The sequence below is a fragment of the Oncorhynchus masou genome, chromosome 12 (assembly GCF_036934945.1).
Source record: "Oncorhynchus masou masou isolate Uvic2021 chromosome 12, UVic_Omas_1.1, whole genome shotgun sequence".
In the NCBI taxonomy this organism is placed as follows: Eukaryota; Metazoa; Chordata; class Actinopteri; order Salmoniformes; family Salmonidae; genus Oncorhynchus; species Oncorhynchus masou.
In genome coordinates, this window is record NC_088223.1 from 92,283,271 (window position 1) to 92,400,770 (window position 117,500).

Genomic DNA, 117,500 nt, shown 5'->3' on the forward strand with positions numbered 1-117,500 from the left:
ATGTCTAGTGCTGTGTCTAGTGCTATGTCTAGTGCTGTGTCTAGTGGTATGTCTAGTACTGTCTTGTGCTATGTCTAGTGCTATGTCTAGTGCTATGTCTAGTACTGTCTTGTGCTATGTCTAGTGCTATGTCTAGTGCTGTGTCTAGTGTTATGTCTGGTACTATGTCTAGTGCTATGTCTAGTGCTATGTCTAGTACTGTCCTGTGCTATGTCTAGTGCTATGTCTAGTGCTATGTCTAGTGCTATGTCTAGTACTGTCTTGTGCTATGTCTAGTGCTATGTCTAGTGCTATGTCTAGTGCTATGTCTAGTACTGTCTTGTGCTATGTCTAGTGCTATGTCTAGTGCTGTGTCTAGTTTTATGTCTGGTACTATGTCTAGTGCTATGTCTAGTGCTATGTCTAGTGCTATGTCTAGTACTGTCTTGTGCTATGTCTAGTGCTATGTCTAGTACTGTCTTGTGCTATGTCTAGTGCTATGTCTAGTACTATGTCTCGTGCTATGTCTGGTACTATGTCCAGTGCTATGTCCAGTGTTATGTCTAGTGGTATGTCTAGTACTGTCTAGTGTTATGTCCTGTGCTATGTCTAGTGCTATGTCTAGTGCTGTGTCTAGTGCTATGTCTAGTACTGTCTTGTGCTATGTCTAGTACTATGTCTAGTACTGTCTTGTGCTATGTCTAGTGCTATGTCTAGTACTATGTCTAGTGCTATGTCTAGTGCTATGCCTAGTGCTATGTCTAGTGGTATGTCTAGTACTGTCTAGTGTTATGTCCTGTGCTATGTCCAGTGCTATGTCCAGTGCTGTGTCCAGTGCTGTGTCTAGTGCTATGTCTAGTGCTATGTCTGGTACTATGTCTAGTGCTTTGTCTAGTGCTATGTCTAGTGCTATGTCTGGTACAATGTCTGGTACTGTGTCTAGTGCTATGTCCAGTGCTATGTCTAGTGCTATGTCCAGTGCTATGTCTTGTGCTATGTCTAGTGCTATGTCTAGTACTGTCTTGTGCTATGTCTAGTGCTATGTCTAGTACTATGTCTAGTGCTATGTCTGGTACTATGTCTAGTGCTATGTCTAGTGCTATGTCTAGTACTGTCTTGTGCTATGTCCAGTGCTATGTCCAGTGCTATGTCCAGTGCTGTGTCCAGTGCTGTGTCTAGTGCTATGTCTAGTGCTATGTCTAGTGCTATGTCTAGTGCTATGTCTGGTACAATGTCTGGTACTGTGTCTAGTGCTATGTCCAGTGCTATGTCTAGTGCTATGTCCAGTGCTTTGTCTAGTGCTATGTCTAGTGCTATGTCTAGTGCTATGTCTGGTACGGTGTCTAGTGCTATGTCTAGTGCTATGTCTGGTACTATGTCTGGTACTGTGTCTAGTGCTATGTCTGGTACTATGTCTGGTACTGTGTCTAGTGCTATGTCTAGTGCTATGTCCAGTGCTATGTCTAGTGCTATGTCTAGTGCTATGTCCAGTGCTATGTCTAGTGCTATGTCCAGTGCTATGTCCAGTGCTATGTCTAGTGCTATGTCTAGTGCTATGTCCAGTGCTATGTCCAGTGCTATGTCTAGTGCTTTGTCTAGTGCTATGTCTTATGTTATGTCCAGTGCTATGTCATGACTTACCTGGACCACCTATTGAGACCTTTTTGTTTAAGTAAATCTGGTGTTAAAGGAGACTGGAGTGCCACTTTAAAGGGTGTCTATTCACTCATCTACGCGTTTTGGGTGGGTAGAGGTAGAAGGCTCATTATAATACTGTAGCGTCCTTAGGAGGACATCACCTAACCACCTGGTCAAGAGGTTTGGTCCTCTTGGTGTAAGGTGTTGGAGTGACCAAGTCAGAGACTCAGGTTTGAGTCATACCATATAGTCATAGCATAATCCATTTTTTAAGGAAGGGCGACAAGTATATTTGGCTTCGAAGATTCTCTTCAAACTTATTGGGATTTGGGACAGAGAAAGTGTTTTTTTCTGAGAAGAGGCGTGATGTGTTGATGGTAGGGAAAGGGTTAAGGATGGGCATTCCACAACAGGCTGCAGGCCAGGCAGCCAATCAGCATGCAGGACAGATCTTCCAGAGCTCTAATTGGCTGGTGGGTGGCCCCGTTGTCCTGACGATGGGAATCAGGTCCTGTCTGTGTGGTCTGTAACCAGGCGCTGGGGAAGTATGCTGCTGGAAGAGAAACACTGAACAACCGGTTCTCTCTCTCTCTCTCTCTCTCTCTCTGTCTCTCTCTGTCTGTCTGTCTCTCTCTCTCTCTCTCTCTCTCTCTCTCTCTCTCTCTCTCTCTCTCTCTGTCTCTCTCTCTCTCTCTCTCTCTCTCTCTCTCTCTCTCTCTCTCTCTCTCTCTCTCTCTCTCTCTCTCTCTCTGTCTGTCTCTCTCTCTCTGTATCTCCCTCTATCTCTCTCCGTCTGTCTGTGTGTCTATGTGCCAGGCTATGTGTGATTTCCCTCCATAACCGCCTCATGTTTTTGTGTTTGCTATGAGTAGAATCTCATGACGTCAACAGCAGGTGGTCCCTGAAAACACATCCCGACAACATCATGACCTCTACAGCTGTTGGTCCCTGAAAACACATCCCGTCTACATCATGACCTCTACAGCTGTTGGTCCCTACAAACACATCCCATCTACATCATGACCTCTACAGCTGTTGGTCCCTACAAACACATCCCATCTACATCATGACCTCTATAGCAGGTGGTCCCTGAAAACACATCCCGACTACATCATGACCTCTACAGCTGTTGGTGCCTACAAACACATCCCGTCTACATCATGACCTCTATAGCAGGTGGTCCCTGAAAACACATCCCGACTACATCATGACCTCTATAGCAGGTGGTCCCTGAAAACACATCCCGACAACATCATGACCTCTACAGCTGTTGGTGCCTACAAACACATTCCATCTACATCATGACCTCTATAGCAGGTGGTCCCTGAAAACACATCCCGTCTACATCATGACCTCTATAGCAGGTGGTCCCTAAAAACACATCCCGACTACATCATGACCTCTACAGCTGTTGGTGCCTACAAACACATCCCGTCTACATCATGACCTCTATAGCAGGTGGTCCCTGAAAACACATCCCGACTACATCATGACCTCTATAGCAGGTGGTCCCTGAAAACACATCCCGACAACATCATGACCTCTACAGCTGTTGGTCCCTACAAACACATCCCGTCTACATCATGACCTCTATAGCAGGTGGTCCCTGAAAACACATCCCGACTACATCATGACCTCTACAGCTGTTGGTCCCTGAAAACACATCCCGTCTACATCATGACCTCTACAGCTGTTGGTCCCTGAAAACACATCCCGACTACATCATGACATTTAAAGCGGCTGAACAATCAGCAGACGACCGCCTGATCCACAAGCCTTAACTACATCAGTTTAGCCCTATTCTGTTAATGTCAGAGATTATAGAAATTGAATTTACCCTCCACCTGGACTTTCTGACTGGACCCCAGGTGGTGAAGGTAGGCGACAACACCTCCGCCACACTGATCCTCAACACCGGGGCCCCACAGGGGTGTGTGCTCAGCCCCCTTCCTGTAACTCCCAGTTTATCCACATCTCCAACTCAATCATCAAGTTCGCTGACGACACAACAGTGGTAGGCCTGATTACCAACAACGACGAGACGGCCTACAGGGAGGCGGTGAGGGCCCTGGAAGAGTGGCAGGAAAATAACCTCTACCTCCATGTCAACAAAATGAAGGAGCTGATGGTGGACTACAGAAGACAGCAGAGAGAGCACGCCCCCATCCACAGCGACGGGGGGCGTGCAGTTCCTCTGCGTGCACATCACTGAGGACCAGTGACGTGTGTTAATGGATACCAAGGGAAGGCAAGATTCCCAAAACAATGTACAGAGGAAAAAAAAGAAAAATAATATAAAATAATGTCTCTGTGGTTTCATAATTTTATTTCAATTCACAAGAGGCTGAATGTATCTCACCCGGAGAAAGCATCCGAGCGAGCGGGACAGCGCCCCCTCTGTCTGTGTATGTCTAGCCCATCTATCTGATTCTGTCTGTGTATGTCTAGCCCATCTATCTGATTCTGTCTGTGTATGTGTAGCCATCTATCTGATTCTGTCTGTGTATGTGTAGCCCATCTATCTGATTCTGTCTGTGTATGTGTAGCCCATCTATCTGATTCTGTCTGTGTATGTGTAGCCCATCTATCTGACTCTGTCTGTGTATGTCTAGCCCATCTATCTGATTCTGTCTGGTCCAAAAGAGTATGAGCGGCAGGGTAGCCTAGTGGTTAGAGCGTTGGACTAGTAACTGGAAGGTTGCAAGTTCAAACCCCTGAGCTGACAAGGTACAAATCTGTTGTTCTGCCCCTGAACAGGCAGTCAACCCACTGTTCCTAGGCCGTCATTGAAAATAAGAGTTTGTTCTTAACTGACTTGCCTGTTTAAAAAAAGGTAAAATAAAAAATATTGTTGTAGCATTGAATACAAAGGAAGGCAGTATTTTGGTAATTCTTGATAAAAAAAAAATAGCCCATCAGCATTGAACTAAACTGAGCAAGTTCAACTGTGATTGGTCTTGGCACACCACAAAAAAAAGTGTTAAGGGAAGTCAGTTTGAATTTGGCTTCGCACTATTCACATCACATCAAAAGTCATTAACAGAACAAAAAAATGCAAATTGTTGTCCTCCGGTGGATAGCTAGGTAAAATTGTAATTTTCCTAATTTAGCCATGGATAAGGATGGGGATTTGGACTTGTGGTTTCACTTAATTCTCCACACTGGCTAATGATTATAACGGTAATTCTGATCCAACCATTCATTCATACATTGTTGTGCCCCTGGCCAGAGAGGATGGAAGTTCAATATGTAGCTAGCCGTAGAAGGCTAATGTTAACTAGCTTAACTTTGCCCATGAAAGGAAGTTAGGCTAGCGAGCGGGCATTTTATCCAGGTATCCAGGAACAACAAACAGTAAAAGCAGGTACTGTATGAGTCACAGACTGTTTCCTCAACAATGAAAGAGAGGAGGGTGGCATTAGGGTGAGTCGAAATGTTTTTTGTACTTGCAAACACACACACACACACACACACTGAAATCACCATGGACAGCCACATCATATTTATCTTAGGTTGATTAGACTAAATTGTTTTGGTATCATTTAGTTGTCACTGTATTACACTAAGTATAGGTGATTTGATAATGAAATGGTGCTGGAATAGTAGAGGCAGCTCGTGTTTTCTTTGTGCCTTGAGGTAACTAACTCTGTGTTTCTAAATCAACAGTTGTTTAGTCAGTTTGAAAATGTCTGAAACATTAACTTGCTTGACCATGCTGTAGGTAACTGTTTGTTACATGCAATATGCTTCGTGGACTCCACCAGACAGATGTTGCTCTCTGGGTTTGTGATAAAACAAAAAGGTGTGGTTGAATTTATTCTACCACTGTGTCTTCTTATTGTCTCTGCCTTTAGGCCCTATATATATATATATATATATATATCACGGTGTCAATCAACTAACAGGTTACAGAGAAAACAACGCAATCATCACAACACTTAGATTATGATGTGGTTCTACTGGATTGGTTACCACAGTGATTTTACCCACTACTGGTCCCAAATGACTCTATTCCCTTTAGTGTGTGTGTGTGTGTGCGTGTGTGTCTCTGTGTGTGTGTGTGTCTCTGTGTGTGTGTGCGTGTGTGTGTGGGGTCTGAATACTTATGTAAATAAGGCGGGGTCTGAATACCTATGTAAATAAGATGGGGTCTGAATACTTATGTAAATAAGGCGGGGTCTGAATACCTATGTAGATAAGGCGGGGTCTGAATACTTATGTAAATAAGATGGGGTCTGAATACTTATGTAAATAAGGCGGGGTCTGAATACCTATGTAAATAAGGCGGGGTCTGAATACTTATGTAAATAAGGTGGGGTCTGAATACCTATGTAAATAGGGCGGGGTCTGAATACTTATGTAAATAAGGCGGGGTCTGAATACTTATGTAAATAAGGCGGGGTCTGAATACTTATGTAAATAAGGCGGGGTCTGAATACTTATGTAAATAAGGTATATATATTTTTTCTTTATACATTCTCTGGAGGGGAATCTCCAACAGTGTTTAGTTGGTGGTTCGTGCGATAAGTTCAAATTAAAGTTTATAGGTCGGTCACGTGCACAGTTTTGCAGATGTTTTCTCACGTTCAGTGAAATGCTAATGTTTCTCTCTCCAAAAATGCAGCAAAAGTTGTAATTTTTAAAATTTTATTCTGAAATATCAGAGTCCGGAATATACATATTGATGGTGCATACAGCAGTAGTTATATAAAGGATGATCCATAACTAGAATATTGTATGTAAAGTGGGTCAAACAGTATGCAAACATTATTAAAGTGTCTCTGTGTTTCATCAGTCTCTCATCCCAGCATTGATGCACCACCTTCTAGATCTGGGGGGGGGGGGGGGGGGTTGCCAAACTTTATCATTCGGGGGCCCCCGTCCAGGATTGGTGAACATCCTGTGTCCCTCCTGCTCACGTGCCATGTCTACAGTGCATTCGGAAAGTATTCAGACCCCTTGGCTTTTTCCACATTCTGTTATGTTACATCCTCATTCTAAAATTGATTAAATAGTTCCTCCCCCCCCCTCAAACTACACACAATACAACATAATTACAAAGCAAAACCTGATTTTAGAAATTTTGGGACCTTATATATTATTGCATTTTTGGTGCTAGAAACATTAGCATTTTAGCATTCCCTGCCCTTCCTCCCAGCATTCCCTGCCCTCCCTCCCAGCATTCCCTGCCCTCCCTCCCAGCATCCCCTACCCTCCCTCCCAGCATCCCCTACCCTCCCTCCCAGCATTCCCTGCCCTCCCTCCCAGCATTCCTTGCCCTCTCTCCCAGCATCCCCTGTCCTTCCTTCCAGCATCCCCTGCCCTTTCTCCCAGCATTCCCTGCCCTCCCTCCCAGCATTCCTTGTCCTCCCTCCCAGCATTCCCTGCCCTCCCAGAATTCCTTGTCCTCCCTCCCAACATTCCCTGCCCTCCCTCCCAGCATTCCCTGCCCTCCCTCCCAGCATTCCCTGCCCTCCCTCCCAGCATTCCCTGTCCTTCCTCCCAGCATTCCCTACCCTCCCTCCCAGCATTCCCTGTCCTCCCTCCCAGCATTCCCTGCCCTCCCTCCCAACATTCCCTGTCCCTCCTCCCAACATTCCCTGCCCTTCCTCCCAGCATTCCCTGCCCTCCCTTCCAGAATTCCTTGTCCTCCCTCCCAACATTCCCTGCCCTCCCTCCCAACATTCCCTGCCCTCCAGCTCTGGGCTTCTCCCTCCCTGAAGACGCTACCAATGACTCACTCTGGGATGGCTCTCCCTCCTGCTCTCTCTAAACTGCTCTGCTCTCTCTCTCTCTCTGTATGCTACTTTGCTGCTTCTTCCAGACATGACTGTATTTACACCAGTGGCCACAGGAGGGGCTCATTGCTCAATGCAAAAAGAAATACAACAACTCCTATCACTGTTGATATGCAACAGGTACAGATGTGGATGTTTTTGTCCCAAACTGCAGAGCTAAGACTTTTACGTTTTTATTTTAGAACTTGCTTCTTCCAGGAAATGTGTACAGATTGTATGCTGAAAATGAGGTGTTGGATGGAGGATGATTGGCACGACAATGGGCCTCAGGATCTTGTCACGGTATCCTTGTGCATTCAAATTGCCATCAATAAAATGCAATTGTGTTGGTTGTCCGTAGGTTATGCCTGCCCATACCATAACCCCACCGCCACCATGGGACACCCTGTTCACAACGTTGACATCAGCAAGCCGCTCACCCACACGACGCCAAACATGAGGTCTGCGGTTGGGAGGCGGGTTGGACGTACTGCCCAAATCTCTAAAACGACGTTGGAGGTGGCTTATGGTAGAGAAAGGAACATTCTGGCAACAGCTCTGGTGGATATTCCTGCAGTCAGCACGCCAATTGCAAACACACTCCCTCAAAACTTGAGACATTTGTGGCATTGTGTGGTGTAGAAAAACTATACATTTTAGAGTGGCCTTTTGTTGTCCCCAGCACAAGGTGCACCTGTGTAATGATCATACTGTTTAATCAGCTCCTTGATATGCCACACCTGTCAGGTGGATGGATTATCTTGGCGAAGGAGAAATGCTCACTGACAGGGATGTAAACAGATTCGTCAGAAATAAGCTTTCTGTGCATATGGAACGTTTCTGGGATCTTTTATTTCAGCTCATGAAACATGGGACCAACACTTTACATGTTGCGTTGATATTTTTTGTTCGTTGTACATCAAGCTGCCTCAAGCTACAGAAACAGGAAATAGACTCCTAAACTCAGCATAAAAAAGAAACGTCCTCTCACTGTCAACTGCGTTTTCAGCAATCTTAACATCTGTAAATATTTGTATGAACATAACAAGATTCAACAACTGAGACATAAACTGAACAGGTTCCACAGACATGTGACTAACAGAAATGGAATAATGTGTCCCTGAACAAAGGTGGGGGTCAAAATCAAAAGTAACAGTCAGTATCTGGTGTGGCCATCAGCTGCATTAAGCACTGCAGTGCATCTCCTCCCCATGGACTGCACCAGATTTGCCAGTTCTTGCTGTGAGATGTTACACCACTCTTCCACCAAGACACCTGCAAGATCCTGGACATTGCTGGGGGGGAAATGGCCCTAGCCCTCCGATCCAACATGTCCCAGGGTGTTCTATGGGATTGAGATCCGGGCTCTTCACTGGCCATGGCAGAACACTGGCATTCCTGTCTTGCAGGAAATCAAGCACAGAACGAGCAGTATAGCTGGTGGCATTGTCATGCTGGGGGGGTCATGTCAGGATGAGCCTGCAGGAAGGGTACCACGAGGGAAGAGGATGTCTTCCCTGTAACGCACAGCGTTGAGATTGCCTGCAATGACAACAAGCTCAGTCCGATGATACTGTGACACACCGTCCCAGACCATGACGGACCCTCCACCTCCAATAGATCCCTCTCCAGAGTACAGGCCTCGGTGTAACACTCATTCCTTTGACGATAAACACGAATCCGACCATCACCCCTGGTGAGACAAAACCGCGACTCGTCAGTGAAGAGCACTTTTTGCCAGTCCTGTCTGGCCCAGCGACGGTGGGTTTGTGCCCATAGGCGACGTTGTTGCCGGTGATGTCTGGTGAGGACCTGCCTTACAACAGGCTTACAAGTCCTCAGACCAAGCCATAACGTTCGAAGGAATTGTCCGTAGAGCTCTGAGACAGGATTGTGTCGAGGCACAGATCTGGGGAAGGGTTACCAGAAATTGTCTGTATCATTGAAGGTCCCCAAGAAAACAACGGCCTCCGTCATTCTTAAATGGAAGAAGTTTGGAACCACGAAGACTCTTCCTCGAGCTGGCCGCCCGGTCAAACTGAGTAATCAGGGTAGAAGGGTCTTGGTCAGGGAGGTGATCAAGAACCTGATGGTCACTCTGACAGAGTATATATATAATATGACATTTGTAATGTCTTTATTGTTTTGAAACTTCTGTATGTGTGATGTCTACTGTTAATTTTTATTGTTTATTTCACTTTATATATTATCTACCTTACTTGCTTTGGCAATGTTAACACATGTTACCCATGCCAATAAAGCCCCTTGAATTGAATAGAGTTCCTCTGTGGAGATGGGAGAACCTTCCAGAAGGACAGCCATCTCTGCAGCACTCCACTAATAAGGCCTTTATGGTAGAGTGGCCAGACGGAAACCACTCCTCAGTAAAAGGCACATGACAGCCTGCTTGGAGTTTGCCAGAAGGCACCTGAAGACTCTCAGACCATGAGAAACAAGATTCTCTGGTCTGATGAAACCAAGATTGAACTCTTTGGCCAGAATTCCAAGAGTCATGTCTGGAGGAAACCTGGCACCATCCAAGGTGAAGCATGGTGGTGGCAGCATCATGCTGTGGTGATGTTTTTCAGTAGCAGGGAGACTAGTCAGGATCGAGGCAAAGATGAACATAGCAACGTACAGAGAGATCCTTGATGAAAACCTGCTCCAGAGTGCTCAGGACCTCAGACTGAGGCGAAGGTTTACCTTCCAACTGGACAACGAACCTAAGCACACAGCCAAGACAATGCAGAAAGGGTTTCGGGACAAGTCTCTGAATGTCGATTGAATGGCCTAGCCAGAGCCCAGACTTGAACCTGATCGAACATCTCTGGAGACCTGAAAACAACTGTGCAGCAACGCTCCCCATCCAACCTGACAGAGCTTGAGAGGATCTGCAGAGAAGATACAGGTAGCATCATACCCAAGAAGACTTGAGGCTGTAATCACTGCCAAAGGTGCTTCAACAAAGTACTAAGTAAAAGGTTCGATGCTGTAATCGCTGCCAAAGGTGCTTCAACAAAGTACTAAGTAAAAGGTTCGATGCTGTAATCGCTGCCAAAGTTGCTTCAACAAAGTACTGAGTAAAGGGTCTGAATACTCATTTTTTATTTGTTATAAATTTGGTAAAATGTCTAAACAAAATCTGTTTTTCTTTGTCATTATGGGGTGTTGTGTGTAAATTGATAAGTGGGAAAAACCAACAATTTAATCCATTTTAGGCTGTAATGTAACGTCAAGGGGGTCCGAATACTTCCCAAAGGCTATTTTAGAAAAGATGACATAACTTCCAACCCACAGTCAAACCCATATAGTTTGGCAAGGAAAACCAAGCAGGTGCCCAATAACCCACCTGGTCAATGAACTTGAAAAAGCTTCCGTTGCAAAATGGAACTGGGATGAGGGAGGAGATCTCAACCCGTTTCGTCCTCCTTGCAGCTTGTGAAAGAAAATAGGGTCAAATTAAGTGTGTCGTTCCAAAACGTTCTTACGAAAGGGATTAGCACAACTACTGTTGTATATAAAGTATATATAAGTATGTATATAGTGTTATTTTTTTTAAATATATTTTTTTACCCCCTTTTTCTCCCCAATTTCGTGGTATCCAATTGTTAGTAGCTACTATCTTGTCTTATTGCTACAACTCCCGTACGGGCTCAGGAGAGACGAAGGTCGAAGGTCATGTGTCCTCCGATACACAACCCAACCAAGCCACACTGCTTCTTTAACACGTTTAGCGCGTCCAACCTGAAAGCCAGCCGTGCGTTAGCGTGCTACTGCGCCCGGCCCGCCACAGGAGTCGCTGGTGCGCGATGAGACAAGGACATCCCTACCGGCCAAACCCTCCCTAACCTGGACGACGCTCAGCCAATTGTGCGGACCTCCCGGTCGCGGCCGGATACGACAGAGCCTGGGCGCGAACCCAGAGTCTCTGGTGGCACCGCGCCACCCGGGAGGCCCCTGTATATAGTGTTATAACCGGTGCTGCAGTAAAGTATATGATGAACGTATACAACAAGGAACCAATGTGTTTTTGTTGTTGTCCCTGACCCATTTTGGATGATGCTGTAGTGGTCAGGATCATCCGGGTTGTCTGAGAGCGTGGTCTTGCGGGACTCCACAAACATCTCAGTGTTGTGGACGGAGGTTGTGGACGTGTCGACCATCTCCTTCAGATCCACCTGGAACCACAAAAGAAGAAGGATTACGTTATGTTCCTGGACACTGTTCTAGAATCAGATTCATTCCCGCCCTTCAATTATTACGGTTAGGGTTTGGGGAGAGTCAACTGATCCTAAATGTGTGCCAACTACGGTTGTTTGTCTCTACATCAGCTAACTCCTCTTGAGAAGTAAAAAGGGCAGTATTCATTGGCAAACTGCATGGCGCAATATCCGTCTACTTGAAGCTGGGTCATCAGCACGACTCAAGACTGTTAGCCCAGTAAGCTAAAACGCTAGGCATTCACTTCGGATGTGTAACGTCAGGTAAGTCATTATTTGAGAGCCTAGTTCACTGAACTACCCCTGTTACATACACACCTCCACTGGGTAACTGGCTGGATCCACCATCCTGATGATAGTAGGTGACCTTCCTAAAGCCTTTCTCTTGGAATCAGCGATTCCAGGTTGCCCTTCTTTGGGGGTTAGACACAGCAGAACTCAAGCTCCACCCACTCAGCCTCCTGTTGATCACAGTACCGGAGTCGTCAAAAGAACGTAATCTCGTTTCTGAAGATCAGTTTGTCCCCTTCCCTTCCTGAAAAACAGCACATTTTGAAGAGGTTGCGTCAGAGATCGTACCTGTAGAATCATAACAACCCCCCAGATACAGATTAAGGCTAATCCTGGACTAAAAGCATTTTTCAATAGAGATTCTCCATCGATCTTGTTTTTAATCCAGGATTAGGCTTAATCTGTGTCCAGGAATCCGACCCTTGAATGCTGTCGTGTACCAAGTTTGGTCCTGGATAGCAAGGTGCAGACTGTTTTACTTTCTATGTCAACAACGGATTAATAAGATCCATTGAGAAGACATGGGCAGATTTCCGTAATGTGTGTAAAATATATATATATATATATTTTTAAATATAATCTAGCAAGAACAAACTGGAGAAAACCATTTGGAACCGATTAATACAAATTTAAAAAAAGAGAGAGAGAAATGTTATCTTCTGAATAAATGGTTATGAGACCCGGCCCTGACCTCCAGCTTGGTTCCGCAATCGCTGAGACCCATGGTCCTGAAGACAGTGGTAGACATTAGAGCTCAGGCTGCAAGACAGGTCGCTGAGATGCAGATGGTTCTCATGGAGACCCACGATGGAGGCCTTCTCCAAAGCCACCATCATGCTCGTCTCGTTGCAGATCACGCACGCATTGCCAACGATCGCTGAAAATAAAGTCAACTATCTTGGTCAGTTGCAGGGCTTGGCAACAGTTCTAAAATTGTAACGCAACTCCTCGTCTCGTTGCAGATCAGATCGAGCTCGTGACCATTTGAGAAAATCTAGACTCCTCTCAACTCAAACGGTTTTTCAGTGGAGATTTTCATCTGTTTTGATGATTGTTTGTGAAGATTCTACTATCTAGGTCAGTCGCAGATTTTGGTCCTATTTTCTGTTAAGGCCTTTTGCTCGGCTACAGTTTTAAAATATCTTAACACAACTGAACCAGTCCAGTTAATACGAGTCTAGATTTTATCAGGTGATCTGTTGTGGACTGGGCTTTTCACAGACCCAGGACCAGACATGCGTAGTGTTTGCACCAATATTTGCCAATATTTGCATAGGGAATAAAACATATGAGAACCATCTAGTAACAAATGTTCCGAGAAGGAACTCAAAAGGTACATGAAGACAGATTAATGTTTTTGGCGTTTTATCCTCTTTTGGAAAAATTAGTTGTGGGGGATAATTCTAGATTCCGAGAATGAAGGATTATTTTTTAAATTATTTACTGTCTGGTGGATTGATTGAAATTACATTCACATTGGCCAAATATATTGCCAGTCTATTGAATCTATTTTTACAAGTCTGTTTAACCAGTCTGATGAGGTTAGAAAAAGTATTTCTCTCAGGAAAAAAAAACAAACACTTGAATATAGGAAGCATCATCAGTATGTTTGTGTTTGTTTATGCAGGTGTTTAGAGCGTCGAGTAACCGAAAAGTTGCTAGGTCGAATCTCTGAGCTGTTGTTCTGCCCCTGAACAGGCAGTTAACCCACTGTTCCTAGGCTGTCATTGTAAATAAGAATTTGTTCTTAACTGAGTTGCCTAGTTAAATAAAAAAAATAAAAAATGTTTAAATTGGTGAGGTCACTGGTCTTACCCTGTAGGTTCCGTCTGTGTTGGTCCCTATGGGGTCGAAGGTCATGGTTCCTCTGAAGAGGTCGGAGGCCCAGGACCTGGAGACCAGCAGCAGCGTTGGGGACTGGGAGGAAGACGTGGTCCCTGTCTCTTTGTCTCACGTCTTCAAATGACGCTGCCTCTGTTTTTATACCGAACACACGTGCACACGCACAAATCACAGAGGCACATACACACTCTGCATGCAGTCACACACACACTGCTACATACACACGCAGGCACAAACGTGCACAAACACACACACAAACTTCACACGCGTGTTTAACGGTAACTGTCCCCAATGTCCCCACTCACATTAACTGGACGAGGACGTGTTGGACTGAGGAATATGCAGGGAGTCTGTCGGCTTTACCAGGGCTACGGGTTAAGCAATGAGTGTCAAATCGACCAAGTTGTTACCGCATGTGTGTCTTATCTCCAACAGTGCAGTAATATCTAACAATACAAAACAAATACATAGAAATCAAGAAATAGATTCATACACTGAGTGTACAAAACATTAAGAACACCTGCTCTTTCCATGACATAGACTGACCAGGTGAGTCCAGGTGAAAGCTATGATCCCTTATTGATGTCACCTGTTAAATCCACTTCAATCAGTGTAGATGAAGGGGAGGAGACGGGTTAAAGAAGGATTTTTAAGCCTTGAGATAATTGCGACATGGATTGTGTATGTGTGTCATTCAGAGGGTGACTGGGAAAGAAACAATATATAAGTGCCTTCGAACGGGGTATGGTAGTAGGTGCCAGGCGCACCGGTTTGTAATCAAGAACTGCAATGCTGCTGAGTTTTTCACGCTCAACAGTTTCCCCGTGTGTATCAAGAATGGTCCACCACCCAAAGGACATCCAGCCATCTTGACACAACTGTTGGAAGCATTGGAGTCAACATGGGCCAGCATTCCCATGGAAGGCATTCAACATCTCGAATTGAGCCTGTTCTGGGGGCAAAGGGGGGGGGGGGGGGTGCGCAACTCAATATTAGGAAGGTGAACCTAATGTTTGTTTTTCGCAATGTATACAGTGCTTTCAGACCCCTTGACTTTCTCCACGTGTTGTTACGTTACAGCCTTGTTCTATAATGGATTACATTGTTATTTATTTTTTATTATTTATTTTCTTTTTATTGCATTTACCTCCCTTATCTCACCTCATTTACCTCCCTTATCTCACCTCATTTACCTCCCTTATCTCACCTCATTTACCTCCCTTATCTCACCTCATTCACTTCCCTTATCTCACCTCATTTACCTCCCTTATCTCACCTCATTTACTTCCCTTATCTCACCTCATTTACCTCCCTTATCTCACCTCATTTACCTCCCTTATCTCACCTCATTTACCTCCCTTATCTCACCTCATTTACCTCCCTTATCTCACCTCATTTACCTCCCTTATCTCACCTCATTTACCTCCCTTATCTCACCTCATTTACCTCCCTTATCTCACCTCATTTACCTCCCTTATCTCACCTCATTTACCTCCCTTATCTCACCTCATTTACCTCCCTTATCTCACCTCATTTACCTCCCTTATCTCACCTCATTTACTTCCCTTATCTCACCTCATTTACCTCCCTTATCTCACCTCATTTACCTCCCTTATCTCACCTCATTTACCTCCCTTATCTCACCTCATTTACCTCCCTTATCTCACCTCATTTACCTCCCTTATCTCACCTCATTCACTTCCCTTATCTCACCTCATTTACCTCCCTTATCTCACCTCATTTACCTCCCTTATCTCACCTCATTTACCTCCCTTATCTCACCTCATTTACTTCCCTTATCTCACCTCATTTACCTCCCTTATCTCACCTTTACCTCCCTTATTACCTTTACCTCCCTTATCTCACCTCATTTACCTCCCTTATCTCACCTCATTTACCTCCTTATCTCACCTCATTTACCTCCCTTATCTCACCTCATTTACCTCCCTTATCTCACCTCATTTACCTCCCTTATCTCACCTCATTTACCTCCCTTATCTCACCTCATTTGCTCACAATCGTATATAGACTTTTTCTACTGTATTATTGACTGTATGTTTGTTTTACTCCATGTGTAACTCTGTGTTGTTGTTATATGTGTCGAACTGCTTTGCTTTATCTTGGCCAGGTCGCAATTGTAAATGAGAACTTGTTCTCAACTTGCCTACCTGGTTAAATAAAGGTGAAATAAAAAATTCCCAGCAATCTACACACAATACCCCATAATGACAAAGCAAAAACAGGATTTTAGAAATTTTTGCTAATTTATTTCATATAAAATCAGATGTACCTTATTTACATACGTTTTCAGACCCTTTGTAATTAGAGCTCAGGTGCATCCTGTTTCCATTGATCATGATTGGAGTCCACCTGTGGTAAATTCAATTGATTGGACATGATTTGGAAAAGGCACACCTGTCTATATAAGTTGACAGTGCATGTCAGAGCAAAAACCAAGCCATGAGGTCAAAGGAATTGTCTGTAGAGGTCGAGGCACAGATCTACAGAAGGGTACCAAAACATTTCTACAGCATTGAAGGTCCCCAAGAACACAGTGGCCTCCATCATTCTTAAATTGAAGAAGTTTTGGAACCCCCGAAACCCAACCGAGAGCTGGTGTAACAGTATAGCTTCATACCGTCCTGTCGCCCATGGCCAGGTGTGAACCAGGGACCCTCTGCCACATCAACAACAGTCACCCACGAAGCATGGTTACCCATCGCTCCACAAAAGCCCTGCAGAGCAAAGGGGAACTACTACTTCAAGGTCTCAGAGCAAGTGACGTCACCGATTGAAACGCTATTTAGCGCGCACCGCTAACTGAGCTAGCCGTTTCACATCCGTTACACTGGCAGCCCGGCCAAACTGAGCATTTGAGGAAGGGCCTTGATAAACAGATAAATATGAATACATATTTATAGTAAATCATACTTAATGATAACTCATTACATGGTCTTCATAACGCCTACACTATGTCATCATGAAGTGTTTAGAAAGACTAGTTCATGTCTCATCCACCTTACCTGGCAGCCTAGACCGGCAGGGTAGCCTAGTGGTTAGAGCGTTGGACGAGTAACCGAAGGGTTGCAAGTTCAAATCCCCGAGCTGACAAGGTACAAATCTATCGTTCTGTCCCTGAACAGGCAGTTAACCCACTGTTCCTAGGCCGTCATTGAAAATAAGAATTTGTTCTTAACTGACTTGCCTAGTTAAATAAAGGTAAAAAAAAAAGAACCACTACAATTTGCAGATCCAGGGATGACGCACCATTGTACAAACATCTCATCTGAATGATGATCAATGGAAACAGGATGCACCTGAGCTCAATTTCGAGTTTCACAGCAAAGGGTCTGAATACTTATATAAATAAGTCGAGTTTTTTTTTCATCAAATTTGCATTTTCTTTTAAATCAAAACCTTTTTTCCCTTTTGTCATTATGGGGTATTTGTGGTGTTCGGAAACCGTGGCAGAGCAGTGTGGGTTGAAGGAACAGGACCGTGTAGTTCTTCAAAGTAAATAAGGCATACTTTAAATGACTGCTGAATACCAACTATCACTTCGATCATGTATTTCCAGGTAGAGATACCTCGCTTAGTAATAGCTGCTCTCTATATCACCTCAACATCAATGCATTCTTCTCTTCTGTAGCAGGTGTAAAAGAAACACAGACCGGACAAGGAGATGCGCAATGGATTTATGGTCCTCCGTTGGCACAGAATGAGGAAGGCTCTGGCTAAATCCCGAACTGTCGCGTTGTCACTGTTGAGCGTGTTCAACAGGTGAATCAGTCTGGTAGTAGTGTAAATCCACTCAACATCGGGACACCCAAACCCCTCCTCCTCCCTCTTTGGCTCAGGAAGGTGACGTCAGTCACGTGTGTGTTGAAGCACAGCCACTTTCTCACCCCTTGAACACATACAAAAAAAAGAGAGGCATATATTTGAAATATGTATTTCAGTCAGTAACGGAGAATGTTGTCATTTATATTACACTGGGCTGAACTACTCTCCAATGTTCTTTGTAACAAGATACTTTTGAGAGCTGCAATTTAAATTTTTCGAAATACTTTTCTATACCATTTTATTTTTTTATAGCTGTTCACCATTCCGTGGCCCCCTTTTCACCCTGCATCAGTAGTCTGATGTCACTCTGGTCTTATGAGTGTCTGCTAAATGAACTAAATATAAATGTAAAAAAATGGACAATTCCAAAGCATGCTGAGTATTATTCTAACGAGCTCCGCCCCCCAAAAAAGATTGTTTCTCGAAGGGACATTTCAAAATGTACTTTTCGTAGCAGGTTAGGAGAAAATATCCCATGTTAAGCAGTATCCCATCTAGATATGACCCCCCGAAACAAGGCCAATAATAAAACCCAGTGAGCTTTGCAGTTAATTTTGGTACAGTATATGGTATAGAGTACAGTATGAGATGAGTAATGTAGGGTATGTAAACTTTATATAAAATGGCATTGTCCTCCGCATTGTTACAACATTTAAGAGGTACATGGAAATGTGGTACGAAGCTTGATTTGGTCTCTGCATGCCTCCGGAGCCCACATTCACATTATCGCATTAATTTGGCTTTAACCTTAATCCTTTTCCTAACCTCATTCTAATTCACCTAACCTGCCATGTAAACAAACCATTCGTATTGCCACACCGTATCCAAATGGAATGCAACCAACTTTCAGCAAGTAAAAAACACACATACACGGGCGCCCGGTTGAAATGAACCGACCCCCCCTCATTAGTGACCCATTGAAATGAATCGAACCGCTTCATTGGTGACCCATTGAAATGAATCGAACCCCCCTCATTGGTGACCCATTGAAATGAACCGACCCCCCCTCATTGGTGACCCATTGAAATGAATCGAACCGCTTCATTGGTGACCCGTTGACATGAATCGAACCCCCCTCATTGGTGACCCATTGAAATGAATCGAACCCCTTCATTGGTGACCCATTGAAATGAATCGAACCCCTTCATTGGTGACCCATTGAAATTCAAGCTGAAACACTATTCCCAGAGGTGCGTCTACTAAAACTAATGCAATGTTCACGTGGTTAGTCGGTATCTGGAAATGTCCTACCTGTTAACTGGTTGTAGTTCTACACATGCCGCGTTCCAACCAGTCAGCACGTCCAAAATGTTTGTTTCATAATTCTGCATGTGAATGTGGCATGACGTAGCAGCCGTAAGGCTAAAGCGTTGAATGAAATCAACATCGTCACTCGCATTCGGACTCGCTGCGTACTTCCTTGTTGTGATCAAACATGGTCATTAAAATGTGTCATAATTTGTTCTGGCTGCAATCCCCAAAACCTCCAAATGATTTTTATTTCACCTTTATTTTGACAGTGAGTCAATGCACATCAAAACACAACATACACATTAAACTAAACATTATTCACAACAATAAATGAAAAGCAAAACACAATCGTAAAAAAACCCGGACATTCTTCAGTTAAAAAAGTGAGTCTGAAATGACCTAGTGGGACACTTAAAATAAATAAAACATCAGCTAATTCAGCTGCTAGAATACATGTTACCGGTGGCCCATGAATGTGAGCTGTAGACAGTTCCGTTAATCATATTTTTTTTAAACAAAAGAGAGAAAGAACGAATTTGGGGGAGACCGTACATCTCTGCCTTTTATAGACTTTATCTACGCCAACAAAGGTGGAGAAACCGTAGACCTACATAATAACTCCCTTTGTGTTACGAGTACTCACTCCTGGACCTGTACAGACCATAGAACTACATAATAACCCATAATAATGCACTGATGAATTGAGGCTCGTTCTGAGGGGGGGAAAAGGGGATGCAACTCATTGAGGAAGGTGTTCTTAATGTTTTGTACACTCAGTGTAGGCTATAGACAATGTTCTACAAGTTCAGTCATTCCTTTCAACCATGATATATTGTGCCCTTACAGGTATCAATTAGAATGGACCTTTCATCCTTGGGACTGACACATTTTATACTGTTATGTCTTCTCTCTCTCTCTCTAGTGAATATTCTTCATGTGTGATTTAAGGGAACTGATCTGACTAAAGCATTTGTTACAATCATTGCAGCGAAATGGTTTCTCTCCAGTGTGAACACGCGTGTGGCGTGTCAGATCGCCCGACGTTATAAAGCCCTTTTCACACACAGGGCACTTATATGGTCTCTCACCTGTGTGACTTTTCATATGTTGTGTCAGACCTCCCTTCCAAGTGAATTGTTTGCTACAAACGTTACATAGATATGGTTTCACACCGGTGTGAATTCGCTGGTGGCATTTCAGAAGACTTGATGTTGTACAGCATATTCCACATACGGGACACTTAAAAGGTTTCTCCCCTGTGTGAGACATCATATGACGAGACAGGCTTCTGCTATAAACAAACCTTTTGCTGCAGACGTGGCACTGATGTGATTTCTCCCCTGTGTGATTCTTCATGTGTTCTATTAGGGTTCCCTTCCAAGTGAAGCTTTTGCTACAAACCGTGCACAGAAAAGGTTTCTCTCCTGTGTGAATTCTCTGATGGATTTTTAGCGAAGAGGCCCACCTGAAGCCTTTTCCACATACAGGACATTTATGCACCTCTCTCTCTCTGTGAGTCTTCATATGCACCCTTAGGTAACTCATAGTTCTGAAACTTTTGCCACAGTCGCTGCAGAGATACGACGTTTCCTCGGATTGCTTTTCTTTTGCAGTTTTTCCACAGTGATTCTGCTGGTGACGTTTTAGAACACTTGAAGATGTAAAACTTTTCCCACATGCCGGACACTTAAATGATTTCTCCCCTGTGTGAGTCCTCATGTGTTCCGTCAGGTGTCCACTCAGAGTGAAGCTTTTGCTGCAAACGTTGCACTGATGTTGTTTCTCTCCGGTGTGGATTCGCTGGTGGAGTTTGAAATAAGCCAATGACGTGAAGCCTTTTCCACATACAGGACATTTATGCAGCTCTCTCTCTCTGTGCGTTTTCATATGCACTCTCAGGTAACTGATGGTTCGGAAGCTTTTGCCACAGTCGCTGCAGAGATACGACTCCCTCTCGGATTGTTTCTCTTCTGGTTTCCCTCCGCAGTGGTCCAGCTGGTCGCGTTTTAGAACACTTGATGATGCGAGGCCTTTTTCAAATACAAGGCGCTTAGATGATTTCACCCCTGTGTGCGTATTCAGGTGTTCCGTCAAGCTTCCCTTCCACATGACGCTTTTGCCAAAAACTTCATGATGACAAGGGTCCTCTTCGATTTCACAGTGTTTTTTTAGAGCAGACAATGATATAAAGCATTTTTCACATACAGAGCACTTATAAAGTTTCTCCCCTGTGTGAGTCATCATATGCCTGACCAGATGCCCCTTGCGGTAGAAGCATTTGTGGCATTCTTTGCACTTGTGCGATTTCTCCCCTGTGTGATATATCTGGTGTATTTTTAAAAGACTTGCACTTGCGAAGCTTTTAATGCACAGGGGACACTTAAATGATTTCTCTCCTGTGTGAGTGCTCTGATGTACTTTATAATTGGGTAAGGAGTTAATAAAGTCTGTACTGCACACAGAAGACTGATTGGGTTTCTCACGATGAAGCATCTGGTGTTCCTTTAGTCTGCTTTTACGGCACACAGGACATCTGTATGTCTTTGCACCTGGGTGAGTAGTCCTCATATGCTTGTTGACGTAGCACTTGCATCTGACTGATCTGCCACCTTTTGGGCACTTAAATGATTTCTCCCCTGTGTGAATTGTCTGATGATATTTTAAAGAAGCTGTGCTATGAAAGGATTTACAGCACACAGGACATTGCTGTGATCTATCTTTCTCCCCAGTGTGAACTTTCTGGTGTAGTTGTAGAACGTTTAATGACTTAAATCTTTGACAACAAAAAGGACACCGGTGTGATTTCTCCCCTGTGTGAATTCTCCAATGTACTTTTAAAGGGCCTGGTGTCTTAAAGCATTTACTGCACACATGACACTTGCATGGTCTCCTGTTTGTGTGAGACTTTAAAGGTGCTTTCAGCTCACTGGTTGTCTTGGCCACTTGAGAGATTTGTTTTTTCTTTTCCCATGTTCTCTTTGACCTTGACGGTAGTTCTTCACCCTCGTCTTCATCAATACTTACAATGATTTCACTCAGAGCTGCAGAACAGTGTGGATTTACTGTAGAGAGGGGATGAAAGTGACTGGATAGTTGTGATGCTCTGTAGTCCTCGTCATCCAATGCTGATTGGGTCTGTTCAGTTGTGTTGGAGGGTAGAGAGTCCGTCTTGATGTCCTGGTCACAGTCACTTTCCACACAGGGAGGAATAAATATCAATTGTACAACCTCTGTGGTAGCAGACCTAAGTCTTTGAAGCTGCTCTTCCTCCTGACTGGTCCTGAGTTCCTTCTGTTCCTTTTTAATCTGTATGGGCTCTGGGTCCTCCTGCCCCGGACTGGGGCTCCACTCCTGCTCACAGTGCTGCTGCTGCTTAGGGGAAACCTCCTCTTCGGGGAGATTTAGCTGCTGGGGATCTGGAGAGAGAGGAAAGGAAATAAGTAGCTAGCACCCAAGAAACAATTACAAATATTCACATTGAAGTATATTCAGAATTCTCTGAACTAATGCAACATAACTGCAGCAGGTGATTTACGAGCCCCATATTTACAATATAACATAAGAGGAAGTTCTTAACCACCTGCTTTCAGGTCTAGAGGATTCTAACATCCCATAATTCTGAATAAGACAAAATGCCCTACCCCTGGCTATAAATGTTTAGAAAAATCTGCCTTCCTGAAGACAAACAATGTATACAAAACACTTCAGTCTGGTTTTGGACCCCATCATAGCACTGAGACTGCACTCGTTAAGGTGGTAAATGACCTTTTAATGGTGTCAGACCAAGGCTCTGCATCTGTCCTCGTGGTCCAAGACCTTTAGTGCTGCTTTTGATACCATCGATCACCACATTCTTTTGTCTACACAGACAAATTCTGGCCTGTTTTAGATCTTATCCATGGGAAAGATATCAGTTTGTCTCTGTGAATGGTTTGTCTTCTGACAAATCAACGGTAAATTTCGGTGTTCCTCAAGGTTCTGTTTTAGGACCACTATTGTTTTCACTATATATATATTTTACCTATTGGTGATGTCATTCGGGAAACATAATGTTAACTTTCACTGCTATGCGGACGACACACAGCTGTACATTTTGATGAAACATGGTGAAGCCCCAAAATTGCCCTCCCTGGAAGCCTGTTTCAGAAATAAGGAAGTGGATGGAGGCAAATGTTTTACTTTTAAAACTCAGACAAAACAGAGATGCTAGTTGTAAGTTCCAAGAAACAAAGAGGTCTTCTGTTGGATCTGACAATTCATCTTTGGTTGTTCAGTCGTCTCAAATAAAACTGAAGGACCTCGGCGTTACTCTGGACCCTGACCTCTCTTTTGACGAACATATCAAGAATATTTCAAGGACAGCTTTTTTCCCCAATCTTCGCGACACTGCAAAAATCAGAACATTTCTGTCCAAAAATTGAGAAAAATTTGTCCATCCTTTTGTCACTTCTAGATTAGACGACTGCAATGCTCTACTTTTTGGCTACCCGGATAAAGCACTAAATAAACTTCAGTTAGTGCTAAACACGGCTGCTAGAATCTTGACTAGAACTAAAAAATGTGATCATGTTACTCCAATGCTAGCCTCCCTACACTGGCTTCCTGTTAAGGCTAGGGATGATTAAGGTTTTACTGCTAACCTACAAAGCATTACATGGGGTTGCTCCTACCTATCTCTCTGATTTGGTCCTGCCGTACATATCTACACGTACGCTACGGTCACAAGACGCAGGCCTCCTTACTGTTCCTAGAATTTCTAAGAAAACAGCTGGAGGCTGGGCATTCTCCTATAGAGCTACATTTTTATGGAGTGGTCTGCCTACCCATGTGAGAGACGCAAACTCTGTCTCAACCTTTAAGTCTCATCTCTTCAGTAGGTCCTATGATTGGAGCGACGAACCGCCCTTGCTGTCTCGGCCCTTTTTACACTGGGATTCTCTGCCTTTAAGCCTATTACAGGGGCTGAGTCACTGGCTTACTGGTGCCCTTACATGCCGTCCCTAGGAGGGGTGCGTCACTTGAGTGGATTGATCTTCCTGTCCGGGTTTGGGTTTGTGCCGTGGGGGAGATCTTCGTGGGCTATACTCTGCCTTGTCTCAGGGTAGTAGGTTGATGGTTGAAGATATCCCTCTAGTGGTGTGGGGGCTGTGCTTTGGCGAAGTGGGTGGGGTTACACCCTGCCTGTTTGACCCTGTCTGGGGGTGTCGTCGGATGGGGCCACAGTGTCTCCCGACCCCTCCTGTCTCAGCCTCCAGTATTTATGCTGCAGTAGTTTATGTGTCGGGGGCTAGGGTTAGTTAGTTAGCAATAGTTTGTGTCAGTCTGTTATATCTGGTGAAATGTATGAATTTAAGTACACTCTCTCCCTCATAAATAAATAAATAATATATATATATATATATACAGAAGCTGTACATTTAGTCAAATTGCTGTTCTATTATGCATTTGCCAGACTATTTTATGTGTAAAAGTGTTTGTGTTTGTGAAGTGTGTGAAAACTACGCTTTTGTTTTCACACATTATTGCACTTTTTTATTTATATTACACCGCACCTGCTGTCTCCAACTCTGAATGATCAGCTGTGAAAAGCCAACTGACATTTACTCCTGAGGTGCTGACCTGTTGCACCCTCTACAACCACTGCGATTATTATTATTTGACCCTGACGGTCATCTATGAACATTTGAACATTTGAACATGTTCTGTTATAATCTCCACCCGGCACAGCCAGAAGAGGACTGGCCACCTCACATAGCCTGGTTCCTCTCTAGGTTTCTTCCTGGGCTTTGGCCTTTCTAGGGAGTTTTTCCTAGCCACCGTGCTTCTACATCTGCATTGCTTGCTGTTTGGGGTTTTAGGCCGTGTTTCAGTTTGGGGTTTCAGTTTGGGGTTTCAGGCTGTGGTTTCTGTACAGCACTTTGTGACATGTAAAAAAGGGCTTTATAAATACATTTGATCGATTGATTGATGATATTATAGGGTATCATTTATTTTAGAAACGGCAGTCAAGTCCCATTCTGAGGCGCTGTGAAAGCAGACATCCTGACAGAGCGAGAATTATTTTTTAAATGATTAAGAGTTGGTGGAAATAAAAGTGGAGGGCTTGTTGCCGGCAACACCTTTCATATATAAAGAACAAACCTTATCAGAATGCTGCAGTCAGTGGGGGGGGGATGTGTTGGTTTGAACCTGAAACCCCACCTCTTCAAGGAATACCTAGGATAGGATAAAGTAATCCTTCTCACCCCCCCCCCTTAAATGATTTAGATGCACTATTGTAAAGTGGCTGTTCCACTGGATGTCAGAAGGTGAATTCACCAATTTGTAAGTCGCTCTGGATAAGAACGTCTGCTAAATGACTTAAATGTAAATGTAATGTAAAAAAGGTGTATCAGAGTTCATTTCCTGCAATTCTAAAACATTTTGCCATGTGGCATATATTTATGTTGAAGTTTTACAGCTACTTTCCTGCAATTCTTCGCAGTTTTTAATATGACATCCGAGTGAGACCAACAAAAATCAATGGTGCCCCCCCCCCCGTCGATAATTCTACCATGATTACTACAAGTTTAGATAGCTGGTTACACTAACTTAATAATATGAAAATTGACATTGAAAAAGAAAAATGAAATGAAAAATTGTCCGAGTTTTAAAAGTAAATGAAATTAAAAAATAGCATTCTGGTAATAGATGCCAAATGTTAACAAAATTAGCACAAACTAATAGCGAAATCACAGATGCTGTTAGCAGAATGCTAACATGCGAAAATGAATATAAACGAATTGCAAAGACAGGAAAATCAGGCTCAAAGTTATACAAGCATAGCTAGTAGCTACTGAATGGCATTTTCAGTGAGTTTGGACATTTACAAGCAACACTGAATGAGAGAAATTGTGCAAATGAACAGTTGTGATGCAGGCTTGTCTGAAGGATGGATGGTAGAGGTTGAAGGATGGATGGTAGAGGTTGAAGGATGGATGGTAGAGGATGGATGGTAGAGGATGAAGGATGGATGGTAGAGGATGAAGGATGGATGGATGGTAGAGGATGAAGGATGGATGGATGGTAGAGGATGAAGGATGGATGGATGGTAGAGGATGAAGGATGGATGGATGGTAGAGGATGAAGGATGGATGGTAGAGGATGAAGGATGGATGTAGAGGATGAAGGATGGTAGAGGATGAAGGCTTCAATACCCTAATGGTATATCGAGAACCAGACAACAAGATGCCATGTCGAAAAACCAAGACAGCCCTGATGGAGAAAATGATTCCTCTGCAAGTAGAAAGCGCGAGCTCTCGAACACCATAACGTGGCGTTAACAACAGATTGTTGGATGTCTATGAACATTGTGTCACACATCACTGCAACGAGCCAATCACATTGATAAGAAGTGGGACATGAAGTATGTACTGAGAACATGGAGCAGAAGAACATAACAGAGAACCTAAAGCAGCATTAATACCATCGTTGCTGAGTGGGTGGGAGCCATCTGGTAGGGTTTCCACTAGTTACCACTGCCACAGTCAAAATTGCTATTTCATAAAAACAAAAATGATATTTTTGAACTTTATTTAGGCATAATGTTATCAGTATGATTAGGTTTAAAATCACATTTTAAGAAGATACATTTTAGAAATAGGCAGGCTTTGTGACTTTGTGGCTGTGGTAACTACTGGTAGTTAAGCAGGACTGCGGTATATTGAACTGCATTGCCCTCTAGTGGTCATACGCAGAACCACATCTGAATTGATATTCCCAAGGGGTACGCGCAAAGCTGTTGGGGGTACACCAAATAAAAATTAGATTTTTTTTTAATCATATGTTTATTTTAATTCACATTTTCAAACAGTCCATTTATATTTTCCAACGGGGCAATACATTTGGGTGAGTTTTTTTTCCCCCTCACCTGAGTAGCCTTGTTTCACTGCCAGAAATGTAACCATCTCGTGTTCAGCGAAATAACAACACCATGCAAAATACAGGTAGTCTAGTCAAATAATTAACATCCAATCACATTAACCCTTACTCTCTCACGGGAATTCCACTAATGTAGCTGCTGCTCATTCGGTTTGCTCGAAAATGGATAACTGGTTAAAAAAAGTAAGACCCGCGTCCATAGAGACACATACCAGCTCTACATTGTAGTTAATTGTATGTAGTTAACAACAGTAGCAGTACTACACCTGCACCTGTCGACGACACAAGTTGTTCTGCTTCCACGAGCACATCCAATGATAGCATCAGTAATACTACATTTGTTGTTAGCCCAGCTAGCATCAGTAATACTACATTTGTTGTTAGCCCAGCTAGCATCAGTAATACTACATTTGTTATTAGCCCGGCTAGCATCAGTAATACTACATGTTGTTAGCCCAGATAGCATCAGTAATACTACATTTGTTATTAGCCCAGCTAGCATCAGTAATACTACATTTGTTATTAGCCCGGCTAGCATCAGTAATACTACATGTTGTTAGCCCAGCTAGCATCAGTAATACTACATTTGTTATTAGCCCGGCTAGCATCAGTAATACTACATTTGTTATTAGCCCGGCTAGCATCAGTAATACTACATGTTGTTAGCCCAGATAGCATCAGTAATACTACATTTGTTATTAGCCCGGCTAGCATCAGTAATACTACATGTTGTTAGCCCAGATAGCATCAGTAATACTACATTTGTTATTAGCCCGACTAGCATCAGTAATACTACATTTGTTATTAGCCCGGCTAGCATCAGTAATACTACATGTTGTTAGCCCAGATAGCATCAGTAATACTACATTTGTTATTAGCCCGGCTAGCATCAGTAATACTACATTTGTTATTAGCCCGGCTAGCATGGACACTGACTGTTGTGAATCTGATGCAGCCGAAGAGCTACTGCCCCCTTCGGAAAGCACCGAACAACAGACAGGGACGTTGGACCATTGAAGAGCCGCAAATATGATGAGAACTACATTGATTGGGGGTTCAATTATATTGGGAGTAGTGCCTTTCCTCAGCCACAGTGTGTTATATGTGCTAAAGTACCATCTCACAACTCGATGAAACATTCACTCTTGCGCAGACATTTAGAAACAAAACATGCCAATTTGAAAAATAAACCACGAGAGTTTTTTGAGCGAGAATTAAAAGCAACAGATACCATTAATAAGAAGGGGCTAGAAGCGTCTTATATGGTGAGCTACCGAGTGGCTAGGACAGGCAAGCCCCATACTATTGTGGAGGACTTCCTTCTTCCTGCTGCCGAGGATATTGCTGGGATAATGCTGGGGGAAAAGGCCAAACGAAACTATACAGACAATTCCTTCATCAAATAACACTTTCACAACGCATCAGTGACATGGCAAATGTTAATTATTGCTTTGCATACAAGCCAGTGAATTATATGATTTACAGCTGGATGAGTCAACAGACATGGCGGGCCTGGCACAGCTCCTGGTATATGTCCGTTACGTTTATGGGGGGGTCAATTAAGGAAGACATAGTCTTCTGTTAACCACTGGAAACGAGGACAACACGAGAGTATATTTTTTAAGTACTGGACAGCTTTGTGACGTCAAATGGACTTTGGTGGTCAAGATGTGTTTGTGTCTGTACTGATGGTGCAAAAAGCCATGACAGGGAGACATAGTGGAGTGGTAACGCGCGTACAAGCAACCGACACCACTTGGGTAAAAAGTAAAAAGTCATACAGGAGATTTCTTGATCCTAGAAACATATTTGTTTTTCTGAAGGATTATAAAATGCTGGAATGGCTACTGTGCTTTAAGTTCTGGGATAATATACACTGCCAAAGAGGATACTGCAGGATATCGCCGAACAGTACTATCGCTTATTAAATCAAACTCTTGCTGCCAAGGGAAAGTCTGACAGCTTGAAAGACGTTTTGGACACGACGGTGAAAATGGTGAACTTTGTTAAAGCAAGGTCCCTGAACTCTCGTGTATTTTCTGCATTATGTAATGATATGGGAAGCGACCATGTAATGTTTTACAACATGTTGTTTTTTTTTAAATTGAGAGACGAGTTTAAAGTTCTTTACTGACCATAATTTTTCACTTGTCTGATCGCTCGCTCAATGACGAGTTTCACACACGACTGGCCTGTCTGGGTGATGTTTTCTCTCGCCTGAACGATCTGAATCCAGGCTGGAGGCTATGACTAACAAGTTGGAGCTCTTCTATGTCTGCATTAACAAGCTTACGGACAATGTCAAATGTGATAAAGCGAAGCATCCGAGTGAGCTGGGTGCGCAATTACGCAGGAACTCCCAAAACAGACAACTTCTTAACTAACAACTGGATTTGTTACCTCTTTCATGCCCTGCCTCCAGTCCACTTACTGATATCTGAACAAGAGAGCCCCATCGAAATTGCAACAAGCAGCTCTGTGAAAATAGACTTTAATCAGAAGCCACTGCTAGATTTCTGGATCAGGCTGCGCTCAGAGTATCCTGCCTTGGCAAATTGCACTGTTAAAACCTCTCTGGGATATGTGGGACGGTAGCGTCCCACTTGGCCAAATGCCAGAGGAAATGCAGAGCGCCAAATTCAAATCAATTCCTATAAAAATCTAACTTTCATGAAATCACACATGTAAAATACCAAATTAAAGCTACACGTGTTGTGAATCTAGCCAACATGTCAGATTTCTTAAAGGCTCTTCGGCGAAAGCAAACAATGCTATTATCTGAGGATAGCACCTCCATAAACAAGAGAACATTTCAATCCTACAGCTGCGACAAAACGCAGAAATAAACCTTTGACGAGCTTCTTCTGTTGGCACTCCAATATGTCCCATAAACATCACAAATGGTCCTTTTGTCCGATTTAATTCCGCCCATATATACCCAAAATGTACATTTATTTGGCGCTTTTGATCCAGAAAAACACCGGTTCCAACGAGTGACTACAAAATATCTCAAAAGTTACCTGTGAACTTTGCCAAAATATTTGAAACTAGTTTTGTAATACAACTTCAGGTATTTTTAAAAGTAAATAATAAATGAAGTTGAAGATGGGATGATCTGTGTTCAATACAGGAATAAATCAAACTGAAGCATGATTTCTGGTCATGCGCCTCTATCAAACAGTACACATGAAGTGACCCTCGTTCAAGATGGCCGTACTTCATTACACAAAGGAATAACCTCAAGCAATTTCTAAAGACTGGTGACATCTAGAGGAACGGCAAGCAAGTCCCTTAGAAATCTGGATCCCCAATGAAAACTTATTAAAAAGAGGGTGTCTTCAAAAAAAAGATTCTGAATGGTTTGTCCTCTGGGGTTCGCCTGCTACATAAGTTCTGTTATACTCACAGACATGATTCAAGCAGTTTTAGAAACTTCAGTTTTTTCTATCAAAATATACTAATAATGTGCATATCTGATCTTCTGGGGATGAGTAGCAGGCAGTTGAATTTGGGCATGCTTTTCATCCAAAATTCCAAATGCTGCCCCCTATCCTAGAGAAGTTAAGACACTGATGCCCTTTGCAACCACATACCTTTGTGAGAGTGGATTCTCGGCCCTCACTAGCATGACAACTAAATACAGGCACAGACTATGTGGAAAATTATTTAAGACTGAGACTCTCTCCAATACAATCCAACATTGCAGAGTTATGTGCATCCTTTCAAACACACCCTTCTCATTTCTCTGTTGTGAGTTATTCACAATTGTTGATGAACAAATAAGGTTTTATATGTAAGATGGCTAAATAAAGAGCAAAATGATTGATTATTATTATTTGTGCCCTGGTCCTATAAGAGCTCTTTGTTACTTTCCATGAGCCGGGTTGTGACAAACTCACACTCATTCTTATGTTTCATAAATGTATTGTATTTATTTTTTTTATTTTTAATTTTACCTTTATTTAACTAGGCAAGTCAGTTAAGAACAAATTCTTATTTTCAATGACGGCCTAGGAACAGTGGGTTAACTGCCTGTTCAGGGGCAGAACGACAGATTGTCAGCTCAGGGGTTTTGAACTTGCAACCGGTTACTAGTCCAACGCTCTAACCACTAGGCTACCCTGCTGTATAGTATGTCTGTGGCAGGCTTACAATGAAGGCAAATAACATTTGAGAGCACTCTAACCCTGGTGCTAGAGGGGGAACGCAGCTGGAGGTTGAATGTTTGAAGGGGTATGGGACTATAAAAAGTTTGGTAGCCACTGCACAAATAATCCATCCTTGTCTCACAAATACAACTCTAATGCAGATTCAGTGGATTGAGACACGTCCAATGGTTCTGTTCAAGTACACCAGTGGTCACTGATCGCACGACCGCGATCGACTGGTCGATCACCAAAGCATTGGGGCGGCAGGGTAGCCTAGTGGTTAGAGCGTTGGCCTAGTAACCGGAAGGTTGCAAGTTCAAATCCCCGAGCTGACAAGGTACAAATCTGTCATTCTGCCCCTGAACAGGCAGTTAACCCACTGTTCCTAGGCTGTCATTGAAAATAAGAATTTGTTCTTTAACTGACTTGCCTGATTAAATAAAGGTTAAATGAATAGAAAAATCCTAGTTGATCACCAAACATTTCTGTAACGATAAAGCCTTGTGTACCTATTTTGTTATTTGTTTTCACGCTGTTGGCAGTAGATTGAGCTGAGTAGATTGAGCTTCCGTATTCAGCACTGTCAACACTTTGTTCGACACTTTTATAAGCCATAAAATGCACATTTCTCCCACACTACAACCAGCACTGCAGCTGTAATGAATGAGTAACAAAGTGTTCCCATAAGCTTGCGTTGTTATTATTAGCGGCATGTCTCATATTAATATCAAGGAATCATTTTTGCTTTCTTTGGTCATAGGAGGAACAACATGAATTGGCGTGTAAGGCAGAACGACTTCATCAGCTGAAAGACTGTGTCCCCTTTTCTGAGTGGAGGGACGATCTCACCGCTCCCCCCCCTCAGACTGATCATCAGATGTAGACCATCAGTCCAGTAAAAAAAAAAATTGCCAATTATTATGTCCACTGAGCTGTGCATCACAACAAGTAATAAAACAAATGATCCATTAGCTTTAAAAAAAAATATATATACACACATATAATTTCAAAATGGTCTGAGATGAACAACGTTGGCAGGGCAATTCAATTATAGCCTATATGCAGTGATAATATTTTGGACCTATAACCTACTGCACAAACCTCATTGCTACAGAACAGTTTTTAATTGGTTAATGTTGCACAGGTTTACGGGTTGGTGACCACTGACGTACACGGTTCTGTACGGCAATTAAAGCGCAATGTAACTTATTTGGGTGAAATCTTACATTATCATCGGCTCTTTATCATTGTCGACATGTAACGATAAATATTGGCTAAATATCCCACATCCTACTTGATACCTGGGTCTCGTTCATTTGCAGAAAGTTCTTATTCTTTATCTCACAGAGGCATGTTTGTTCCAAAACGTTAGGTCATAACGCGACACTAGTGGGCACATGATGGCAGTGGTACAGATTGGGCTGGCCACTAACTAGTGTGATTCAGAAAACAAATGTTAAATAACCTTAGGTTAAATCAGTAACAAACCTGCACCTAAATGACCCAGAAGGAGCCCTCGTAGACGGTCGTTCTCTCCCTGAACCTCTGCGATCGTCTTTTCCACCACAACAAATATCTCAAATGCTGCTGTTGTTAGTCGCTCCTGGTACTCTGCCAATGTCTTTTCTGCTGAACCAAATATCTCCACTGCTGCTGTTGTTAAACGCTCGGTGATAAACACATTCAACAGCTGTAATTTGGACATTTTGATAAAACACAATGAATAATACTACAATTTATAGACGCCCTTCGGCTTCAAACCATCACGTTTCTGCGTTACTTATTTCTCACTCAAATGTCTTCTTCCGAGGACCAAGGTAAATTCACTTCCGGGTTGGAGTATTGGGCGAATTCGATTATGCTGAGTGACGAGGCCCCGGGCAAAGGCCCGTTACGTCTTCGGGCGAAAGCGGGGAGGGAGGAGCAGGACTGCCCCTTCACAACTCAAAAAGTAATCTGTGCCTCCTGGTCATTTTGTCAACAAGGCAGCAGGTCCGGCTCCAGGCATAAACGGTCGCCTGCTGCCTTGTTGACAAAATGACCGAAATTGTTGCATGTTGCGTTTATATTTTTGTTCAGTATACATAACTATGAACATTTGAAGACATTTTGGGGACTACTATAACTATATTTCATACAAGTGTGGTTAAGCAAAATTGTCCAATAAGACCCCATTGTGACTTGTAGGTTGCCTAGCTAATGCCTGTTTAAGAATCTCCGTTCATTCTTCCTCATCAGCCAATCAAATAGCAAACGTGCGCTTGCGCAAGAATAACTCATTTCCACAGTAGTGCCACAGAACAATGAGTCAGATGTTTCACCGGACGTATAAATCTGAAGCATCCGTTTGGCGTTTTCCTCTCACGACCAAATATGGTGATGAGAGGAAGCACAGTGGCCGGCAGTGGGAGAAGATGGAGCGCGGTGGATTTTGGCCTATGAAACGTTTGATCTCAAAACAGTACTCTTCCCATAAACTATAATCTGTTACGAATAGAGTGGACTAAGTTTTGTAGACTTTACCCTTTGCTAAAGTAAAAAAAAAAAAAAAAGCATTGTTTAGGAGTGTAAAGGCGAATTAAGTTATTGCAGAGGGCATTTAACAGAGTAGAAGTTCCATTATGGAAATATCCAAATACATTCTAGAACACGCCAATATAATGTTGCTTTGCTCTCCCCACCTCCTTGCCTGTTCTGCCCACTATGGTTAATTTGCTACCATTGGAAATGACGGTGATGTATCTTGGATTAGTTATACATAATCTAGCTAATGTTAGCACATCACTAAGGTAAGCAACATTTATGTATTTTTTTACACAAAATGTCAATAAAAATGTTTTATTATACTGGCTAATATATAAAACACTAAAATGACAAGACTATTTCCAAATTATACTGTCTGACATACATGGCCTTCAGAAAGTATTCACACCCCTTGACTTTTTCCACATTTTGTTGTGTTACAGCCTGAATCTAGAATGGATTAAATTGACATTGTGTCACTGGGCTACACACAATAACCCATGATGTCGAAGTGGAATTATGTTTTTAAAAATGAATGAAAAGGTGAAATGTCTTGAGACAAGTATTCCACCCCTTTGTTTAAAACCTATTTGGGGACGGTTGAGCTAACGTAGGCTAATGTGATTATCATGAGGTTGAGCTAACATAGGCTAATGTAGGCTACTGCGATTAGCATGAGGTTGAGCTAACGTAGGCTAATGCGATTAGCATGAGGTTATAAGTAACAAGAACATTTCCTAGGACATAGACATGTCTGATATTGGCAGAAAGCTTAAACTCTTGTTAATCTAACTGCACTGTCCAATTTACAGTAGCTATTACAGTGAAATAATACCATGCTATTGTTTGAGGAAAGTGCACAATTCTGAATATGAAAAGTTATTCATAAACAAATTAGGCACATTTGGGCAGTCTTGATACAACAGAAATACAATGGTTCATTGGATCAGTCTAAAATGTTGCACATACACTGCTGCCATCTAGTGGCCAACATCTAAATCGCACCTAGGCTGGAATAATACATTATGGTCTTTCTCTTGCATTTCAAAGATGGTACAAAAAAATACAAAAAATATTTTTGGGGGGGATTTATCTTTTACCAGATCTAACGTGTTATATTCTCCCACATTTCCACAAACTTCAAAGTGCTTCCATCAAATGGTACCAATAATATGCATGTCCTTGCTTCAGGGCCTGAGCTACAGGCAGTTAGATTTGGGTATGTCATTTTAGGCGAAGATGGGGGGGAAAAGGGGCGGATCCTTAAGAGATAATTATTTTAAGGCTAACCTCAATAAGTTCAGGAGAACAAATGTGCTTAACAAGTCAAATAATAAGTTACATGGATTCACTTGTGCAAAAATAGTGTTAAACATGAATGTTTAACGATTACCTCATCTCTGTACTCCACACATACAATTATATGTAACTTCCCTCAGTCGACTAGTGAATGTCAAACACAGATTCAACCACAAAGACCAGGGAGGTTGATCACTCTGGATGAACTGCAGAGATCTACAGCTGAGGTAGGAGACTCTGTCCATAGGACAACAAATTCAGTCTCTCGATGTGCAAAACTGATAGAGACATACCCCAAGCGACTTACAGCTGTAATCGCAGCAAAAGGTGGAGCTACAAAGTATTAACTTAAGGTGGCTGAATAATTTTGCACGCCCAATTTTTCAGTTTTTGATTTGTTAAAGTTTGAAATATCCAATAAATGTCGTTCCACTTCATGATTATGTCCCACTTGTTGTTGATTCTTCACAAAAAATACAGTTTTATAGCTTTATGTTTGAAGCCTGAAATGTGGCAAAAGGTCGCAAAGTTCAAGGGGGCCGAATACTTTCGCAAGGCACTGTATATGCTTGTTGAAGTCTTGCTTGACTGAAGAATTTGCCATTCTTTGCACTGATACGATTTCTCTCCAGTGAGAAGTCAATGGCTGGATTTATTTTTAGAGAACAGGCTGATGTGAAGCCTTTTCCGCATGCAGAGCACTTAAAATTTCTCCCCTGTGTGAGTCACCAGATGCCCCTTGCAGTAGAAGCATTTGTCACATTCTTTGCACTCGTGATGTGTTTAATGCACACAGGACACTTGTGTGATTTCTCCTCTGTGTGACTTATCTTGTTTTTTTTTAAAGGCTTTGGTTTCTTCAAGCCTTTACTGCACACAGGACCGCTGTATGTCGCTGCACCTGGGTAAGTAGTCCTCACATGTTTGTTTGAAGGAGTACTTGCATCTAAAGGCTTTGCCACATCAGTATATATGTAAACACATCATTGCGCACCACAACCACACGTAAAACACATAAATAAAACAGACAACTGATTTTAATCAAAAACAAATACTTTATTCAAACAGAAAATGGAAAAGCATTGAGAGGCTCGGACATGCAGGCCTGTGATTTCAGTTAGCTAGCTAGTTTCACCCAAATATTCTTGAATAAATTAAAAGTGTACACACAAGCACACACAAAGGTAAAGACCAAATGATCGAGAGTATCAACTAATGTTATCTGTAGTTCATAGACCTGGCTAACAGACTGTTACAGACGTGTGTGTTCCTGTCATATAGACTGGTAATAAACAGAGGGCTGACTAACTCTGGACGGTCTGTAGAACTGGTAACACAACGTGAGCACGCAAAATAAAACGATCACAACATGCCGACTGGAACATTTACGTCAAGTAAATGTCATTCACAGATGTTATATTTGTTTACAGCGTGTGGGACGTTGTATGGTTGCGAAAGTACTGTGACGCGGGTTCACGAAGAGTTGTTTGCGTAACCAGTCGAAATCTGAAAAATTTTGCGGACCATTATGCATCGGCTGCATCAACCCATTTAGTGTATTCACCCACGGTGTTCAGAATGACAGAAATCACATTTGGATTATGTTTATTCATCATGGCCATTTAATATGGAGCTGGTTCCCCCCTTTGCTGCTATAATAGCCTCCACTCTTCTGGGAAGGCTTTCCATTAAATGTTGGAACATTGCTGCAGGGACTTGCTTCCATTCAGCCACAAGAGCATTAGTGACGTTGGGCACTGATGTTGGGCGATTAGGCAGTTGGCGTTCCAATTCATCCCAAAGGTGTTCGATGGGGTTTAGATCAGGGCAATGTGCAGGCCAGTCAAGTTCTTCCACATTGATCTCGACAAACCATTTCTGTGTGGACCTGGCTTTGTGCACAGGGGCATTGTCATGCTGAAACAGGAAAGGGCCTTCCCCAAACTGTTGCCACAATGTTGGAAGCACAGAATCGTCTAGAATGTCATTGTGTGATGGAATTTAATTATTTCCCTTCACTGGAACTAAGGGGCCGGAACCATGAAAAACAGCCCCAGACCATTATCCCTCCTCCACCAAACTTTACAGTTGGCACAATGCATTGGGGCAGGTAGCGTCCTCCTAGTATCCACCAAACCTAGATTCATCCCTCGGACTGCCAGATGGTGAAGCGTGATTCAACCCTTCAGAGAATACGTTTCCACCGACCGCGACCTTTAACACCACTCCAGCCGACGCTTGGCATTGCGCACAATGATCTTAGGCTTGTGTGCAGCTGCTCGGCCACGGAAACCCATTTCATGAAGCTACCGATGAACAGTTCTTGTGCTGACGTTGCTTCCAGAGGCAGTTTAGAACTCTGTGGTGAGTGTTGCAACCGAGTGTAACAGTATAACTGTCGACCGTCCCTTCGCCCATACCCGGGCGCGAACCAGGGACACCCTGCACACATCAACAACAGTCAACCACGAAGCATCATTACCCATCGCTCCACAAAAGCCGCGGCCCTTGCAGAGCAAAGGGGAACTACTACTTCAAGGTCTCAGAGCAAGTGACGTCACCGATTGCACCGCTAACTAAGCTAGCCGTTTCACATCCGTTCCACGAGGACAGATGATTTTTACGCGCCACAGCACTCGGCGGTTCCGTTCTGTGAGCTTGTGTGGCCTACCACTTCGCAGCTGAGCCGTTGTTGCTCCTAGACGTTTCAACTTCACAATAACAACACCTACAGTTGACCGGGGCAGCTTTAGCAGGGCAGACATTTGACAAACTGACTTGTTGGAAAGGTGGCATCACGTTGAAAGTCACTGAGCTCTTCAGTAAGGCCATTCTACTGCCAATGTTTGTCTATGGAGATTGCATGGTTGTGTGCTCGATTTTGATACACCTGTCAGCAACGGAAATCCACTATTTTGTGATGTCCACATACCGTTGTAAACACAGATCATCTCAGATCATCATCTCTGTTAGAAAGAGGATCTAACGGTGCATTGTTGATATGAAAAACCAATAGAATAGGAGAGAAATGGCTTAATGAGGAAGTCTTTATAAAATATTTCCCTCCATGGGCAGCAGTGTAGCCTAGTGGTTAGACTAGGAGCGTTGGACTAGGAACCGGAAGGTTGAGAGATCAAACCCCCGAGCTGACAAGGTACAAATCTGTTGTTCTGCCCCTGAACAGGCAGTTAACCCACTGTTCCTAGGCCGTCATTGAAAATAAGAATTTGTTCTTAACTGACTTGCCTGGTTAAATAAAGGTTAAAAAAAAATCAAGTTTATGGTTGAACCTTGTAAGACATGCCTCATAATATGAAGTAAAACCTTTCGGGTGCCTTCAGAAAGTATTCACACCGCTTAACTATTTCCACATTTTCTTACGTTACAAACTGGGATTAAAATTGATTTTTCGGTCAACGATCTACACAAAATACTCTGTCAAAGAAAAATTCAAAACACAAATAAATATATATTGATTAGATAAGTATTCAACCCCCGGAGTCAATACATGTTAGAATCACCTTTATCAGCGATTACAGCTGAGAGTCTTTCTGGGTATGTCTAAGAGCTTTGCACACCGGGATTGTACAACATTTGCACTTATTCTTACAAAAATTGTTCAAACTCTGTCAAGTTGTTTGTTGATCATTGCTAGACAGCCATTTCCAAGTCTTGCCATAGATTTAATTCCAATTTACGTAAAAACTGTAACTCGGCCAGTCAGGAACATCTAATGTTGTCTAGGTAAGCATTTCCAGTGTGTATGTTTTAGGTTATTGTCCTGCTGAAAGGTGAATTCATCTCCCAGTGTCTGGGAGCCACCACTATGCATGAAAAGCCACCACTATGCTTGAAAATACGAAGAGTGGTACTCAGTAATAAGTTGTATTTGACCCAAATATAACACTTTATATTATGGACAAAAAGTTCAATTCTTCTGCAATTTTTTTTGCAGTATTACTTTAGTGCGTTATTGCAAACAGGATGGGATGTTGTGGAATAGTTTTCACTCTGTCAATTAGGTTAGTATTGTGGAGTAAATACAATGTTGTTGACCCATCCTTAGTTATCTACTATCTCAGCCATTAAACCTTGTAACCATTTTAAAATCACAATTGGCCTCATGGTGAAATTCCTGAGCGGTTTCTTTCCTCTCCGGCAACTGAGTTAGGAAGGGCGCCTGTATCTTTGTAGTGACTGGGTGTATTGAATAACTTCACCAGGCTCAAAGGGATATTCAATGTCTGCTTTCTTTGTTTTTACCAACAGGTGCCTTGCTTTGAGAACCGTTGGAAAACCTCCCTGGTTGAATCTGTGCTTGAAATGAGTCATTTAGACATTTAAAAATCATGTTGAACATTATTGCACACTCAGTCCATGCAACTTATTATGTGACTTGTTAAGCTTATTGAGGATTGCCATAACAAAAGGGTTTGAATACTTATTGACTCAAGACATTGCAGCCTTTCATTTTTAGTTCATTTTCTAAAAACATAATTCCACTTTGTCATTATGGGGTATTGTGATGTCATTATGGGGTATTGTGATGTCATTATGGAGTATTGTGATGTCATTATGGAGTATCGTGATGTCATTATGGAGTATTGTGATGTCATTACGGGGTATTGTGATGTCATTATGGGGTATTGTGTGTAGATCAGTGACACAAAATCAAATCCATTTTATATTCAGGCTTTTTAAGAACAAAATGTAGAAAACATCAAGTGGTGTGAATACTTTCTGAAAGCCCTGTTTTCATAATGCCTCCAGCTCACACTGCCAGGTGGTGGGTGAGGCGCTGATAGACTGCTTACCGTTGCATATGCACTCAAATTGGAGGCGCACTTCAATAAGGCGTACCAGTTGAGAAATAAAAATAGTAGTTATTTTTAAATGTTTTAAATCGTGGCAATCAAAACTGTTTTAACACGCGATTGCATTTAGAATTGTTGCGTAATAATAACTGGGCTTGTAAAAGTGCTTTTCAGTCCAGCAACGAGCTGAACCAGAGGCTCAGCAGCAGCAGCTCTGTCTGACAGGTGATGTTCAGGTCTCTGTATGCCGTGGGAAGATGGGACGCGACAATTTAATTCCACTTAATTATTATTTACCTACAGGCCGATAAGCAGGACCTGATAAATGTATTTCCATCAACAACAACAACAACAAAAACAATATTTTGCAAATGGGATTCTTCCCGGACAATTTGTCTGAGGCAAATTGTATTTATCGCCTTACCTTGTTTTATTCTTAGGGAGAAAAGGGAAAAAATCAACCCATTACCAGTTACGAGAAATCCTATTACTGAACATATCTAGCCAGTCTAGATATGTTCACTCAGATCAGCAGAGTTCTGTACTCAATGTGAAGAAAACTAGATAGATAATGAATAGAAGCTGAACAAGCTGTTGAGTTACCCCCACAGGTGGTGGTAAAAACCCAAGAGAAACAAACTAAATATATGATGAAATAAAACATTCAAATCTTATTTGACTTGTTAAAAAAAAACTTAAAACAAACCAAAACGGTTTGTGGGTGAAAAAAAAAAATGTAAGCAGAAAGACGAGCTCTTCTGTAGAGCATAAACATCACACACAAACACGTACGCACACACACACACAATGGATACCAACTAAAACACACCGCCACATCCACAATGCTAAATCAGAAAAAGTCTATTTTCTTCGTCTTTTGATATTTTTTTTAAAGCGGCTCTTTTACAGAAACCCCAACATGGAAATGACTCCGTCACCATCAAGCTGCTGGGGGTACTAACATCACCAACACTGTTGCTGGGCAACTGGGATGCAAACCACATCCTGGCCATCCGAGGCTGAGCGCGTGGCTCCGCGTCAAGGAGATTAAGGTGGGGGTACCAATCCCCTATCTAATACACCAGAACCTGGTAACCCATCACCACAGCCTCCCTCCTTGCCACTACAGGGCCTCTCTCTGTGCTGCTCTGGGGTTACAGACAAGATGGCAGTTCAACAGACAAATCACACAGCCAGTGATAAGTCTTCAGTCAGGCTACAGCCTTCTTCCTCAGCCCTAACCTCTCTCTCTCTCTCTATTCCTTCTCTGCTCTGTCGTTTCCACAGAGGTAAATACTGCTGCTGGCCTTGTGAACACACTGCAGAAGTTATGAAGGGCGCACGGCTAGAATGGAAAAGCCAGATAATAACACACACTCACACACCTCCTCTCTTCCCTCTCTCTCTCTTCCTCAGTTCTTCCTGCATCTCTCTCTGCTCCTGTCCTCCCTCCCTCTGAGAGAAGCAGTTATTAACAAACACACCTCACCACAACGAGAGGAGAAAAAAGCTCTCAGACAATTCAACTCATTCCACTCCTCCAAAAAAAAAGAAGCTTTTTTTTTGTTTTCATTTGAGCTTTTCCACCAACAAAAAAAATGAGTTTCTCCTTCGTCTCTCTCCCCCCCAACAGTCTTCTCTTCTGCATTAGCGTATATTCTCCTTCTCCACTCCAAGGTGGTGTGGGAGGTGGCCAGCGGTTCTCAGCAGTTGATTGGTTGTCTGGGTGCTCTGGGCGTGGTCTGTGTGTGACCCGGTTCAGCCCACTTTGGCCCAGGTGAGGAAGGCAGGAATGTCCCTGACCGGCACATTCCTGGTCAGGGCTTTGACCCGCAGGTTACGGTCATCTGTCAGGAGAACCACCTCCCGACGCAAACGCACCGGACCGTCTGGGAGAGAGGAAAGAGGAGAGATATGAGAGACGGAGGGAGGAGGGGAGGTATGAGGGAGGAGGGGAGGTATGAGGGAGGAGGGGAGGTATGAGGGAGGAGGGGAGGTATGAGAGACGGAGGGGAGGTATGAGAGACGGAGGGAGGGAGGAGGGGACGTATGAGAGACTGAGGGAGGAGGGGAGGTATGAGAGACAGAGAGGAGGGGAGGTATGAGAGACTGAGGGAGGAGGGGAGGTATGAGGGAGGAGGGGAGGTATGAGGGAGGAGGGGAGGTATGAGAGACGGAGGGAGGAGGGGAGGTATGAGACACGCAGGGAGGAGGGGAGGTATGAGAGACGGAGGGAGGGAGGAGGGGAGGTATGAGAGACAGAGGGAGGAGGGGAGGTATGAGACACGGAGGGAGGAGGGGAGGTATGAGGGAGGAGGGGAGGTATGAGGGAGGAGGGGAGGTATGAGGGAGGAGGGGAGGTATGAGAGACGGAGGGTGGAGGGGAGGTATGAGAGACGGAGGGAGGACGGAGGGAGCAGGGGAGGTATGAGAGACTGAGGGAGGAGGGGAGGTATGAGAGACTGAGGGAGGAGGGGAGGAGGGGAGGGAGGGAGGGGAGGTATGAGACACGCAGGGAGGAGGGGAGGTATGTGAGACGGAGGGAGGGAGGAGGGGAGGTATGAGAGACGGAGGGAGGATGGGAGGGAGGAGGTATGAGAGACTGAGGGAGGAGGGGAGGTATGAGGGAGGAGGGGAGGTATGAGGGAGGAGGGGAGGTATGAGGGAGGAGGGGAGGTATGAATGAGGAGGGGAGGTATGAGAGACTGAGGGAGGAGGGGAGGTATGAGAGACTGAGGGAGGAGGGAAGGTATGAGACACGGAGGGAGGGAGGAGGGGAGGTATGAGAGACGGAGGGAGGAGGGGAGGTATGAGAGACGGAGGGAGGTATGACAGAGGGAGGAGGGGATCTGAGACACGGAGGGAGGAGGGGAGGTATGAGAAACGGAGGGAGGAGGTATGAGAGACGGTGGGAGGAGGGGAGGTATGAGAGACGGCGGGAGGAGGGGAGGTATGAGGGAGGAGGGGAGGTATGAGACACGCAGGGAGGAGGGGAGGTATGAGACACGGAGGGCGGAGGGGAGGTATGAGGGGAGGAGGGGAGGTATGAGAAACGGAGGGAGGAGGGGAGGTATGAGACACGGCGGGAGGAGGGGAGGTATGAGAGAGGAGGGGAGGTATGAGACACGCAGGGAGGAGGGGAGGTATGAGACACGGAGGGAGGAGGGGAGGTATGACACACACAGGGAGGAGGGGAGGTATGAGAGACGGGGGGAGGAGGGGAGGTATGAGACACGCAGGGAGGAGGGGAGGTATGAGAGATGGGGGGAGACAGAGGGAGGAGGGGAGACGGAGGGAAGAGGGGAGGTATGAGAGACGGAGGGAGGGGATATATGAGACACGGAGGGAGGAGGGGAGGTATGAGAGACGGAAGGAGGAGGGGAGGTAAGAGAGACGGAGGGAGGAGGGGAGGTATGAGAGACAGAGGGAGGAGGGGAGACGGAGGGAGGAGGGGAGGTATGAGAGACAGAGGGAGGAGGGGAGGTATGAGAGACAGAGGGAGGAGGAGGTATGAGAGACGGGGGGAGGAGGGGAGGTATGAGAGACGGCGGGAGGAGGGGAGGTATGAGAGACGGAGGTAGGAGGGGAGGTATGAGGGAGGAGGGGAGGTATGAGAGACAGAGGGAGGAGGGGAGGTATAAGACACGGAGGGAGGAGGGGAGGTATGAGACACGGTGGGGAGGGAGGAGTAAAGGTAGAATAAATATAGTATAGACAGATTGTGCAACACATGCATGAGTGTGTTGGTGGAAGGAGACAGCTACTTGTCTGTGCAGGCATCAAGCTTTTAGCCTCATCTTTGCAGTAGTGGAGACAGCAGGACAAGATGACATCATCATTGTTTCCCTGGAGGGGGGAGGGAGCTGAATTTCAATGACAGTCCGGAATTGGATGAAATAGCATTGACTTGCAGTGGAAGACTGATCCAAACTCTCATTCACACACAAGAGATGGTCAAATACGTGACAGAGGATCTGGGGCACTTGGCCACACGTTTACTACACACGTCACACACACACACCTGTTGTCCGGAGGTGTCTTCGCTGCGGAAGGCGATAGACTCAAGTTGACTTCCTCTGCTGGTCAGCGCTCTGAGACAGGGCTCCCTGGCCTCGAACCCTCGCTCCAGAAACGCCACAGCAACCTTAGCTTTCTCCTGGACCGACCGGGCGTGGGTCGGTCCACCACCACCGCTGTTTCCACGACAACCACTGCCACCACGCCCACTGCCAGAGCCATCGCAGTTCTCCTGCCCCTTTGCCAGACCATCCAACTCTGTTATCACTGGAGGAGGGGAGGGAGAGAAGAGGGAGATAGAAGGAGGGGGAGAGAAGAGAGAAATGAGGGATGGGGAGAGAAAAGAGAAATGAGGGAGGGGGAGAGAAGAGGAGGGGAAGAGAAGAGAGAAATGAGGAAGGGAGAGAGAAGAGAGAAATGAGGAAGGGGGAGAGAGAGAGAAGGGAGAGAGAGAATAGGGAGAGAGAGAAGAGGGAGAAATGAGGAAGGGGAGAGAGAGAGAGAAGGGAGAAAGAGAAGAGGGAGAAATGAGGAAGGGGAGAGAGAAGAGAGAAGGGAGAGAGAAGAGAGAAATGAGGAAGGCAGAGAGAAGAGAAAGAGAGAGAAGAGAGCAAAGACATCTACAGTCAGAACTAAACATTCCCCTAACTCCTAAAACCTGATATTGATGGCTGCCTAACGGTCTCTCTCTCACTCGGGAAACACATGTTTACGTTCCAAAGCAAGTGGAATAGACAGTCAACATTACTCAGAAAAGTTGTAAAATAATCATTTGGCAGAAGCAATCAGGCTAGGCTAGGGCAGGGTAGGCTTGGGTGGGGTCGGCCAGGCTTGGGTAGGGTCGGCCAGGCTTGGGTAGGGTCGGTTAGGGTAGAGTAGAGTAGGATCGGCTAGGGTAGAGTAGGATAGGGTAGAGTAGGATAGGGTAGGGTAGGATAGGCTAGGGTAGAGTAGGGTAGAGTAGGATAGGCTAGGGTAGAGTAGGATAGGCTAGGGTAGAGTAGGATAGGGTAGAGTAGGATAGGGTAGGGTAGGATAGGCTAGGGTAGAGTAGGGTAGAGTAGGATAGGCTAGGGTAGAGTAGGATAGGCTAGGGTAGAGTAGGATAGGGTAGAGTAGAGTAGGATAGGCTAGGGTAGAGTAGGATAGGCTAGGGTAGAGTAGGGTAGAGTAGGATAGGCTAGGGTAGAGTAGGATAGGCTAGGGTAGAGTAGGATAGGCTAGGGTAGAGTAGGATAGGCTAGGGTAGAGTAGGATAGGCTAGGGTAGAGTAGGATAGGCTAGGGTAGAGTAGGATAGGCTAGGGTAGAGTAGGATAGGCTAGGGTAGAGTAGGATAGGCTAGGGTAGAGTAGGATAGGGTAGGTAGAGTAGGATAGGCTAGGGTAGAGGGATAGGCTAGGGTAGAGTAGGATAGGCTAGGGTAGAGTAGGATAGGCTAGGGTAGAGTAGGATAGGCTAGGGTAGAGTAGGATAGGCTAGGGTAGAGTAGGATAGGCTAGGGTAGAGTAGGATAGGCTAGGGTAGAGTAGGATAGGCTAGGGTAGAGTAGGATAGGCTAGGGTAGAGTAGGATAGGCTAGGGTAGAGTAGGATAGGCTAGGGTAGAGTAGGATAGGCTAGGGTAGAGTAGGATAGGCTAGGGTAGAGTAGGATAGGCTAGGGTAGAGTAGGATAGGCTAGGGTAGAGTAGGATAGGGGTAGAGTAGGATAGAGTAGAGTAGGATAGGCTAGGGTAGAGTAGGATAGGCTAGGGTAGAGTAGGATAGGCTAGGGTAGAGTAGGATAGGCTAGGGTAGAGTAGGATAGGGTAGAGTAGGATAGGGTAGAGTAGGATAGGGTAGAGTAGGATAGGGTAGAGTAGGATAGGCCAGGGTAGAGTAGGATAGGCTAAGGTAGGGTAGTGTAGGATAGGGTAGAGTAGGATAGGGTAGAGTAGTGTAGGATAGGCTAGGGTAGAGTAGGATAGGCTAAGGTAGGGTAGTGTAGGATAGGGTAGAGTAGGATAGGGTAGAGTAGTGTAGGATAGGCTAGGGTAGAGTAGGATAGGCTAAGGTAGGGTAGTGTAGGATAGGGTAGAGTAGGATAGGGTAGAGTAGTGTAGGATAGGCTAGGGTAGAGTAGGATAGGGTAGGGTAGAGTAGGGTCGTATAGTCTCGGGTCGGCTAGGGTAGAGTAGTGTAGGATAGGGTAGAGTAGGATAGGGTAGAGTAGTGTAGGATAGGGTAGAGTAGGATAGGGTAGAGTAGTGTAGGATAGGCTAGGGTAGAGTAGGATAGGGTAGGGTAGAGTAGGGTCGTCTAGTCTCGGGTCGGCTAGGGTAGAGTAGAGTAGGATCGGCTAGGGTAGAGTAGGGTCGTCTAGTCTCGGGTCGGCTAGGGTAGAGTAGGGTAGGGTCGGCTAGGGTAGAGTAGGATAGGCTAGAGTAGGATAGGCCAGGGTAGAGTAGGATAGGCTAAGGTAGGGTAGTGTAGGATAGGGTAGAGTAGGATAGGGTAGAGTAGTGTAGGATAGGCTAGGGTAGAGTAGGATAGGCTAGGGTAGAGTAGTGTAGGATAGGGTAGAGTAGGATAGGGTAGAGTAGTGTAGGATAGGCTAGGGTAGAGTAGTGTAGGATAGGCTCGGGTTGGCTAGGGTAGAGTAGGGTAGGGTAGAGTAGAGTAGGGTAGAGTAGGATAGGCCAGGGTAGAGTAGGATAGGCTAGAGTAGAGTAGGGTAGGCTAGAGTAGGATAGGCTAGGGTAGAGTAGGATAGGCTAGGGTAGAGTAGGATAGGCTAGAGTAGGGTAGGATAGGCTAAGGTAGAGTAGGGTAGGGTAGAGTAGTGTAGGATAGGCTAGGCTCGGGTCGGCTAGGGTAGAGTAGGTTAGAGTAGGATAGGCTAGAGTAGAGTAGGGTAGGCTAGAGTAGGATAGGCCAGGGTAGAGTAGGATAGGGTAGAGTAGTGTAGGATAGGCTAGGGTAGAGTAGGGTAGAGTCAGATAGGCTAGGGTAGAGTAGGGTAGGCTAGAGTAGAGTAGGATAGGGTAGAGTAGTGTAGGATAGGCTAGAGTAGAGTAGGGTAGAGTAGGATAGGCTAGAGTAGAGTAGGGTAGGCTAGAGTAGAGTAGGATAGGCTAGGGTAGAGTAGGATAGGCTAGAGTAGAGTAGGGTAGGCTAGAGTAGGATAGGCTAGAGTAGAGTAGGGTAGGCTAGAGTAGAGTAGGATAGGCTAGAGTAATATAATAATATATCCCATTTAGCAGACGCTTTTGTCCAAAGCGACTTACAAGTCGGCTGGGGCCAATACTTTTACATATGGGTGGCCCCAGCGGGAATCGAACCCACGACGCTTGGCGTTGCAAGCGCCATGCTCTACCGACTGAGCCACAGTTGGGTTAGAGTAGGAGTAGAGTAGGATAGGCTAGAGTAGGATAGGCTAGGGTAGAGTAGGATAGGCTAGGGTAGAGTCATTTTTTAAAAATTCTTCAAGCTCTGTCAAGTTGGTTGTTGGCTACCTGCCGCCCCTACACTCTAACCACTAGGCTACCTGCCGCCCCTACACTCTTTACCACTAGGCTACCTGCCGCCCCTACACTCTTTACCACTAGGCTACCTGCCGCCCCTACACTCTAACCACTAGACTACCTACCTCCCCTACACTCTAACCACTAGGCTACCTGCCGGCCCTACACTCTAACCACTAGGCTACCTGCCGCCCCTACACTCTAACCACTAGGCTACACTGCCGCCCCTACACTCTAACCACTAGGCTACCTGCCGCCCCTACACTCTAACCACTAGGCTACCTACCGCCCCTACACTCTAACCACTAGACTACCTGCCCCCCCCCCCCAACACTCTAACCACTAGGCTACACTCTAACCACTAGGCTACCTGCCGCCCCTACACTCTAACCACTAGGCTACACTGCCGCCCCTACACTCTAACCACTAGGCTACCTACCGCCCCTACACTCTAACCACTAGGCTACACTGCCGCCCCTACACTCTAACCACTAGGCTACCTGCAGCCCCTACACTCTAACCACTAGGCTACACTCCCGCCCCTACACACTAACCACTAGGCTACACTGCCGCCCCTACACTCTAACCACTAGGCTACCTGCCGCCCCTACACTCTAACCACTAGGCTACCTGCCGTCCCTACACTCTAACCACTAGGCTACACTGCCGCCCTACACTCTAACCACTAGGCTACCTGCCTCCCCTACACTCTAACCACTAGGCTACACTGCCGCCCCTACACTCTAACCACTAGGCTACCTGCCGCCCCTACACTCTAACCACTAGGCTACACTGCCGCCCTACACTCTAACCATTAGGCTACCTGCCGCCCAGTGTATATTTGGCCTTCTGTTTGAGGTTATTGTCCTGATGTAAGGTGAATGTCTCTCAGTGTCTGTTGGAAAGCAGACTGAACCAGGGTTTCCTAAAGGATTTTGCCTGTGCTTAGCTCTATTCCGTTTTGTTTTTTTAATCCTAAAAAACAAACTCCCTCGTCCTTGCCAATGACAAGCATACCCATGACATGATGCAGCCACCACCATGCTTGAAAATATGAGGAGTGGTACTCGGTGATGTGTTGTGTTTGCCAGATTTTTTTGCAGTATTACTTTAGTGCCTTGTTGAAAATAGGATGTTTTGGAATATTTTTATTCAGTACAGGCTTTCTTCTTACTCTGTCAAATATGTTACTATTGTGGAGTAACTACACTGTTCTTGATCCATCCTCAGGTCACACGTCACTGCCATTAAACTCTAACTATTTTATTTATTTCATTGGCCTCATGGTGAAATTCGTGAGCGGTTTCCTTCCTCTCCGGCAACTGAGTTAGGAAGGGCGCCTGTATCTTTGTAGTGACTGGGTGTATTGATACACCATCCAAAGTGAAATTAATAACTTCACCATGCTCAAAGGGATATTCAATGTCTGCTTTTTAAAATGTTTACCTATTTCAGCTATAGGTGCCCTTCTTTGCGAGCCATTGGAAGACCTCCCTGGTCTTTGTGGTTGAATCTACAACATCCGCAGAGTACGACCCTGCCTCACACAGGAAGCGGCGCAGGTCCTAATCCAGGCACTTGTCATCTCCCGTCTGGATTACTGCAACTCGCTGTTGGCTGGGCTCCCTGCCTGTGCCATTAAACCCCTACAACTCATCCAGAACGCCGCAGCCCGTCTGGTGTTCAACCTTCCCAAGTTCTCTCACGTCACCCCGCTCCTCCGCTCTCTCCACTGGCTTCCAGTTGAAGCTCGCATCCGCTACAAGACCATGGTGCTTGCCTACGGAGCTGTGAGGGGAACGGCACCGCAGTACCTCCAGGCTCTGATCAGGCCCTACACCCAAACAAGGGCACTGCGTTCATCCACCTCTGGCCTGCTCGCCTCCCTACCACTGAGGAAGTACAGTTCCCGCTCAGCCCAGTCAAAACTGTGGCCCCCCAAACTCTGGCCCCCCAATGGTGGAACAAACTCCCTCACGACGCCAGGACAGCGGAGTCAATCACCACCTTCCGGAGACACCTGAAACCCCACCTCTTCAAGGAATACCTAGGATAGGATAAGTAATCCTTCTCACCCCCCCCCTTAAATGATTTAGATGCACTATTGTAAAGTGGCTGTTCCACTGGATGTCAGAAGGTGAATTCACCAATTTGTAAGTCGCTCTGGATAAGAGCGTCTGCTAAATGACTTAAATGTAAATGTAATCTGTGTTTGAAATTCACTGCTCGACTGAGGGACCTTACAGATAATTATATGTGTTGGGGTAGTCGTACAAAAATCACGTTAAAAACTATTTTTGGACACAGTGAGTGTGCAATAATAGTGACTTATTAAACACGTGAACTTATTTAGGCCAACTTTTCACTTTTAATTAATTTTGTAAACATTTCTACAAACATAATTCCACCGTGACATTATTGGTGTATTTAAATTGATTAAATCTACATTTAATCAATTTAAAATTCGGGCTGTATGGAAACACAACAAAATGTGTGATAAAAGTCAAAGGGTGTGGAGTCCCTGAAGTGTTTTGGCTTACCTCCGCTGTACCCCCACCCCACCATACCCCTGTCTGTGCATTATGCCCTGAATATATTCTACCATGCCCAGAAACCTGCTCCTCTTATTCTCTGTCCCCAATGCTCTAGGCGACCAGTTTTGATAGCCTTTAGCCGCACCCTCATACTACTCCTTCTCTGTTCCGCGGGTGATGTGGAGGTAAACCCAGGCCCTGCATGTCCCCAGGCACCCTCATTTGTTGACTTCTGTGATCGAAAAAGCCTTGGTTTCATTGCATGTCAACATCAGAAGCCTCCTCCCTAAGTTTGTTTTACTCACTGCTTTAGCACACTCTGCCAACCCTGATGTCCTTGCCGTGTCTGAATCCTGGCTCAGGAAGTCCACCAAAAATTCAGAGATGTCCATACCCAGCTACATTTTCTGTCAAGATAGAACTGCCAAAGGGGGAGGAGTTGCAGTCTACTGCAGAGAGAGCCTGCAAAGTAATGTCATACTTTCCAGGTCCATACCCAAACAGTTCGAACTACTAATTTTGAAAATTACTCTCTCCAGAAATAAGTCTCTCACTGTTGCCGCCTGCTACCGAACCCCCTCAGCTCCCAGCTGTGCCCTGGACACCATTTGTGAATTGATCGCCCCCCATCTAGCTTCAGAGTTTGTTCTGTTAGGTGACCTAAACTGGGATATGCTTAACACCCCGGCAGTCCTACAATCTAAGCTAGATGCCCTCAATCTCACACAAATCATCAAGGAACCCACCAGGTACAACCCTAACTCTGTAAGCAAGGGCACCCTCATAGACGTCATCCTGACCAACTGGCCCTCCAAATACACCTCCGTTGTCTTCAACCAGGATCTCAGCAATCACTGCCTCATTACCTGTATCCGCTACGGAGCCGCAGTCAAACGACCACCCCTCATCACTGTCAAACGCTCCCTAAAACACTTCTGTGAGCAGGCCTTTCTAATCGACCTGGCCCGGGTATCCTGGAAGGACATTGACCTCATCCCGTCAGTTGAGGATGCCTGGTCATTCTTTAAAAGTAACTTCCTCACCATTTTAGATAAGCATGCTCCGTTCAAAAAATGCAGAACTAAGAACAGATACAGCCCTTGGTTCACTCCAGACCTGACTGCCCTCGACCAGCACAAAAACATCCTGTGGCGGACTGCAATAGCATCGAATAGTCCCCGCAATATGCAACTGTTCAGGGAAGTCAGGAACCAATACACGCAGTCAGTCAGGAAAGCTAAGGCCAGCTTCTTCAGGTAGAAGTTTGCATCCTGTAGCTCCAAATCCAAAAAGTTCTGGGACACTGAAGTCCATGGAGAACAAGAGCACCTCCTCCCAGCTGCCCACTGCACTGAGGCTAGGTAACACGGTCACCACCGATAAATCCATGATTATCGAAAACTTCAACAAGCATTTCTTAACGGCTGGCCATGCCTTCCGCCTAGCTACTCCAACCTCGGCCAACAGCTCCGTCCCCCCCGCAGCTCCTCGCCCAAGCCTCTCCAGGTTCTCCTTTACCCAAATCCAGATAGCAGATGTTCTGAAAGAGCTGCAAAACCTGGACCCGTACAAATCAGCTGAGCTTGACAATCTGGACCCCCTATTTCTGAAACTATCCGCCGCCATTGTCGCAACCCCTATCACCAGCCTGTTCAACCTCTCTTCCATATCGTCTGAGATCCCCAAGGATTGGAAAGCTGCCGCAGTCATCCCCCTCTTCAAAGGGGGAGACACCCTGGACCCAAACTGTTACAGACCTATATCCATCCTGCCCTGCCTATCTAAGGTCTTCGAAAGCCAAGTCAACAAACAGGTCACTGACCATCTCGAATTCCACCGTACCTTCTCAGCTGTGCAATCTGGTTTCCGAGCCGGTCACGGGTGCACCTCAGCAACACTCAAGGTACTAAACGATATCATAACCATCATCGATAAAAGACAGTACTGTGCAGCCGTCTTCATCGACCTGGCCAAGGCTTTCGACTCTGTCAATCACCATATTCTTATCGGCAGACTCAGTAGTCTAGGTTTTTCGGATGACTCCCTTGCCTGGTTCACCAATTACTTTGCAGACAGAGTTCAGTGTGTCAAATCGAAGGGCATGCTGTCCGGTCCTCTGGCAGTCTCTGTGGGGGTGCCACAGGGTTCAATTCTCGGGCCGACTCTTTTCTCTGTATATATCAATGATGTTGCTCTTGCTGCGGGCGATTCCCTGATCCACCTCTACGCAGACAACACCATTCTATATGCTTCCGGCCCGTCCTTGGACACTGTGCTATCTAACCTCCAAACAAGCTTCAATGCCATACAATACTCCTTCCGTGGCCTCCAACTGCTATTAAACGCTAGTAAAACCAAATGCATGCTTTTCAAACAATCGCTACCTGCACCCGCATGCCCGACGAGCATCACCACCCTGGATGGTTCCGACCTTGAATATGTGGACATCTATAAGTACGTAGGTGTCTGGCTAGACTGTAAACTCTCCTTCCAGACTCATATCAAACATCTCCAATCGAAAATCAAATCAAGAGTCGGCTTTCTATTCCGCAACAAAGCCTCCTTCACTCACGCCGCCAAACTTACCCTAGTAAAACTGACTATCCTACCGATCCTCGACTTTGGCGATGTCATCTACAAAATTGCTTCCAACACTCTACTCAGCAAACTGGATGCAGTTTATCACAGTGCCATCCGTTTTGTCACTAAAGCACCTTATACTACCCACCACTGCGACTTGTATGCTCTAGTCGGCTGGCCCTCGCTACATATTCGTCGCCAGACCCACTGGCTCCAGGTCATCTACAAGTCCATGCTAGGTAAAGCTCCGCCTTATCTCAGTTCACTGGTCACGATGGCAACACCTATCCGTAGCACGCGCACCAGCAGGTGTATCTCACTGATCATCCCTAAAGCCAACACCTCATTTGGCCGCCTTTCCTTCCAGTTCTCTGCTGCCTGTGACTGGAACGAATTGCAAACATCGCTGAAGTTGGAGACTTTAATCTCCCTCACCAACTTCAAACATCTGCTATCTGAGCAGCTAACCGATCGCTGCAGGTGTACATAGTCTATTGGTAAATAGCCCACCCATTTTCACCTACCTCATCCCCATACTGTTTTTATTTATATATTTTTCTGCTCTTTTGCACACCAATATCTCTACCTGTACATGACCATCTGATTATTTATCAATCCAGTGTTAATCTGCAAAATTGTAATTATTCGCCTACCTCCTCATGCCTTTTGCACACATTGTATATAGACTCCCCTTTTTTTTCCTACTGTGTTATTGACTTGTTAATTGTTTACTCCATGTGTAACTCTGTGTTGTCTGTTCACACTGCTATGCTTTATCTTGGCCAGGTCGCAGTTGCAAATGAGAACTTGTTCTCAACTAGCCCACCTGGTTAAATAAAGGTGAAATAAAAACATTTAAAAAAAGATGAATTCACTGTGGTAGTTAGTGTGTGGTAGTTACCGATGAGGGGCACCACCACAATGTACGTCCCAGCCTGAAGCAGCGTCTTGAGGCCGGTGAGGTGGTCGATGAAACCGTTGGTGTCGGGGACCAGGAAAAGAGGACGGACCTCTAACTCCAACTGACCACACGTCTGTAACACCGCCTGGACGGAGGGAACACACACACGCACGCACGCACACACACACGCGCACACACACACACGGGTTACAAATCAAAATGAAATCAAAGTTTGTCACGTGCGCCTGAATACAACAGGTGTAGTAGACCTCACAGTGAAATGCTGAATACAACAGGTGTAGTAGACCTCACAGTGAAATGCTGAATACAACAGGTGTAGTAGACCTCACAGTGAAATGCTGAATACAACAGGTGTAGTAGACCTCACAGTGAAATGCTGAATACAACAGGTGTAGTAGACCTCACAGTGAAATGCTGAATACAACAGGTGTAGTAGACCTCACAGTGAAATGCTGAATACAACAGGTGTAGTAGACCTCACAGTGAAATGCTGAATACAACAGGTGTAGTAGACCTCACAGTGAAATGCTGAATACAACAGGTGTAGTAGACCTCACAGTGAAATGCTGAATACAACAGGTGTAGTAGACCTCACAGTGAAATGCTGAATACAACAGATGTAGTAGACCTCACAGTGAAATGCTGAATACAACAGGTGTAGTAGACCTGACAGTGAAATGCTGCATACAACAGGTGTAGTAGACCTTACAGTGAAATGCTGAATACAACAGGTGTAGTAGACCTTACAGTGAAATGCTGAATACAACAGGTGTAGTAGACCTCACAGTGAAATGCTGAATACAACAGGTGTAGTAGACCTTACAGTGAAATGCTGAATACAACAGGTGTAGTAGACCTTACAGTGAAATGTTTAATTACGAGCCCCTAACCAACAATGCAGTTAAAAAAATGTAAAACAGAATAAGAAATAAAAGTAACAAGTAATTAAAGAGCAGCAGTGAAATAACAATAGTGAGTACAGAGTCAATGTGGAGGCTATATACAGGGGGTACCGGTACAGAGTCAATGTGGAGGCTATATACAGGGGGCACCGGTACAGAGTCAATGTGGAGGCTATATACAGGGGGTACTGGTACAGAGTCAATGTGGAGACTATATACAGGGGGTACCGGTACAGAGTCAATGTGGAGGCTATATACAGGGGGTACCGGAGGCTACAGAGTCAGATGTGGAGGCTATATACAGGGGTATACAGGGTATTACGGTACAGAGTCAATGTGGAGGCTATATACAGGGGGTACCGGTACAGAGTCAATGTGGAGGCTATATACAGGGGGTACCGGTACAGAGTCAATGTGGAGGCTATATACAGGGTATTACGGTACAGAGTCAATGTGGAGGCTATATACAGGGGGTACCGGTACAGAGTCAGTGTGGAGGCTATATACAGGGTATTACGGTACAGAGTCAATGTGGAGGCTATATACAGGGGGTACCGGTACAGAGTCAATGTGGAGGCTATATACAGGGGGAGGCTACCGGGGGTACAGAGTCAATGTGGAGGCTATATACAGGGGGTACCGGTACAGAGTCAATGTGGAGGCTATATACAGGGTATTACGGTCACGGAGTCAATGTGGAGGCTATATACAGGGGGTACCGGGAGGCTACAGAGTCAATGTGCGGGGGAACCGGTTAGTCAAGGTAGTATGTACATGTAGTTATTAAAGTGACCATGCATAGATGATAACAACAGAGAGTAGCAGTGGTGTAACATAGGGCGGGGTTAATGTAATAGTCTGGTGGCCATTTGATTAGATATTCAGGAGTCTTATGGCTTGGGGGTAGAAGCTGTTGAGAAGCCTCTTGGACCTCAACTTGGTGCTCCGGTACCACTTGCTGTACAGTAGCAGAGAGAAGTGTTAATGACTGGAGTGGCTGGAGTCTGACAATTTTCAGGACCTTCCTCTGACACCGCCTGGTATTGAGGTCCTGGATGTTGGGCCTCTTGGCCCCAGTGATGTACTGGGCCATTCGCACTACCATCTGTAGTGGCTTGCGGTTGGAGGCCGTACCAGGCAGTGATGCAAACGGTCAGAATGCTCTCGATGGTGCAGCTGAAGAACCTTTTGAGGATGTTAGCACCCATGCCAAATCTTTTTAGTTTCCTGAAGGGGAATAGGTTTTGCCGTGACCTCTTCATGACTGTCTTGGTGTGCTTGGACCATTCTAGTTTGTTGGTGATGTGGACACCAAGGACCTTGAAGCTCTCAACCTGCTCCACTACAGCCCCGTCGATTAGAATGGGGGCGTGATCGGTCCTCTTTTTCATTTAGTCCACAATCATCTCCTTGGTCTACATAAAGTATACTAGGGACCAGGTGATACCAGAATCACGATAGTTTTTAGGATCATGGCAAGGAAACAAAACAGGAAGTGGATTTAACTTCCAACAGCCCTTATGATGTCACTCAGACTCACGTTGTCAGCCAGACTCACGTTGTCAGCCAGACTCACGTTGTCACCCAGACTCACGTTGTCACCCAGACTCACGTTGTCAGCCAGATTCACGTTGTCAGCCAGACTCACGTTGTCAGCCAGACTCACGTTGTCAGCCAGACTCACGTTGTCAGCCAGACTCACGTTGTCAGCCAGACTCACGTTGTCAGCCAGACTCACGTTGTCAGCCAGACTCACGTTGTCAGCCCGACTCACGTTGTCAGCCAGACTCACGTTGTCAGCCAGACTCACGTTGTCAGCCAGACTCACGTTGTCAGCCAGACTCACGTTGTCACCCAGACTCACGTTGTCACCCAGACTCACGTTGTCAGCCAGACTCACGTTGTCAGCCAGACTCACGTTGTCAGCCAGACTCACGTTGTCAGCCAGACTCACGTTGTAAGCCAGACTCACGTTGTCAGCCAGACTCACGTTGTCAGCCAGACTCACATGGATTTATTTTCCAGGCTGCAGAACACAGTATGTTACATACAGCAGGTTTTTAAAGACCAGAGTTTTGGTCTGCTTTGTGTTTTCATTTGTTGCCGTGGAAAACATATTGCGGACTGGTATCGGCCCAGCCCTATGGTGTACACACTCTCACACACACACACACACACACACACACTCACACACACTCAGAACACACACACACACACACACACACACACACACACACACACACACACACACACACACACACACACACACACACACACACACACACACACACACACACACACACACACGTCTGCAGAATCCCCAGATGTGTGTGTGTGCCACATACACGTGTATGTAGAATCCCCAGTATGTATGTGTGTATGTGTATGTATGTATGTATGTATGTGTGTATGTATGTATGTATGTATGTATGTATATATATATATATGTTGTGTTACCTGTATCTAGTCCCTGTGTGTATATATAGTGTATATATAGTGTGTGTTACCTGTATCTAGTCCCTGTGTGTATATAGTGTGTGTTATATCTATCCCTGTGTGTATATATAGTGTGTGTTACCTGTATCTAGTCCCTGTGTGTATATAGTGTATATATATAGTTGTGTTACCTGTATCTAGTCCCTGTGTGTATATAGTGTATATATATAGTGTGTGTTACCTGTATCTAGTCCCTGTGTGTATATAGTGTGTATATATAGTGTGTGTTACCTGTATCTAGTCCCTGTGTGTATATAGTGTATATATATAGTGTGTGTTACCTGTATCTAGTCCCTGTGTGTATATATAGTGTGTATATAGTGTGTGTTACCTGTATCTTGTCCCTGTGTGTATATAGTGTGTATATATAGTGTGTGTTACCTGTATCTTGTCCCTGTGTGTATATACCTGTATCTGTCCCTGTATATATAGTGTGTGTTACCTGTATCTAGTCCCTGTGTGTATATATAGTGTGTATATATAGTGTGTGTTACCTGTATCTTGTCCCTGTGTGTATATAGTGTGTATATAGTGTGTGTTACCTGTATCTTGTCCCTGTGTGTATATAGTGTGTATATATAGTGTGTGTTACCTGTATCTAGTCCCTGTGTGTATATAGTGTGTGTTACCTGTATCTTGTCCCTGTGTGTATATAGTGTGTATATATAGTGTGTGTTACCTGTATCTTGTCCCTGTGTGTATATAGTGTGTTTATATAGTGTGTGTTACCTGTATCTAGTCCCTGTGTGTATATATAGTGTATATATAGTGTGTGTTACCTGTATCTAGTCCCTGTTTATATAGTATATATAGTCCCTGTGTATATATAGTGTACCTGTATCTTGTCCCTGTGTGTATATAGTGTGTATATATAGTGTGTGTTACCTGTATCTTGTCCCTGTGTGTATATATAGTGTGTGTTACCTGTATCTTGTCCCTGTGTGTATATAGTGTGTATATATAGTGTGTGTTACCTGTATCTAGTCCCTGTGTGTATATATGTGTATATATAGTGTGTGTTACCTGTATCTAGTCCCTGTGTATATAGTGTGTGTTACCTGTATCTTGTCCCTGTGTGTATATAGTGTGTGTATATATAGTGTGTGTTACCTGTATCTTGTCCCTGTGTGTATATAGTGTGTATATATAGTGTGTGTTACCTGTATCTTGTCCCTGTGTGTATATAGTGTGTATATATAGTGTATATATAGTGTGTGTTACCTGTATCTAGTCCCTGTGTATATAGTGTATATATAGTGTGTGTTACCTGTATCTTGTCCCTGTGTGTATATAGTGTGTATATATAGTGTGTGTTACCTGTATCTTGTCCCTGTGTGTATATAGTGTGTATATATAGTGTGTGTTACCTGTATCTTGTCCCTGTGTGTATATAGTGTATATATAGTGTGTGTTACCTGTATCTAGTCCCTGTGTGTATATAGTGTGTTTATATAGTGTGTGTTACCTGTATCTAGTCCCTGTGTGTATATAGTGTATATATAGTGTGTGTTACCTGTATCTTGTCCCTGTGTGTGTATATATGTGTGTGTGTGTTACCTGTATCTAGTCCCTGTGTGTATATAGTGTATCTTGTCCCTATATGTGTATATATAGTGTGTGTACCTGTATCTAGTCCCTGTGTGTATATATGTGTTATATAGTGTGTGTTATGTATCTAGTCCCTGTGTGTATATAGTGTGTATATATATGTGTGTTACCTGTATCTAGTCCCTGTGTGTATATATAGTGTATATATAGTGTGTGTTACCTGTATCTAGTCCCTGTGTGTATATAGTGTGTATATATAGTGTGTGTTACCTGTATCTAGTCCCTGTGTGTATATAGTGTGTATATATAGTGTGTGTTACCTGTATCTAGTCCCTGTGTGTATATAGTGTGTATATATAGTGTGTGTTACCTGTATCTTGTCCCTGTGTGTATATAGTGTGTTTATATAGTGTGTGTTACCTGTATCTTGTCCCTGTGTGTATATAGTGTGTTTATATAGTGTGTGTTACCTGTATCTTGTCCCTGTGTGTATATATAGTGTGTATATATGTGTGTATATAGTGTGTGTTACCTGTATCTTGTCCCTGTGTGTATATAGTGTGTATATATAGTGTGTGTTACCTGTATCTTGTCCCTGTGTGTATATATAGTGTGTGTTATATAGTCCCTGTGTGTATATAGTGTGTACCTGTATCTAGTCCCTGTGTGTATATGTGTATATATAGTGTGTGTTACCTGTATCTTGTCCCTGTGTGTATATAGTGTGTGTTATATATAGTGTGTGTTACCTGTATCTAGTCCCTGTGTGTATATATAGTGTGTATATATAGTGTGTGTTACCTGTATCTTGTCCCTGTGTATATATAGTGTGTATATATAGTGTGTGTATATGTATCTATCCCTGTGTGTATATATATATAGTGTGTGTTACCTGTATCTAGTCCCTGTGTGTATATAGTGTGTATATATAGTGTGTATATATCTTGTGTGTGTTACCTGTATCTTGTCCCTGTGTATATAGTGTGTGTGTATATATAGTGTGTGTTACCTGTATCTTGTCCCTGTGTGTATATATGTGTATATAGTGTGTATATATAGTGTGTGTTACCTGTATCTTGTCCCTGTGTGTATATAGTGTGTGTATATATAGTGTGTGTTACCTGTATCTTGTCCCTGTGTGTATATAGTGTGTTTATATATAGTGTGTGTTACCTGTATCTAGTCCCTGTGTGTATATAGTGTGTGTATAGTGTACCTGTATCTTGTCCCTGTGTGTATATAGTGTGTGTATATAGTGTGTGTTACCTGTATCTTGTCCCTGTGTGTATATAGTGTGTATATATAGTGTGTGTTACCTGTATCTTGTCCCTGTGTGTATATAGTGTGTATATATAGTGTGTGTTACCTGTATCTTGTCCCTGTGTGTATATATATAGTGTGTGTTACCTGTATCTTGTCCCTGTGTATATATAGTGTGTATATATAGTGTGTGTTACCTGTATCTTGTCCCTGTGTGTATATAGTGTGTATATATAGTGTGTGTTACCTGTATCTAGTCCCTGTGTGTATATAGTGTGTATTACCTGTATCTTGTCCCTGTGTGTATATAGTGTGTATATATAGTGTGTGTTACCTGTATCTAGTCCCTGTGTGTATATAGTGTGTGTGTTACCTGTATCTAGTCCCTGTGTGTATATAGTGTATCTAGTCCCTGTGTGTGTGTATATATAGTGTGTGTTACCTGTATCTAGTCCCTGTGTGTATATAGTGTGTATATATAGTGTGTGTTACCTGTATCTAGTCCCTGTGTGTATATAGTGTGTATATATAGTGTGTGTTACCTGTATCTTGTCCCTGTGTGTATATGTGTATATAGTGTCCCTGTGTATATATAGTGTGTGTTACCTGTATCTAGTCCCTGTGTGTATATATAGTGTATATATAGTGTGTGTTACCTGTATCTAGTCCCTGTGTGTATATAGTGTGTATATATAGTGTGTGTTACCTGTATCTTGTCCCTGTGTGTATATAGTGTGTGTATATATGTGTGTGTTACCTGTATCTAGTCCCTGTGTGTATATATAGTGTGTATATATAGTGTGTGTTACCTGTATCTAGTCCCTGTATAGTGTGTATATAGTGTGTGTTACCTGTATCTAGTCCCTGTGTGTATATAGTGTGTGTATATATATAGTGTGTGTTACCTGTATCTAGTCCCTGTGTGTATATAGTGTAGTGTGTATATCCCTGTGTATATAGTGTGTGTTACCTGTATCTTGTCCCTGTGTGTATATATAGTGTGTGTTACCTGATCTTGTCCCTGTGTGTATATAGTGTGTGTTACCTGTGTCTTGTCCCTGTGTGTATATAGTGTGTGTTACCTGTATCTTGTCCCTGTGTGTATATAGTGTGTACCTGTATCTAGTCCCTGTGTGTATATATAGTGTGTGTTACCTGTATCTTGTCCCTGTGTGTATGTGTGTATATAGTGTGTTTATATAGTGTGTGTTACCTGTATCTTGTCCCTGTGTATATATAGTGTGTGTTACCTGTATCTATCCCTGTGTGTATAGTGTGTGTTACCTGTATCTTGTCCCTGTGTGTATATATGTGTGTTATATCTAGTCCCTGTATATAGTGTATATATAGTGTGTGTTACCTGTATCTAGTCCCTGTGTGTATATAGTGTGTGTTACCTGTATCTTGTCCCTGTGTGTATATAGTGTGTGTTACCTGTATCTGTGTCCCTGTGTCCCTGTATATAGTGTGTATATATAGTGTGTGTTACCTGTATCTAGTCCCTGTGTGTATATAGTGTGTATATATAGTGTGTAGTGTGTGTTACCTGTATCTTGTCCCTGTGTGTATATAGTGTGTGTTACCTGTATCTAGTCCCTGTGTGTAGTCCCTGTGTGTTACCTGTATCTTGTCCCTGTGTGTATATAGTGTGTGTTACCTGTATCTTGTCCCTGTGTGTATATAGTGTGTGTTACCTGTATCTTGTCCCTGTGTGTATATATATAGTGTGTGTGTTACCTGTATCTTGTCCCTGTGTGTATATAGTGTGTATATATAGTGTGTGTTACCTGTATCTTGTCCCTGTGTGTATATAGTGTGTATATATAGTGTGTGTTACCTGTATCTTGTCCCTGTGTGTATATAGTCCCTGTGTATATATAGTGTGTGTTACCTGTATCTTGTCCCTGTGTGTATATAGTGTGTGTATATAGTGTGTGTTACCTGTATCTTGTCCCTGTGTGTATATAGTGTGTATATATAGTGTGTGTTACCTGTATCTTGTCCCTGTGTGTATATAGTGTGTATATATAGTGTGTGTTACCTGTATCTTGTCCCTGTGTGTATATAGTGTGTATATATAGTGTGTGTGTGTGTTACCTGTATCTTGTCCCTGTGTGTATATAGTGTGTATATATAGTGTGTGTTACCTGTATCTTGTCCCTGTGTGTATATATAGTGTGTGTTACCTGTATCTTGTCCCTGTGTATATAGTATATATAGTGTGTGTTACCTGTATCTTGTCCCTGTGTGTATATATAGTGTGTGTTACCTGTATCTTGTCCCTGTGTATATATAGTGTGTATATATAGTGTGTGTTACCTGTATCTTGTCCCTGTGTGTATATAGTGTGTATATATAGTGTGTGTTACCTGTATCTTGTCCCTGTGTGTATATATGTCCCTGTGTTATATATAGTGTGTATATATATAGTGTGTGTGTTACCTGTATCTTGTCCCTGTGTGTATATAGTGTGTATATATAGTGTGTGTATGTATAGTGTAGTGTGTGTTACCTGTATCTTGTCCCTGTGTGTATATAGTGTGTATATATAGTGTGTGTTACCTGTATCTTGTCCCTGTGTGTATATATAGTGTGTGTTACCTGTATCTTGTCCCTGTGTGTATATATAGTGTGTGTTACCTGTATCTTGTCCCTGTGTGTATATATAGTGTGTATATAGTATATCTTGTCCTGTGTATATATAGTGTGTGTTACCTGTATCTTGTCCCTGTGTGTATATATGTGTATATATAGTGTGTGTTACCTGTATCTAGTCCCTGTGTATATATAGTGTGTATATATAGTGTGTTACCTGTATCTTGTCCCTGTGTGTATATAGTGTGTGTATATATAGTGTGTGTTACCTGTATCTTGTCCCTGTGTATATATAGTGTGTGTTACCTGTATCTTGTCCCTGTGTGTATATAGTGTGTGTTATATATAGTAGTGTGTGTGTTACCTGTATCTAGTCCCTGTGTGTATATAGTGTGTATATATAGTGTGTGTTACCTGTATCTAGTCCCTGTGTGTATATAGTGTGTATATATAGTGTGTGTTACCTGTATCTAGTCCCTGTGTGTATATAGTGTGTTTACCTGTATCTTGTCCCTGTGTGTAGTGTGTGTATACCTGTGTCTAGTCCCTGTGTGTATATAGTGTGTGTATATAGTGTGTATATATAGTGTGTGTTACCTGTATCTTGTCCCTGTGTGTATATAGTGTGTATATATAGTGTGTGTTACCTGTATCTTGTCCCTGTGTGTATATAGTGTGTATATATAGTGTGTTACCTGTATCTTGTCCCTGTGTGTATATAGTGTGTATATATAGTGTGTGTTACCTGTATCTTGTCCCTGTGTGTATATAGTGTCTATATATAGTGTGTGTTACCTGTATCTTGTCCCTGTATATAGTGTGTGTATATAGTGTGTGTTACCTGTATCTTGTCCCTGTGTGTATATAGTGTGTATATATAGTGTGTGTTACCTGTATCTTGTCCCTGTGTGTATATATAGTGTGTATATATAGTGTGTGTTACCTGTATCTACCCTGTGTGTATATAGTGTGTGTTACCTGTATCTAGTCCCTGTGTGTATATATAGTGTGTGTCCCTGTGTGTATATATATATAGTGTGTGTTATATAGTCCCTGTCTATATATAGTGTGTGTTACCTGTATCTTGTCCCTGTGTGTATGTGTGTATATAGTGTGTGTTACCTGTATCTAGTCCCTGTCTATATATAGTGTGTGTTACCTGTATCTAGTCCCTGTGTGTATATATAGTGTGTACCTATCTAGTCCCTGTGTATATATAGTGTGTGTTACCTGTATCTAGTCCCTGTGTGTATATAGTGTGTATATATAGTGTGTGTTACCTGTATCTAGTCCCTGTGTGTATATAGTGTGTATATATAGTGTGTGTTACCTGTATCTCCCTGTGTGTATATAGTGTGTATATATAGTCCCTGTGTCCCTGTGTATATAGTGTGTTGTATATATAGTGTGTGTTACCTGTATCTAGTCCTGTATCTAGTGTGTATATAGTGTGTATATATAGTGTGTGTTACCTGTATCTAGTCCCTGTGTGTATATAGTGTGTATATCTATCCCTGTGTGTATATAGTGTGTGTTACCTGTATCTTGTCCCTGTGTATATATAGTATATATATAGTGTGTGTTACCTGTATCTAGTCCCTGTGTGTATATAGTGTGTATAGTGTGTGTTACCTGTATCTATAGTGTGTGTTACCTGTATCTAGTCCCTGTGTGTATATAGTGTGTATATATAGTGTGTGTTACCTGTATCTAGTCCCTGTGTGTATATAGTGTGTATATATAGTGTGTGTTACCTGTATCTTGTCCCTGTGTGTATATAGTGTGTATATAGTGTGTGTGTGTTACCTGTATCTAGTCCCTGTGTGTATATAGTGTGTATATATAGTGTGTGTTACCTGTATCTTGTCCCTGTGTGTATATAGTGTGTATATATAGCCAGTGTGTTACCTGTATCTTGTCCCTGTGTGTATATATATAGTGTGTGTATACCTGTATCTTGTCCCTGTGTGTATATAGTGTGTATATATAGTGTGTGTTACCTGTATCTTGTCCCTGTGTGTATATAGTGTGTATATATAGTGTGTGTTACCTGTATCTTGTATATATAGTGTGTATACCTGTATCTAGTGTGTGTATATAGTGTGTGTTACCTGTATCTAGTCCCTGTGTGTATATAGTGTGTATATATATCTTGTGTGTATATATAGTGTGTGTTACCTGTATCTAGTCCCTGTGTATATATAGTGTGTATATATAGTGTGTGTTACCTGTATCTAGTCCCTGTGTGTGTGTACCTGTATCTATATATAGTGTGTGTTACCTGTATCTAGTCCCTGTGTGTATATAGTGTGTATATATAGTGTGTGTTACCTGTATCTAGTCCCTGTGTGTACCTGTATAGTCCCTGTGTATATATAGTGTGTGTTACCTGTATCTTGTCCCTGTGTGTATATAGTGTGTGTTACCTATATAGTGTGTGTTACCTGTATCTAGTCCCTGTGTGTATATAGTGTGTATATATATAGTGTGTGTTACCTGTATCTTGTGTGTGTTACCTGTATCTTGTCCCTGTGTGTATATAGTGTGTATATATAGTGTGTGTTACCTGTATCTTGTCCCTGTGTGTATATAGTGTGTATATATAGTGTGTGTTACCTGTATCTTGTCCCTGTGTGTATATAGTGTGTATATATAGTGTGTGTTACCTGTATCTTGTCCCTGTGTGTATATAGTGTGTATATAGTGTGTGTTACCTGTATCTTGTCCCTGTGTGTATATAGTGTGTATATATAGTGTGTGTTACCTGTATCTAGTCCCTGTGTGTATATAGTGTGTATATATAGTGTGTGTTACCTGTATCTAGTCCCTGTGTGTATATAGTGTGTATATATAGTGTGTGTTACCTGTATCTAGTCCCTGTGTGTATATAGTGTGTATATATAGTGTGTGTTACCTGTATCTAGTCCCTGTGTGTATATAGTGTGTATATATAGTGTGTGTTACCTGTATCTTGTCCCTGTGTGTATATAGTGTGTATATATAGTGTGTGTTACCTGTATCTAGTCCCTGTGTGTATATAGTGTGTGTATATATAGTGTGTGTTACCTGTATCTAGTCCCTGTGTGTATATAGTGTGTATATATAGTGTGTGTTACCTGTATCTTGTCCCTGTGTGTATATAGTGTGTATATAGTGTGTGTTACCTGTATCTTGTCCCTGTGTGTATATAGTGTGTATATATAGTGTGTGTTACCTGTATCTTGTCCCTGCGTCTCTGCTGCTCAGCCAGTTTGTTGGTGAGGGCGCTGCGTCTGGCCCGGAGCTCTCGGATGTCATCCTCACTACCATCATCACCGTCCGACACAGACGACTCCGCCTCCACGATGACGTCATCACTCTGCGACACAGCAACGGAAGAGAAGGACTTGTTACAAAACTGAGACACACACACACACACACACACACACACACACACACACACACACACGACTCAGCTAACCAAGGTCTTCATGAAGGTTGCTATATGATAACTGATCATTTACATGGAAATCAATGTTGTGAGGTTCAGCATTAAAACACGGTTGAATCAGCTGTTTAACTTCCGTTGTTTGGATCAAAGCCAGCGACACACAGGACACGGACACACCTCTCTCTGTCTGCGAGTCCTGCCTGCTGCGGGCGTCGCCGGGGAGACCGGGTTGGGGAGAGGTTGCCATGGAGACGTACTTCCCTCCTTTAAAAGCCAGGAGAGGTTCTTCCTGTCCACACAGAGCCTCCAGGAAATACTTCAATACTGTTACCCTTTTACAGTCAGCAGCTATCGCCTAGAGAGGGGGAAAGGGGGAGAGGGAGAAAAGGGGGGGAGAGGGAGGAGAGGGAGAGGGGGGGAGGGAGAAAAGGGAGGGAGAGAAGGGAGGGGGGAGGAGAGGGAGAAAAGGGGGAGAGGGAGGGGGGAGAGGGAAAAGGGGGGAGAGGGAGAAAAGGGGGAGTTGGGAGAAAGGGGGGAGGGGAGAAAAGGGGGGGAGAGGGAGAAAAGGGGGGAGAGGGGAGAAAAGGGGGGAGAGGGAGAAAAGGGGGGAGAGGGAGAAAAGGGGGGAGAGGAGGGAGAAAGGGGGGGGCATAGGGAGAAAGGGGGAGAGAAAAGGGGGGAGAGGGAGAAAAGGGGGAGAGAGGGAGGGGGGAGGGAGAAAGGGGGGAGAGAGGGAGAAAAGGGGGATAGAGAAAAGGTGGGGAGGGAGAAAAGGGGGAGAGAGAAAAGGGGGAGAGGGAGAAAAGGGGGATAGGGGAGGGGGAGAGGAGAAAAGGGGGGGGAGAGGGAGAGAAAGGGGGGAGGGGGGAGAGGGAGAAGGGGGGAGGAGAGGGGGGAGAAGGGGGGGGGGGGAGAGAGGGAGAAAAGGGGGAGAGGGAGAGAGGGAGAGGGGGGGAGGAGAGGGAGAAAAGGGGGAGAGGGAGAGAAGGTGGTGAGGGGGAGAGAGAAAAGGGGGAGGGGAGAAAGGGGGAGAGGGAGAAAGGGGGAGGGAGAGGGGGAGGCAGAGAAGGGGGGGAGAGAGGGAGAAAAGGGGGGAGGAGAGGGAGAAAAGGGGGAGGAGAGGGAGAGGGAGAAGGGGGAGGGAGAGAGAGGGAGAGAAGGGGGGGGAAGAGAGCGGGAGAAGAGGGAGGGGGGGGAGAGGGAGAAAAGGGGGAGAGGGAGAGGGGGGAGAGAGGGGAAAAGGGGGGAGAGAGGGAGAAAAGGGGGGAGGGAGGGGAGAAAGGGGGGAGGGGAGAAAAGGGGGGAGGTAGGGAGAAAAGGGGGGGAGGGAGAAAAGGGGGAGAAAGAAAAGGGGGGGAGAGAGGGAGAGGGGGGAGAGGGAGAAAAGGGGGAGAGAGGGGAGAAAAGGGAAGGGAGGGAGAGGGAGGGGGGGAGGGAAAAGGGGGGAGAGGGGGAGAAAAGGGGGGGAGGGGAGAAAAGGGGGGAGAGGGAGGGAGAAAAGGGGGAGGAGAGGGAGAAAGGGGGAGGAGGGAGGGGGGAGAGGGAGAAAAGGGGGGAGAGGGAGAAAAGGGGGGGATAGGGAGAAAAGGGGGGGGAGGGAGAAAAGGGGGAGAGGGAGAATATTGGAAGGGGGAAGAGGGAGAAAGGGGGGGGAGAAAAGGGGGGAGAGGGAGAGAAAAGGGGAGGAGAGGGAGAGAAAGGGGAGGAGAGGGAGAAAGGGGAGGAGAGGGAGAGAAGGGGGAGAGCGGGTCTACTGATACGGTTTTGTTAGTGTGTGTGTTAGTGTGTGTGTGATAGTTTTGTGTGTGTTAGTGTGTGTTTAGTGTGTGTGTGTGTTAGTGTGTGTGTTAGTGTGTGTGTATGGTGGATAAACTCACTGTATCCCCGGTGCAGTCTACGTAGCAGGGTTCCTGTGGGGCGGCGAGCAGCGGGACGAAGCCGGCCAGTAGCCTGTCCTCCTCCAATAGCAGCAGGCGGAGCTCCTCATCCCCCTCGCCTCCGTCCCCGTCTGCCTTGTACAGAGGCGCCTCGCCGTGGTCGACACGCGCCAACGCATTACACAGGTCTGCCAGGCTACGCCACACATCAAGACTACAGCTACAGGGGGAGAGAGGAGAGTGTGTGTGTGTGTGTGTGTGTCAGTGTGTGTGTCAGTAAGTGTGTGTGTGTCAGTGTGTGTCAGTGAGTGTGTCAGTGTGTGTGTCAGTAAGTGTGTGTGTGTGTCAGTGTGTGTCAGTGAGTGTGTCAGTGTGTGTGTCAGTAAGTGTGTGTGTGTGTAAGTGTGTGTGTGTGTCAGTGTGTGTGTGTCAGTGTGTGTAAGTGTGTGTGTGCCTTAGAATCTTTTAAAATTAAAAGTCTATTACGTTTGAAATTGAGTGCCAATTACACCCACCCAGGCAACAAACAGGGAAAAAAGAGCTCATCGTGTGTGTGTGTGTAAGTGTGTGTGTGTCAGTGTGTGTGTGTCAATGTGTGTGTGTGTCAGTGTGTGTGTGTAAGTGTGTGTGTGTGTGTGTGTGTACTTACTCTATACGGCAAGGTGGAGGATTCCATTGGTTGGGGTGTCCAAGCATCCAATCAGACCAGACCTTGACGCTAGGCAGCAGCTCCCTCAGGTCCAATGGAAAGGCAGAAACTCTCACCATCCCCTCCTGCCCGTCTTCTCTCTCCTCCTCTGGGATGGGCTCTGAGTGATTGAGATTTAGCGAGTGAGTGCTTAACAAAGAATTAGCAAATGAGCGCCGATCTACTTGGATCAAGAGGCGAACAAGGAGGCTACTCCTAAAAAATAGATATATCCCATTTAGCAGACGCTTTTGTCCAAAGCGACTTACAAGTCGGCTGGGGCCACTACTTTTACATATGGGTGGCCCCAGCGGGAATCGAACCCACGACGCTTGGCGTTGCAAGCGCCATGCTCTACCGACTGAGCCACACAGGACTCCTAGCACGGTGCTTCTGAATAAACAGTGCCTCTTCTCAGGATTCCTGAGAGGGACAGGCAGATACATTTGTGATGAGCCAGTTTCGCCGACAAGATTGTTTGGCTCGGGGCTCTCCATCCCCAAATATTTACTGTGGCAACAGTGCTCTCAAGTGGCTTGGTCAATGGGGGGGGGGGGGGGCATGTTACCGGTTGCCAAGGTCCCCGGGCATCAGAACGCACAGTTCCTTCACCACGTTCAGACACACGATTGTCAAGAGTGTTGGATATGAAAAACATCCCAGTCCTCGGGGTGTTGGATCGATAAAACATCCCAGTCCTCGGGGTGTTGGATCGATAAAACATCCCAGTCCTCGGGGTGTTGGATCGATAAAACATCCCAGTCCTCGGGGTGTTGGATCGATAAAACATCCCAGTCCTCGGGGTGTTGGATCGATAAAACATCCCAGTGTTGGATCGATAAAACATCCCAGTCCTCGGGGTATGAAAACATCTGTCCTCGGGGTGTTGGATAAAACATCCCAGTCCTCGGGGTGTTGGATCGATAAAACATCCCAGTCCTCGGGGTGTTGGATATGAAAAACATCTCAGTCCTCGGGGTGTTGGATATGAAAAACATCTCAGTCCTCGGGGTGTTGGATAAAACATCCCAGTCCTGAAAAAAAACATCCCAGTCCTCGGGGTGTTGGATATGAAAAACATCTCAGTCCTCGGGGTGTTGGATATGAAAAACATCCCAGTCCTCGGGGTGTTGGATATGAAAAACATCTCAGTCCTCGGGGTGTTGGATATGGTCCTCGGGTGTTGGATATGAAAAACATCTCAGTCCTCGGGGTGTTGGATATGAAAAACATCTCAGTCCTCGGGGTGTTGGATATGAAAAACATCCCAGTCCTCGGGTGTTGGATATGAAAAACATCCCAGTCCTCGGGGTGTTGGATATGAAAAACATCTCAGTCCTCGGGGTGTTGGATATGATCCTCGGGGTGTTGGAAAAAAACATCTCAGTCCTCGGGGTGTTGGATATGAAAAACATCTCAGTCCTCGGGGTGTTGGATATGAAAAACATCTCAGTCCTCGGGGTGTTGGATATCCCAGTCCTCGGGGTGTTGGATAAAAAACATCCCAGTCCTCAGGGTGTTGGATATGAAAAACATCTCCTCGGGGTGTTGGATATGAGTCCTCGGGGTGTTGGATCGATAAAACATCCCAGTCCTCGGGTGTTGGATCGATAAAACATCCCAGTCCTCGGGGTGTTGGATATGAAAAACATCCAGTCCTCGGGGTGTTGGATCGATAAAACATCCCAGTCAGTCCTCCCAGTCCTCGGGGTGTTGGATCGAAAAACATCTCAGTCCTCGGGGTGTTGGATATGAAAAACATCCCAGTCCTCGGGGTGTTGGATATCCCAGTCCTCGGGGTGTTGGATATGAAAAACATCTCAGTCCTCGGGGTGTTGGATATGAAAAACATCTCAGTCCTCGGGGTGTTGGATATGAAAAACATCTCAGTCCTCAGGGTGTTGGATATGAAAAACATCTCAGTCCTCGGGGTGTTGGATATGAAAAACATCCCAGTCCTCGGGTGTTGGATATGAAAAACATCTCAGTCCTCGGGGTGTTGGATCGATAAAACATCCCATCCCAGTCCTCGGGGTGTTGGATATGAAAAACATCCCAGTCCTCGGGTGTTGGATATGAAAAACATCTCAGTCCTCGGGGTGTTGGATCGATAAAACATCCCAGTCCTCGGGGTGTTGGATCGATGAAAAACATCCCAGTCCTCGGGTGTTGGATATGAAAAACATCTCAGTCCTCGGGGTGTTGGATATGATAAAACATCCCAGTCCTCGGGGTGTTGGATCGATAAAACATCCCAGTCCTCGGGGTGTTGGATATGATAAAACATCCCAGTCCTCGGGGTGTTGGATCGATAAAACATCCCAGTCCTCGGGGTGTTGGATCGATAAAACATCCCAGTCCTCGGGTGTTGGATATGAAAACATCTCAGTCCTCAGGGTGTTGGATATGATAAAACATCCCAGTCCTCGGGGTTGGATCGATAAAACATCCCAGTCCTCGATATGATAAAACATCCCAGTCCTCGGGGTGTTGGATCGATAAAACATCCCAGTCCTCGGGGTGTTGGATCGATAAAACATCCCAGTCCTCGGGGTGTTGGATATGAAAAACATCCCAGTCCTCGGGGTGTTGGATCGATAAAACATCCCAGTCCTCGTTGTGGCACTGGGCACCTCATGAGATAATATATGAGAGACTAGCAGCGTGTTTCGTCCAGTGGCGGACATGCATGGTGTTACCATGGGTGATGAGGACATGCAGGGTGTTACCATGGGTGATGAGGACATGTAGAGTGTCACCATGGGTGATGAGGACATGTAGAGTGTCACCATGGGTGATGAGGACATGCAGTGTGTCACCATGGGTGATGAGGACATGTAGAGTTGAGGACATGTAGAGTTTCACCATGGGTGATGAGGACATGCAGGGTGTTACCATGGGTGACGAGGACATGTAGAGTTTCACCATGGGTGATGAGGACATGCAGAGTGTCGCCATGGGTGATGAGGACATGCAGAGTGTCGCCATGGGTGATGAGGACATGCAGTGTCACCATGGGTGATGAGGACATGCAGAGTGTCACCATGGGTGATGAGGACATGTAGAGTTGAGGACATGTAGAGTTTCACCATGGGTGATGAGGACATGCAGGGTGTTACCATGGGTGATGAGGACATGTAGAGTTGAGGACATGTAGAGTTTCACCATGGGTGATGAGGACATGCAGAGTGTCGCCATGGGTGATGAGGACATGCAGAGTGTCGCCATGGGTGATGAGGACATGCAGAGTTTCACCATGGGTGATGAGGACATGCAGAGTGTCACCATGGGTGATGAGGACATGCAGAGTGTCACCATGGGTGATGAGGACATGTAGAGTTGAGGACATGCAGAGTTTCACCATGGGTGATGAGGACATGCAGTGTCACCATGGGTGATGAGGACATGCAGAGTGTCACCATGGGTGATGAGGACATGTAGAGTTGAGGACATGTAGAGTTTCACCATGGGTGATGAGGACATGCAGGGTGTTACCATGGGTGATGAGGACATGTAGAGTTGAGGACATGTAGAGTTTCACCATGGGTGATGAGGACATGCAGAGTTTCACCATGGGTGATGAGGACATGCAGTGTCACCATGGGTGATGAGGACATGCAGAGTTTCACCATGGGTGATGAGGACATGCAGAGTGTCGCCATGGGTGATGAGGACATGCAGAGTGTCGCCATGGGTGATGAGGACATGCAGAGTGTCGCCATGGGTGATGAGGACATGCAGAGTGTCACCATGGGTGATGAGGACATGCAGAGTGTCTCCATGGGTGATGAGGACATGTAGAGTTGAGGACATGTAGAGTTTCACCATGGGTGATGAGGACATGCAGAGTGTCACCATGGGTGATGAGGACATGTAGAGTTGAGAACATGTAGAGTTTCACCATGGGTAATGAGGACATTCAGAGTGTCACCATGGGTGATGGGGACATGCAGAGTGTCACCATGGGTGATGAGGACGGTGACGCATCTTCCCAGATCTCACAACGTGGGTGCGGATCTACTTTCCGTGAGGGGGTGGTCCTATCTCTACGGAGTGGAGACTGCACCCTTGGTTGTGGCCAACGTACACTAACAGTCAAAAGATTGTACAATAATAGTGAATACATCAAAACTATTAAATAACATATACGAAATCATGTAGTAACCCAAACAAAAGTTTAACAAATCAAAATATATTTTGTATTGGAGATTCTTCAATGAAGTCACCGTTGGCCTTGATGACAGCTTTGCACAATCATGGCATTCTCTCAACCAGCTTCACCTGGAATGCTTTTCCAACAGTCTTGAAGGAGTTCCCACATATGCTGAGCACTTTTTGGCAGATTTTCCTTAACTCTGCGGTCCAACTCATCCCAAACCAACTCAAGAGATTGTGGAGGCCAGGTCATCTGATGCAGCACCCCATCACTCTCCTTCTTGGTCAAATAGCCCTTACACAGCCACTAAGTGCAAACCAGATGGGATGGTGTATCGCTGCAGAATGCTGTGGTAGCCATGCTGGTTAAGTGTGCCTTGAATTCTAAATAAATCACAGACAGTTTCACCAGCAAAGCACCATCACACCTCCTCCTCCATGCTTCACGCTGGGAACCACACATACAGAGATCATCAATTCACCTACTCCGAGTCTCACAAAAGACACGGCGATTGGAACCAAAATCTCACATTTGGAATCAATCGACCAAAGGACAGATTTTCACCGGGCTAATGTCCGTTGCTCGTGTTTCTTGGCCCAAGCAAGTCTTTTCTTCTTTTTGGTGTGGTTTCTTTGCAGCAATTCGACCATGAGGGCCTGATTCACCCAGTCTCCTCTGAACAGTTGATGTTGGGATGCGTCTGTTACTTTGTGAACTCTGTGAAGCATTTATTTGAGCTGCAATTTCTGAGGCTGGTAACTCTAATGAATTTATCCTCTGCAGCAGAGCTACAGTGCCTTGCAAAAGTATTCGGCCCCCTTGAACTTTGCGACCTTTTGCCACATTTCAGGCTTCAAACATAAAGATATAAAACTGTATTTTTTTGTGAAGAATCAACAACAAGTGGGACACAATCATGAAGTGGAACAACATTTATTGGATATTTCAACCTTTTTTAACAAATCAAAAACTGAAAAATTGGGCGTGCAAAATTATTCAGCCCCCTTAAGTTAATACTTTGTAATTAATTAAATTAAATAAGTTGCCTATAAACTTTGACAAAACACTTCAAACTACTTTTGTAATCCAACTTTAGGTATTAGTAAACGTTAATAATCGATCAAATTGATCCCTGAGCGATCTGTATTCAATAGCAGCAAGTCAACAAATCATGGACGATTTTCTCTCTTCCATAACTTTCTCCTGTGTACTCGATGACAGGAAGTGCCTATTTCTCATTTGACCAAGGATTTACTTCAACCCAATTCCCAACACTGGCGACATCGTGCGGAAGCTGTAGGAACTGTAAACTGGACCGCATCTATTTACTCTTGCCATAGACAATATAGAGACCGGCGGAGTGATATTTGTTTTGTGTTTTTTTGTGAACAGATTTCCTTGGGGTTTTGCCTGCTACAGACGTTCTGTTATAGTCACAGACATGATTTAACCAATTTTAGAAACTTCATCGTGTTTTCTATCCACACATACTAATCATATGCATATACTATATTCCTGGCATGAGTAGCAGGACGTTGAAATTTTACGCGATTTTTAATAAAAAGCTGAAAAAATTCACACGCTCTTTAAGAGGATTTATAACTTGCTCCCTCCTTCAGAGAACAGTAGCTATTTTCACAACTGTACGTTATCGTATGCCCTTACATATATTAGGCGTGTGTGTGTGTGTACCTGCGGGTGTGTCTCTCAGCAGCTCTGTGCAGCGTTGGACCAGCAGAGAGAACATGGCCAGACCCAGAGCTGTAGTCTGTTCCTGTAACACAGATCTCACCTCACTGTCTCCTCCTAGAGAGAGGAGAGAAGAGAGAAGAGGAGAGAGAAGAGAGAGAGAGAGAGAAGAGAGAGGGGAGAGAGAGAGAGAGAGAGAGAGAGAGAGAGAGAGAGAGAGAGAGAGAGAGAGAGAGAGAGAGATAGGAAAGAGAGAGAGAAGAGAGGAGAGAGAGAGAGAGAGAAGAGAGAGAGAGAGAGAGAAGAGAGAAGAGAGAAGAGAGGGGGAGAGAGGACAGAAGAGGGAGAGAGAAGAGAGAGGAGAGAAAGAGGGCAGAGAGAAGAGAGAGAGGAGAGAGAAAAAGAGAGAAGAGAGAGGAGAGAGAGAAAAAGCGAGAAGAGAGAGGGGAGAGAGGAGAGGGGAGAGAGGAGAGGGGAGAGAAGAGAGGAGAGAGAGAAGAGAGAGAGAAGAGAGAGAAAAAGATTGAAGAGAGAGGAGAGAGGGGAGAGAGAGAGAGGAGAGAGAGACAGACATTTAATCACAGGCATGAGTGTTGTGGGCACAAGGTCACACCTCTGTGTGTATGTTACCTCTGCTCTGAGCGTTGTGTATCGTGAACATGTTGATGGTGATGATCTGCAACATGCGTGTGCTGCCCAGAGGGGAGGGGCTGTGTTGGAGCAGCACCGTGAACTCCTGGAGAACCCGACTGGCCACCGAAGGGAACGACTCCATGCTGCAACACATTATGCACGTTGCTCATTTAGCAGACACTCCTTATCCAGAGAGACTTACAGATGTCACAGAAAGAAAACCACGCATCACAGGGACTGGAAGCTAAATCTTTATGGTGAAACAGCAGCTAACTCTCATAATCAGTGCGAGTTAGAAAAGCTGTCTGCGACAAGACTACATGAAAACGAAGTCTACATATTTTATTCGCGACATGAAAAAAAACAAGCTTGCGCACACACACACACACACGCACGCACACACGCACGCACACACACACACACACACGCACGCACACACACACACAGGGCAGAGTACTCACCCCACTTTAGTGAAGAGTTTTCCGTGAGCGTGGAGGAAGCTGAGAGTAAACCTCTTATTGAGCTGCAGACAGAAGCAGAGAGACAGGAGCAACAGAGCACTGATGAGTCACAGTCTGTCATTGATTAGACATGTCTGTCCTGTCATCTATCATTGTTAAATGCTATTTCTCTGTGACATCATTGGTCTTGGTATGAGTGCTATTATAACAGCTTGGTGAAGAGGACTGGTTATAACAGCTAGGTGACGGGGACTGGTTATAACAGCTAGGTGACGGGGACTGGTTATAACAGCTAGGTGAAGGGGACTGGTTATAACAGCTAGGTGAAGGGGACTGGTTATAACAGCTAGGTGACGGGGACTGGTTATAACAGCTAGGTGAAGAGGACTGGTTATAACAGCTAGGTGAAGGGACTGGTTACTGGTTATAACAGCTAGGTGAAGGGACTGGTTATAACAGCTAGGTGAAGGGGACTGGTTATAACAGCTAGGTGAAGGGGACTGGTTATAACAGCTAGGTGAAGGGGACTGGTTATAACAGCTAGGTGAAGGGGACTGGTTATAACAGCTAGGTGAAGGGGACTGGTTATAACAGCTAGGTGAAGGGGACTGGTTATAACAGGGTGAAGGGGACTGGTTATAACAGCTAGGTGAAGGGGACTGGAAGGGGACTTATAACAGCTAGGTGAAGGGGACTGGTTATAACAGCTAGGTGAAGGGGACTGGTTATAACAGCTAGGTGAAGGGGACTGGTTATAACAGCTAGGTGAAGGGACTGGCTATAACAGCTAGGTGAAGGGGACTGGTTATAACAGCTAGGTGAAGGGGACTGGTTATAACAGCTAGGTGAAGGGGACTGGTTATAACAGCTAGTGAAGGGGACTGGTTATAACAGCTAGGTGACGGGGACTGGTTATAACAGCTAGGTGAAGGGGACTGGTTATAACAGCTAGGTGAAGGGGACTGGTTATAACAGCTAGGTGAAGGGGACTGGTTATAACAGTGGCTATAACAGCTAGGTGAAGGGGACTGGTTATAACAGCTAGGTGAAGAGGACTGGTTATAACAGTGGTTATAACAGCTAGGTGAAGAGGACTGGTTATAACAGCTAGGTGAAGGGGACTGGCTATAACAGCTAGGTGAAGGGGACTGGTTATAACAGCTAGGTGAAGAGGACTGGTTATAACAGCTAGGTGAAGGGGACTGGCTATAACAGCTAGGTGAAGGGGACTGGTTATAACAGCTAGGTGAAGGGGACTGGTTATAACAGCTAGGTGAAGGGGACTGGTTATAACAGCTAGGTGAAGAGGACTGGTTATAACAGCTAGGTGAAGGGGACTGGTTATAACAGCTAGGTGAAGGGGACTGGTTATAACAGCTAGGTGAAGAGGACTGGTTATAACAGTGGTTATAACAGCTAGGTGAAGGGGACTGGCTATAACAGCTAGGTGAAGGGGGCAGGTTATAACAGCTAGGTGAAGTGGACTGGTTATAACAGGTTATAACAGCTAGGTGAAGGGGACTGGTTTTAACAGCTAGGTGATGAGGACGGGTTATAACAGCTAGGTGAAGGGGACTGGCTATAACAGGTTACAACAGCGAGGTGAAGGGGACTGGCTATAACAGGTTACAAGGGGACTGAGCAGAAAGGAGAGGGAATGAGAGAATTTGACAACAGGCCAACTTACATCAGAAAATAAGAAAGAAAGGAGAGAAACAGAGGAAGAGTAAATGAGTCTTGGAAACAAAGAGAGATTTCTCAGTAACTATTGATTTATCAATGGGGGTCGTCTTAAGAAACACCCTGTGTGTGTCTGCATGGTGAGAGAGGGTGTGTGTGTGTGTGTGTGTGTGTGTGTGTGTGTGTGTGTTTACGGGGTAGTATCTCCATGGAGATGGCAATAACAAGAGCACCATGGCCCACGAAGCATCGTCACAGAGCCACCACTTCCTGGGAGAGAAAACATCTCTAGTATGTAAAACATCTCTAGTATGTAAAACATCTCTAGTATGTAAAACATCTCTCGTATGTAAAACATCTCTCGTATGTAAAACATCTCTAATATGTGTGTGTGGAAAGAGAGAAATATGATCCGGAATCTGGTCAAATCAACAAACAGAGAGACAAAGAGAGGACAGAGAAAGAGAGAGAGAGGCAGACTGAGCGAGAGAGTCAGAGAGAGGACAGAGAGAGAGACCCAGAGAGACACACAGAGAGACCCAGAGAGACACACAGAGAGACCCAGAGAGACACACAGAGAGACCCAGAGAGACCTAGAGACCCAGAGAGACACACAGAGAGACCTAGAGACCCAGAGAGACACACAGAGAGACCCAGAGAGACCTAAGTAGAGACCCAGAGAGACCCAGAGAGACACACAGAGAGACCCAGAGAGACACAGAGAGACACAGAGAGTAAAGACAACATCCAGTATAAAAGAACTGGAACAGAACCAGAAGAGAAGCTGCAGATAATCCATAAGTGTGTGTATATGAATGGATGGTGTGTGTGTGTGTGTGTGTGTCAGTGTAAAGTGTTTTCCTTACATCACTCGGGCTGAGGTTACCCAGTTCCCCTTCCTGTTCAGAGTCTCTGCTGGACTCGCTGCCTCCGCGGTGTGATGATGGAACCCCTGCCTGTCCAATAGGGCCGACCCAGATCTCCACCCTGGCCCCCTCCTCCCCCCGTCCTCCTCCTCGGACCCCGGGGCCCCTGGACCCCCCCTCCGACTCCTGCTTCCTCCTCCGCTCCATCTGGTCCGCCTGGGGTGGGGGGGGTGAAAGGTCAAGGGGTCAGGAGTCAAATGGGCAGGTGATCTAGCAGCTTGCTTCACAACATCACGTGTTATAAAGGCCTGGTGTTCAATGAATACATTAGCTGGGTTATGACTTGAGGTGTGTGTGTCTTTTATGTGTGTGTGTGGGTGTGTGGTGTGGTTGTGTTTGGTCAATGAATACATTAGCTGGGTTATGACTTGAGGTGTGTGTGTGTCTTTTATGTGTGTATGTGTGTGTGGTGTGTGTGTGTGTATGTGTGTGTGTGTGGTGTGTGTGTGTCTGACCTTGCGTTTGGCCTCTTCAAACAGACTCATGAGACTCTCCTTGGCAGTGAGGATGGGGTTGGAGGCAGCAAGGCTACGCATGTAGTAATACACTGCATCCAACTTCCTCTTCTAGAGAGAGGGGGGGGGGGAGAGAGAGGGGGGGGGGGGAGGGGGAGAGGGGGGGGGGAGAGGAGAGAGGGGGGGAGAGAGAGGGGGGAGAGGGAGGAAAGGAGAGAGAGGGATGGGGGAGGAGAGAGAGGGGGGGGGAAAGGAGAGGGGGGGGGAGGAGAGTGAGGAAGGAGACAGATTGAGAAAAATGTGATATTTCTCTCAAAATCTTGGCTATACTGGCCACACAAAAAAAAAAAAGTACAGTTCACCCCTCCCTCCCTTTGTCACGACTCTCACCGTGTAAACAGCCAGCAGGGCCAGCTGGTTGTAAGGCCGTCCGTTCTTAGGAGCAATCTGCTGGGCCTTCAGGTACCAGCTAGACGGGAGGAGGAAGAGGAGCACATTGTGTCTGAGAGAGACCTAAAGGAGTCTCATTTACAACATTTTAACAACACTGGTTTCCCCCCGATTTGTCAACGGACAGGAACACGGATAAGATGCTTCCCCTAGTGGCCAAGGTACGGTACCTGCGGGCCTTGCCGTAGTTCGCCGAGTCGCTGGCCTGCTCCCGGTAACGGGCGATGTCCCCCTGACAGATCAAACACCGCTGGGCACTGATCAGAGCATACTTCACCTGGAGCAACACACATTGTAATACCGTTAAATACACGTAGGACCCGAGAGAATCTACAACGGGGAGAACGAGGACAGAATCCAGACATTCAGATTGATTTTTTTTAAATAAGTTTTTTAACTTGTCCATTTGGACAACTGAAATGTATATTCTGGTTGTTGAGCCTGTAGGGAAAAAACTAAAATGTATAAAACTATTTATACAATTTTCCCGGGTTTATCATAAGACAACGAACAGAATGCATCAGTGATTTCATATTTCCTGCAACTCTCTGAAGAGAAGACAACGAGAAGGCCCCTGTCTGGTACTTCGTGTAGCCGTTAGCGATGATGCTAAGTAGACGAAGGCTTTTCCCAAAAAACATACATTAAATGTTGTTAACTTCAACGTAGCCTATGTTTACCTGCCAGAATGATATCGGGATTATTTTCCAAACTCTACCATCGCATGTGCTACAAAAACTCAAATTAAAGATAACTACACCCAGAAATAAAAAATGTATCTGATTTTTCCATTACTCCAAGGTGGTCTACTGATGTAGTCTAAGCTGTGGACTTTGAACATCCTATTTCGTTGTTTCTAATTTTTTTTTTTTTTTTTTTTTTTTTTTTTTTTTAAGTGTGATTGTGAACAAAACGGAAATTTGGGAAAATACTAAACTAATTTGAAAGGGCCCTATACACACACACACAGTCTGAACATTCATCACGTACACAGACAGACAGACTGAACACTCATCACGTGTACACACACACAAACACACACACACACACACAGACACACACAGTAGTCGTGTCGTTCTGAACACTCATCACATGTACACACACACACACAGACAGAGTCTGAACACACACACACACACACACACACAGTAGTCGTGTCGTTCTGAACACTCATCACGTGTACACACACACACAGACACACAGACAGAGTCTGAACACACACACAGTAGTCGTGTCGTTCTGAACACACATCACGTGTACACACACACACACAGACACAGACACACAGACACAGACACACACACAGACACACACAGACACGCACAGACACGCACAGACACACACACACACACAGTAGTCGTGTTACCGTCTTGCGTAGTGGACATGGCCATGCCGTCCATGTAATCCTCCAGTTTAAATTGAAACACCGTCTGAAGCTTCTGCAGCAGTGCATCAAAGAATACCGTCCCTGGGAAACAAATACAGTGCATCAAAGAATACACGTGCAAACAAATCAGTGCAAAGAATACCGTCCCCTGGGAAACAAATACAGTGCATCAAAGAATACCGTCCCCTGGGAAACAAATACAGTGCATCAAAGAATACCGCAAACAAATCAAAAAGAATACCGTCCCTGGGAAACAAATACAGTGCATCAAAGAATACTGTCCCCGGGGAAACAAATACAGTGCATCAAAGAATACCGTCCCCTGGGAAACAAATACAGTGCATCAAAGAATACCGTCCCCTGGGAAACAAATACAGTGCATCAAAGAATACCGTCCCTGGGAAACAAATACAGTGCATCAAAGAATACCGTCCCCTGGAAACAAATACAGTGCATCAAAGAATACCGTCCCCTGGGAAACAAATACAGTGCATCAAAGAATACCGTCCCCTGGGAAACAAATACAGTGCATCAAAGAATACCGTCCCCTGGGAAACAAATACAGTGCATCAAAGAATACCGTCCCTGGGAAACAAACACAGTGCATCAAAGAATACCCCCCTGGGAAACAAATACAGTGCATCAAAGACGTCCCCTGGGAAACAAATCAGTGCATCAAAGAATACCATGCCCCTGGGAAACAAATACAGTGCATCAATCCGTCCCTGTTTCAAAGATTGAAACAAAGATGGGAAACAAATACAGTGCATCAAAGAAGCCCCTTACAGTGCATCAAAGAATACAAACAAATACAGTGCATCAAAGAATACCGTCCCCTGGGAAACAAATACAGTGCATCAAAGAATACCGTCCCCTGGGAAACAAATACAGTGCATCAAAGAATACCGTCCCCTGGGAAACAAACACAGTGCATCAAAGAATACCGTCCCCTGGGAAACAAATACAGTGCATCAAAGAATACCGTCCCCTGGGAAACAAATACAGTGCATCAAAGAATACCGTCCCTGGGAAACAAACACAGTGCATCAAAGAATACCGTCCCCTGGGAAACAAACACAGTGCATCAAAGAATACCGTCCCCTGGGAAACAAACACAGTGCATCAAAGAATACCGTCCCCTGGGAAACAAACACAGTGCATCAAAGAATACCGTCCCCTGGGAAACAAATACAGTGCATCAAAGAATACCGTCCCTGGGAAACAAATACAGTGCATCAAAGAATACCGTCCCTGGGAAACAAATACAGTGCATCAAAGAATACCGCAAACAAATACAGTGCATCAAAGAATACCGTCCCCTGGGAAACAAATACAGTGCATCAAAGAATACCGTCCCCTGGGAAACAAATACAGTGCATCAAAGAATACCGTCCCTGGGAAACAAATACAGTGCATCAAAGAATGGGAAACAAACACAGTGCATCAAAGAATACCCCCGGGAAACAAACACAGTGCATCAAAGAATACACCATGCATCAAAGAATACCTGTCCCCTGGAAACAAATACAGTGCATCAAAGAATACCGTCCCCTGGGAAACAAATACAGTGCATCAAAGAATACCCTGGGAAACAAATGGGAAACAAATACAGTGCATCAAAGAATACCGTCCCCTGGGAAACAAATACAGTGCATCAAAGAATACCGAAACAAATACAGTGCATCAAAGAATACCGTCCCCTGGGAAACAAACAGTGCATCAAAGAATACCGTCCCCTGGGAAACAAATACAGTGCATCAAAGAATCATCAAAGAATACCGTCCCTGGGAAACAAATACAGTGCATCAAAGAATACCGTGGGAAACAAATACAGTGCATCAAAGAATACCGTCCTGGGAAACAAATACAGTGCATCAAAGAATACCGTCCCCTGGGAAACAAATACAGAAACAAACAAATACAGTGCATCAAAGTACCGCCCATGGGAAACAAACACAGTGCATCAAAGAATACCGTCCCCTGGGAAACAAACACAGTGCATCAAAGAATACCGCCCCTGGGAAACAAATACAGTGCATCAAAGAATACCGTCCCCTGGGAAACAAATACAGTGCATCAAAGAATACCGTCCCTGGGAAACAAATACAGTGCATCAAAGAATACCGTCCCTGGGAAACAAACACAGTGCATCAAAGAATACCATCCTGGGAAACAAATACAGTGCATCAAAGAATACCGTCCCCTGGGAAACAAATACAGTGCATCAAAGAATACCGTCCCCTGGGAAACAAATGCATCAAAGGCATCAAACAAACAAACAAATACAGTGCATCAAAGAATACCGTCCCCCCTGGGAAACAAATACAGTGCATCAAAGAATACAAACAAATACAGTGCATCAAAGAATACCGTCCCCTGGGAAACAAACAAAGTGCTCCAAAATGATTAGCTCCATGAGGAAACACTAAGGCTGTTTCCAAATTTGTGCAGCTACATTTAAGCTACCTGGGACTGTGTTCAGTGTACGCGGTGTGTGTGTGAGAGAGAGAGTACCAGGCCATGAATTTCCCAGTGGAATCGACGGCCACGCTCCCTTGTATGGCAGTAAGCCAGCCAGCTCTCTCCCCTCACAAAAAAAAAATCTGAATTCCGAGGCGCGCACTCAATAGGTTTGAATAATTGTCCACATTTACTTTTCCTCATCCAACAAGAAAAGTTACAAACAGCAAAAATCACCAACCTATGTCAATCTACTATCCCCCATAATAGAAACGTTTACCCAGTCTATCTATCTAGCTTGTTGTTCTGTGTAATAAATAAATATTTTTAAACACTCTGGGACAGTTGTGGCACCAGGACCATTAAACATCATTCATTTTTTAAAGCAATGAGGCTGATGCAACCGATCAGAACGTTTAGCTTAAAATGTTGCTCAACTATTATTTAGGAAACACACACACGGCCTTAGGCTACACGCGCACATGTTCCAAAATGCAATTTGCAGGAAAACACTGTTCTCAAAAGCTAACTGAAAATTTCAGTTCTGAAAGACTGGAGATCTATTGGATGCAACAACTAGCATGGGTTGCTAATATGACTATTGATGCAACAACTAGCATGGGTTGCTAATATGACTAGTGATGCAACAACTAGCATGGGTTGCTAATATGACTAGTGATGCAACAACTAGCATGGGTTGCTAATATGACTAGTGATGCAACAACTAGCATGGGATGCTAATATGACTTGTGATGCAACAACTAGCATGGGATGCTAATATGACTACTGATGTAACAACTAGCATGGGTTGCTAATATGACTACTGATGTAACAACTAGCATGGGATGCTAATATGACTACTGATGTAACAACTAGCATGGGATGCTAATATGACTACTGATGTAACAACTAGCATGGGTTGCTAATATGACTATTGATGTAACAACTAGCATGGGATGCTAATATGACTATTGATGTAACAACTAGCATGGGATGCTAATATGACTAGTGATGCAACAACTAGCATGTGTTGCTAATATGACTAGTGATGCAACAACTAGCATGGGATGCTAATATGACTATTGATGTAACAACTAGCATGGGATGCTAATATGACTATTGATGTAACAACTAGCATGGGATGCTAATATGACTATTGATGCAACAACTAGCACGGGTTGCTAATATGACTATTGTGCTTTTGGCTAATGGACAACGAAAGAAAGTTGTTAGAACATGCGATAAACGCTGGTTTTAATGGCAATATGAGGAAGTGTTTACAAAATAATTCCGTCAACCTTTCTATGGTCAGATTTGTTGGCTACTTTGAAACAAGGTAAGACATGATTCATAAAATGACAAAACGCCCAGGTTTTAAACAATTACGCTTATGGCTAAAACATATTGAACCAAAATATAAAAACACCTCTGCCCAGTCATGTGAAATCCATAGATTAAGGCCTATGTTTCTGTCTGTAATAAAGGTCTATGCCCTCTTGGTGTCCACCAGCACCCAGTCATGTGAAATCCATAGATTAGGGGCTTAATGAATTTATTTCAATTGATTGATTTCCTTCTATGAACTGTAACTCAGTAAAATCTTTGAAATGGTTGCATGTTGCGTTTATATTTCTGTTTAGTATAGTTTCAAAATGCTGAATGCCTCCACTCAGATTGCAGTGCACAACAGACACTGGGCTTTCTCTGAACGAACCGCGCTTAGAGGACGTCGACCGAATCGAGCCTTCTTTAATTTACCTTTTTTTTATTTAACTAGGCGAGTCAGTTAAGAACACATTCTTATTTACAATGACGGCCTACCGCGGAACAGTGGGTTAACTGCCTTGTTCAGGGGGCAGAACGAAAGATTACCTTGTCAGCTCGGGGATTCGACCTTCCAACCCTTCGGTGACTAGTCCAACGCTCTAGCCACTAGTCTACCTGCCGCCCCTTCACTCTAACCACTAGGCTACCTGCCCCCCCCACCCCCCCTACACTCTAACCACTAGGCTACCTGCCGCCCCTACACTCTAACCACTAGGCTACCTGCCGCCCCTACACTCTAACCACTAGTCTACCTGCCGCCCCTTCACTCTAACCACTAGGCTACCTACCTCCCCTACACTTTAACCACTAGGCTACCTACCGCCCCTACACTCTAACCACTAGGCTACCTACCGCCCCTTCACTCTAACCACTAGGCTACCTACCGCCCCTTCACTCTAACACTCTAACCACTAGGCTACCTACCGCCCCTTCACTCTAACCACTAGGCTACCTACCTCCCCTACACTCTAACCACTAGGCTACCTGCCGCCCCTACACTCTAACCACTAGGCTACCTACCGCCCCTACACTCTAACCACTAGGCTACCTGCCGCCCCTACACTCTAACCACTAGGCTACCTACCGCCCCTACACTCTAACCACTAGGCTACCTACACTCTAACCACAAGGCTACCCTGCCGCCCCTACACTCTAACCACTAACCGCCCAACATTAGACATTAGCCTTTAGACGTTAATGTTAATTATACTACATTATATTTATTTATATTTATTACATTATATTTGTCAAGCATGACTGCCATTTGGACTATGTATAAATATATATATTTATATATATTTATATAAATAAATATATAATAAATATATATATATATAAATATATATAAATATATTTCATGTATGTCATTTAAAAGTCTCATTAAAGTTTGGCTACATTTTGCATAGTCCATCACCTACTCGACTTGGACGGTATTCAGATTGTCATACCGACCTTCTGCCATACCAGGATATTCAGTAATAACGGCACTGAACACAAGGGGCGCTGTTTCCAAACCCCACTGATACTATGTAAATAAAAAAATATATGTAACCCGAAGGTTAGCAATGCTAACAAGTACATGTCAAATACCATAAATAATGCTAACTAAATGCTAACGAACATTTTACTATAACATTTTACTATACAAGTAGTTTAGGTTAGATAGCTGCACGCACAAAACAAAATGCTAGTCCCAGTTAGCAGCACAAAACAAAATGCTAGTCCCAGTTAGCAGCACAAAACAAAATGCTAGTCCCAGTTAGCAGCACAAAATAAAATGCTAGTCACAGTTAGCTGCTAGTCCCAGTTAGCTGCTAGTCCAAGTTACCTGCACAAAACAAAATGCTAGTACCAGTTAGCTGCACAAAACAAATATTAGACAGCAAGGCTTTTGATCCTGGAGGGGATTCTCTGAAGTTATCATGCAAATGCTTGATTTTGGAAGGAGCTCACCACTTAGCTAGGTAACTAGATACTAAATTAGCACAACTGCAGCGCATTTAGCACATTCTAGACATTTACCTTAATAGCTATAAGACATGTAGCTGGCAAACTTTGATATGCGAATTCCCAGCTGTAACTAGATCACCCGGAGCATACTGGACAATAGAGAGACTCACAAGGCTCCGGTCGTTGTATGTAAACAAACACCATGTGACTGGGGTCAACCAGGAAGCTTCATAATGAAACATGTGACGAATAAAATCAGCTTCTTATCCTCCTAACGTATTGCACAAGTTGACAGCAGGTATTTAAGTAGCTTCAAATATAGATATTTATTTAAAAACGTCAAAGAAATGGTTTCAACGGTATTGAAAAACCATCATGTGGCTTTTTTCTCTCCAAATACCCGGGTATAAGGCCCAAGCCGATGTGAACATACCTAAATGTTCAGATGCAGGCTAATTATTTAAGGACAATTACATCCACTTTTATGTATTTTTTATAAAAATTTCTAGTGTTTTTTTCCGTTTTTCTAATCAATTTAAAAATGGGCTATTTTGGTTAATGGCCTTGAAGGCCAAATTCTATAGCTGGTGCTTCCGCTACGTGGCGTGTGTTCAGTGCGCCTACCTCGTCCAGCAGAGTGAGCAGCATGGGGGTGATGCGCAGGGTTGAGTCTCCACTAGGGTCTTTGAGGAGCTGTCTGAAGCGCTCTATAACCTGGTAGAACACGTTCTTCCATAGAGCCTGGTCCAGATTCTGACTGTCACTGAACTCTATGTCTGTTAGGATCACCCGCTCGTACAGGGTCAACAGGTCAGCTCTGGGGGGGGGGGTTTGAAAAGGAGACAAGACAGGAAGGAGCTTAGTCAGTTTTCAGACAAGTTGCAGCCCCCAGCATATTACCAAGTTGGAGCTCCCACCCTCAATCCATTCTACCCCGTCCATATCCCCCTCCCTCCCTCCCTCCAACCCTGACCCTCTCCCCCTTATCCTACCCTGTCCCTCCACCCTACCCTGTCCGTCTCCTCCCTCCCTCTCTCCTACCCTGTCCCTTTTCCATCCATCCAACCCTGTCCCTCTCTTCCCTTCATATCCTACCCTGTCCCTCTCTTCCCTTCATATCCTACCCTGTCCCCTCTTCCCCTCTCTTCCGTTCATATCCAACCCTGTCCCTCTCTTCCCTTCCATATCCAACCCTGTCCCTCTTTCCCTTCATATCCTACCTGTTCACCCTATATCCTACCCTGTCCCTCTCTTCCCTTCATATCCAACCCTGTCCCTCTCTTCCCTTCATATCCAACCCTGTCCCTCTCTTCCCTTCATATCCTACCCTGTCCCTCTCTTCCCTTCACATATCCTACCCTGTCCCTCTCTTCCCTTCATATATCCTACCCTGTCCCTCTCTTCCCTTCATATCCAACCCTGTCCCTCTCTTCCCTTCATATATCCTACCCTGTCCCTCTCTTCCCTTCCTATCCTACCCTGTCCCTCTCCCCAACATCTTACCTGAGTTGAGCCATGCGGTCCAGTCCGTCAGCACTGAGTCTGTCTCTAGATAGGAGGTTGCTGAGTTGTAACTCCTGGCTGTCTGCAGCCCTCAGCTGTCTCCCCAGCTCTCCCCTGGCCTGCTGCTCCACCTCCTCTGGTGTCAGACCTGCTCCAGCCCCAGTCTGGTACCCCTGGCCCCTATACTCCCCGTAAAACTGGGCTGGGTAAATGCCATTGGAGGAGGGCATCTGGTAGGGGGTGGTAGGCATAGTGTGGTAGGGGTACGGGTAACGTGCATTAGGGTTGGCGTTGTAAGGGTAAGGGTTGTCAGAGTTCTGGTACTTGTAGAAGGCCTGGGCCATGGCTGCGGCCTCCTGCTGGGGGTAGAAGTGCTCCCCCTGGCGGACCGGGGGACTCCCTGCAGCCTCGTCGTCCGTATCCAGGAAGTGCAGCGCTCCGTAACCGCCGCCCGTCTGCAGGTACATGGGCTGCTGCTGCTGGAGAGAGGCATGCTGGGAGAGCCGGAGAGCGGGTTTCTGGTCGGGGTTGTTGGGATCCCAGAGCCGCCTTGTTCCTCCGCCCCTTCCTCCTCTCCCTAGTCCCGCCTCTTTTCCTCCACGAATCCCACCAAACAGGAGCCTTGGCCCGGGCTCCGTCGGCGAATTGGAGAGGTCAGTGTGGGCGGGGAGGATGAGAATGCCCCTCTCCTTACCACGAGGCACAGTGCCCTGCCTGAGGCGCCCCTGGGGGTCATCGCTGGGGCCTGAGGTGGCGAGGGAGGTACCTGACTGTCTGTCGCTCTGAGACTCTTTCAGGAGCCCTCCTCTCCCCCCCCCTCTGTGTCCTCTCCCCCTCTGCTCTCCTCCTCCCCTCTCCTCCACAGGGGGCTCAAGTACTCCTCTCCTCCATCTCGCCTCCTCTCCTCCAGTGAGTCTGTTGAGGAGTCTCGAGTGTTTCTCCTCCTGTTTGGTAGCTGACCTCCTCCTCCCTCTCCTCCGTCTCTCTCCCTGTGCCCCAGTCGGTCTCGTCGGGCCCTGTCCTCCCTCCGATCCTCCCCTTGTCCCAGTCCGTCCAGGCTGGCGCCACTGCTGGCAGAACTGGTGCTGTAGGTGCGAATCCTGGGTCTTCTGATGTTTGACTTGGAGCTGTGCTTAGAGGAAGATGACGAGTGGCGGTGGTTGTTAGTGTTAGCCCTGCATCTCTCACTCCTATCTCTGTTTCTCTGCATCTCTACATTCCCGTCTTTCTCTCCATTCTTCTCTCTGTTTATATCTGAGGGTAGAGGTTGGGGTCTGTTGTTGCCTCTCTGGTTGTCTCTCTCTGTATCTCTATCCCTCCGTTTTTCTCTTCCCTTTGCTGGCTGTGCATCTGCAGGACGGTTCGCTTCCCTCTCTCCATCTTCTTCCGACGCTCTCCTGTCTCTCTCGGTCATCCCTCGCTCACCCTCTCCTCCTCCTCCTCTTCTCCTGGAGTCCTGATTCCCTCCTTTCTCCCCCCCTCCTCTGTTCCTGCGGTTTCCCCTCTCTCTCTTCTTCTTCTCCTCCTCAGTCTTCTCGCATCCTTCATTTCCTCCTCCTACTCGTCCCTTGCCTCCGCCTCCAGCTCTGCTCCTCCTGCCCTCACCGCTTGCCTTCTTCCTCCTGCCTACTCCTTCCTCACCCTCTCCTCCCTTCCCCTCCTCTTCTCTCTCAGGTGGGGCAGTCACACAGAGTGTCTGTATCTTCCCAGTCAGGTTCTCTACTCCATGGTCTAAGACGGCTGCTTTTCCTGTTTCTCTCCTCCCCTGCCTTCTGCCTGTCTCTTCACCCCCTCTGCCATCTTCCTCTGTCTCTCTCCATACGACTGGTTCCCTCCTGGCTTGGCTTTCCTCTCTGACAGGATCAGGGGGATCAGGGGCAGGTTTCTCTGTCTCTCTTCCCTCTTCCCCCTGGGTGGTGGTGGTGGTGCTCCTCCGACCCCCAGGCTGGTAGATCTCTCGGTCAGGTTTACGGGTCTTCCTGGTGGCTTTGGGAGAGCCAGGGGAACGCCCTGATGGTTCTCCACCCCTGTGGTTCTTCCCTCTCACCTCATCCCTCTGTCTGGAGTTCTGTGGTCGGTTAGCTGAGCCTGACGGTCCCTTTGCACTACTGCTACTACTGTTGTTGTTGTTGTTGTCTGCTCTGGTGGTGTGGTGGTCACCTCTTCGAGTCCTCTGTTGTGCAGGCGCTCGAGAGCATCCACCCCGGTTTGAAGTAAAACCTCCTCCACATTTCTCTCCTCCTCCTTTCCCCATCTCTCCATCTACACATCCAGGTTCAGTTGAAACGGTCTCAGTGGCGGCCATGTTGTGTCCTTCTTCTCCCTCTTCCTGTGGCCATGACATCACCAGTTCCACCTCAGGGTCAGAAGTCATGGCTAACGGGTCTCCGGGGGAGATGACTACGCCGCCGTCCTCGCTGTCATGGTGACGGTTGCCGTGGCCAACCCCGGGCATGTAGCGCTGCAGGTCAGGGCGTTTTGACGGGTCGTTGCCGTGGTGACGCTGCTGTCGTTGGCCACGTCCCTCCTCTCCTCGCTCCTCTGTGACAGAGAGAGGGGTACGAAAGGGAGACAAAGTTTTGGGAAAGAAATAGAGATGGGAGAGGGAGAGGAAAATGGGAGATATTAGTTGTGATGACTGACTTTTCAACAGAGACACACAGTCCATTCTGAAGGTCAGAGCCCCTTCTCCTTCTCTCTTTCGCCCTCTCGTTTCCACTCCCTCTATTCTCATTTCCACTCCCCCTGTCCTCGTTTCCACTCCCCCTGTCCTCGTTTCCACTCCCCCTGTCCTCGTTTCCACTCCCCCTGTTCTCGTTTCCACTCCCCCTGTCCTCGTTTCCACTCCCCCTGTCCTCGTTTCCACTCCCCCTGTTCTCGTTTCCACTCCCCCTGTTCTCGTTTCCACTCCCCCTGTCCTCGTTTCCACTCCCCCTGTCCTCATTTCCACTCCCCCTGTCCTCATTTCCACTCCCCCTGTCCTCGTTTCCACTCCCCCGGTCCTCATTTCCACTCCCTCTATTCTCATTTCCACTCCCCCTGTCCTCATTTCCACTCCCCCTGTCCTCATTTCCACTCCCTCTATCCTCATTTCCACTCCCTCTTGCTCAGTCAAGTAAGTTTAGTTCGTTCTCAGTCTCCTCTGACGAACACACAGCAGGAGAAAGTGCCAGAAGGTGAGAGCAGGAGGTAAGAGAGAAAACGATAGCAGGAAGATCAGTCTGCCTGATAACGTAGTGCACCTGTACCCCGACAAAGACACAGCTGCCCCAGGGCCTGAATAACAGCGAATACCAGTCAAACACTAAATGTTCACAATCTGGGTAAAATCCCATTAACTTGGACTAGGACCAATACGTCGGGACTGGCGTCGTTTGAGAGGTTCAAGGGTCACCGACGAGGGCTGTTTCGTTATCCAGACCCCTGTCCAGATGTCCCGATCATTTTTTGACGGTGTCTGCAATGTTAGTCGTGCATGTTGTAGTATGAGCACGATTGGGCAAGGACTGCTGCCAATAGCTAATGAGCACTCAGCATGCGAGACCAAAACAACAATAGTGAAGAGGCAACCAACAACAACAACAACACTGTGAGGACCGAGGTGATGGGAGACAGAGTTCACTAAAGAGCCATTCCATTGGTCCTTAAGTCAAATCTTCACACACCTGGATCACCGCATGTCCAAGTTATTGCGATTTTATAAGTGGTGTAGTGTATTGCCCAGCATAAGTGGGTAAGATCAGTCAGTCCAACAGGGGAGTCTCCAATTTAAAGTCCTGGAAAAGCTACTGGGTAGGTGAGCAGGGTTTAGTTCCAGCCCTACTCATACACACCTGTTCAGCTCATCATGGCCCAGACTCTGAGACTGAAGATCATGATTGTCATATATATATATATTTTTAAACAGGTACCTTTGTGATGGCCTAGAATAAAAAATATTCTCAATGTCCGATGTGTGTGTGTAGCTAGTTAGTGTGGCGAAAGCTACACCAGTGCGGTTGCCATAGTGACATACTTAGTTTAAAAAATATATATATATAAAATAACGCTAAACAAAATATACACTTTCGCCAGCCTTCTTCCACTTGTAAAATCCAGCTAACAACAACATTAACTGTGGCCTGTAAGAGAAAAGCCACATAGTGTTGTTGTATTTGGGGGTAAAACCAGAAGCTCGTCTCTGCTGCTATAATACTAACCGACTACAGCCCCCAAACCACTGCAGCCGGTGGGGAACCTCGGTCTACGGGCTGACGGGGACATGAACCGACCGACACCTCGGCTGTGAGAGTCCGGGGGGGTGAGTGAGTCCCCTACCAGGAGGAAGAGGAGGTAGAAGAGGAGGTAGAGGGGTGTTTTGAAAACAAAATACCACATGACGCTTCTAGCTGCCGTTACATCAGATAGCTAACGTTAGCTAGCAAGCTAACTACTTCGTTTCCGTGTATACGTTGTGTTACACCCTCGTTTGTTGTTGTTGTTGTTCTCTTTCGTGGTTTATAACGATAACAGTCGGGTGATCGATCTCACCTCTGTGACAATCGTCGTGATGGTTGGTCAAAGTCGACGCTTCAGCTCGCAGCTCCGCAGCTGAAATCCGAACTCGGTCTAGTTCGTCCGCCATCTTCGTTTTTGTGTTCACACACACGTTATACACACACACACACACACGTTATACACACACATTATACACACACACACACACACACATTACACACACACACACACACACACACACATTACACACACACATTATACACACACATTATACACACACACACACACACATTATACACACACACACACACATTATACACACACACACATTACACACATACACACACACACAAGAGTAGCGCGTTGAGAAACCAAAAAACACACCTGTGTAATATTCTGTATCGCATACAGTGTCAGTAGTAAAGCTGGAACTGTCACATTGCGTTTTTGTTGTTGTTGTTTGTTTTACGAAGTGAATTTGGATAAATATTAATTCAAAATGTTTTAGTTAAGATGCCGAAACAAGGCATAGTTAGGCCAACAAAAAAATAAACTACCATTTGTACGAGCCTTCTAAACAAATCAGGCCATTGCCCAAAGTGATCTGACTTGCAATCCTTTTAAAACGATTTTGGAAAATGTTAAGATTATATTTAAAAATAATAATAATTAAAAAATCGTTTACTTTAGTTCTACTTCTTGTGAGATCGATAGGCTATTTAGTCGAATTTAGCAGTGGCCAAACAGCTCTTCGGACAAAGCAATAACAGAGGGTGCGTTCGTAAACTCGTTAATTATTCAGCGAATTTACGAACGCACCGGAGAGGAAGCGGGAGGTCCAACTCCCTCCAGCAGCTGGCGTTGTTTCGCGCACCAAGCAAGGATTTTTATAATGGTCAATGACTGTCGAATTTGGTCACCCCCCCCCCCAAAAAAAAATTGTACCGGTTGTTTTGCTGCGTAAGGTTTATTTGATCGAATAGAAGTTTCGTAATGCTTAAGTTCTTACGAGTGTACTGATATAAGTAGTACAGGTGACACCCCGGCAACTTTGAGGAAAAAGCACTTTTAAAAAAGTCAAATTCTTATTTTCAATGACGGCCAATGAACAGTGGGTTAACTGCTTGTTCAGGGGCAGAAAGACAGATTTGTACCTCGTCAGCTCCAGCGGTTTGAACTTGAAACCTTCCGGTAATTAGTCCGACGCTCTAACCACTAGTCTACCCTGCCGCCTCCGAGTTTTCTCGAGAAAACGTCGATGTCGACGTAAACAACCCTCATCGAATATAAAAAATAAAAAAAATAGATTACAATAATAATATGTATCCACCACGCAAAGAATGGAGGAGCTCGACAGCCTGCCGCTTTGTGGACAATGACTCCCACTGTTAGCGTTGAAGAGACGTGTATCTTGTCAGTATAACCAACATCTTCGGAATTAATTAGGCAGGTCTGTAGCAGCCCCCCTATCCACATCGACGGAACAGTATTGGAGAGGGTAGTAAGTTTTAAGTTCCTCGGCGTACACATCACAGACAAACTGAATTGGTCCACCCATGATAGCCATGTAAATGTAAATGATAGCCATGTAAATCTCTCTCGGACAAGGTGACTTTTATCAATATATCCATCTCTATTTACTCTCAGATTCCAAAATGCTTATGGAGAAAATGTAGAGACCAGAGTGCTAACCATTACCCAATAGATAGAATGGTGACTGATGGCTTTGGTGAAGTCCAGTGTGAATCTTGTCGGCTTCTTGCCAAATGGTTGGGTGGTAAGTGAAGTGAGGTTGACTTTGTCTACCGTTTTAGATACTGAAATGCGAGTCATTTTTGTAAAAAAAACAAGCTCTGTTTTAGTACAAATTATAAGTCTCATTTTCTTCAGTTTTATGTTCCTTCCATTTTACATGTTTCTTTTTCATTGTTCTCTTCTCATGTCTCTCTGCGCTCTCTTCCCTGCTTTCTCTCCACCTCTTACATTTCTGTACCCCTTTTCTCCCCAATTGGTAGTTAGTCTTGTCCCGTCGCTGCAACTCCCATACGGACACGGGAGAGTCCTCCGAGACACAACCCAGCCAAGCCACACTGCTTCTTGACACAATGCTCGCTTCACCCGGGAAGCCAGCCGCACCAATGTGTTGGAGGAAACACCGTACACCTGGCGACCGTGTCAGCATGACCTGCACCCATGGTCCGCCGCAGGAGTCGCTAGTGCGCAATGGGACAAGAACATCCCTGCCGGACAAACCCTCCCCTAACCCGGACGACGCTGGGTCAATTGTGTGCCGCCCCATGGGTCTCCCGGTCACGGCTGGCTGTGACAGAGCCTGGATTCGAACCAGGAAGTAGTGGCACCTCACTTTAGACCACTGCGCTAATCGAGAGGCCATCTCTTTAACTTCCCCCCATTCCCTTGTTACTCCTCTGTTACTCACCCCTCTTTTGTTCTCTCTCTCTGTTTCTCTCCCTGTTTCTCTCTCTGCGTCTCTGTCTCTCTCTATCTGTCTATCTGTCTGTCTGTCTCTAACTCTCCGTTTGTCTCTCTCTCTCTCTCTCTATCTGTCTATCTGTCTGTCTGTCTCTAACTCTCCGTTTGTCTCTCTCTCTCTGTCTCTCTCTATCTGTCTATCTGTCTGTCTGTCTCTAACTCTCCGTTTCTCTCTCTCTCTCTGTCTCTCTCTATCTGTCTATCTGTCTGTCTGTCTCTAACTCTCCGTTTGTCTCTCTCTCTCTCTCTGTCTCTCTCTATCTGTCTATCTGTCTGTCTGTCTCTAACTCTCCGTTTGTATCTGTCTGTCTGTCTCTCTCTCTGTCTCTCTCTCTCTCTGTCTCTGCTGTCTCTAACTCTGTCTCTCTCTCTATCTGTCTATCTGTCTGTCTGTCTCTAACTCTCCGTTTCTCTCTCTCTCGGTCTCTGTCTGTCTCTCTCTCTCTCTGTCTGTCTCTCTCTCTGTCTATCTGTCTCTCTCTCTCTCTGTCTGTCTCTCTCTCTGTCTATCTATCTGTCTGTCTCTCTCTCTGTCTATCTGTCTATCTGTCTATCTGTCTATCTGTCTATCTGTCTATCTGTCTCTCTGTCTCTCTGTCTATCTGTCTCTCTCTCTCTCTCTCTCTCTCTCTCTCTCTCTCTCTCTCTCTCTCTCTCTCTCTCTCTCTCTCTCTCTCTCTCTCTCTCTCTCTCTCTCTCTCTCTCTCTCTCTCTCTCTCTCATCCAAGGGGCTTTATTGGCATGGGAAACATGTGTTACATTGCCAACACAAGTGAGGTAAATAATATACAACAGTGATATAAACAATAAAAATTTACAGTAAACATTACACATACAGAAGTTTAAAAACAATAAGGACATTACAAATGTCATATTATATATATATATATATATATATATACACAGTGTTGTAACAATGTTGTACACAAGGGAAAATAAATATGCGTTGTATTTACAATAGTGTTTGTTCTTCACTGGTTGCCCTTTTCTCGTGGCAACAGGTCACAAATCTTGCTGCTCTGATGGCACACTGTGGAATTTCACCCAGTAGATATGTGAGTTTATCAAAATTGGATTTGTTTTCGAATTCTTTGTGGATCTGTGTAATCTGAGGGAAATATGTCTCTCTTATACGGTCATACATTGGGCAGGAGATTAGGAAGTGCAGCTCAGTTTCCACCTCATTTTGTGGGCAGTGAGCACATAGCCTGTCTTCTCTTGAGAACCATGTCTGTCTCTCTCTCCCCCTCTCTCTCTTTCTCTCTCTCCCCCTCTCTCTCTCTCCCTCCCTCCATCTCTGTCTCTGTTTCTCTCTCTCTCACTCTCTCTCTCTCTCTCACTCTCTCTCTCCTCATCTCTCTCTCTCTCCTCATCTCTCTCTCTCTCTCCTCATCTCTCTCTCTCTCTCTCTCTCCTCATCTCTCTCTCTCTCTCTCTCTGCCCAGGGGGAAAGATGTGTGTACGGAGAGGGAATGGGGCCTGTGAGTCATCCAATGAGTCATGCGATGTGTTAAGACATAGGAAAAGACAGGGATTAAATATGGTCATATAACAAACAAAACACACATGGCTGTAATGGCTTTGTTGGCAATGCTAGAGTGAGCGAGTGAGTGCGCAGAATGGCATGTTTAGCTTATGCTCCTGTTCATCTTTAATATGCAGTTACAGCCTTTGCCCAGCAGGTGTCAGTATCGATTGGATATGATTAGGTGAGTCTCAAAGTCCTGGCTGGCAATGCTCAAACACACTGCAGCTTCCAGCATCCTCTTACGATCTCTGGACGAAAGACAGTCACACAACTACAGGAACTTAAATATGAATATTTTAGAATGTGTCCAACCAAATTGCTAGCAGAGGAGGCTGGTGGGAGGAGCTATAAAAGACGGGCTCATTGTAATGGAACGGAGTCAAACGTGGGGTTTCTATATGTTTGAAGTGTTTGATACCATTCCATTTACAATCACAAATTAGCCTTCTTCTCCTATAGCTCCCCCCACCTGCCCCCTCTAGTTGTTTGTCCCCTCTCACCATCTCTCATCATTACATCTCCCACTCTTTCTTTCTGGTGAACACTCTCTTTGTATTTCCTATCTGAAACAGACCGAATAGAGAGAGGGAGATATATATATATATATATATATAGAGAGAGATGTCTAGAGAAAGAGAGGGAGGTATAGAGAGAGAGAGGTATAGAGAGAGGGGGAGGTATAGAAAGAGAGAGGTATAGAGAGAGAGAGGGAGGTATATATAGAGAGAGAGACGTATAGAGAAAGAGGGAGGAATAGAGAGGGAGGTATAGACAGGGAGGTAAAGAGAGAGAGAGAGCGGTATAGAGAAAGAGAGGGAGGTAAAGACAGAGGGAGGTATACAGAGAGAGGGGGAGGTATAAAGAGAGAGGAAGGGAGGTATAGAGAGAGGAAGGGTGAGGTTTAAAGAGAGGAAGGGAGGTATAGAGAGAGAGGAAGGGAGGTATAGAGAGAGGAAGGGGGAGGTATAGAGAGAGGAAGGGGGAGGTAGAGAGAGAGGAAGAGGGAGGGAGAGGAAGGGGGGGTAGAGAGAGAGAGGAAGGGGAGGTATAGAGAGAGGGAAGGGGGAGGTATAGAGAGATAGAGTCCTGTGTGGCTCAGTCGGTAGAGCATGGCGCTTGCAACGCCAAGCGTCGTGGGTATAGAGAGGACTGGGGCCACCCATATGTAAAAGTAGTGGCCCCAGCCGACTTGTAAGTCGCTTTGGACAAAAGCGTCTGCTAAATGGGATATATTATTATTATTATTATATTATTAGGAAGGGGGGAGGTATAGAGAGGGAAGGGGAGGTATAGAGAGAGGGGGGAGGTATAGAGAGGGAAGGGAGGGGGAGGTATAGAGAGAGGGGAGGAGAGGGAAGGGGAGGTATAGAGAGAGGAAGGGGGAGGTATAGAGAGAGGAAGGGAAGGAGAGTAGAGGAAGGGGGGGAGGTATAGAGAGAGGAAGGAGGGGAGGAGGAGAGAGGGAAGGGGGGAGGTATAGAGAGAGGAAGGGGGAGAGGATAGAGAGAGGGAGGGGGAGGTATAGAGAGAGGAAGGGGGGAGGTATAGAGAGGAAGGGGAGGTATAGAGAGAGAGGAAGGGGAGGTATTTAGAGAGGAAGGGGGAAGGGGGGGGAGGTATAGAGAGGGAAGGGGGAGGTAGAGAGAGAGGAGGTAGAGGGAAGGGGAGGTAGAGAGAGAGGAAGGGGGAGGTATAGAGAGAGAAGGGAGGGGGGGGAGGTATAGAGAGAGGAAGGGGGGAGGTATAGAGAGAGGGAGGGGGTAGGTAGAGAGAGGAAGGGGAGGTAGAGAGAGGGAGGGGGAGGTAAGAGGGAGGTATAGAGAGAGGAGAGAGGGGGGAGGTATAGAGAGAGGAAGGGGGAGGTATAGAGAGGGAAGGGGGAGGTATAGAGAGAGGAAGGGAGGGATAGAGAGAGGAAGGGGGAGTATAGAGGGGAAGGGGGAGGTATAGAGAGAACAGGGAGGAGGGGGATGTATAGAGAGAGGAAGGGGGAGGTATAGAGAGGGAAGGGGAGAGAGGTAGAGTAGAGAGAGAGGAAGGGGGAGAGGAAACATCCTCATATAGAGAGGAGGGAGGGGAGGGATTCAGAGGAATAAAGGGGGAGGTATAGAGAGAGGGAGGGGAGGTAGAGAGAGAGGAAGGGGGGGGGAGGTATAGAGAGAGAGGAGGGGGGAGGTATAGAGAGAGGAAGGGGAGGTAGAGGTGAGAGGAAGGGGAGGTATAGAGAGAGAGGAAGGGGGAGGGGATAGAGAGAGGAAGGGGGGGAGGTATAGAGAGAGAGGAAGGGGGGGGTATAGAGAGAGGGAGGGGAGGTATAGAGAGAGGAAGGGGGGGAGGTATAGAGAGAGGGAGGGAGGGGGGAGGTAGAGAGGGAGGAAGGGGGGAGGTATAGAGAGAGGAAGGGGGAGGTATAGAGAGTAGAGGAGAGGAGGGAGGTAGAGAGAGGGAGCTGAGGGAGGTAGGAGAGAGGAAGGGGGAGGTATAGAGAGGGAGCTGAGAGGTAGAGAGTGAAGGGGGAGGTAGAGGAGGGAGGGGAGGTATAGAGAGAGGAAGGGGGAGGTAGAGGAGGGAGGGAGGTAGAGGAGGAATAGGAGGTAGGGGGGAGGTATAGAGAGAGGGAATGAAGGGGGAGGTAGAGGAGGGAAGGGGAGGTAGAGGAGGAAGGGGAGGTAGAGGAGGGAGGAAGGAGCTGAGGTAGAGGAGGGAGCTGAGGTAAGGAGGGAGCTGATAGAGGAGGAAGGGAGGTAGAGGAGGAAGGGGAGGTAGAGGAGGAGGAGGGGAGGTAGAGGGGGAGCTGAGGTAGGAAGGTGGGAGCTGAGGTAGAGAGGAGGGGGAGGTAGAGGAGGGAGGTGAGGTAGAGGGAGGGAGAGGGGGAGGAGCTGAGGTAGAGGAGGGAGCTGAGGTAGAGGTGGGAGGGAGGTAGAGGAGGAATAGAGGTAGAGGAGGGAGCTGAGGTAGAGGAGGAATAGGAGGTAGAGGAGGAGCTGAGGTAGAGGAGGGGTAGCTGAGGTAGAGGAGGGAGCTGAGGTAGAGGTGGAGAGAGGGAAGGAGAGAGGGAGGTAGAGGAGGAAGAGGGAGGGAGGGGAGGAGGTAGAGGAGGGAGGAGAGAGGTAGAGGAGAGGAGCTGAAGGTAGAGGTGGGGGGAGGTAGAGGAGGGAGCTGAAGGAGAGGAGGGAGCTGAGGTAGAGGAGGAATAGGAGGTAGAGGAGGGAGGGGAGGTAGAGGTGGGAGCTGAGGTAGAGGAGGGAGCTGAGGTAGAGGAGGAGCTGAGGTAGAGGAGGAAGCTGAGGTAGAGGAGGAATAGGAGGTAGGGAGGAGGAGAGGAGGAATAGGGAGGAGAGGAGGGGCTGAGGTAGAGGAGGGAGCTGAGGTAGAGGTGGGAGCTGAGGTAGAGGAAGGGAGTTATAGGATAGGGAGGGGGCTGAGGTAGAGGAGGGAGGTAGAGAGGGAGCTGAGGTACATGGGGGGACACAGTAGAGGTGGGAGCTGAGGTAGAGGAGGAACCATAGCTGAGGTCTAGGGAGCTGGGTGGGAGCTGAGGTAGAGGAGGGAGCTGAGGTAGAGGAGGAATAGCTGAGGTAGAGGAGGGAGCTGAGGTAGAGGAGGAATAGGAGGTAGAGGAGGTAGAGGAGGGAGCTGAGGTAGAGGTGGGAGCTGGGTAGAGGAGCTGAGGTAGAGGAGGGAGCTGAGGTAGAGGTGGGAGCTGAGGTAGAGGAGGGAGCTGAGGTAGAGGAGGGAGCTGAGGTAGAGGAGGGAGCTGAGGTAGAGGATGGAGCTGAGGTAGAGGAGCTGAGGTAGAGGTGGGAGCTGAGGTAGAGGAGGGAGCTGAGGTAGAGGAGGGAGCTGAGGTAGAGGAGGGAGCTGAGGTAGAGGAGGGAGCTGAGGTAGAGGAGGGAGCTGAGGTAGAGGAGGGAGCTGAGGTAGAGGAGGGAGCTGAGGTAGAGGAGGGAGCTGGGAGGTAGAGGAGGGAGCTGAGGTAGAGGGAATAGGAGGTAGAGGAGGGAGCTGAGGTAGAGGAGGGAGCTGAGGTAGAGGAGGGAGCTGAGGTAGAGGAGGAATAGGAGGTAGAGGAGGGAGCTGAGGTAGAGGAGGGAGCTGAGGTAGAGGAGGGAGCTGAGGTAGAGGAGGGAGCTGAGGTAGAGGAGGAAGCTGAGGTAGAGGAGGGAGCGGAGGTAGAGGAGGAAGCTGAGGTAGAGGAGGGAGCTGAGGTAGAGGTGGGAGCTGAGGTAGAGGAGGAGCTGAGGTAGAGGAGGGAGGGAGCTGAGGTAGAGGAGGGAGCTGAGGTAGAGGGGGAGCTGAGTAGATCTGGGTAGCTGAGGGTCTGAGGTAGAGGAGGAGCTGAGGTAGAGGAGGGAGCTGAGGTATAGGTCAGGTAGAGGAGGGAGCTGAGGTAGAGGAGGAAGCTAGGAGGTAGAGGAGGGAGCTGAGGTAGAGGAGGGAGCTGAGGTAGAGGAGGGAGCTGAGGTAGAGGAGGGAGCTGAGGTAGAGGACTAGGAATAGGGAGGGCTGAGGAGGGAGGAGGGAGCTGAGGTAGAGGAGGAGGAGGTAGAGGAGGGAGCTGAGGTAGAGGAGGGAGCTGAGGTAGAGGAGGGAGCTGAGGAATAGGAGGTAAGGAGAGCTGAGGTAGAGGAGGTAGGAGGTGAGGAGGGAGCTGAGGTAGAGGAGGAGCTGAGGTAGAGGAGGGAGCTGAGGTAGAGGAGGTATGAGGTAGAGGTGAGATAGAGGAGGGAGCTGAGGTAGAGGAGGGAGCTGAGGAAGAGGAGGGAGCTGAGGTAGGAGGGAGGAGGAGCTGAGGTAGAGGAGGGAGCTGAGGTGAGGAGGCATGAGGATGGAGCTGAGGTAGAGGAGGGAGCTGGGTAGAGGAGGAAGCTGAGGTAGAGGAGGGAGGGGGGAAGACCAGCTGAGGTCAGAGGATGGTGTTGGAAAGAGCTGGTAACAAATGGAAAGGTGAGGGTGAAAGCTGAGGTGAGGCAGGGAGCTGAGGTAGAGGAGGAATAGGAGGCAGGATAGGGAGGGGCAGAATGAGGTGAGAGGAGGGAGCTGAGGTAGAGGAGGGACTGAGGTAGACTCAAGGGAGCTGAGGTAGAGGAGGGAGCTAGGTAGAGGAGGGAGCTGAGGTAACAGGAGGAGCTGAGGGGGAGGGGAGGGGCTGAGGTAAATGAGGGATGTTGTTAGGGTGGTCAACAGGTGTAGGAGACTGAGGTAGAGTGGGAGCTGAATAGAATCAGGGGAGGTGGAGCTGAGGTGAGAGGAGGGAGCTGAGGTACAGGAGGGTAGCTGAGGTACAGGAAATGCTGAATACAACAGGTGTAGAGACCTTAGTGAAATGCTGAATACAACAGGTGTAGTAGACATCAGAGGAAATGCTGAATACAACAGGTGGGAGCTGAGGTGAAATGGGAGCTGAATACAACAGGTGTAGCTGAGGTAGAGGAAATGCTGAATACAACAGGTGTAGCTAGACATCACAGTGAAATGCTGAATACAACAGGTGTAGTAGACCTTACAGTGAGCTGAATACAACAGGTGTAGTGCTGAATACAACAGGTGGGAGGGAGCTGAGGTGAAATGGAATACAACAGGTGTAGGGACCTGAGGTGAAATGCTGAATACAACAGGTGTAGTAGGGACCTTACAGAGAAATGCTGAGGTAGAAGGGAGGTGTAGTAGACCTTAGCTGAGGTGAGGAATGCTGAATACAACAGGTGTAGCTGACCTAGAGTGAAATGCTGAATACAACAGGTGTAGTAGACCTCAGCTGAGGTAGAGGAGGTAGCTGACAGTGAAATTCTTAGGTACAGGCTCTAACCAATAGTGCAAAAAGTATTAGGTGAACAATAGGTAAGTAAATAAATAAAACAACAGTAAAAAGACAGACTATATACAGGAGCGGGCTATAAAGAGTAGAGGCTATAAAAGTAGCGAGGTTCAGGTACAGACACTGGTTAGTCAGGTGATTGAGGGAGCTATGTACATGTAGAATGGTTAAAGTGACTGATGCATATATGATGAACAGAGAGTAGCAGTAGTAAAGAGGGGTTGGTGGGTGGTGGGACACAACTGCAGATAGCCCGGTTAGCTAATGTAGCGGGGGCACTGAGGTAGAGGAGGTAGTATGTACATGAATGTATGAGGTAAAGTGACTATGCATAGATGATAAACAGAGAGGGAAGACCAGTAAAAAGAGGGGTTGTGTCGGGCACACAATGCAAATAGACCAGGGTGTAAAGGTCACATTTGATGACCTGTTGAGGTAGGCACTGGTAACAAAGTGGAAACTGTGTGAGAAGCCGTCTCGTTTATTGACTTGAGGCAAGCCTGTAAACTACATGGTCATTGTCCAGAGATGAACAGGATGGTGAGCTGGCTTTGAATTTTTAAGGGCCTTCCTCTGACACCAAAACCATTATGGATGTAACTTTGTCAGACTCAAGGTGGGTGTGGAGGCAGGCGCAGGAGAGCAAGAATTTCACCTGTTAAACAGAAGAGAAAAAAACGCAACCCAAACCAACGACAGTAACACAAACAATCACACACAAAACCTAGAGGGTAGATTAAATACCCCACTGATTAGCCTAAACTAGACACAACACAAGACAGACAACCTAGAGGGGGGGCAGATTAAATTCCCCACTGAATAGCCATGCTGGATGTTGTTAGGGTGGACAGCACAGTGTTCAGGGTAGGGACTGAGTTAAATTGTTCACTTGATTAGCCTAAACTAGCCAATCAGGTGAACACAAGATCAAATCAAATCAAAGTTTATTGGTCTCGTGAGATTAAATACCCCACTGATTAGACCTAAATGAAATGCTGAATACAACAGGTGTACAACCTTACAGTGAAATGCTGAATACAACAGGTTAGCCTAGACATCACAACAAATGACAGAAACAAGAGGTGTAGTAGACCTTAAAGTGAAATGCTGAATACAAACTAGACACATCACAAGAAAGACAATACTAGAGGTGTAGTAGGTGAAATGCTGAATACAACAGGTGATTAGACCTTACAGTGAGACACAGGTGAACACAAGACAGACAACCTAGAGGGTAGGGTGAGATTAAATACCCCAGGTGATTAGCCTAAACTGAAATGCTGAATACAACAGGTGTACAACCTAGAGGGTAGGGTGAGATTGAATACAACAGGTGTAGTAGACCTTAAGTGAAATGCTGAATACAAGACAGACAACCTAGAGTGAAATGCTGAATAAAACACTGATTAGCCTAAACTGACACAGGTGAACACAAGACAGATTCTTACCTACAGGCTCTAACCAATAGTGCAAAAAAAGTATTAGGTGAACAATGATTAGCCTAAACTAAAACAACAGTAAAAAGACAGACAACCTAGAGGGAGGCTATAAAATAGACTGATAAAACTAGCACAGGCTTCATACAGACACTGGTTAGTCAGGCTGATTGAGGAGTATTAAATGTAGACATGGTTAAAGTGACTATGCACACATGATGAACAGAAGTAGCAGTAGCGTAAAGAGGGTTGGTGGGTGGTGGGAAATACCCACTGATTAGCCCGGTAAACTAGACACAACACAAGACAGACAACCTGAGGTAGTATGTACATGAATGTATAGTTAAAGTGACTATGCATATATGATAAACAGAAGAGTAGCATCAGTGTAAAAAGAGGGGTTAGGGGCACACAATGCAAATAGTCCAGGTAGCCATTTGGTTACCTGTTCAGACAGACTTATGGCTTGGGGGTAAAAACTGTTGAAAGCCTTTTGTCCTAGACTTGGCACTCCGGTGAACGCTCGCCATGCGGTAGTAGAGAGAACAGTCTGTGGCTGGGGTCTTTGACCATTTTAGGGCCTTCCTCTGACACCGCCTGGATGGCAGGCAGCTTGTGTCAGATTCTCCCTGTGAGAGGTGGGTGTGGAGGCAGGCGCAGGAGAGCAAGAATTTCACCTGTTAAACAGAAGAGAAAAAAAACGCAACCCAAGCCAACGACAGTAACACAAACAATCACACACAAAACCTAGAGGGTAGATTAAATACCCCACTGATTAGCCTAAACTAGACACAACACAAGACAGACAACCTAGAGGGTAGGGCGAGATTAAATACCCCACTGATTAGCCTAAACTAGACACAGGTGAACACAAGACAGACAACCTAGAGGGTAGGGAGAGATTAAATACCCCACTGATTAGCCTAAACTAGACACAGGTGAACACAAGACAGACAACCTTGAGGGTAGGGTGAGATTAAATACCCCACTGATTAGCCTAAACTAGACACAGGTGAACACAAGACAGACAACCTAGAGGGTAGGGAGAGATTAAATACCCCACTGATTAGCCTAAACTAGACACAACACAAGACAGACAACCTAGAGGGTAGGGAGAGATTAAATACCCCACTGATTAGCCTAAACTAGACACAACACAAGACAGACAACCTAGAGGGTAGGGTGAGATGAAATACCCCACTGATTAGCCTAAACTAGACACAGGTGAACACAAGACAGACAACCTAGAGGGTAGGGCGAGATTAAATACCCCACTGATTAGCCTAAACTAGACACAGGTGAACACAAGACAGACAACCTAGAGGGTAGGGTGAGATTAAATACCCCACTGATTAGCCTAAACTAGACACAGGTGAACACAAGACAGACAACCTAGAGGGTAGGGCGAGATTAAATACCCCACTGATTAGCCTAAACTAGACACAGGTGAACACAAGACAGACAACCTAGAGGGTGGGGCGAGATTAAATACCCCACTGATTAGCATAAACTAGACACAGGTGAACACAAGACAGACAACCTAGAGGGTAGGGCGAGATTAAATACCCCACTGATTAGCCTAAACTAGACACAGGTGAACACAAGACAGACAACCTAGAGGGTAGGGTGAGATTAAATACCCCACTGATTAGCCTAAACTAGACACAACACAAGACAGACAACTTAGAGGGTAGGGCGAGATTAAATACCCCACTGATTAGCCTAAACTAGACACAGGTGAACACAAGACAGACAACCTAGAGGGTAGGGTGAGATTAAATACCCCACTGATTAGCCTAAACTAGACACAACACAAGACAGACAACCTAGAGGGTAGGGCGAGATTAAATACCCCACTGATTAGCCTAAACTAGACACAGGTGAACACAAGACAGACAACCTAGAGGGTAGGGCGAGATTAAATACCCCACTGATTAGCCTAAACTAGACACAGGTGAACACAAGACAGACAACCTAGAGGGTAGGGTGAGATTAAATACCCCACTGATTAGCCTAAACTAGACACAGGTGAACACAAGACAGACAACCTAGAGGGTAGGGCGAGATTAAATACCCCACTGATTAGCCTAAACTAGACACAGGTGAACACAAGACAGACAACCTAGAGGGTAGGGCGAGATTAAATACCCCACTGATTAGCCTAAACTAGACACAGGTGAACACAAGACAGACAAAACCAAACCAAAAAAGAAAAGTGATCGGTGGGAGCTAGTAGACCGTTGACGACGAGCGCCGAGCGCCACCCGAACAGGGAGAGGCCTCCTTCCGGTGGGAGCTAGTAGTGACAACGAACAGGGAAGGAGCCTCCTTCGGTGGAAGTCGTGACAGCTTGGCCCCAGTGATGTACTGGGTCGTACACACTACCCTCTGTAGCGCCTTGCAGTCGGAGGCCGAGCAGTTGCCGTACCAGGCAGTGATGCAACCAATCTTTTTAGTTTCCTGAAGGGGAATAGTCTTTGTCGTGTCCTCTTCACGACTGTCTTGGTGTGCCTTGGACCATTCTAGTTTGTTGGTGATGTGGACATCGATGAACTTGAAGCTCTCAACCTGCTCCACTACAGCCCCGTCGATGAGAATGGGGGCGTGATCGGTCCTCTTTTTCCTGTTGTCCACAGTCATCTCCTTGTCAGTTCTGTGCTAAACCAGAGGCTGTATCTTTTTGAAGGAGGACATGTTCATTAAGGACTGAGGAATAGGACCAAGCGTCCCCATAAGTTGATTCTGGGCCAGTGTACAGATGGCAGGTAATGTAGCGGTTAAGAGCGTTAGGCCAGTAACCAAAAGGTTGCTGGTTCAAATCCCCAATTCGGCAAGGTTGAAAAAAATCTGCTGTTCTGCCCTTGTACGAGGCAGTTAACCAATGACATTGATTAAGGCCCCCCCAGCATTGGGTTAAATGCGGAAGACACATTTAGGCATTCAGTTGTGCGACTGACGAGGTTTCCCCATTTCCCCAGGTTGTGTAGGAAGGCTTTAATAGACGTTTGACAATAGTCAAAGGGGGACATTAAACAGTGGTTCTGTTGCGGACACAGGAAATACAACCGTGGCCATTAAGGCCTTGGCAGAAAACGCCAGAACTCAGCAGGCATATTAGTGAAAATAACCATAGACTTGGTTGTATCTGGTGGGAGCCAATCAGGGAGAGGTTTAAAGCATCCTGCTGGAGCCAATCAGGGAGAGATTTAAAGCATCCTGCTGGAGCCAATCAGGGAGAGGTTTAAAGCATCCTGCTGGAGCCAATCAGGGAGAGGTTTAAAGCATCCTGCTGGAGCCAATCAGGAGAGGTTTAAAGCATCCTGCTGGAGCCAATCAGGAGAGGTTTAAAGCATCCTGCTGGAGCCAATCAGGGAGAGGTTTAAAGCATCCTGCTGGAGCCAATCAGGGAGAGGTTTAAAGCATCCTGCTGGAGCCAATCAGGGAGAGGTTTAAAGCATCCTGCTGGAGCCAATCAGGGAGAGGTTTAAAGCATCCTGCTGGAGCCAATCAGGGAGAGGTTTAAAGCATCTGCTGGAGCCAATCAGGGAGAGGTTTAAAGCATCCTGCTGGAGCCAATCAGGGAGAGGTTTAAAGCATCCTGCTGGAGCCAATCAGGGAGAGATTTAAAGCATCCTGCTGGAGCCAATCAAGGAGAGGTTTAAAGCATCCTGCTGGAGCCAATCAGGGAGAGGTTTAAAGCATCCTGCTGGATGCAGGGAGAGGTTGAGCATGTCCCAGCCAATCAGGTCATTTAAAGATCCTGCTGGACCAATCTGAGAGAGGTTTAAAGCATCCTGCTGGACCAATCAGGGAGAGGTTTAAAGCATCCTGGGAGCCAATCAGGGAGTGGTTTAAAGCATCCTGCTGGAGCCAATCAGGGAGAGTTTAAAGCATCCTGCTGGAGCCAATCAGGAGAGGTTTACAGCATCCTGCTGGGCCAATCAGGGGAGGTTTATAACAGACCTGAGGAAGTGTAAGGAGCCAATCAGGGAGAGACAAAGCATCCTGCTGGGCCAATCAGGGGTGGTTTAAAGCTTCCTGACCTCAGGGAAGTTTAAAGGAGCCAATCAGAGAGAGGTTTAAAGGGGACCAATCAGGGAGGATTTAAAGACCTGCTGATGGAAGTGTAAGGACCCATCAGTTCCCAAACTCTGAGGAGGTGTAAGGTCAGAGCACAGGCAGGGGACAGAGGGTGGTCTATAACAGACCTGAGGAGGTGTAAGGACCAATCAGAGCACAGGCAGGGGACAGAGGGTGGTCTATAACAGACCTGAGGAAGTGTAAGGACCAATCAGAGCACAGGCAGGGGACAGAGGGTGGTCTATAACAGACCTGTGGAAGTGTAAGGACCAATCAGAGCACAGGCAGGGGACAGAGGGTGGTCTATTACAGACCTGAGGAAGTGTAAGGACCAATCAGAGCACAGGAAGGAGACAGAAGGTGGTCTATAACAGACCTGAGGAGGTGTAAGAGCACAGAGCACAGGGGACAGAGGGTGGTCTATAACAGACCTGAGGAAGTGTAAGGACCAATCAGAGCACAGGCAGGGGACAGAGGGTGGTCTATAACAGACCTGAGGAAGTGTAAGGACCAATCAGAGCACAGGCAGGGGACAGAGGGTGGTCTATAACAGACCTGAGGAAGTGTAAGGACCAATCAGGGCACAGGCAGGGGACAGAGGGTGGTCTATAACAGACCTGAGGAAGTGTAAGGACCAATCAGAGCACAGGCAGGGGACAGAGGGTGGTCTATAACAGACCTGAGGAAGTGTAAGGACCAATCAGAGCACAGGCAGGGGACAGAGGGTGGTCTAAAACAGACCTGAGGAAGTGTAAGGACCAATCAGAGCACAGGCAGGGGACAGTATATATGTTAGGTTACAGAGTTAACTATCTACATGATGTAGAGTATATATGTTAGGTTACAGAGTTAACTATCTACATAATGTAACATATATATGTTCATGTTACAGAGTCCACTGTTAACATGAACATATATACTGTTCAGGTTACAGAGTTAACTATCTGTAACCTAACATATATACTCTACATCATGTAGATAGTTAACTCTGTAACCTAACATATATACTCTACATCATATAGATAGTTAACTCTGTAACATTTACATTACATTTAATTACATTTAAGTCATTTAGGAGTGGAACTCTTATCCCAACCTTACATATTGGTACTTCTGACATCATGTAGATAGTTAACTCTGTAATCTAACATATATACTCTACATCATGTAGATAGTTAACTCTGTAACCTAACATATATTCCTTAAGTGGTCATGTAGGATAGTTAACTCTATAACCTAACATCGTGATAGTTTGTTCCACATTGGGGGGCATGTAGATAGTTAACTCTGTAACCTAACATATATACTCTACATCATGTAGATAGTTAACTCTGTAACCTAACATATATACTCTACATCATGTAGATAGTTAACTCTGTAACCTAACATATACACTCCGTACATCAGTTACCAGTGGACTCTGTAACCTAACATATATACTCTACATCATGTAGATAGTTAACTCTGTAACCTAACATATATACTTAACATCATGTAGAGTAGTTTAACTCTGTACCTAACATATATCACTTGCAGTAATACATCATGTAGATAGTTAACTCTGTAACCTAACATATATACTCTACATCATGTTAATAGTTAACTCTGTAACCTAACATATATACTCTATGTTATCATGTAGGATCATGCTAGATAGTTAACTCTGTAACCTAACATATATACTCTACATCATGTAGATAGTTAACTCTGTAACCTAACATATATACTCTACATCATGTAGATAGTTAACTCTGTAACCTAACATATATACTCTACATCATGTAGATAGTTAACTCTGTAACCTAACATATATACTCTACATCATGTAGATAGTTAACTCTGTAACCTAACATATATACTCTACATCATGTAAATAGTTAACTCTGTAACCTAACATATATACTCTACATCATGTAGATAGTTAACTCTGTAACCTAACATATATACTCTACATCATGTAGATAGTTAACTCTGTAACCTAACATATATACTCTACATCATGTAGATAGTTAACTCTGTAACCTAACATATATACTCTACATCATGTAGATAGTTAACTCTGTAACCTAACATATATACTCTACATCATGTAGATAGTTAACTCTGTAACCTAACATATATACTCTACATCATGTAGATAGTTAACTCTATAACCTAACATATATACTCTACATCATGTTAATAGTTAACTCTGTAACCTAACATATATACTCTACATCATGTTAACAGTGGACTCTGTAACCTAACATATATACTCTACATCATGTAGATAGTTAACTCTGTAACCTAACATATATACTCTACATCATGTTAACAGTGGACTCTGTAACCTAACATATATACTCTACATCATGTAGATAGTTAACTCTGTAACCTAACATATATACTCTACATCATGTAGATAGTTAACTCTGTACCTAACATATATACTCTACATCATGTAGATAGTTAACTCTATAACCTAACATATATACTCTACATCATGTAGATAGTTAACTCTGTAACCTAACATATATACTCTACATCATGTAGATAGTTAACTCTGTAACCTAACATATATACTCTACATCATGTAGATAGTTAACTCTGTAACCTAACATATATACTCTACATCATGTAGATAGTTAACTCTGTAACCTAACATATATACTCTACATCATGTTAACAGTTAACTCTGTAACCTAACATATATACTCTACATCATGTAGATAGTTAACTCTGTAACCTAACATATATACTCTACATCATGTAGATAGTTAACTCTGTAACCTAACATATATACTCTACATCATGTAGATAGTTAACTCTGTAACCTAACATATATACTCTACATCATGTAGATAGTTAACTCTGTAACCTAACATATATACTCTACATCATGTTAACAGTGGACTCTGTAACCTAACATATATACTCTACATCATGTAGATAGTTAACTCTGTAACCTAACATATATACTCTACATCATGTAGATAGTTAACTCTGTAACCTAACATATATACTCTACATCATGTAGATAGTTAACTCTGTAACCTAACATATAAACTGTACATCATGTAGATAGTTAACTCTGTAACCTAACATATAAACTGTACATCATGTAGATAGTTAACTCTGTAACCTAACATATATACTCTACATCATGTTAACAGTGGACTCTGTAACCTAACATATATACTCTACATCATGTAGATAGTTAACTCTATACCCTAACATATATACTGTACATCATGTAGATAGTTAACTCTGTAACCTAACATATATACTCTACATCATGTTAACAGTGGACTCTGTAACCTAACATATATACTCTACATCATGTAGATAGTTAACTCTATAACCTAACATATATACTGTACATCATGTAGATAGTTAACTCTGTAACCTAACATATATACTCTACATCATGTTAACAGTGGACTCTGTAACCTAACATATATACTCTACATCATATAGATAGTTAACTCTGTAACCTAACATATATACTCTACATCATGTTAACAGTGGACTCTGTAACCTAACATATATACTCTACATCATGTAGATAGTTAACTCTGTAACCTAACATATATATACTCTACATCATGTAGATAGTTAACTCTGTAACCTAACATATAAACTGTACATCATGTAGATAGTTAACTCTGTAACCTAACATATAAACTGTACATCATGTAGATAGTTAACTCTGTAACCTAACATATATACTCTACATCATGTTAACAGTGGACTCTGTAACCTAACATATACTCTACATCATGTAGATAGTTAACTCTATACCCTAACATATATACTGTACATCATGTAGATAGTTAACTCTGTAACCTAACATATATACTCTACATCATGTTAACAGTGGACTCTGTAACCTAACATATATACTCTACATCATGTAGATAGTTAACTCTATAACCTAACATATATACTGTACATCATGTAGATAGTTAACTCTGTAACCTAACATATATACTCTACATCATGTAGATAGTTAACTCTGTAACCTAACATATATACTCTACATCATATAGATAGTTAACTCTGTAACCTAACATATATACTCTACATCGTGTAGATAGTTAACTCTGTAACCTAACATATATACTCTACATCATGTAGATAGTTAACTCTGTAACCTAACATATATACTCTACATCATATAGATAGTTAACTCTGTAACCTAACATATATACTCTACATCGTGTAGATAGTTAACTCTGTAACCTAACATATATACTCTACATCATGTAGATAGTTAACTCTGTAACCTAACATATATACTCTACATCGTGTAGATAGTTAACTCTGTAACCTAACATATATACTCTACATCATGTTAACAGTGGACTCTGTAACCTAACATATATACTCTACATCATGTAGATAGTTAACTCTGTAACCTAACATATATACTCTACATCATGTAGATAGTTAACTCTGTAACCTAACATATATACTCTACATCATGTAGATAGTTAACTCTGTAACCTAACATATAAACTGTACATCATGTAGATAGTTAACTCTGTAACCTAACATATAAACTGTACATCATGTAGATAGTTAACTCTGTAACCTAACATATATACTCTACATCATGTTAACAGTGGACTCTGTAACCTAACATATATACTCTACATCATGTAGATAGTTAACTCTATACCCTAACATATATACTGTACATCATGTAGATAGTTAACTCTGTAACCTAACATATATACTCTACATCATGTTAACAGTGGACTCTGTAACCTAACATATATACTCTACATCATGTAGATAGTTAACTCTATAACCTAACATATATACTGTACATCATGTAGATAGTTAACTCTGTAACCTAACATATATACTCTACATCATGTTAACAGTGGACTCTGTAACCTAACATATATACTCTACATCATATAGATAGTTAACTCTGTAACCTAACATATATACTCTACATCATGTTAACAGTGGACTCTGTAACCTAACATATATACTCTACATCATGTAGATAGTTAACTCTGTAACCTAACATATATACTCTACATCATGTAGATAGTTAACTCTGTAACCTAACATATAAACTGTACATCATGTAGATAGTTAACTCTGTAACCTAACCTATAAACTGTACATCATGTAGATAGTTAACTCTGTAACCTAACATATATACTCTACATCATGTTAACAGTGGACTCTGTAACCTAACATATATACTCTACATCATGTAGATAGTTAACTCTATACCCTAACATATATACTGTACATCATGTAGATAGTTAACTCTGTAACCTAACATATATACTCTACATCATGTTAACAGTGGACTCTGTAACCTAACATATATACTCTACATCATGTAGATAGTTAACTCTATAACCTAACATATATACTGTACATCATGTAGATAGTTAACTCTGTAACCTAACATATATACTCTACATCATGTTAACAGTGGACTCTGTAACCTAACATATATACTCTACATCATATAGATAGTTAACTCTGTAACCTAACATATATACTCTACATCATGTTAACAGTGGACTCTGTAACCTAACATATATACTCTACATCATGTAGATAGTTAACTCTATAACCTAACATATATACTGTACATCATGTAGATAGTTAACTCTGTAACCTAACATATATACTCTACATCATGTTAACAGTGGACTCTGTAACCTAACATATATACTCTACATCATGTAGATAGTTAACTCTGTAACCTAACATATATACTCTACATCATGTTAACAGTGGACTCTGTAACCTAACATATATACTCTACATCATGTAGATAGTTAACTCTGTAACATAACATATATACTCTACATCATGTAGATAGTTAACTCTATAACCTAACATATACTCTACATCATGTAGATAGTTAACTCTGTAACCCTAACATATATACTCTACATCATGTAGATAGTTAACTCTATAACCTAACATATATACTCTACATCATGTAGATAGTTAACTCTGTAACCTAACATATATACTCTACATCATGTAGATAGTTAACTCTGTAACCTAACATATATACTCTACATCATGTAGATAGTTAACTCTATAACCTAACATATATACTCTACATCATGTAGATAGTTAACTCTGTAACCTAACATATATACTCTACATCATGTAGATAGTTAACTCTATAACCTAACATATATACTCTACATCATGTAGATAGTTAACTCTGTAACCTAACATATATACTCTACATCATGTAGATAGTTAACTCTGTAACCTAACATATATACTCTACATCATGTAGATAGTTAACTCTGTAACCTAACATATATACTCTACATCATATAGATAGTTAACTCTGTAACCTAACATATATACTCTACATCATGTAGATAGTTAACTCTGTAACCTAACATATATACTCTACATCATGTTAACAGTGGACTCTGTAACCTAACATATATACTCTACATCATGTAGATAGTTAACTCTATAACCTAACATATATACTCTACATCATGTAGATAGTTAACTCTATAACCTAACATATATACTCTACATCATGTAGATAGTTAACTCTGTAACCTAACATATATACTCTACATCATGTAGATAGTTAACTCTATAACCTAACATATATACTCTACATCATGTAGATAGTTAACTCTATAACCTAACATATATACTCTACATCATGTTAACAGTGGACTCTGTAACCTAACATATATACTCTACATCATGTAGATAGTTAACTCTGTAACCTAACATATATACTCTACATCATGTTAACAGTGGACTCTGTAACCTAACATATATACTCTACATCATGTAGATAGTTAACTCTGTAACCTAACATATATACTCTACATCATGTTAACAGTGGACTCTGTAACCTAACATATATACTCTACATCATGTTAACAGTGGACTCTGTAACCTAACATATATACTCTACATCATGTAGATAGTTAACTCTGTAACCTAACATATATACTCTACATCATGTAGATAGTTAACTCTGTAACCTAACATATATACTCTACATCATGTTAACAGTGGACTCTGTAACCTAACATATATACTCTACATCATGTTAACAGTGGACTCTGTAACCTAACATATATACTCTACATCATGTTAACAGTGGACTCTGTAACCTAACATATATACTGTACATCATGTAGATAGTTAACTCTGTAACCTAACATATATACTCTACATCATGTAGATAGTTAACTCTGTAACCTAACATATATACTCTACATCATGTAGATAGTTAACTCTGTAACCTAACATATATACTCTACATCATGTAGATAGTTAACTCTGTAACCTAACATATATACTCTACATCATGTAGATAGTTAACTCTGTAACCTAACATATATACTCTACATCATGTAGATAGTTAACTCTGTAACCTAACATATATACTCTACATCATGTAGATAGTTAACTCTGTAACCTAACATATATACTCTACATCATGTAGATAGTTAACTCTGTAACCTAACATATATACTCTACATCATATAGATAGTTAACTCTGTAACCTAACATATATACTCTACATCATGTAGATAGTTAACTCTGTAACCTAACATATATACTCTACATCATGTTAACAGTGGACTCTGTAACCAAACATATATACTCTACATCATGTAGATAGTTAACTCTGTAACCTAACATATATACTCTACATCATATAGATAGTTAACTCTGTAACATAACATATATACTCTACATCATGTTAACAGTGGACTCTGTAACCTAACATATATACTCTACATCATGTAGATAGTTAACTCTATAACCTAACATATATACTCTACATCATGTAGATAGTTAACTCTGTAACCTAACATATATACTCTACATCATGTAGATAGTTAACTCTGTAACCTAACATATATACTCTACATCATGTAGATAGTTAACTCTGTAACCTAACATATATACTCTACATCATATAGATAGTTAACTCTGTAACCTAACATATATACTCTACATCATGTAGATAGTTAACTCTGTAACCTAACATATATACTCTACATCATGTTAACAGTGGACTCTGTAACCTAACATATATACTCTACATCATGTAGATAGTTAACTCTATAACCTAACATATATACTCTACATCATGTAGATAGTTAACTCTGTAACCTAACATATATACTCTACATCATGTAGATAGTTAACTCTGTAACCTAACATATATACTCTACATCATGTTAACAGTGGACTCTGTAACCTAACATATATACTCTACATCATGTTAACAGTGGACTCTGTAACCTAACATATATACTCTACATCATGTTAACAGTGGACTCTGTAACCTAACATATATACTGTACATCATGTAGATAGTTAACTCTGTAACCTAACATATATACTCTACATCATGTAGATAGTTAACTCTGTAACCTAACATATATACTCTACATCATGTAGATAGTTAACTCTGTAACCTAACATATATACTCTACATCATGTAGATAGTTAACTCTGTAACCTAACATATATACTCTACATCATGTAGATAGTTAACTCTGTAACCTAACATATATACTCTACATCATGTAGATAGTTAACTCTGTAACCTAACATATATACTCTACATCATGTAGATAGTTAACTCTGTAACCTAACATATATACTCTACATCATGTAGATAGTTAACTCTGTAACCTAACATATATACTCTACATCATATAGATAGTTAACTCTGTAACCTAACATATATACTCTACATCATGTAGATAGTTAACTCTGTAACCTAACATATATACTCTACATCATGTTAACAGTGGACTCTGTAACCAAACATATATACTCTACATCATGTAGATAGTTAACTCTGTAACCTAACATATATACTCTACATCATATAGATAGTTAACTCTGTAACATAACATATATACTCTACATCATGTTAACAGTGGACTCTGTAACCTAACATATATACTCTACATCATGTAGATAGTTAACTCTATAACCTAACATATATACTCTACATCATGTAGATAGTTAACTCTGTAACCTAACATATATACTCTACATCATGTAGATAGTTAACTCTGTAACCTAACATATATACTCTACATCATGTAGATAGTTAACTCTGTAACCTAACATATATACTCTACATCATATAGATAGTTAACTCTGTAACCTAACATATATACTCTACATCATGTAGATAGTTAACTCTGTAACCTAACATATATACTCTACATCATGTTAACAGTGGACTCTGTAACCTAACATATATACTCTACATCATGTAGATAGTTAACTCTATAACCTAACATATATACTCTACATCATGTAGATAGTTAACTCTGTAACCTAACATATATACTCTACATCATGTAGATAGTTAACTCTGTAACCTAACATATATACTCTACATCATGTTAACAGTGGACTCTGTAACCTAACATATATACTCTACATCATGTAGATAGTTAACTCTGTAACCTAACATATATACTCTACATCATGTAGATAGTTAACTCTGTAACCTAACATATATACTCTACATCATGTTAACAGTGGACTCTGTAACCTAACATATATACTCTACATCATGTTAACAGTGGACTCTGTAACCTAACATATACACTCTACATCATGTTAACAGTGGACTCTGTAACCTAACATATATACTCTACATCATGTTAACATAGACTCTGTAACCTAACATATATACTCTACATCATGTAGATAGTTAACTCTGTAACCTAACATATATACTCTACATCATGTAGATAGTTAACTCTGTAACCTAACATATATACTCTACATCATGTTAACAGTGGACTCTGTAACCTAACATATATACTCTACATCATGTTAACAGTGGACTCTGTAACCTAACATATATACTCTACATCATGTAGATAGTTAACTCTGTAACCTAACATATATACTCTACATCATGTAGATAGTTAACTCTGTAACCTAACATATATACTCTACATCATGTAGATAGTTAACTCTATAACCTAACATATATACTCTACATCATGTAGATAGTTAACTCTGTAACCTAACATATATACTTTACATCATGTAGATAGTTAACTCTGTAACCTAACATATATACTCTACATCATGTAGATAGTTAACTCTATAACCTAACATATATACTCTACATCATGTTAACAGTGGACTCTGTAACCTAACATATATACTCTACATCATGTAGATAGTTAACTCTGTAACCTAACATATATACTCTACATCATGTAGATAGTTAACTCTGTAACCTAACATATATACTCTACATCATGTTAACAGTGGACTCTGTAACCTAACATATATACTCTACATCATGTAGATAGTTAACTCTGTAACCTAACATATATACTCTACATCATGTTAACAGTGGACTCTGTAACCTAACATATATACTCTACATCATGTTAATAGTTAACTCTATAACCTAACATATATACTCTACATCATGTTAACAGTTAACTCTGTAACCTAACATATATACTGTACATCATGTAACAGTGGACTCTGTAACCTAACATATATACTCTACATCATGTAGATAGTTAACTCTGTAACCTAACATATATACTCTACATCATGTAGATAGTTAACTCTGTAACCTAACATATATACTCTACATCATGTTAACAGTGGACTCTGTAACCTAACATATATACTCTACATCATGTAGATAGTT

At 44.4% G+C, this 117,500-nt stretch overlaps 1 protein-coding gene and 1 long non-coding RNA gene across 3 annotated transcripts; both read right to left on the minus strand.

Annotated features, from left to right (window-relative positions):
• Window positions 1-10,398: 10,398 nt before the first annotated feature.
• Window positions 10,399-14,984, minus strand: LOC135549253 (uncharacterized). Of its 2 annotated transcripts, XR_010456971.1 has the most exons (6): window positions 14,053-14,984; window positions 13,721-13,879; window positions 12,597-12,782; window positions 11,933-12,075; window positions 11,442-11,572; window positions 10,399-10,829 (listed from the first exon to the last, which is right to left on the minus strand). It is a non-coding gene; the product is annotated as an uncharacterized LOC135549253 (long non-coding RNA). The 2 variants fall into 2 exon arrangements; XR_010456970.1 differs by having other exon boundaries at window positions 10,399-11,572.
• Window positions 14,985-35,766: 20,782 nt separating this feature from the next.
• On the minus strand, window positions 35,767-91,607 carry LOC135551072 (telomerase-binding protein EST1A-like). Its single transcript, XM_064982464.1, is given in 22 exon segments — window positions 35,767-41,434; window positions 43,310-43,391; window positions 43,567-43,829; window positions 53,081-53,225; window positions 65,117-65,260; window positions 65,508-65,687; window positions 67,210-67,429; window positions 67,859-68,018; window positions 73,746-73,859; window positions 74,373-74,518; window positions 74,837-74,898; window positions 77,383-77,598; window positions 77,898-78,008; window positions 78,288-78,366; window positions 78,518-78,624; window positions 79,714-79,729; window positions 79,731-79,815; window position 84,656; window positions 86,095-86,287; window positions 86,974-87,794; window positions 87,797-89,514; window positions 91,504-91,607. Coding segments are annotated over 22 exon segments (5,088 nt in total). The 5' UTR covers window positions 91,598-91,607; the 3' UTR covers window positions 35,767-41,303.
• Between the last annotated feature and the right edge of the window lie 25,893 nt (window positions 91,608-117,500).